Source organism: Equus quagga, chromosome 5 (genome assembly GCF_021613505.1).
Source record: "Equus quagga isolate Etosha38 chromosome 5, UCLA_HA_Equagga_1.0, whole genome shotgun sequence".
NCBI lineage: Eukaryota > Metazoa > Chordata > Mammalia > Perissodactyla > Equidae > Equus > Equus quagga.
This window is the reverse complement of record NC_060271.1, coordinates 18,127,286-18,257,899: the sequence shown is the minus strand read 5'-3', so window position 1 is coordinate 18,257,899 and position 130,614 is coordinate 18,127,286. Positions and strand designations below refer to the sequence as shown.

General features: G+C 45.5%; 3 protein-coding genes and 1 non-coding gene across 7 annotated transcripts in view; 1 reads left to right on the top strand and 3 right to left on the bottom strand.

Moving 5' to 3' along the window:
* Positions 1-38,485: 38,485 nt before the first annotated feature.
* On the bottom strand, positions 38,486-81,168 carry TRIT1 (tRNA isopentenyltransferase 1). Its single transcript, XM_046660764.1, has 11 exons — positions 80,872-81,168; positions 55,267-55,407; positions 51,102-51,200; positions 50,237-50,382; positions 47,866-48,008; positions 45,967-46,078; positions 45,476-45,588; positions 45,147-45,224; positions 42,195-42,319; positions 41,773-41,890; positions 38,486-39,335 (listed from the first exon to the last, which is right to left on the bottom strand). The coding sequence occupies exons 1-11, from the start codon at positions 81,166-81,168 to the stop codon at positions 39,166-39,168; spliced, it is 1,542 nt and encodes a 513-aa protein (XP_046516720.1). The 3' UTR covers positions 38,486-39,165.
* Positions 81,169-86,924: 5,756 nt separating this feature from the next.
* Positions 86,925-87,059, bottom strand: LOC124240528 (small nucleolar RNA SNORA70). The gene has a single exon (XR_006888917.1). It is a non-coding gene; the product is annotated as a small nucleolar RNA SNORA70 (small nucleolar RNA).
* A 3,492-nt stretch (positions 87,060-90,551) lies between these two features.
* MYCL (MYCL proto-oncogene, bHLH transcription factor) lies at positions 90,552-97,106 on the bottom strand. Its single transcript, XM_046662719.1, has 3 exons — positions 96,920-97,106; positions 96,059-96,563; positions 90,552-93,077 (listed from the first exon to the last, which is right to left on the bottom strand). The coding sequence occupies exons 1-3, from the start codon at positions 96,998-97,000 to the stop codon at positions 92,479-92,481; spliced, it is 1,185 nt and encodes a 394-aa protein (XP_046518675.1). The 5' UTR covers positions 97,001-97,106; the 3' UTR covers positions 90,552-92,478.
* Positions 97,107-126,903: 29,797 nt separating this feature from the next.
* The window catches only part of MFSD2A (MFSD2 lysolipid transporter A, lysophospholipid), a 12,425-nt gene continuing 8,714 nt past the window's right edge, over positions 126,904-130,614 (top strand). Inside the window, exons 1-3 of one of the 4 annotated variants that reach the window (XM_046662387.1) lie at positions 126,904-127,142; positions 128,624-128,752; positions 130,200-130,324. In XM_046662387.1, the coding sequence (XP_046518343.1) occupies positions 127,056-127,142; positions 128,624-128,752; positions 130,200-130,324 (341 nt within the window). In that variant the 5' untranslated portion in view covers positions 126,904-127,055. Of the gene's footprint in view, positions 127,149-128,620; positions 128,753-130,199; positions 130,325-130,614 lie in introns of all 4 variants that reach the window. The other 3 variants (XM_046662386.1, XM_046662385.1, XM_046662384.1) reach the window with 3 other exon arrangements.

Genomic DNA, 130,614 nt, shown 5'->3' with positions numbered 1-130,614 from the left:
ATCCCTCCCTCACTCTCCATTCCCCAGAAGGAATTTCTTAATAAAAACCTGATATCTTTTAAACAGTTCAAAATCCTTCCATGGCCTTTGATCGCTTACAGCAGAATTTCCCGAACTGAAGTTTTTGAGGGGCTTCCTATGAAAAGAAGTTTGGTAAACACTGTATGCTACATTCCTCCCCGCTGCCCCCCCGCCCCAGGAGAGTCCTAATGCAATTGGCATTAAGCTCTGGGAAGTCCTGCAGTAAAGAAACCTGCTTAGCTTTAACTCAATGTCTTCCAAATGCATTTGACCATGATTTTGGGGGGGGGAGGGTTTGAAGACCACATCTCGGGGACCAGGATGTGATGGAGTCCCCAGAACTCAGTGGTCTGACATTCATCACCTGGTCTCTGGTGCTGACCCCTCCTCACAGTCTTATCTAGCCACTAACAGTGTACACATTGCTCCAGTCACATGGGACTACCTGTGCTCCCCTCACTTGTTCTGCTGTTGACATTTCTGTTCATCTACAAGTGGATTTCTTTACCAAGAAGGTCAAAATCCCCTTGGCCTGTCTGGTCAAGTATTACCTCTCTTTAAGACGCAGTTGAAGCAACCCCCTGCCCCCATTCCTGAGACCCTCTCCACCCTCACAGGTAGATGGATCTCTCCTTCCCAACTCACTCACATCCTCAAACTGAAGGGCATTTGCTTGCTCACACGTTCACTCCTTCCACTCCCTCTCTCCACTGGGGACTTCTCAAGGCAGAGACTGTCATGCCAATTTACCTTTGGATCCCAGTGTCAGGCTCATGTTTAGGGTTTCAATAAATATTTGCTGAATTTACTAGTCTCTGAGAAAGGAGTAGCTTCTGACCTTCGTGAATCCTTCCATTGAGAAGTGTTCATCATTGCATGGGAGCAAGGAACAGAAGACGAAGCTGTGTTGGAGCGTGGGGGTCCGTGGCCAGCAGACTCACTCTTTGGTTATGTAACTGGGTCTCTTGCACACTGGCCACAAATGCAAATCCACGAATTTTCATTCCTGAAACCACAAGGTTAAATTCACCATCACTAAGACCTACCCCCGTATAGAATATGAAAGAGAAATAGCAATTTAAAAGAGCAGAGACAACAGTTTTCCATAAGAAAGACACTGCAGGAATGGATATCATCCAGTGTTATCACCAACACATTTAACCTTTGCATTTTGCGATCTGAGGACCTGTTTAATCCTATCATAGGATCCTGTCCAGAGCTCCTATGTCATGACCATGTCAGTCCCAGAGGACGCCATGGGGTGGGTACACTATCATGACTCATTAAATGACTGCTGAGGGGCCTCAAGGCTGTCTGCATCAAGGATGCTGGGAAAATCCAGCTCATCCTGTTCCCAAGGTGTGCTTACAAGGCAAGAAGAAACAAATAAACATAACGAGACCATCCTGTCTTTGTGGGGAATCTCCAGCCAATGAGTCAGGTCACCTCCTATTAATGGACTAAATGCCCCATTAAAAGACTGAGATTGTCAGATGAGTGAAGGGAGAAAAAAAAAAGCAAGAACTAATGACAAGCTGTCTATAAGAGGGGCACTGCAAACATAAAAACACAGGTTCAAAGTAAATGGATGAAAAAAGACAAATCATGCAAATGAAGGAGTAAGAAGGCTGGAGTGGCTATATTAATATCAGGTAAACTAGTCTTTAAGATAAAGAATATTAGCAGAGAGAGTGATAAAAGTGTTGTTTCATCAGAACCCATCCTACTGAAACAGGAGGACCTCACGCAGCTCAACATAACAGGTTCAGGCTACACGAAATAGTGATGTATGTCGTTCAAAAGTGCTCACATTTATTTTGGGAGTCAGTGGGAATGGGTATCTTTGAAGGTTTCCACCTGAAATTAAATCCATTTTGTGACCCAAATGAGAGAGACCAATGGATGAACGGACTGGGGATAGAAGTAGGGACGGGGGTGGGGGAAGGGAAGCCTCTCAAAGGGAAGTTTACATACTGCCAAATCTGAATCAAACCAACTTTGGTAAATTCTTTGTGACTGATGCAGAATCCTGGCAACAGTTTGTTTAAACACAGAGCAAGGAGCCGCCTCTCTGACGAGCAGAGAAACAGGCTCTTTCTTTCAGACTTCCTTCCTCCCCTAGAAGGTCAGCATGAGCAGAAGGCACACACAGGTGGACGACCCAAGGCTTCGTGCTCCATGCAGCCCAGATCTCACCCCTTGCCTTATGGGCATCCATGAGGCTCATGACCAGGTCGAGGTCCCTGTACACTGGCTGGTTCTCAGCCAGCTGTGGCTCCACCCTGTACAGCCAGTCGACCAAGGCCTGCAAAGCGTCCATGAACTGGCCTGAAAACAGCAGGGCCTCCTCTGACTTGTGCTGCCTGAGAAAAGCACACAAATCTCACCATTTTTAGTTGTAATGGTTAGAAATACAGTTTAAAATTATCAAGATGACACCAAAAACACAGGCAACAAAAGAAAATATAGATCAGTTGGACTTTAATACCTCATCAAAATTTAAAACTTCTGTGCATCAAAGGATGCTACCAACAGAATAAAAAGGCAACCCATAGAATGGGAGAAAATATTTGCAAATCATATATTTGATAATATCCAGAATGTATGAAGATATCCTACTACTCAACAGCAATAAAACAACCAACCAGTTTAGAAATAGGCAAAGTAGAGCCGGCTCCATGGCTGAATGGTTGAATTCGCACGCTCTGCTTCGGCGGCCCACGGTTTTGCCAGTCGGGATCCTGGGCATGGACATGGCACAGCTCATCAAGCCACGCTGAGGCGGCGTCCCACACAGCACAACCACAAGGACCTACAACTAGAATATACAACTACGTACTTGGGGGCTTTGGGGAGAAGAAGAAGAAGAAAAAGAAAAGAAGATTGGCAACAGATGTTAGCTCAGGTGCCAATCATTAAAAAAAAAAAAGAAATGGGCAAAAGACTGAAATAGATGTTTCTCCAAAGAAGATGTATAGAGGCCAAAAAGCACATGAAAAGATGCTCAACATTACTATCATTATGGAAATGCAAATCAAAACCACAATGAGACACAACTTTACATCCATTAGGATGGCTATTCTCAAAAAACCCAAAAAATAACAATTGTTGGTGAGAATGTGGAGTAATTGGAACCCTTGTGCATTGCCAGTGGGAATGGAAAATGGTGCAGCCTGTGTGGAAAACAGTATGGTGGTTCTTCAAAAAGTTAAACGTAGAATTACCGTATGATCCAGCAGTTCCATTACTGGGTATACATCCAAAGGAATTGAAAGCAGGGATTGAAATAGATATTTGTGCACCACTGTTCATGGCAGCATTATTCATAACAGCCAAAAGGTGGAAACCATCCAAATATCCATCAACAAATGAATGGATAAACAAAATGTGGGATATACGTGCAATGGAAAAAAGGAAGGGAATTCTGACACATGCTACAACATGGATGAACCTTGAAGACGTTATGCTAAGTTAAAGAAGCCAGTCACAAAAGGACAAGTGTTGTATGACTCCAGATACCTGGAGCAGTAAAGTTCAGAGACAGAAAGGAGAATGGTGGCTGCCAGGGGCTGAGGAGAGGGAGGAAGGGGGAGTTGTCTTTTGATGGGTAGAGTTTCAGTTTGGGAAGATGAAAAAGCTCTGGAGATGGATGGTGGAGATGGCTGCACAACAATGTGAAGGTGCTTAATGCCACTGACTGTACACCTAAAAATAGTTAAAAGGGTAATTTTTATATTATATATATTTTACCACAATAAAAAAGAGTGAGCAAGGTTAACGTCTAGACATGATTACTCAAACCACACTCTAGAATGGGATTAAGCAGAGTGCTGGGGACAGCTATAGAGTACCTCTGACATCTTAAAGTCCAATGACTACGCACACGGACACACCCTGCTGACCAGAAGTCTGCACTCGTTACTTCATACACTCTTGCAGGAGAGGGCGGTGGTTGAGGGCAAGATAATCATTAAGGGCAGAGGCTCTAGAGTCGGATAGACAGGAGTTCCCATCAAAGGTCCCCACCAGGCATGTGACACTTAACCTCTCCCAACCTCCGACTTCTTGTGTAAGATGGGGTCATAATTGTATCGCCCTGGAGAGCTGTTCTAATGGCATGGCAGCTGTCCCTCATTCACCTCAGACCCAGGGCCTGGAGTCCCAGGATCCCCAGCTCCACTGCTCACTGGCTGTGGGACTCTCTGAGCCTCACTTCCCCTTCTGGAGAACAGGCAAAAATGACATCTGCCTCCCTTAGTTGCCGGGCAACTTGCTATTAATAATGAAAAACAGCAACAACAACAATAAGAACAATGACACAGCCCCCACTTCTTGAGAACTTCCTCTGTGTTAAGTGCTCTGCGTGGATCCTCACAACAGTCCTACGAGGGAGGCGCTGCCCCCATTTCACAGAGAACTTGGTAATGACTTGGTGGAGATGAGCCTTGCTCAGGAAATGGCAGCTGTATCCTTCCTGTGCGCAGGGCAGCGTGGCCCGTGTGGAGCCAGGGTGTCTGTGGAGTTCACGGCTAAGGTCAGAGCCCTGGCCACAGTCCAGAAACCATGCCCACCCTCTCCCCGAGGCGTGGAAGGTCACCTGACTCTAGGGGGCGGGGTCAAAGCTGCTGGGAAGTTGGAGTGTTGGGCTCTGGCTCCCCTTCTGCTCCTGATCGGCTCTACCACCTGGGTCGGTCACTATCCCTTCCCAGCCTCAGTTTATCCTATTGTAAATTGCGAAATAGGGGTCAGATCCCTTGATCACCAAGATCTCTCACCACAAAGAATGGCTAAGAGGAAATTCCGGGAAAACATGGAGCCAGCGCCTGAATTCCTGGCTTCTCTCTGCCCCCTGGTGGACACCAGCAGCCTAGCACCCAGGGGAAAAGCCTGAATACAGTCACTCCCAGGGACTTGCTCTGTGATCTCTGCCGAGATTTGCATTCCTCTGGGCCCCAATTTTCATCTGTTAAACGTGGATAATAATATTACTCACTTCTTTGGGCTGTTAGTGAGGATGCAAAGAGATAATACATGAGAAGTGCTTGGACAGAGGCAAAAACAGCTCAGCCAGTCAACAGAAGTCGGATCCTACAATTGAGATAGCAAGTCCTGTCATCGGTGAAGAATGTACTGACTGCAGACTTATGACATGTTTGTTATTGGAAACCAAAGTTGTTCACTTAAGCTGTGCATGGATTCACGGTCCCTGTGGTAATTAACCCACCTCTGGATAAATAAACTCACCAGCCTTATACGTTTTATTAAGGTTTTTCAAAACACCAAGTTTAAAATACTTTTCCTACTTTTGTTTGTTCTCTTTCCTTGGTTTCTGACTTTCTCTTTATTGTTTCCTTCCTTTACGTTTTTAGAAGTTTTTTTTTTTTTAAAGATTTTATTTTTTCCTTTTTCTCCCCAAAGCCTCCCAGTGCATAGTTGTATATTCTTCGTTGTGGGTCCTTCTAGTTGTGGCATGTGGGACGCTGCCTCAGCGTGGTTTGATGAGCAGTGCCATGTCTGCGCCTAGGATTTGAACCAACGAAACACTGGGCCGCCTGCAGCAGAGCACGCGAACTTAACCACTCCGCCACGGGGCCAGCCCCAGGAGTTTGTTTTATTGCTCTTTTTCAAATATTTGCCTTGTTTATCTATTTTTAACACTTTATTGAGGTATAATTTACACATCATAAAATTCACCTGTTTTAGTGTACAATTAAATGATTTTTAGTATGGTTACAGAGTTGTGTAATCATCACCACAATATAATTTCAGAATATTTCCATCACTCTCAACAGAAACCCCCAGCCCTAGGCAACCACTATTCTACTTTCTTTCTTTATAGATTTGCCTTTTCTGGACATTTCACCAAAAAAGCATCATATAATATATGGCATTTTGTGTCTGGCTTCTTCCACTTAACATGTTTTTGAGGTTCATCTGTATTGTAGCGTGTAGCAGTACTTCATTCCTTTTGATTGCTGAATAATATTCCCTTATATGGACATACCACCTTTGGTTTATCTATTCACCAGTTGATGGACATTTGTAGCATCTCCATTTGGGGCTATTTTGAACAGATGTTGCTATGAATGTTTGTTTACAAGTGTTTGCATGGATGTATGCTTTTGTTTCTCTTGGGGGCTTATTTTAATACATGTATTGTTGCTTAACAAATGTATTTTAAGATATAAATGTGCCCCTAAGTGCTGCTTTAGCTGTGTCCCACAAACTTTGACATGTAGTATTGTCATTATTATTCAGAGCTTAGTATTTCTCAAATTTCTTTATGATTTCTTTTTCCACCAAAAGTTATTTATCAATATGATAGCTTCCAAACATATAAGCCTATTATAATCTGTAATTTTACTGAATCATGGTAGGGGAACGTAGACTGTTTGGTATTAATTCTTGAGAATTTGTTGAGGTTCCCTTTATGACCTTCAAATGGATGCTCTGTTTTTGTCAATGTCCCATTTGTGTTCCTTGGGAACTGCTTGAACTGAACGGTTTCTCTAAAAGATTCTAACCTAAACACAGGTGAAATCTTGTTCTTCCACACACTCTCCATGCCAGTCCTGCCAAGATCCCACGAAAAGTTTCCACCTGCAAAGAAAGTCATAGGACCGTGGTGTACAGCTCCGCCTTCCTGGCTTCTTGTTCCTATTCTCCTCGTCACCAGTGACCGCCTTCTGTACTTCACGGTACCCCTGATGTCCGTGACAACCCTCTGCATCCGGGATCACTATAGGCCCACAGACTCATGTCTTCTCAGCTTCCGTGCTGGCTCCACCAGTCCAGCTCCTCCTCTTCTTGGGCCTCCTCAAGACTTCCATCCCACTCCAATTCCTCCCTATCCATCAACTCTTTTCTGCCTTCATTTTGCTCCGTAACCAGCTTAAATTTCATGTTCCATCATTTCAGTTACTTCCTTGCAAACATCCTGAACTCCTTTACCTTCCCTTACCCCTCAGCACTTACCTATCAAAACTCCAAACTCTAGATGAACCCAACTATCCATCTCCTTTTTGCCTACACCCAGGCTGGTAAGCATTGTGAAGGACATTAACTACTGGCACATAAGTGACACTGTAAATTCACAGTCGCCAACCTCAGTGCTGTGAACACTTCTACTGTGTTTTCTTGTTTAGATACACTGTTCTCAGACTTCTATCTTCCCTTCTACCCGTCTCAGTCTCAGCAGATGATGTAATGTTCTACTTGACAGAGAAAATAGAAGCTGTCACACAGCTGCCTCGTCCTCCCTTCCTTCCCTCCTTCCAAGGACACTCCTTCTGTGCTCAGAATTCCATCCCTCCTGGCTTCTCAGGAACTTTGTTCTGTTCATGGAGGGAAGTGAGACAGCATGGAGGGAGAAGAAGTAGAAGATAGCTGCAGAGATGTTGGTTTTAAAATGCAAATCTGGGCATGATAATTCCCAACAAGTAACCCTTCAACGTCTTCCCATTGCTCTGAAGATTTTAAAAAAAAGCTCGACATGGTCCTCATTGATATATAGTTAAGAAAAAAAGAGGTGCAAGCAACCTTTACAGGTATTGATATGCCAACTTCACTCATGCTAACAAAAGCACAAATTTAAACTATGCTGAGCAAAAACTTTTCACCTATCAAAAGAGCAAAACATCGAGCCAGCCCTGATGGTCCAGTGGTTAAAGTTCGGTGCCCTCACTGCTTCTGTGGCCCAGGTTCGTTTCCCGGTCACGGAACCACACGACCCATCTGTCAGCTGCCATGCTGTGGCAGCGGCTCACATAGAAGAACTACAAGGACTTACAACTAGGATATACAACTATGCACTGGGGCTTTGGGGAAAAAAACATTAAAAAAGAGCAAGATTGGCAACACATGTTAGCTCAAGGTGAATCTTCCCCTGCAAAAAAAAAAAAAAAAGGAGCAAAAAATCAAAAAGTTTGACAATAGACACTGAAGAGGCTGTGAAGAAACAGGTACTCATATATTCCTGATGGGAGTGAAAAATGATACAATCTCTGTGGAGGAAAATTTGGCAATATCTATCAAAATTTCAAATGCAGGGGCTGGCCCTGTGGCCGAGTGGTTAAGTCTGTGCGCTCTGCTGCAGGCGGCCCAGTGTTTCGTTGGTTCGAATCCTGGGCGCGGACATGGCACTGCTCATCAAACCACGCTGAGGCAGCGTCCCACATGCTACAACTAGAAGGACCCACAACGAAGAATATACAACTATGTACTGGAGGGCTTTGGGGAGAAAAAGGAAAAAATAAAATCTTAAAAAAAAAAATTTCAAATGCATTTACCCTTTGACTCAGCAATCTCTTCTGAGAACTCATTGTGTGGATATATCTCTACACTAAGAAATGATATATGTTCAAGGGAATATTCAAAATATTTGACAAGTGAGAATGATAATTAAAATGTATACGTGTGTGTGTATATATGCATATCAATAATTTTAAAACATTGCCTTTATTCTCTAATTTATCTAAATGGTATCTTAATGACTATTTAACAAGTGATACAAGTTGTAGATGCTAATGTATTCATCAAATTATTCTAATGATTTCCAAATCATATGTTGGTCTTTAGAAATTCTTGGCATATTGTTTGTATAATGGAGTTGTCACTAGCTAAATGATACCCTTGTCTGAGCCATGATTTGACATTAAACACTTCCAATGCCTTTGCCACAAAACCAATCATCATTATGACTTGTACTCTCAATAAATAGAGACTTTTTTCTTAAAAGTAGTAATATTGCTCATGGTGCTGAAACTTTTCTTAGTTTCTGCTGAGCTAGGAACAATTGTATTCAAAATTCTTCTAGCCATTGTAACACTGTGTGCCATTTAAAAAAAATATTTCAGAGCTATGTCTTGGAATATGTAACAAAAGTTTTACTCTTTTTTTGTTGTTGAGGAAGAGTTGCCGTGAGCCAACATCTGTTCTCAATCTTCCTCTTTTTGTATGTGAGCCACCATCACAGCATGGCCACTGACAGATGAGTGGTGTAGGTTTGCACCCAGGAACCAAACCCGGGCTGCTGAAGCAGAGTGTACCAAACTTAACCACTAGCCCAAGGGGGCTGGCCCAGAAAAGTTCTTACAGTTTTATATCAAATAATTAACATTATACAGAAAAATTATAAATACAGTGAATAGAATTAAATATTTCTTTGGAAATTTTACTACTATATTCTCTAGTTTAGTAGATACATGAGATTTTTATATATACAATATCTCTAATATTGATCAAGTCATGAAGATCATTAATTTAAATGTCATATTTAATTAGTTGGCTCAGTTTTATTGTTCTCTTTTCTTTTTCTTTCTTTCCTTTTTTTTTTTTTTTTGATGAGGAAGATTGTCCCTGAGCTAACATCTGTGCCAATCATCCTCTATTTTGTATGTGGGATGCTGCCACAGCATGGCTTGGTAAGCAGTGTGTAGGTTTGCACCCAGGATCCAAACCAGTGAACCCCAAGCCGCTGAAGCAGAAAGTGTGAACTTAACTACCACGGCACTGGGCTAGCCCATTATTGCTCTTTTTTCACCTTCAACCCACAGAACTTTGCAAGCATCATTTGGCCAAGTTTCAGGATTCAATAATGAGTTGGACGAATTTAAAGTTCATTATGTGTTTTACTTTTGTTGTCAAATAATGACATTTTTCATAGAATTTATTAAACAATCCAATAGTTTTCCTTTCAGATTTAATACTGAACTGGTGTTTTGTTTTCTCATCTAGATCTGTCTTTACTCTTCTCCACTCTGCTCTGTGTTCCTGGAAGCCAACCTCGGCAGACTGCAGAAACTGGACTTCCTCACCCTTTGGCTTCTGATGGAGTTTGACCAAGGGAAGGCACTGGCAAAAGACTGGAGGATGGGAGTAGAAAGAGGGCAGGGTATTCATTCCCCCCAGATCACTCCCTGTCTGGCTGTGGCTGCATTCCTCTAGAGCCACAATTTCATCCAGGTGTCATCACTTCTGTAGGATTCTGGTAAACTCTCTTCCTATTGCTCCTTCAGGCTTAGGAGTCATAACAGTTTCCTGCTTTTGCCAGTCCTGAGGATAGTTGCTTCACCATTCCTTGTTGATTTCCCTGACTTTGAATATCAATGACCTTTTTTTGCCAATTTTTGAACTTTATATAAATGGAATCATGCAGTATACATTCTTTTGTGTCTGACTTCTTTCACTCAACAAGTTTTGTGAGATTTACCCATGCTGTTGCATAAAATAGTAGTTTGCTCATTTTCATTGCTGCATACTATTTCAACTATTTATCCATTCTACTGTCAATAGATATTTGACAGTTTATTCCAGGGTGCCTATATATCTATTAGATATATACATAAGAATGAAATTTTGGGGGGCTGGCCCCGTGGCCGAATGGTTAAGTTCGCGCGCTCCGCTGCAGGCGGCCCAGTGTTTCGTTAGTTCGAATCCTGGGCGTGGACATGGCACTGCTCATCAGACCACGCTGAGGCAGCGTCCCACATGCCACAACTAGAAGAACCCACAACGAAGAATACACAACTATGTAGCGGGGGGGCTTTGAGGAGAAAAAGGAAAAAATAAAATCTTTAAAAAAAAAAAAAAAAAGAATGAAATTTTGGGTTACATAATACGCATAATTTCAACTTTAGTAAACATCAAATTCATTTCTAGAGTGGTTGTACCCATTTAGAGTTCCACGAGCAGTGTATAAGTTACCATTGTCTGTGGGATCTGTAGTGATGTCTTTCTTTCTTTCTTTCTTTTTTAAGGAAGACTGGCCCTGAGCTAACATCCATGCCCATCTTCCTCGACTTTATATCTGGGACACCTACAACAGCATGGCTTGCCAAAGGGTGCCATGTCCTCACCGGGGTCTGAACCAGTGAACCCCAGGCCACCAAAGTGGAACATGCCCACTTAACCACTGCACCACCGGGCCAGCCCCTATTTTCATTTTTGATATTCCTTTTTCGGTGCCCTTCCTCTTATTTTCTCCTTGATGAGACTTGACAGGGGTTTGTCACTTTTATTAGCGTTTTTTTTTTTAAAGAACCAGCTTTTGGTTTTTTGATATTTTTTATATTTGCTTTTATTTCATTGTTTTCTGCTCTTTATACTTTCCTTTGTCTTTTGAGGGCTTCATTTGTGACTCTTTTACTACCTTCTTGAGATGGATGCTTAGCTTATTGATTTTCAGCCTTCCTTCTTTTCTAACATGTAGATTTAAATGTATAAATTTCTATAAGCATGTCTTTAGCTGCATCTCCCAAGTAGTGACATTTAGCATTTTTGTTTTCATGCAGGTAAAATATTTTCTAATTTCCATTGTGAGTTTTTTTTTGGACCTGCAGGCTATTTAGAAGCACATTTATTAATATTCAAACATATGGGATTTTAAGTATAATTCTTAGTTAATTTTAGCTTAATTGCCCCATGATCAGAGAACATATTTTGTATTATTTTAATGCTTCAAAATTTATTGAAACTAGCTTTCTGGTCCACATATAGTCCCATTTTGTAAATATTCCATGTGCACGTGAAAAGAAGGTGTACTATGCAGTCACTGGGCGTGATGCTCTTTAAGAGTCAATTAGGTCAAACTTATTAGTTGTGTAGTTCACATCTTCTATATCCTTATATTTTGTCTGCTTTATTCAATCCATCAGTGGTAAGTATGTTAAAATTTCCCACGGCAATTTTAAATTTGTCTATTTCTCATTCGAGTTCTGTCGATTTTTGCTATAAACATTTTGAGGTTATGTGGTCAGAAAATATAAGTTTAGAATTATCTTTCTGGTGAATTGAACTTTTATTATAAATTGTCCCTCTTTACCACTACTAATTTTTTTTTGCCTTGCATTCTTTTTTTTTTTTTTTCAAAAGATCGGCACCTGGGCTAACAACAGTTGCCAATCTTTTTTTTTTTTCTTCTTTTTCCCCCCCAAACCCCCCCTGTACACAGTTGTATATATCTTAGTTGCACGTCCTTCTAGCTGTGGGATGTGGGATGCCGCCTCAACGTGGCCTGACGAGTGGTGCCATGTCCGTGCCCAGGATCCGAACCCTGGGCCACCGCAGCGGAGTGCGTGAACTTAACCACTATACCACTAGGCCAGCCCCCATTTTCTTATTTATTTAATTAATTTATTTATTTTTAATTTTTATTTGAGGAAGACTGGCCCTGAGCTAACATCTGTGCCCATCTTCCTCTATTTTATATGTGGGATGCCTGCCACGGCATGGCTTGGTAGGCAGTGTGTGGGTCCGTGCTGGGGATCCAAACCTGCAAACCCCAAGCCGCTGAAGCGGAGTGCATGACTTTAACCTCTACACCACCAGCGGGACCCTCCATTTTCTTTTTTATAAACCTGTTAGTCTGAAATAATTTCAAACTTGTAAGAAAATTGTGGAAACAGTACCAAGACCACCCATATACCCTTCACCCAGATTACCCATTTGCCTTATTCTCAATCAATCTCTCTCTCTCTCTCTCATATATACACATGGAAGATCAAGGATGTAGAAAGGACTATATATATGTATACATATTTAAGATTTTGTCTTCGGTTTTCAGCTGTTTTACTCTGATGTGTATGATGTACGTTATAAAAGTGTTTGGAGTTTGTTATGGACTGAACTGTGTCCCCCTCCTCATTCGTATGTTGAAGCTCTAACCCCTAAGGTGACTGTATTTGAAGACAGGGCCTTTAAGGAGGTGATTAAGGTTAAATGAGGTCGCAAGGCTGGGGCTCTAGACCAATATGTTTGATGTCCTTGTAAGAAGAGTGAGACACCAGGGATGTACACACACAGAGAAAAGGCCATGTGAGCAAGAAGACAGCTGTCTGCGAGCCAAGGCGAGAGGCCTCAGGAGAAACCAAACCAACCTACACCTTGAACTTGGACTTCCAGTCTCCAGAACTGTGAGAAAATGAATTTCTGTTGGTTTAGCCACTGAGTCTGTGGTGTTTTGTTATGCAAGCTGTAGCAAGCTAATACAGAGTTCATAGGGCTTCGTGAAGGTGGCTTGATGTTTGTGTCTTGATGGTTTTTATCGGTTTTGGAACATTCTTGGCCAGTCTCTCTAAAACATTGCTTCTGTACTGGCCCTGCACTTCCCTCTGGGAATACAAGCACGTGTGGGGTAAATCTCACAGAAGCCATATCTCTGTTGGGAAAGGCAGTCTGCCGTGGGCCCTCAGCATCTCTGCTGCCCTTGTGACTGTGCCAAACTTCAAGGTTTATTGTTCCCTGACACTGAGCAGTTACTGTCACTAGTCATATAGATCAGGGTACTCAGAGGGTGACTGTCGTGTGACTCCCTGAGGGAGGGGGACTGGCTTATTTACTGCTCGCTACAAAAGGTGCTGGACCCTTGGCCCTGAGTTCCTCAGCTATGGTGCAACCCACTGCCTGTGTAGCCTCCAAATAGGCCCACTACATCACCCCAAGGGACTTGGAGGCATATGTTTGTATGTGGGGGAGAGTGGGCCATGGAGTGTCTTTCCTTTAGGGATGGAGGTTGCTTTCCGGATTACCTATCATCTTCTCTAATCATTGACAATTACACTGCCCCTTGGGTCACATTTCCCTTCTTGGGTCCCCAGGTAAAAACAGTAGTCCTACCTGGAATGCATACACTGACTCCCGTTCCACATAGCAGGATGAGTCATGTACTCTGCCATCAGAGACCATGCTCCAGAGACAATGATCAGAAACCTACCCTTTACTTAGCTACCACAGCCAAAGAGAGGCCACAAGTCCCAGATCAACAGGTCAGTCTAAACTCTGTTGCATGATTGTAACGGAAAAGAGTGCGGCTTCATACTGCAGCCTGGATGAACAGAAATGAGAACGCATGGTTATCAACACCTCCTGTTATGTTTGGAATAATACCATAGTTCAAGCACAACAGTCCATCTACACCTAAGAAAGGAAGCTTAAAGGTTGTCTGAAACAATACCTACTAGCCCCCTCTGGGACTTACTCACTTGGCTGGGTCAGGGCTCCTGGGGAGCATGAATGAGGTCACTACTGCAGCTTGGCCTCAACTGCTGGTTGGGATTCTGTTCATAACAGCCATAATCAAGTGATGTACAAGACAAATTGAATGGATGTATTATGCGCCCCAGTCAGTGCATCTAATCTGGGTTTCTGACAGCATGGCATATTCATGTGAAAATCTGAATTCATTTCAAAACGTGTAGGGTAGAGGAGTGGATTTTGGGGGAAAGGCAGATCACCAGGGGCCCTGAGAGCCCCTGTATAGCCTTGCTGAGCTAAACCAAACGACCTGACTCTGAGCAGCCTCTGTAGCTTATCATGAAGGTGACGAGGCAGGCCAAGGAGACCACAGGTGCTCTGTGCACCTGTTCACTCTCCAGAGGACAGGACTGGTTGGCTCCTTGCTACCACAGGTGCCGGGCCCTTGGCTCTGGCTCCCTCAGCTGTAGCTGCGGCTCAACCCGTTACACGCACAGCCTCCATGTCCCTTCCTTGGGACTCGGAGGCAAGGGAGTGGGCACCACTGTGCTCATGCTCCCGCTGTTGGCTGTGCTGTGAGTAATGACCTGTCTTGCTCTGAGCTATCGAGACTTGTCTGCTTTCAGCATCTACGGAGCTGTGGCAGGTTTATTACCTGCCGTCCCGTACGAGGTTGGAGTTCTTCCCTGACGCTCTTTACTCTCTGTTTTGTATTTTCCATCCCTTTGTCTCCCTGCTTCATTCTGGGTATGTTTTCTGACAGATCTTCTGGTTCACTAATTCTCATCCACTGAGTTTTTATTTTTAGTTATTATATCTTTCATCTCTATACTTTCTGTATTCATTTCTCAGTGTTGCAGGAACAGATTACCACAAACTGGATGGTTTAAAATGACAGAAACGTATTTGCTCACCATTCTGGAGGCTGGAAGTTCAAGATCGAGGTGTCAGCAGGGTTGGCTCCTTCTGGAACCTGCGGAGGAGAGTGTGTTCCATGCCTCTCTCCTGGCTTCTGGTTGCTGCCAGCAGTCCTTGGGGTTCCTTAGCTTATAGACGCATCACTCCAGTCTCTGCCTCCATCAACACACGGCATTCTCTCCCTGTGTGTGTTCACGTCATCTTTTTATAAGGACACCAGTCATACTGGATGAGGGGCCCACCCTACTCCAATATGACCTTACACTGATCTATTTCCAAACAAGCTGACATTTTGAGGTACTGGGGGTTAGGACCTCAACTTACCTTTTCAGAGGACACAACTCAAACCATCATACTTTCTTTTGGGTTTTTTTTTTTTTTTTTATAGTTTCCAGTTCTCTGCTGAAATTCAAGCTTGCCATTTATATCTTTGAATGTAGGAAGTGTGTAAAGGTCTGTGTCTTCAACTCCAATATCTGAAGCCTCTGCGGGTCTGTTTTTCTTCTCTATTGATTTTGCTTTCTACTGGTTTTGTTCACATTCACTCTTCCTGTGCTTTGTGTGTGTGTGTGTATGTGTGCATGCATACACACATACACATACTGGGCATTGTATTTGCAGAATTCCTCGTAGAAACAATTTCAGGCCGAGATTAGTGTTGTCTTCCTCCAGAGGGTAAGTTTAGAGAAGACATACTTTTGCGTCTGCCTGGCACCTGGAGGGACTTGCAGTCTGGGATCACCGTAAGACAATTTCAGGGATTGTGATGGTACGGGGCTGAGGCATGTTCTTTGTGAGATCCCATCTACTTCCCATTCATCCTCACATACTCCTAGAGTTTAGCCTTGTAGAGTCCTAACGCAAAGTGAGGGGGTTCACCAAGGGACCCTCGTTGATGCTCCTTGACTCTAAATGCTGTCCCATCTGCCCTGCAAAGTTGTAGAAATACGACTCAGCCTCTCGGGGGAAAACAGCCTCAGACACAAGGCCCATCACCCTGAGCCTCTAGACTCCCAAGAGTCTTGGCTCAGCCAGTAATTCTTCACTAACTTGTTAGCAGCACTGCCTGTATGTTAGTTCTCTATTGCTGAATAACAAATTACTACTATACTTAGCAGCCAAAAATAATAAATATTTACTATATTACACAGTTTCTGAGAGTCAGGGTCCAGAAGTGGCTTGGCTGAGGGGTTCTGGCTCAGGGTTTCTCATGAGGTTGCAGTAAAGCTGTCAACTGGGGCTGTAGTCGTCCGAAAGCTTGACCGGGGCTGGACAACCCACGTCCAAGATGGCGCACTCACACCTGGCAAGATAGCGCTGGTTGCTGACAGGTCTCAGTTTGATCATTTGGTAGACCTCGCCATAGGGATGTTTGAGTGTCCTCATGACACGGGAGTTGGCTTCTCCCAGAGTGAGTAATCCAGGAGAGAGAGCAAGGAGAAAACCACAATCTCTTTAATGATCCCACCACTCACTGTCACTCTGTGTTCTTTCCTTCATGAACAAGTCATGAAGTCCAATCCACACTCAAGGGAGGGGAATTGGGTGCTATCTCTTGAAAAGAGGGGTCTGTCTCAATGAATAAATGGACACATTTTAAACCCATCACAGCTGTTAAGTAGAATGATTTTTAAATAATTTTGTCCAGTTTTTCTAGTTGTTCTCAGGAATAGGATTCATCAGAATTACCCAGTCCATCATAACCTGAAGTACAAGCCTATAAATTTATTTTTTTGTTCCAGAAATACAAATTATTTGTCTTATTTCGTACTGATTCTCACATACAAATAAATATTCTCGGCTCTTCAGATTTTGGCACAGTAATAAAAGATATTCCAGGCTGTGATTGATTATTATTATTTTTTCTTTCTTCTTCCTCTCAGGAAAGGAAGATTCATATTTAATATACTTAAAAGAAATATCCAAAATTTCTTGTCTCTTCATTTTTGTTTGTTTTTAATGTTTTACTCTAAATCTTGAATTTGTAAGTATCAAAGCACTACATTCATCCTATTTAATTAGAATTGAAATAAACCAATAAAAGCTCAGTGAAAACTAAAATATTTATAAGAAGTAGCAACTAGATAATTAGAGGATAATGACAAACTGGTGTTTGCGCCGGCCTGGTGACGAAGCAGTTAAGTTTGCACGTTCTGCTTCAGAGGCCCGGGGTTTGCAGGTTCTGATGCCAGGCGTGGACCTACACACTGCTCATCAAGCCATGCTGTGGTGGTGCCCCACGTACAAAATAGAGGAAGATTGGCACAGATGTCAGCTCAGGGACAATCTTCCTCAAGCAAAAAGAGGAAGATTGGCAATAGGCAGGGCCAATCTTCCTCACCAAAAACAAACAAAAAAGATAAACTGGTGATTCTTCTAAAATACAGAGTGCTCTGTAAAACATGCTCAGTACAGTCATACAGTCACACTGCTCATCTAGCAAAGGCTGAAGTCCCAGCTAGTCCTAATGTTTATAACAGTCCTGTATGGCAGGAAGCCCACTGAACAAGTCCTAACATCCTACAACCATAGTCTGAACTAAAGAGTTTACAAAAGAAATCATATTATTAAGTTTATCAACTGTTACAGTTGTAGTTGTACTATGTACCAAGCACTATGAAAGTATTTCACTATTTTAACAACTGCTTCAGCCATGTCTTTGACGCTCTTGCCTAATCATCAGCCCTGTGTAGGTGAGGTTATTCAGTGAAGTATTGTTTGTGACAGCAAAAGTCTGGAAACAACCCAAGCGTCCATTAATAAGGAAGGAATTGGGGCCGGCCCTGTGGCCGAGTGGTTAAGTTCGTGGGCTCCACTTCGGCGGCCTGGGGTTTCACTGGTTTGGATTCTGGGCATGGACCTAGCACTGCTCATCAGGCCATGCTGAGGCAGTGTCCCACATAGCAGAGCCAGAAGGACCCACAACTAGAAAACATAACTATGTACTGGGGGGGCTTTTGGGAGAAGAAGAAGAAAAAAATATTTGCAACAGATGTTAGCTCAGGTGCCAAACTAAAAAAAATAAATAAGAAAGGAACTGACTAAATAAACTATGGTAAATCCCCCCAGTGGAATACTAGATAGCTGAAAAAAAGAAGCAGAAAGCTTTCTGTGGACTGATTATGCTATAAAATACATTGTTAAGTGAAAAAGGTAAGATGCAGAGCATAGTATGTCCTCCTTTGAGTAAGAAAGGAGTGTGAATGAACGCATATTCACATTTGGTTGCATTTATTCACAGGAAAAGGATACATAAGAAACTAATAAAATGAATTACTTATAAGAGATGGATGAGGTAGATGCAGGAATGCAGACAGACGTAGCAGGGAGACTTCTTAAAATATACCATTCTATATACTGTTCCTTGGATGTTGTGAACATATTACTTAGCCAAAACATTAAACAGAAGAAAAATGTGTTGAAGCGATGAATGCCCCATATACCCTAAGGAACTTATTTTCCCTAATCCGAACCTCAATGTCCTTGAGTGGCCTGAAGGACCACTGAGGGCCTCCCCCTCACTGGCTCCCCTACTTTCTGTACAATCTCTACGACTCTGGCCCACTGCTCCGGCCCCAGCCCTGGCAGAGGGCGGGAGGGGTCTGCCTCATTTCAGGTGCTTCTCTCCTCTTAAATCAGGATCAGGACTGTGTCAGCACTCCAGCCCCAGGGCTGTTCCCTGGGGCCACTGAGCCAGAGGGCCTGTTCTCCATCTGGTCCTGCAGCAGGACAGGGAGTGCAAGATCTCAGGAAGGGGCCAGCCAAGCTCTGTACTCTACCCAGAGGCCACGTCTGCGCTCACTGCTCAGAGTGTGCCCCTCCTGGGTTTGGGGCTGTGGTGGGGCCTCAGAGCTCTCATCACATCCCATGCCCACCCCCCCAAAGGGCCCATGTGACTCTCTACTGCACTGAGGACACAACCCTCCTTCCCAGTTGTAGGCACCTGGCTTCTGTCTAGTGGCTACTGTGGGCCAAGTACCTCAGCATATTACCTCTTTTTATCCCCACAACAGTCCAATTTGGCAGATAAGGAAACTGAGACCTAGAGAGGGTTTGGGGCTGCAGCAGAGGCGGGGAAGGGGGAAGCAAAGATGGCTGAAGTCACTTTTCGGTGAACTCACTGGGAGGCAGGACCACAGGGGCTGAGTGAGGGATGCAGAGAGCTGGGTGTGGTCAGAATACAGGGAGCAGAAAGGTGCAGGGTGACCGAGGCTGCAGAGGTGGGCAGGGTCCCTGAGGGCCAGGCTGAGGGGCTTGGAGAGCTGTCCGAGATGTGGCATTTGAAGATCTGGCCTTATAGCATGAGCACACTAGGTCACTGAGGGGAGGTGTAGGAGGGCGGGAGAGGTGGGGAGGAGGTGGTGAAGCTGTTGGAGGAATCCAAGAAAGATGGTGCGGCTGGGTCTAGAGGGTGGAGGGGGTGCGAGAGAAGCGAGGATCAGCGAGCCCTGGTGACTGATGGGACGAGGAGACGGAGGAGAAGGAGGAGTGATGACATGGTGATTAACATGCATTGGGCACATTGTATATGTACAACTCAATAGCAAGTGTTTCATACTCACCATTATGCTTGATCTTCACAACACCCTGATGATGTTGGTACTATTTTTACCCCCATTTGACAGATAGGGACTGGGGCTCCGAGGGGTGGGATCCTCGGAGGAGATCACATAGCTAGTCCTCAAGTCCCTGGGAGTGACTGTATTCAGGCTTTTCCCCTGGGTGCTAGGCTACTGGTGTCCACCAGGGGGCAGAGAGAAGCCAGGAATTCAGGCGCTGGCTCCATGTTTTCCTGAACTTTCTCTTAGCCATTCTTTGTGGTGAGAGATCTTGGTGATCAAGGGATCTGACCCCTATTTTGCACTTTACAATAGGATAAACTGAGGCTGGGAAGGGATAGTGACCGACCCAGGTGGTAGAGCCGATCAGGAGCAGAAGGGGAGCCAGAGCCCAACACTCCAACTTCCCAGCAGCTTTGACCCCCGCCCTAGAGTCAGGTGCCCCTCCACCCCTGGGGGAGAGGGTGGGCATGGCTTCTGGACTGTGGCCAGGGCTCCAACCCGAGCCGTGAACTCCACAGACACCCTGGCTCCACACGGGCCACGCTGCCCTGCGCACAGGAAGGATACAGCTGCCATTTCCTGAGCAAGGCTCATCTCCACCAAGTCTACCAAGTTCTTTGTGAAATGGGGGGAGCGCCTCCCTCCTAGGACTGTTGTGAGGATCCACGCAGAGCACTTAACACAGAGGTAGTTCTCAAGAAGTGGGGGCTGTGTCATTGTTCTTATTGTTGTTGTTGCTGTTTTTCATTATTAATAGCAAGTTGCCCGGCAACTAAGGGAGGCAGATGTCATTTTTGCCTGTTCTCCAGAAGGGGAAGTGAGGCTCAGAGTCCCACAGCCAGTGAGCAGTGGAGCTGGGGATCCTGGGACTCCAGGCCCTGGTGCCCACACTTGCCTCTGGAGGGCCTCTTCCTTTAGACAATTCTTTTACTCATTCATCTGAGCAAGTATTTGCGCAGGACACACTCTGATCTGGCCCCGTAGTGGACAGAGGGTGCCACGCCCTGGGCCCTGAGGCAAATGACAGGGAGTGGAACCAGCAGATACTGAGGTGGGCCAAGCCCAGAGCCTACGGGCTCCCTGGGTCTGAGCAGTGAGCACAAGGGGCAGAGAGCCAGGCCTGTGGGGGCAGGCTCAGTGCCACCTCTGCCTGACCAGGGCTTGCTTATCTTCCACATAGAATCTCACGTTAGAAGTCAGAGCATCTCCCAGACAGCATTCTGCCGTCTAATAGCCTCAGGGCTACCCACAGGACTGGGAGCTCCCTCAGCCAGGGGCTCCAGGGCCAGAGGGTTCTGCCTGGGAAGAAGGCTCCTGCCAATGGTGTGGGGGGGCTGCTTCTAGGACATCCCTCCTGAGTTCTTGCCCTGCTGTCTAAAGTTGGTTCAGGCCAGTGGAGAGGGGCCACCCCTGGAATGACCTCCTTTGTCCAGCCAGGGGACTATCCAGGTTAGAGGGGCCAGGGTTTGGCATGGGAATCAGGGCTGAAGGTCATGGTTTGGAGATTATCCTAACAGGTGTTGCCCTTGCAAAAGACAGCACACGTTGGGTCTGCACAAGCTCACACAGATGAGAAGCCAGTGGGGCGTAAAGTCCAGTCCCACACTCTGGTCCACTTGGCACCGCTGGGGGCCCTGGAGGAGGGCTGTGTCCACCTGGAGGAAACAGCTTGTTTTTCTGAATCATCATAGGCACTCCATGGGATGGCAGTGGGCCTGATGGCAGCAGTCACTAAAGCACATCGTTAGGGGAAGGCTTGATGCTGGCCTGGGCCTGGGAGTTGGGCCTGGGGCTCCCGGGCCAGTCCCCATTTGAACGAAAGAGTTGCAGTGAGGTGGTCTCCTGTCCAGGTCTATGCCCCTGAGGTCTTGCTCACGAGGAGGGAAGAAAGGAGAAGGAGCTAGTCATAGGCTGGCCACCCCCTCAGGAGGCTGGGCCTCTTCTCAGAGGAGCTTCTGGTGCTTTGCTCAAGATACATCCAACAAGACCCACACCACCACTCCCGGGGGCGCAGAGTCTTCTCCACTTTTTATTCTCCCAGCCCCCTAGTCCAGATTTACGCCCCCCAAATATCTGCTGGTGATGATGGCCAAATTCCTCTGCAGGGTCATTGGTTATTCACCAGAGACACATCTGTCCAGTCTACACCTCTGACAAGCCGTTGCTACGAGACGGACCTCCCGGCTGGGGTGATTCCAAGCCCTAGAACCGTGAAGCCACCTGCCCCGAACACCACGGGGGAGAGCTGCAGTAACAGGAAGTTCCAGCAGCCCAGCAGAGGCCCTAGGTGGAAGTAAGCCTGGAACCCACGCGGCAGGCGGTGTGATGAGGGCCTCCCTTGGGGACGCCCACCCAGGGCAGGGAGGAAGGTGTTCCAGGCTGGGCAGCGAGGCCTCTCTGCAGCCTCCTGAGGCCGTGTAAGGACCCGGCGTGGCCTGGCTCGGAGGTCAGATTCCTCAGCTGAGGAGCTGCAGGCACTAGGAGAGGCAGCCAGTCGTGGCGGGAGGACTCCTTTGTTCCAGGTATTTTCTCAACGGTGGGGCTGGGCTGCCTGCCAGGTGCCAGGGCGCGGCTCTGGCCTCCCGCCGCACAAGCTGCTTTGCCGCCAAGCCCTGTCCCTGGCTCAGCAGCTCCTTGCCGCGCTTCCTCTGCTGGGCCCGGCAAAGTGAGAGGCCCGAGCTGTGGGGCAGACAGAGTGGGCCGGGCACCCAGCCCACCCGGCCTCGTGTCAGCACTAGGGACTCACGCAGGGTTCCTCGTGGTGTTTGGCGTTTAGAACTACATTCTTCCAGGAGAATGGGTTAAAAAATATAAAAATACAAACTTTTGCTCAACAAAATATGATAAAACTGCGAGTTTGGACATAGGTTCTGTCTAGATTTGAATCCCAGCTCTACCACTTACCAGCTGTCTGACTATGGCAAGTTACTTAACCTCTGTGTGCCTAAGTTTCTTCATCTGAAAACTAGGGACGATAGATGTACCTACCTCACAGGAACGTTAGGAGGATTGAACAAGTTATTACACATAAAGCTCTGAGAACAAAGCGTGGGACACTGTACGAGCTGTGGGAGTATCTGCTGCGATCATGATGGTGACATTAATGGGGATAATGTTAGTCAAGACTCTTGGTTGCACAGAATAGAAACCACTCAGGCCAGCTTAAGCAAAAGAGAGGAATTTAATCCAAGTCTTCAGAAGTGTCACATGGAACCCAAGGGTAGGGGGCAACCAGGCCTCAGCAGGAATGAGAACCAGGATTTCAAAAGCCATTGAGCTTTTCAGCAGGAAGCTTCTCTTCCTCTCTGAGCTCACCATTCTCCACTTTCCTGAACACATGGTCGAACATGGCTCTCAGTCCTCAGCTCAGGTGACCAGCAGAAAGGGACTGGCATCTCTGAATCCTAACAGCAAAATCATGGGAGGGAGACCCAGTGTCCCGTTTGGGTCATGAGCCGAGAGCCCAGCAACTACGGCTGAGGAGCCTGCCAGGAATCCCGGCCTGTGGGCAGTCTAGTGCCCAGAGACAACAGCATGGGCTGAGCAGACATGCCCAAGAGCATCTGTCTACTCCAGGGGTGCTCTGGAGGGGGTCAAGAGACTTGTGCACCAGTCCTGGTGTAGCCTCAGGGAACCCCTTACGTCTCTGAACCCTTCTCCTCTTCTGTTCACTCAGCTCTTTCCTTTATCACAGCATTAGATAATATGTACTATAATTATTTCTCTGTCTTCCTCACTAGATTGCGATTTTCATTCATTCTTTGACATAATAAATATCTACCAAGCACCAGCCATGTGTTAGGGATACAGAGATGGTCCAACTCAATGCTTGCTGCCCTCCGGGAGGCTCAGTCTGGCTTTGCATGTAGTCGTGTGAAACAGGTCAGCCTCAATGCCCAGTTCTGCCTAAGTTCAGGGGCTGGGGACTTTCTTTCCCACACCATTGATACTCAGTGTCAAGATCCTACCTTTTGTTTTATGAGGTTTATAAGGTTCCTGAACTGTTACGAAAAGAGGGTATCCACAAGAAATGGCTCAGATGGGGCATGGCGTGGGTGGGCATCTCTGCTGTTGGGTTATTCGAGGGCAACAGCAGGCAGCTGGCAAGAGGACATCCCCAGCAAGTGAAGAGCAGAATAGTGACTGTGGCTCCTCAGCACAGGAGATGGCAGTGGACCCAGGGGGCCAGGGACGGTTACCGATGTTGGCTTGGCTGTCATAACACGAGCTGGCCCTGCCGCTGGGCAGGCTCCTGATGCGGACTCTGCTCCTCTCCACGTCTCTGATTCCATCTCAGACCACTCTGAGCTCCTGCAAGATCAAGTCCTGTCCCTGTTCTCCACCTGAGTGACCCCTAACCAGCCTTCCCATGAGCAGGACAGGCCAGGCACCCTGCTAGGCTCTTTCTAGCCCACTATGAAGGCATAAGCTTTACACCCTGCTTCCTTTAGAAACATTCCTGTGGGTTCTCAGAATCCCTTCTCTCCATAAAGCCCACCACTTGGCTTTCACTATCAAGTCCATGTGGGTGTCCACAATGAAGCCTAGTTTGGAAGTTGAAAAACTAAACACAGGCTTTTTTCCCCCCTTTCTCTTTGCATTTGTACTATAAAAATATTAATTCTTGAAGGCAATGTGAATGACTTGGGGGAGGGTCACATACAAGGAAGTGTGGAAAAGCAAAGCACAAATATTAGTATTTCAAGATGTTTTCCTCCTACACAGATCACCAAATTACTGGGAAGGCAACAAAATAGGTCTCTAGTTTGGGTGTGCAGTGTTCCCAGAGCTCTGGTATGGGGTGAGAGGAGACAGCAGAAAGGCCTGTGCAGAGGAGGTGATATTGAGCTGAGCCTTGAAAGGATGAGTAAGAATTTCCAGGGAAATAAGGGTGTGGGGAGAGCATTCCAGACAGCATCAATGGGACCGAACGAACATCGAATGACGGAAGAAAGGCTAATTGTGTGCCAAGCACTGTTTTAGGAAGTACTTTTAAGATACTAACTTAATCATCACAATAACCTTAGAGAGCCAGATTTTTAAAAAGATGGAACTGAGGCACACAGTGGTTAAGTTATTGGCTCCACAATTCACAGATGGCAAGTGCTAGAGCTGGGATTCAAACTTAAGTTTGGCCCAGAAGCTCTATAGCCCACACTGTTCTGTCTTGAGGAACTGAAAGTAGCTTTGTAATGGGTGGCGGGAAACTTGGCTGAAGGAGTGAGCAGAAAGACCACACACCTTGTACTCCATCAGGAGCTCCGACTTTATCCCGATGGCAAAGGGGAGTCAATAAAAACTTTTAACCAAGAGAGAGGCACACAAGGTGTAATTAGAAGGATAACGGGGGGCTGGCCGGATGGTGTAGTGGTTAAGCTCCTGAAGGGCTGCCCTGTCCCACTGGTCCATCTGAAGATGCAGTGTAGTATATAAGCCAGTTTAACTCAAGGTATACCTGGGGACAACCAAGGTGTTTCTGACAGTGGCAGAAATCACTCCGTGGAGTTTCCCATGGGTCACAGTGAACATTCAAACACTGAACACAAAGTGCATGGGATAAAAGTCATATATCACTTAAACAAAAACAAAGCCTGCTCGGCCTGTAGAACAGGCCGATGAGATCATTGAGTGCCTGTGGCCTAAGAGAGCAGGCAAATCAACTTCTCTAGGGTGGGCAAAGGAAGGGACAGAGGAACCCTGACATGCCCGTCTTACATGCCAGGGCTGACATACAGTGAGAATTCAAAGGATGCTTGGTCCTTGGATAATTGGTACTTTATCTTCTGTTGAATATAAAAAAGCAAACAAAGAGAATGTGGAAAAATATGTGTACCAAAAGAAAAAAAAAAACCACACACCAGATACACGTTTATTATCCAAATAACTGAATTAAGTGTGTAAGTGTGAACCCGGAGTCTACTCAGAAAGGGCTGACACTGTAAACAATATGAAGTTATCTCAGAAAAATGATGGTCTCACCAGTGAATAAAATAAATGCAAGTTAATCACCTTAAGATAACATTGTATGCCCATAAAACGCGAAAAAACAAAAATAGGTGACAAAGCCCTAAGTTGATGAGGCTGTGGGAAATAAGGGCACCACCACAGATGAGAGTATGTGGCCACACAGGACAGGAGCTAATAATGTGCACGCCCTGGCACACGGGTCCTTGGGTTGCACCCGAAAGAAATCCACTTAAGCAAACATGGCGCTTTTAATAAGGAAACAGCGGCGTCCAGGAACGCAAGGCAGCACCTTAGCCCTCGGGAGGCTCAGAAACCAGGAGCCTCTCTCCTGGTCTGGGTTTCCCTCACATATCTGCTTCTTTTCTCCTGCTTTGCAGATCCTCCTGCCACGTACTCATTCATACAACCAATATTTATTTTGTGCATATGCCCAAACATCACAGTTCCGTGTTCCAGTGTACCCAGGAAAGACGGTGTTGCAATTTGAAATTCTTGGGAGCGGTCTGACTGGCCTGGCCTCGGGTCTGCTCTAATCAGCTAGGACCCAGGGGGATGGGGTATTTCTTACCTCTGAGGGGGTTGGAATCTCTGATCTATTTTTCCAGAAAGGAGCCTTCATCTCTCTGTAAATTAGTGAACGTGATTAGATAAGCTGGGGAGGGGATGCCCCAAGGCAGAGAGACAGCCAGCTTTAACCATTAACCCACCCAAAACTTCCGAGCTCCAGCCCCTGCTTCCGGCCAGAACATTACACTTTTTCCTGCTTCCACAGTGCACATCCCATTCTGCCTTACAGCCCATTCTCCACCTAGCAGCCACACTTATCTTTTAACATGCAAATCAGAGTACACTCTTCCCCTGCTAAAAACAAACAGACAGAAAACCAAACAAATAAAACCCTCTTTAACTCCTTCCACTGGCAATTAGAATAAAATTCAAAATCCTCACCGTAGCCTATCGGGCCCTACCTGGTCTAGCCCCTGGTTACTTCTCCAACTTTATCCTTTACAATCTCCCCGACATTCACTCTGCTGGTAGCCACACTGGCCTGGCTAGTCCTCAAATCTGCCAAGCGCATTCCCGCCTCTGTGCAAAGGGCCTTTGCACTTGCTGTTCCCTCTGCCCCATATTTTTGCACAGTGGACTCTACATCATTCAGGACTCAGGTGACGTCACCTCCTCAGAGGGTCTTCCCTGCTGTCCCATCTAAAACAGTAACGCCCAGCTCAAAACACACACAACTCTAGTTACTCTCTGCCTTGTTTTTCCATTTTTCCTTCCTAGGACTTAATACTTGTTAAAGCTCTCTCGTTTACTAGTTTATTTTCTTTCTCTCCATATTAGAGCATAAGCTCCATGTGAGCAGGGACCTAGTCTGTCTCACTCTCCGATATCTTCCCAGCAGAAGCACTGTGCCTGGCACTTAGGCGACACCAAAAAGCACTCTAAGAGAAGCCTGAACGCTTTGGTTTCAATGTAACAGCACGAGGCGGAGCAGCACGGAACTTCAGAGCCTTAGCGCTGGAGCAGGAGCGCCTGGGGCCACCAGCTTCCTCACTTCCTACCTGTGCAAACTTGCACAAGGCGCTGAACTGACCTGTGTTGCAGTCTCCCTGTATGCACAATGGGGAGGATAACAGTACAAATCCCATGGTGTGGTTTGAGGATTAAATGAGGTCACACACGTAAAGGGTTTACAAAGTGCTTGCCACAGAGTAAGCACTCAACGTGTTTTCAGTCATTATTCATTATTAATCACTAGTCCAGTCATTCTTGAATTCTTAAAATTCACCTTTCATTGTTCTTTCCATCCGTATCTCCTCTTTTATCTTATTTTCATGTCTTCATCAGTTTCCTCTGTGTTCTGGGACCATCTGAAATTTGTTTTCTTTACCAAGTCGATCTACTGTGTTCAACTTGGCATTCAGTGCTTCCATGTGGTTTTTAATTTAATAGCCACATTTTTAAGCTCCTCTATATTTCCTTATCTCAGATTATTTCATTTGCAGAATTGCTGATGCTGAATTAATTATGTACCATCTTTTTGAAGGCTACTGAAACATCAATCAGGAATTGACTACATTTCCTTCTCTTCCTTGCAACAGGTATTTTTCTGAGGCAGGCAGCTCCTCTAAATCTTCGGAGAAATGGTAAACCATCCTCTTTGCAACTGCAGAATATTCCTTACTTATCCTGATGGAGGGACCTCTACCCCAAGGGTGACCAACCATCCTGGCTTGCCCGGACTGAGGAGTTTCCCAGGATATGGGACTCAGAGCTAACACCAGGAAGTCCCACACAAAGCAGAGTTGGTCACTCTACCTCCAGCTGCAGACAACGTCAAGGAGGAGCTCTGTCATACTGGCACAGACGTTCCTCCATACCTTTCACAAAAGGAGGAAACCATTTTCTGGTACTTACAACTATTAGCCCCTTCCAAGTAGCACTTAAACACATTCAAGTCTCTCAGAAATAAAGGAAAGCAGCTTCCTTCCACTCCAGGCCTCCCTCTGGCGACCACGCTCTTTCCTTTCATAATTTAAAAAGCTGACCACACGCACTAGGCCACTCTCTTCTCAAACCACTGAGATATGGCTTCCATTTTCTAACCACTGACTGAAACCTCTCTTACCAAGGTTACCACTGACGTGCTCATCACTAAAATCCACTGAAGGCTTCTCATTCCTTGGCGGCCACGGCCTCTACGTGCTTGCCTGCTGATGACGCCCGTCTCAAACCTCTTTCCATACAACCTCCGTGACGGTGATCGCAGCCTCCTGGGTTCTCCCCTCTCCCTCCTCAGTTTCCAATGCAAGTTTCTCTTTCATAATTGTTGACCTTCCTCAAGTTCTGTTCTAGGCCTTTTCTCTTCTCACTACACCTCCTGCTTGAGTGACCTCATCTTCCACAGCTTGAAATATCATCCGTGCTGAGGACTTAGAAATCCCTATCTCCAGCCCAGAATTCTCTCTGGGCTCAACGTGAATATCCAGTTCCTTTCTGTACTTTCCATTAGGGTTCTCCACAGACACTTTAATCTCACCAAGTCCCAAACTAAACTCATCCTCTGCCCTCAGCCCACAATCCTGCTCTTCTTCCAGTGTTCTCCATCTTGGCCAAAGGAACCACCATCAATCAACTGCTCGAGTGAGAAACCTGAGCCTTATTCTTGGCCCCTTCTTTCCCCTCACCACCAGTATTTAACCAAGCATCAAGTCCTGTAAGTCCATCAAGACCTGCTGCACACTTTAACCACGCCCCTGCCTCTAGACTGTCTCCAGCCAATTCAGTCTCCGCATTGCACCAATGAGATCTCTCCAGGAAACACATCCCATGTTGTTTTCTCAGGGTTAATGGTTTACAGGGCTCTCTATGACCTGGTTCCTGCAGACCTCCCCAGCCTTTCTCCTTCCACTCCCCTACCTGGCTCACCCTATTACTCTTCCTGGTGTTTCCTTAGAAGCCAGTTACTCAGAAAGCCTTCCTAGACTCCTCTGAACTGAGTCAGGTACCACCCTGCACGTTCCCCAAATCTCTCTACTACAGCATCTCTATCATAACATAAATATATTCACCTTTCATATGCTTCTCCATTATATATATCTCTATTATCCATTGAAACAGTATGAAAGACGTGAGCTCTTTGAAGACAGGCAGTGTCTTGTTCACTGATATATCTCTAGCACCTAGAATGGTGAACAGTAAGCATTCATTAAATCTGTTAAATAAATTAACAAACAGCTGCTCCTGATTATAAAGCTTGTATCTGTTCATTAGATTAGGCTCCCAAAGTCCTCTACTTGCCTTCATGTTAGTCCAGTCCAAGTTATCATGCACCTGAAGAAAAGGACAACTACTTTGTTGGAGTGCTCATCCCAAAATGCTAGAAGCAGCATGGTACCGTAGAAAGAACACAATTCCTAAGCCAGGAGACCAGAGTTTCAGTTACGGCTCTGCTACGCTTTATGCTACTGTGGTGACCCACTTAACCCCTCTGGGCCTCAATTTCTCCATCTGAGAAATAAAATGGCAATCTAGATCAGTGATTTTCAAGGTGTGCTCCGCAGGGGAGCAGACTGAATCAGAAGGTTCAGAGGCCTCTGTGACCCGCCCAGACCCCAAGCCACTCTGCTTCGATCCATGTTATATATTGGAGTTCAGATGAGGTTTCATTAGAGGAAGAAAACAAAAGGATACACAGCTAAAGTAAGTTTGAAAACAAGTGAACCAGATGATCACTGACTTCTCTGCATCCTTTACATGCTGACATTTAAAACAATTGAAAGCTACAAGTGTCACTATCAAAACGGTAGTTTCTCAAAACCATGTGAAGATTCTGATTGTGAAAGTCTGAAGAGGGTGGGCTGGCACTTCCATGTGCCATCAAGAACCCACTGGTTTGGGGCCGGCCCAGTGACGCAGCGGTTAAGTGCACACATTCTGCTTCGGCGGCCCAGGGTTCAGACCCCAGGTGCGGATGTGCCACTGCTTGGCAAGCCATGCTGTGGTAGGCGTCCCACATATAAAGTAGAGGAAGAGGGGCATGGACGTTAGCTCAGGGCCAGTCTTCCTCAGCAAAAAGAGGAGGATTGGCAGCAGTTAGCTCAGGGTTAATCTTCCTCAAAAAAAAAAAGAACCCACTGGTTTTCATGTAACTCTACCTCATTATGCAGATCTATAAGGACACACAAACATTTCTAGAAAGATCTCTATCCCTCAATCCCCTTGATATTAATAAGGAAGCTCAGGCCAAAGACATAGGCCTAAATGACTTTCAAGTCTTGCTTTCAGGCGGCTCATCACCCCATATCTGGTGGCTCAAAGGCTGATCCCAGCCTCACACCTGAGAATGCACTGTCCTACCGGCTGTGCGTAGATAGGGGCTTCCTTTTGCAGGGGAAGTACTCAGTAGTTAGCATGTGCCACCAAAGGCTGTAGTCAGAGGACCCAGGCTTCTCTCCTGATCTGCCACTTACTGGCCCTGTGGCACTGCTGTGGACACCTATTGTCTCATTTTTAGCATCAATACCATGCCCAGCCTCTTTCTGAAAACTGGTTTTCCCCCAGCCCCCTTCTAGTCTTATGGTTCTATAGGGAGTTGCCATGTTCTTAGGTGACCGGCTCTCCTGATTAATTCAGGGGAAACAACAGAATTCAGCTCTACTTGGAGTCCTTTCTTGGGATTTTATTTATTTATTTTTTTTTGAGGAACATTAGCCCTGAGCTACATCTGCTGCCAATCCTCCTCCTTTTGCTGACGAAGACTGGCCCTGAGCTAACATCCGTGCCCATTTTCCTCGACTTTATATGTGGGAGACCTGCCACAGCATGGCGTGCCAAGTGGCGCTATGTCCGCACCCGAGATCCAAACCAGTGAACCCGGGGCAGCCAAAGTGGAACATGTGAACTCAACCGCTGCGCCACCGGGCCGGCCCCACTTTCTTGGGATTTTTAAACTTGGGGCTCAGGTCCACTTCTTCACAGCGTGGAAAAGCTATAGGATGAGAGGTGTGGAAGCTTCCAATGATCATTTGAAGAAAACTGGTTTGCATGAAGGAAAAAAGTGAAGTCAGTATGCAGAGAAGAGAAAGGAGAGGCAGAGACAGTGCTGGCAGTGCCTGAGTCACTGTGGCAGTTGTTTCTGATGCCCAGCTGCATGACTTGCCCTTCAGGAGGGGCTTGGTTGTTCAACTTGTTCCATGAGCCAGTAAATCTTTCTCTATACCTAAATTAATTCAAATTGGCTCTTAGCCCCTTACAACTAAACTGACACCAACCCTACATTAAGTCACTTAAATAGTATGAGTCTGTTTCCTCATTTGCAGAAACTACTTCAAGATTTTTGGCAAAGACCAACGAGATATGTAACTTTGTTAAAACTGTGCTACGCTACAAATGTGTAATGAATGACTATGATAGATGTCTGATGATGAAGACAATGGCAAGTACAACCCAGGTGGAGTTTAGACTTAGTGTAAGATCACCCCTGCTGCTAGAAAAAGAAGTGTCTTGCTGACTAGAAGGCAGTAACTCCATAGTGGATACCCACTGCTGGTCTGTCCAGTTGCCCTCCCCTCCTGCCAACCCACACACCCTACTTCCGGGAATCACTCCACCTCCACTCAATCCTTTGGTTTCCATGGGAACTGCCCAATTCTTTCAAGACTCCATCCCTAGCCTGGTTGATGGACCTCATGGTAAGCATCAGACCCAAGCTGGGGTAACGAATCCCTTTCCTGGGACTTTTTTATTTGTGGCAAAATACACATAAAATTTACAATCTTAACCATTTTTAAGTGCACAGTTCAGCAGTGTTAAGCATTTCACGTTGTTGTGCAACCAATCTCCAGAACTTTTTCGTCTTGCAAAATTGAAACCCTATACCCATTCAACAAGTCCCCAGTTCCTGGCAACCTCCATTCTACTTTCTGTCCCTATGAATTGGACTATTTTAGATACCGTGTGTAAGTGTAATCACAGTATTTGTTCTTTTTTGACTGGCCTATTTCATTTAGTGTAATATCCTCAAGGTCCATCCATGTTGCAGCATGGGTCAGAACTTCCTTCCTCCTTAAGGCTAGAATAATATTCCACTGTATGTATATACCACATTCTGTGTATCCATTCATCTATCGATGGACACTTAGGGGTTATTTCTACCTTTTGGCTACTGTGAATAATGCTGCTATGAAAGTGGACATACAAAAATCTCTTCGAGACCCTGCTTTCAGTTCTTTTGGACGTAAACCTGGAAGTGTAATTATTGGATCATATGGCAATTCTGTTTTTAATTTTTTGAGGAACCACCTCAAAAAAAAAAAAAAGCCTGGGGCTTTGCTGCTTTTCTGTCCTTGAATTTGATGAGAGACCTCAGTAACCCTATCATACACTCATCTTTCTGCTTAAGTTAGTGTTTGGCTTGTTTCATTTGTAACAGCCAGTCTTAACATAAACAACTTAGTGGAAGAGTTAGTTCTTCCGGAATCTTTTTTGCTTTTTCTTGTGCTGATTCCTTCTTATAAGTAGATGGGATATAAATGATCTGTAGATTTAAAAAGCCCTAAAGGAATGCCCTTGGGGAAATGCAGCCTAATGGTTACGGCATGGGTTTGGAATAAGCCCAATCTGGCTTCAAATTCTCAACAAATGTTTACTGAGTGCCTTTCGAGCACAGGCACCCGTAGGTGCCAGGGATAAAGCAGTTACAACGGACAAAAACCCCTGCCCTCACAGAGCCTTCTTTCTAGTATTCAGCAAATATTTGCAGGTGTACTCTCTGCCAGCCACAATTAAGAAGCTTTCTGAATATGCATGCCTGTTTATAAAATGCAGATAACAAAACGCCTTGCCCATTTGTTTGAAGGAATCATTACAAGGTAACCATGTGCCTGACACACAGCACGCACTCAGTAAAGATGAGCGACGGTTCCAGAGATGTGCCTGGCAGGATCAGCCTCAGGACCTATTGGGTGTCCATTGTGTGTCCCACATTGTCTTAAAAATACAACTCACATATTGGCAGAATTTACTCTCCAACGGGAGCAAGAGACAGCTACAGGTGAAGTGTTCTGTAGAAGAGTAATAAGGAGGTAGAAGAATACGGTGAAGAAGAACACAGATTTTGGAGCCACCTACCTAGTTTCAGATCCCAGTTTGCCCTCAGGAAAATCACTTAACTCTTCTACTCGGTTTCCTCAATCGAAAAACAGAGCTAATAACAACACTGACGACACTACCTCATAGGGCTGTTGTGAGGACGAAATGAGTCATTACATGTGAAGTACTTAGAACGTGCCTGGCAGTCATACTATAAAATATAAAAGTACGCGCTAATACTATTATAAACTGCTGAGAGAACACACAGGAAGGAGACACTAAGCCTCCCTAAAGGAGGCAAGGAAGCTTTATCTAAGGAGAGGACAGCAGACCGGACCTTAAAGGACATGTAGGAGCTCACCAGGTGAAGAGTAGGGGAAAGGGCATTTCAGGTGAAGAAAACAGTTCAAGCAAATGAGCTAACCCATGAAGAAATCATATGCATTAAAAAAATAACAATAATAACAACTAACAGCTGAAGCCTGGCTGGGTGGCAGATAAAGCTTGAGGCACCGTTTCTGGCCATCAGCACCCAACTGGTCAGCACCCAACTGGTGGACCACCCAACTAGTCAGTTTTAGCCCAAAGTTCGCCCTGATAACTTTTGGGAACTGACACTATACCATAAACCAACACTTTAGTAGCATTAACAATTTTTACCCAATGAAGCAAATAAATCCAATTTATACCTACCATTTACTGGGCACTACCGTGCGAAACACTATGCTGTTTCAAAAGGACCTTGTTGACTCCTTATGATGTCCCCTGGCATGGAGGTAACAAGCCCATTTCATATATGAGGAAGTTCAGGCTGCCTGAGTAATTTTCCCAGCGTCACACAGATAGTCATTAGATAGGCAGGTGTTCCACTGCAAGTACAAATAGCAGTTTCCTTTTTTTTTTTTTCCACAGAAAGTCCGGAAGCAGGTAGTTACAGCCCTTAGTCCGGCTATTTCACAATGCCACCACAATACCTTCTATCCTTCCTCCCCACCATCTTTGGAGTGTTAGCCATTGGCCTTAAGCCTCATTCAGTCTCACATTCCCTATAATGTTTTTTTATTCTAGTCTTAAATCCCACCAGCCAAGATTTTGTCAAGCTTTACTTTTTGAAATTTTTCATAGGTCAACTCATACAACTCACTGATTTCACAGATGGGGAAACAGAAAGATTCGCCCCTAGCAAGCTACCAGGGCTAATTAGTTAAACCAGCCTGGAACTCGGTGCTCTTTCCATCATGCTAATTTAGTGGAAACTGCAAACTGCCCACCAAAATCTGTTCTCCTATTCTTTCTTGGCACATGGCTTGACTCTATTTCTCAGTCTCCTCTGCAGGTAGGTGTGGCCATATGACTAAGTTCTTGCCAATGAAAGTGAGCAGCAGTATGCGTGCCCCTACAGGGTCTAGGCCTTAAGGCATCAGATGTGCCTCCTCCCTGCTCTTTTTTTCCTTCTGACTTGCTGGAACCATTGATGACCCAGCTTCAACCATGCAGGTGATGACCCCCAGAGGATGGAGAAGCCACACGATATAAGGAAGCTGTGTCCCTGAATGACCGCTCAGAGCAGAGCTGCCCCACTGACCTGGACCGCTCACTTCAGAAATGTTAACTCCCCTTGGAGCTGCTACATGAGAAAGAAACTTCTTTGTTCTTTAAGCCAGTGTATTGCTGAGTCTCTTTGTTACAGCAGCTTAGCCCTTTACCCTAACTAATACAACCAGGCAGCTTCCTTTGTACATATTCAGAACAGCTTTACAAATGACCAGTGAGCCATCTTTTTAGAAAATAGCCCTAACCGCCCAAGTAGGTGATAATCAAACACCGAAATTCCTTCCTGTGGCTACTATCCCAAGATTTCTTCATCCTGGTTAAAGGCTATTTAACAATTGAAACAGAGCATTTATGTAGAGACCCACTTAACTTTTATGCTCTCCTGCAATTAATTCAACATATATTTGACTTTCTAGTTGCTGGGGATATACAGACAGTCTACTGCATTCATTAAAGCTTGCCTTCTAGTGGTTTTTTCCTTTTCTTTTTTTAATGTTGTGCTGTATGTTTTGTTTTAAGCAGAAAAATCCTCTTTGCAGAATGTGGAACCGAGGCTAAGAATGCGAATAATTACTGAGAGTTACAAAGGATCACACCATGCACCTAGACTATAAATGAAGTGCTCTCTTGCTTAGCCCTAAAAATCAAGCAAAATATTTTAAAGACTAAAGCTCCAGCTCTCTTTTCAGAGTCAACGTATTTCCCAAACAACGCTGTCTGAACTGCAAGAAGTGTCTAAAGCCTAGTCAAGATTTTTACTTTATATGTGAATTCTCTCTAAGTCTGAGGAAAAAACGTTTTTACTGACAGAGGTGGATGGACCTGACTGCTTTCTGAGTGTTGGAATTCCTTACCAAAGCCATTGAGATGACACTGCTATCAACTGCAGACTCGGCACCTGGACTGAAGGGCTCCGCTTGTCTGGGGAGGAGCTGAGGCCAGATGGGACAAAATGGCATTCCTCATCCTGACTCCAGGCTGAACAAATAGTCCAAAGCTGGTCGCTACGCTCCCTTCCCTGCTCTCAAATGAGATTTGGTATGAGATCTAGTAGTTGAGTGAGAGAGGGAACCTGTCACAATTTGCTGTGACTGTGGACCATGCATGTTTTGAGCCCCAGTTTTCCCATCTGTATAAGAAGGTGCTAAGAACCCTCTCATCTCCACATTTATGACAATCGCTAGGAAGAACTCCTTTCCTTCCCTATGCTCAACAGCAAAGTCATCCAATGGGAGCAGGCAGAGAAGGGGAAATCTGCTCAGGGCAGTGCCTCCGACCAGGCACCAAGCAGAAGCCTAGTGAGTGTTCTGCCTTCCCCAATCTCTGCTGCTGGCACAGGAATTCCACCTTGCTGAATTTACAGTTTCTAAGAATAGGGGCAAGGGACACAATGACAGCACCTCACACTTGCTAGGTGCTTCATAAATTTTAGGCACTTTGGTTTTTTCTTTCAAGAAATTCCTGATTTCTAACTGTCATAGAGAGAGAGCGATGAGCTCAACAAGAAGTTGCTGCTCTAGGTACTTCAGTTGCAAGGATTAAAGGCTTTCTGAGGTAGGATTGTTAAAACAAGTTTCTTTCTGCTTGCACACTGAAACTTTTTTAAGCTAAAACATATTTAGCAACTCGAGTGAAGAGCCCTTCAGAGAGACCAAGATTCCTCCATGGAAACAGTCAGCTTAGCACGGGACTCAACAGCTTGAGCTCTGAACTCTGCGGGGTTCACCTCAATTCCAGCTCTGCTGGTTACTAGCTGGACTCCTCTGCTGAGCCTGTTTCCCCAGTGGTTAACAGGAAAAGAAACAGACCTCCCTTCCAGGGCTAGGGGAGAAGATAACGTATATAAAAGGCTTGGTCCTGCTTGACTCATGGTAAGTATTCATCCCCACTTCCAGTGAGAACATGTGGCTTCCTTACCCCTTAGCTCCTGAAGTAGTTAATAAAACTGATGGGGTGAATTCTACTATGTTAAATGTAAACAACAATATGGGGTGGACATAATAATAATTTCTTCTCTGACCAGAGAAAAATTTATTCTTGATTCAAATCAGTGAAAGGTTCAATAAAGCTCAAAGGGCCCAGGACATCCTACAGCCTGGAGGAGGAGGGGGAAGAGAAGCCACTGAAGGCTTGTTGAAAATCCCCGCTTTCCAGGTCATGTGGTGCCACATATGCAGTCCCGGCCCCAGACATAGCATCGTGCCATGCCATGCCACGTGCCTCAGCACATGCCTCCCCTCAGCACACGCACACACTCCCACACACCAAGGTAGGGCAGCTCCTCAGATTACTTGCCCTTACAGCATGTCCTTTCTTTGCAGCCCTTATCACAGCTGTAATTCTCTAATTATTTGATCAATGGGGACTTTTTTGATCTCTACTGTACCACTGGAGTCTGGCACAGGCCCTGGCACACCGTAAAGTCTAAAATATCTGCTGGCTGAATGAATGGGCTGGCTACAGCTTGAGAATTCCTCAGAGGCTGGTTTTGGCCTAAAGTCTGGCATCTGAATGAAGGTCAGTACACAAAGGTGAGTGAACTCTGCTTATGGCCTGGGGTCAACTGGGGGACCCCAGGGTGGGTGGTTAAAGCCAAAAATATAACAGAGATGGCAGGAGAAATCCATGCATACCCAGGTATTGACAACTTGTGCTATATGCTATCTTTTGAGAAAGGAGAAAAATAAGGATATATATTTGTATTCGTTCATTTTTGCTTTAAAAAACTCTTGAGGGGGCCAGCCCCATGGCATAGTGGTTAAGTTTGGTGCACTCCACTTCAGCGGCCCAGGTTCATGGGCTCAGATTCTGGGAGTGGACCTACACCACTCGTCAGCCATGCTGTGGCAGTGACCCATATATAAAGTGGAGGAAGATTGGTACAGATGTTAGCTCAGGGCTAATCTTCCTCAGCCAAAAATAAAAAATAAAAATAAATAAATAAAAAACTCTTGAGAGATACGTAAGAAATCAAATAAGTGATTATCTATGGGGGAGGGTAAAGGGGACAGAGGTGGGAGCAGGATTTCTCAATAAATGTCTTTTTATGTCATTTTGATTTTTGAACTAAATTGGGAAATCTAGTGAAAAAATAAAACTTTCAAAAATTGTTGGAAGGAAAAAAAGGTAGGTGAGCTATGGAATTCAGCACTGTTTAAAAAGGTTAATCAAGTTCGGTAGTTCTTTTACCTGACCCTCTCCTTGTATGCACAGCTAACAATACATTTGCCAAGAATTGCTTTTTAAGGTCCAGCAGAAAGGCTCCTTCTTCCATGATCCCTTCCCTTCTGCTCTAAACTGAAGTCCTACACAGCTCTGTTGGCCTTACCTCTTACCTAGATCGGCTGTTTGTGTATATACACACAATATTTACCATTTCCTGAAAGCAAAAACCCCATCTCATTCGATCTCTGTACTCCCTCTAGCCTAGCCCAGGGCCTCTCATACAGTAGATTCTGAACAAACAAAATATTACTTGAGTGGGGAGTTAACGCTTAATGGTTACAGAGTTTCTGTTTGGGGTAATGAAAAAGTTTTGGAAACAGCAGTGATGGTTGCACAACATGGTAAATGTAATGCATGCTGCTGAACTGTAAACTTAAAAAAGCTTAATTTTATGTGAAATACATACATACATCTACTTAACACTGCTGGCAGCTCAGGTCACTTCAGAAAGAGAGCTGCAACTAGAAATAACAAATCTCCAGTAAAAGGCCCTCTCCAGATGTCTTCCAGGAGTATAGTAAGTGCTCAATAAACATCCGCTAATTAAAGGAATGGACAGCATGATCCTATGAAGAATGTCAAATCTGAGAAAAAGCTATCATGTTGATGACAGAGTATATTGTGTATAAAACAGACGTGGACATATCTATCTATTTAAGGACTAAAGAGGCTCTTGCAAACTTTTTCTTTATTTAACTTTCAGTAAAAATATAGACTCCTAACTCAATAGAAAGACAGCAGTGACAGTAATCATCACATAGGAGGAGCTCAACAAATTCCAAAGTCTTTAGTTTCAAGTTCCATGTCACAACCACCTTGGTCTGATTCTGTCCTTCCCTACAGAATTCCAAGAGCTGGTGTGGTTCACTTAATCATCTCATTGGGGCCAGTCCTTTCCTGACTTTCACTCAAATCCAGAACTTCTGATTTGTGGCTCACAATACTTCAGTCATCTATAAAACTGTCTGGAAATTAGATATTTTTAGCCCGAGTCAGGGACATAAAACCTCTTTTTTAAGGGATATAGTGAATCCTGGTATTCATCACCAAAAAGATCCTCAAGTGTAAAAAGTACAATCTGTGCCTCTTTCAAAATAGAACGTTTAAGCTTAAAAAAGTTAAAAAAAAATCTCTTCCCAAACTCATTACCAGACACACCAGCCACACCAGGAGCTGACAAGACCTGCTGCTTCCATCACAGAGAACATGAGACTCTAACACCACACCACGAAATGGAAGAAAATGGTGGGAGCTTTCTGCGTGGTGCTCCTCAGTCCAGACTGGGACACAGACGACCCTCCCTCCTGAACTGGATTCCCACCACCTTTGCAAAGGCCACTGGACATGTCTCTTAAACACTGAATTTCAGCTCTTCATCATTCTGCCCTGGGGATCCCTTCTCCTTAAGCTCTTTGTCACGGTCTGGGGAAATACTCTGACTTTCTATGGTGGCGACAGCATCTGAGTCCAATTTTCTTCTTTTCTTCAGTTGGTGCAAGTGGGATTTGGATTTTCTATGTGCTAAGACAAAACCAAAACAAAACAAAACTCGTTAGGATTTTCTAGAATTAATCCTAGAAGCATCAAAAATTACCTATACAATCCTCTTTAACAATAACAGGATCAATACATGTGCCGTTATAGCTGCTTAGCATTTTTAAGGGAAGATAAGTTATATGGCCAGCTAGCTAGCAAACTGGCACGAGCTACCATGTATCGAGTGTACCCTGCTAGGTTCTTTACATCACTAATCCTCACAACAATCTTGCAGGACACTATTATTCAGCTCATTTTACACAGGAGGAAACTGAAGTTCACAGAGAGTTTACGTTTTGTTCAAGATCACCCAGCAGGTAAGCTCTTCCTCTGGTTTACTTGTAGTTCAAAAAGAGACTCGATTTTCCAGTATGGAGCGTCCTGATACAGATAACATTTCAACTCAAATGGCCAAAAAGTTATAAGTCCAAATCCTTGTCTGTATCACAGGACAGATGCCCTGTCCTGCCTCAGGCCTATAGCATCCAGAGCTGTCCTTCCCACTTCTTCCCTGCTTGCACAGGCTGCCCCTCCTGGTCTAACATCTTTATGCCTGGGTCAGAAAAGCCATGTGAACGACCAACCCACAAGGCTCACATTCTCCAGGCACACCATGCATGAGAGACAACAAGAAGCATTTTTCGGGGACGACCCCTTTTTAGAGTCCACAGAAACAGTAAAGATGAAAAGCTACTGTTCCTGATATCAACTTCTGATCTCTCACCTCAAACATAGTTCCCACTCTCTGATTAACTCACATAAGCTCTTTTTTACTATCCTATTCTTTTTCAAGGAAATCTTATTTGGGACCACATAAAGGGATAGATAACTAGATTGGATTCTCTTGTATACATATTAAAAACACCATTTTTAAGAGTTTAGAAGCAAAAATAAGTAAGGAACAGGTTAGAGGTCAAAGAAAAGTTTATTTGGAGGGAAAAAGTCAGCTTTGTTCTCCAACATGAGCCTAAGGCAAAAATGGGCTTCTGGATTGGCTCTCCACGGCAGCAGGAGACGGGAGCAAGGACTTGACAGATGGCACCATAGAAGGGCTTACACAAGCTAAGCTCACAAAGGCTCACAAATGTTGCTTCTCTGAGGCTATCCCTGAAGGACATTCGACAAATCGAACCACTAAGTTTCCTTTAGAAAAGACAATCAGACACTCTTTCTCTTTCCCTTTCATCATTATAAATCAACGACAATCGAGGCTTCTTCTGCTGCTTGGGCAATCACAGCCATCCCCAGTCTCTGACAATGGAGTTCATTTTGCCAGAGTTACCAGTTAATAGAACTAATCATTCTATTGGTTGGTATGGGGGGAAAAATCTACTTCTATGAGAATTCTCTGTAAAGCAGTACTCTGAGCAGAAGGATTCCAGCCGCTGTGTAAACTACAAGCCCTACTGTGCCTGAAAGGAGTGGGCCTTAAACAAGTTTCTAAATACAGGGAAATTCAAGGCTTGGAGGCTAACGGCCTTTGAGCATTGACTGTATCTCTAGAGAAATCCGACAGGGGAGCGCAGCGTGACTCTGTGGCAGAGGCCGTTCCAGGCTCTGAAGCAGGGAGACAGACTGGCCACTTAGGGCAGGGTGACTCTGGGTTGGCTGGGTAGCACCTCGTAAGCAAGATATCACCCACCTTCTTGATACATGGCGCACAGTCTTGCTTTCACAGTCTTCCTTAACACTTCTTTCTCATCACAGTTTTAGCAATTACCACCATTTCAATGTACTACCTTAAAAATTATTGAAGAGATACCACTTTTTTTTCTTTTTTTGAGGAAGACTAGCCCTGAGCTAACATCCGTGCCTATCTTCTTCTACTTTATATTCGGGATGCCTACCACAGCATGGTGTGCCAAGCGGTGCCATGTCCACACCCAAGACGCGAACTGGTGAACCCGGGGCCGCTGAAATGGAACGTGCGCACTTAACAGCTGCACCACCGGGCTGGTCCGAGATACCACTTTTGAATAATGTACTCAGGACGAGTAACTGCACTTCCTGCTCCGTGTCGGCTGTTTCTGCTTCTTTGGTCTCTTGCGTGAGTTGCCTGGCTTCCCTTAAAATCCTACCTCAACCCCATTGAGATCTAAACCTGAAAGGCCAAGAAACTCTCATTAGGTAGGATCATGAAAGTCACAGGAGCTCTGGAAAGTTAACTGCAGACCTCTCAGTACAAAATATCTGCTCTAGCCAATGCTAGAGGGCATATGATCTTCCTTTGAAATTCAGAATACAGCGATAACTCTCCAATTTGGGAAGGCCTCCATGAAATCTGACCAGTCTCTTAGAGGAATCTGGCCATCCCTTTACAAAGAAGCAGACTCTGGCACTGAACCTACCAAAGACCTTAAATTTCATGAAGTCAATGTGACCCACCCTTACAGATTATTCCATGCTTTTCCCCAGACTCTACCTGCCCATTCGCGGTCCCCAATGATGATTCGATCACAGAGGTCACACATGTGATAACTTCTCTTGTTCTCAGTTTCATTACATGGCATCTTTACTGGAGCAGCTGCAGGCTGGTGGCCCTAAAAGAACAAGGAGGGGATGGGGGAGAAGCATTTGATTCTAAGAGATTTGAATATCATTCTCTGATATTAAAGGGAGTGGGATTTTCCCAAGATTTCTTTTTCTCATCCCAGAGAGCAGGTGGGCTGTGAACAGATTTTACCGACAACCTTTCTGAATGAGAAAGTAGAAACGCAGCCTCCAGGGATCTAAAAGTAGCCAACCCTTCTGCTTTATTCCATGGAAAAGAGGGCTTGGTTCCCTGGGTAGTAACAAAGGTGTCAGCTAAGGAAAGCTCTCTGAAAACCAGACAATAGACAGTACCATGATTAACATCACCTGGATGAAACTTCGCACGATTTCAAGAGCAGGTTCAAGAACAGACTCCTCCCACTTTGAGACATCAGATACTTCTAAGCCATATACTGGGGGAACACTGGGACCGGGTCCTAATAAAGACAAAGAAAAGTTGTGAGAGGTCAGCCCCCAAGACCTAATCTACCGTGCTCCCAGGACTCCAAAATTCTCATGGGAAACATATGGGACCAAACAAATAAACATTCTGACCACGCCGTTCATTTCAACCAGAAACATGAACCAAACCACTAGATACAATCCAAGAAAGACCTAGAAGGTTGACTGGTCTGCGCGAATAAGTCTAGCTATATAATCCGGAGCCTCAGGTGTAGGATCTTCCAGATCAGTCAGGAAAACAATACAGAGTAATAGTTCTAGCGACCACTGTGTGGGTTACAATATCAAGACAGCACATCATAGGAGGAAATAAACTGACAGCATGAAGTAAGTAAGTGCCTGTTCTAAGTTCCATATCATCTTACAGTGATGTCACTGTGGCAAGAGAGTTCACAGCTCTCTTTAGGAGCAGATAGTAGTCTCAGGATTGTATAGATTCCTTCAGCAGTTTGACATTCATGAAACTCAGTGATACCATATCGATAATCATGGGCTGCTAACAGCATAGTATTAGCCAATGAGTCGCTGAATCTGAGAATTAGAAAGAAGCCTTGGAATTGAACTAGTTGAGGCCCTTCTTTTAGGAAAGAGATCTAGAGGAGCATTCAAGAAATACCTTCTGGCAAACACTTCTGAATGGAGATGAGACTGGGGGTATCCAAGAGTACGGCTACAGGCATTTCTTCCATCTGAGCCAAGCATGTTTAGTCTCTGCTGGTAGCTTCCCTAGCTTGCAGATTAAACTGCCTTCCACAGCTAAGTCAAGTCAGTTGCCTGAAGGCAAAGAGCATCACCCCATGGACAAAACAGCAAAGTCCTTGGGATGCCAACGGCCGGCAGGTGCTGGCCTTTTGATTGTGCCAACCACAAATAAGATTCTTCATAAACTGGACTGAGCTGCACCTGCCACCACACAGAAAGGTGAGACTAGGAGGGTGCAGGCAGCATCCACAGCACACCTGGCCTTGGCTAAGCTCTGCACCTGTTTCCAGGCCACTCTATATTTTCCTTTCCCCTCTAAGTCCTTTGTTGGGCTTCTGTGCCCTGTCTAAGCACCTTTCAACAAGTTCTCGGCTCCCAGCTGCTATTTCTGGCTTAGGTCCAAGGCCAAGCTGGGGTGGGGAAGTCTCTCTGGCTTCTTGCCAGAACCAGATCCCAGCAGACCAGCCCTAGCCAATCACACATGGCTCCTGATTTACAGGGCAGCTGCGCCTTTCACTCTAGCACCAGGACTGTGCTGGCATACACATGAATAAGGAACAGACATATGATGCACTGTGCCATCAACCCCTCCTGACTGAGACGGGGTAGTTACTGTGGCTTTACCACCAGAGGAAGTTCCAAATCATTACAAAAAATGTCTTTTGTTACAGACTAATTGTTAGCCCTGGGGAAAAAAGAAGCTGCATTAGAAATCTGTAGTAGTAAACTTCCATTTCAGCTAATGCAAAGACTTCTTCTATCTAACAGGACAGGCAGAGAAAGCAGGATAAGGAGAAGAAAACGTAAAGAGCCTTTTGGTGCCAGAACTACAGTGAAGCACTCTGGCAGAGCGAGAACTAGGAGAGAGAACTCCAGCATCCAGTGGTCAACAACAGCCATCAAGGTGTTTTGTTTAGAGACACTGAGGAGCGGGGTGGAGGCCCCAGCTGTCCTTAACTGTAACTGAAAGCGGACATCTAACGGCGAAAGGAAAAGGGGATATTCAGAAGCATATTTAAAAAGTGCCCACAAGACAAAATCGCGTTTCACTTATGCTTAATCCCTTTAAATTAATCTCCTTTTAGCTCATAATCACACAAGTCTTACCAAAGGCCCAATACTTATGCTGTCTAGTTAAACTTACAGCTAAAGGAAACGAGAAGATAGATAAAGGTATAAGCAAAGCATGGACTTTGGAGCCAGGTTTGCACTCAATACTCTACTGCTTATTAGCTAGGGGATTCTGCCAAGTTATTTAACTTCCTGAAGCCTCCATTTCCTTATCTGCAAAAGAACAAAAAAATTAAAAAAAAATAACATCTACCTCAAAGGCTCGATAATATACATACAGCACGAAATTTAGTGCCAAGGACGCAGTACAGGGTCAAATGAATGAGAATTTCCTTCCTTTTTCCTTAAAAGTATTGTTCAATTAAGGTTAAAACTGAAGCAGTCTGGGGCCAGCCCAGTGGCATAGTGGTTAAGTTCGAGTGTTCTACTTCAGCCACCAGGGGTTCACAGGTTTGGATCCCAGGCATGGACCTAGCACTGCTCGTCAAGCCACACTGTGGCAGCATCCCACGTGAAACAGAGGAAGATTGACACAGATGTTAGCTCAGGGCCAATCTTCCCAAAAAAAAAGCAGTCTGAAGCACCACGTATCTGAACATGAAAGTATACTGGGAGAAGTGGTGAAGGTTTGATCTTTTCATACTTTTCATCTGGCCCAAGAACCATTTTAATTAGGAAAGCATGCCTACAGAAATCTGATTTTTCTTCAGGTAAAGATTTGAAGCTAAAATCAACCCTGAGCATCAACTTTACCAAGATGATGTTGCTATTTTGCTCTTACCTGTTTGCAACCAGTACTCATGTGTTCAAGGCATAGGGCAGACTCCTTACTAGAAAGATTTAATTTGTTTTCTGAGACATCAGAAGAAAATATCCCAGGACAATCATTTATGCAATAGACCTCCCTCCAGGTCAGGTCCCAAATCTCAGAACAAGCCCAGAAACTAAAGTTCATTTTCTGGGTGAGCTGAGGACTTGTATCTTCTATTGAAAAAAGACCCGGGGGAAAAGGAAAAACATGAGACTTACTGCTCAAAAAACGGTTTTTAACCCATCGGTTTTGCTTCCGGGCATATCTCTTAGTCACTTGTTTCAGAGCCTCAATACCTGAAAGATAAGGTAGATACAAGAACCTCTAATGAAATAGTTCTCACCCTGCCAAAAGGCAGACCCACCCAGCCCAGTGGAAGAGAAAAGTTGCCACAGCAGCACACTGGTGGACACTTCGTAGACAAAAATCTCAATTCTGAGCTGAAGGCCATTTGGGATTCTTCTAACATCATCTCTTTCTCAGACCATACCAGGATACTCTGTCACCCCAGGATGTCCAAGGCTAGGTTAAATGGAGGAATTCACACCTTTCTTTAGGAGCTGGTTACTAGTCTCTGGTGTGCATTTTCCCTCAGTGATCAGGTACTCGTGAAATTCCTTGAAGCCAATTGACTGGAAGATACCATGTTGATAGTCCTGGCTGGGAACAGGAGAGCATCAGCAGATGAGCCATTGCATCTGAGAGCTAGAAGGGGCCTTGCAGATGATCTAGCCAAGCCATTTCATCTCACAGATGAGGAAATTGAGATCCTGAACAGTTACTGCCCCTCTGAAATCCTTCCTCCACCACCCCTCACCAGCTCCCAGCTTACTTCTCTTGAAAATTAACTCCCGGGAATGTCTAACAATTAGAAAATTGCAACTGTAACAAGTACACCAAATCTCCTTCCAAGAAGCTTTGTGAATGCCAAGGACAAAGGCTAATGAACAAGTAGATCCAAAGCCAGTATTATGTTTATGGTCTTTTGACCATAAGCAAGGTATAGAGAGTAGGTCAAAGTAACAGGCAAATCCTCACCTATTTTCTGCAATTTTCTTCTGATTATAGCGTCTGTGAAAATCTCTTAGTTCATCCAAAAGCCCAGCGGCAAGCATGTCATCCACCCTCTTATCCAAGCGCTCATCTAGAACTTGAATCAAATTAGCCCATCAACCAGCAAGCCTGCCATAGGTGTATACTACACATTTACAGAATGAACGGACAGGCTGCCACAAAGAAGAATTTGTTCAAATGGAAGAAAGGGTTGAGAGTCCAAGATATGTACATAACAATTCATGTTATATTTAGTCATACTTAAGACTCTGCAACTCCAATAAAAACAGTCAGAATGAAACATATGTCTTATTATTATATAAAGAGGAAGCATACAATTACAGCTATTAGGAAGAACAAATACTTTATTCTTGTATGGAACGGATAGCCAGTGTTTATTTTAGAGGCAGCTGAGAACCCCCTGTTTTATCCATCTTACTATTTCCATTAGATTTGTTACTCTAACTTTGTGTTATTTCACATTTAAGGACTCTCAGATGACACCTTGGATAGGAACGAGGAATTTCAATCCAAAGTCATCCAAGGTATATCGTGAACTACTGAACCAGACAAATGAGCAAAGAGTAAGAGGTCATAATCATTCGATGCAGTAGTCAAACACAACTTTATTATGAATCAGAGACCATTATTTTATGATGAACTGTACTACATGTTTTTATTTACAGAAATTTCATTAAAAGATTACCTTCTTCTAGAAAGTTCTAACTGAGCTTAATTGAACAAGTTTTCAACATCTCAATCATGTTCTTCTACATCTCTGCCATCACTGTTTCTCGGCCTGCAATAGTAACCTTTTTTTCTATCTTCCTAAAAAGATTCCATTTATTATTATTATTATTATATAATTATTAGTATTATTCCATCCACCATGTGTCAGGCACATTCTGAACACTTTGTATGTATTATGAATTCACCTAATCCTCAATGAAGCTATGAGATATGTACTATTATTATTATTCTCTCCATTTTACAGAAGAGAAAATTAGGGCAGAGAAAGGTAAATTAACTTGCCTTAAAACTCACATAGCTGGAAGATGGTGGAGAGGAATTTGAATCCAGACAGTGTGGTTCAGAGACCATGCTCTTAATCACTACACCCTAGTGCCTGGTCTCATAATCATCTCCTTACCTTTCCAGACCTGGCTAATAGGTTACCTTTACAAATTGGTCCGACTCCCCCCAGAGAATGTTCATCATCCCTTCTCTGGGGCCCCACAGCACTTTCTAGCCCGATATTTATCACAACACAGTATCCATCTCATTACTTGTTGACTCACTAGACTGGGAGCTCCTTAAGAGCAGGCACCGCCTCTTAGACGTCTCTGAAATCCAAGTACTATGCAGAATACTTGACACTTCAATGAATGCTTACTGACTGTCTGTTAGATAAAGGAGTTACTACACTCACAGGGCATTATTATACTTTAGCAAAAGAAAGCACCATCAAGCTAGCTAGCTAACCAACATACCCACTTCTCAGGCCTACTGCTTCTAGAATAATCAGTGATCCAGCTACCAGCCAACCCAGAGAGTCAGACTTCCTTCCAGAGGGGCCTTCCTTCTCTTTCTCCTTTGGATCTTCCCTGGATGTCAGGCTCTTTCCCATGCCATCCACCCCATCTTATCCCACCCTTGGTATCTTATCCTAGTGCCAAGGCTACACTTCCTCCATCTCCAGACAGATACCTAGGGGAAAGGCACCATGCCTAAGTCAACAAAGAATGGCAATGATAATAAAATTAATAGCTCACATTTGTTTAGTGCTCGCTCTGAGCCATTCATGGCTCTAAGCATTTTATATATAGTAATGTATTACTCTAAGCTCTATCTCAGATGGAGTCTAGGACATCAAAGGGCTTTTACCTGTCTGGTCAGTATGAAGCCAGAGGATGCAAGGGTTAGGGAACTTCAGAGGCCCTCCAAGGGGACCACCACCTTCTTCTGCTTGTTGACGATGAAGAAATTCACTATGAGAGATTCCTGTTTCTTCAAATACTTGCAAGCTCCTAAGTCATTTGAAATGGGAGGGTGGGCACTCATAAAAACCATTAGGAAATATTAATTCTCAAGTGAAACAAGGAAAAAGCCTATCTATTATACAACATCTCGTTCTCATTTTCACTGCATAAGCCCCTGAAGATATGAAGATCAAGGGTTACTACAATCCTATAGCTACTCAGAAAAGAGTCTTAAAGAAACTTTGGGTAAAGTAGGAAATAATACCATTCTTTTAAACATATATAAATTTTTCTGAAATCAGTCAAATAGGTTCAGAAACAACAGGTTTCTTCTACACAAACAGAATGGGACTCGCTCACATTTAGGTAAGCAGTAAAAGAGCTTGTTTGGGACACTGCTACAAGCCAACAAGTCGAGTCTCGCTGCAATGCCTTTCCCACAGTACAAAAGTATGTTGTATATCCAGCTCGTCAACTTTCTTTTTAAATATGTCTAAAATTAATGAAGAATGCTTCTGACTAATTCGGTACTCTACTAGCACAAAGATCACTGAAGAAAGAACTCCCGTCCTTATTCTTGAGCCACCATCCACTCTGTCCATATCTACTATGGTATGCAGCACTAGGTAATTTAACTCTCAAATCTATACTCCACTACTCTGTGTGATTGCAACTTATCAGCTTGAAAATGATCTTTCCCTTCCTGACCCAATTTACTTCCTGAAACCTTAACACAAGAGTAGAAACCCCTTGTCTTCCTGTATCACTGGTCACTCAAAGAGGACCTACGAGGTAAAAATGTAGTAACCAATCTCTCATTCATCTGGAAGTTAGTTAGCATACAGCGTCAAACTGAAAGAACGATGAAAAAAGTTCTCCTGTCGTCTCTAAAAGAGACTCTAGAGCTCTTGCTTAGAACCTACTGACTCTTACTAAGATACAACTCTCAATTCATTACTAGCTTAGAAGGCAAAATGAGGAGAGGTGATAAGGACGAATTGATTGAGGCCAGCCCCATGGTCGAGTAGTTAAAGTTCTGCGCACTCTGCTTCAGCAGCCTGGGTTCACAGGTTTGGATCCTGGGCATGGACCTACACCACTCATCAAGCCATGCTGTGGCAGCATACCACATACAAAGTGGAAGAAGACTGGCATAGATGTTAGCTCAGGGCAAATCTTCCTCAGAAAAAAATAAAAGAAGGAAAGAACTGATTAATAACAGGAGAGGACAATAAAGACCAAGCTCCAGAACCATATCATAAAACAATATAAAAATGAATGTTCATCATAACGTTCTTGAATTTTCCAAAACTTTTTTGAAAGAGTTCCATTAAAATAAAATGTTTGAATACTTCAAAGTATAAACTTCATTTATCTATAATATACATTATCATCAGGGTAATACTGCCTTCAAGGGGGCAAAAAAATTTAGATATTACAATGATGTGTGGCCATCCAAAGGGCAACCATACTCCCAAAAATCTTTCATGGAGGGTGAGGAGAGAGGGAGGCACAATTAGGGAAAAAAATTCTAAAAAGGCTCAGGGGGAACAATAATTAAAAAAAGGATTAAGAAACACTGATATAGAACATTCATTTGAGTAGAATACTTCACAACCCCTATCAATACCAACTGTTACTATAAGACTTCATCTGTGTAACCATCCCTATGTTAGGTCCTTCATTAGATCCTCTACTCTGCTAGATATGGTCTCACTCCCAAGACTTGCAGAAAAATAAACCTAACACATGAGGCTGCAATTTCAAAACAACCTAAGAAAACATGACCCTATGAGTTCATTCATCACCTCTCTCCTCCCTTAAAGCAGGTCTCCCTGTGCAAAGGTGAGCTGATCTATGAGACAGTTTATAAAATCTACCTCCCAGTGGGAAAGTTGCTGGGGCAGAACTTGGCATTGCACAATCAATTATGAAACCCAAATCACAGTGTAAACTGCCTGCATGTCAGAAAAAATGTATATGAAAACTGTTATACAAGCAAAGATCAAATAGAAAATGAAGAAAGATTACACAGGCCCTAGGGAAAGAGTATATTGTATTATGCATTTGTAAATGTAACAACAAAGCAGGGTGCAACTATTTATTGAGGGAGTTGGACTGAGGCAATAACTCAGGGCCTCCCAACCTGCTGAGCTAGAACACATCAATCGCCACTAACTACTATTACCAAACTTCTCAGCACCCAGGCACACTGAAGAACCGACTGCCCCCTTAGTCTAAAGGAACTTGGGCTCAGCGAGCCCAGGCTTTCTTACCTGGCCACTTTGCGCTTGTCATGTGGGTGTAGCTTGGCAGCCCTTTCCGGGTCCACCTGGCTTAGGCGTTTGTGGAGTACATGGCCATCCTCCTTTTCAAGCTCTACTTTCCGGTCAATCACCTTCTCAGTGTCCATCTCCTGGGGCTATTAAATGAAGGTTTACAAGTAAATTTAACAATTCAACAAACATTGAGACATTGTATGTGCCAGGCATTTTGCTAAGTGTTAGGAATAAAGAGTAGAAATGAATCAGAAGGTCTTGCCATAGAGTAAAAGACAGACCATAAAAAAAATTCCAATACACCATGGTACTGCTCTAAGGCCAAAGCAAACACAGAGGAAGGAATACTGCTCAGTGAAGTACTCAGGTACCCTGCCTCCTTGTCAGTAGCACAAATAGGTACCAAGGCTAACACATCTGTATTAACATGTCCAAGAGTCTAGTCTTCTCAGCAAGAGAGACTGAGAGTGGACCAGAAGTGCCAGCACATTACAGTTTGCAAAGGCCCACCCTATGCAATAGCACCTCTGTAAGAAAAGTCACAGTTGGACTTCTCCCTGACATATAGATCGTTATAGCCAGGAAATGTTGAATCAGACTAATGTACAGTTAACTTACATGGAGATGCTAATTAACCCACAGAGAAGCATTTTTCCCACACACAGCCCCTGCCCTGAGGCCAGCCTGGAGGAGCACACTTCACATACGGAGGCGGCATTTCCTTCAGATTATTAAGTAGGAAAATTACAGTTGCTGAGTATAAGAAATAGGCAAGAGTCAACCTTCCTCCCACTAAAATTAGCTGGCAAGAAAGAGGAACCCATTTCCTCAGTTCAGTGAGTTACAAGTGAACTAAACATACCTTAGCATTGACAAGAACTTTCCAGAGCAGAGCTTCAATGTAGTAATTGGTTCCTCCCACGACAATAGGAATTTTGTCTCGGGCAAATATATCTTCAATGTGAATATTAAGAAAGACATCACAATATTTAATATCAGAAGAGAATCCTGATTCACTTGGGAAGGAGGGTATTGGCAAGAAACCACATTCATTTGGTTGCTAGAGAGCAGAGGAGAAAGGGTAGAAACCAAGATGTTTCCTTTGAGTCTTCAGAATCATTTCCTATCAGTTCTGAAGACACTTGCATAAACCATAGAGACAAATGCATGATAGTAACTCCTTCCAGTTCTGGAACTTTCTAGGCCTTGCTGCTAAAATTCAAAGCTTGCCTGGTATTCCAAGTCAGTTTAATGAGCATAAGCCCAAGGACTCACAACCAAATGTCAGCTGCTCAGGAAGCCACCACCAAGGTGATGTCCGTTGTGGAACTTTGCCTTCTAAGTCCAATTACAAGCTGGCTTCTTAAAGCCATGGTTCTTAGACTCAGTCAGCCTTCACTATTACGTAGTAGTAGTGTACATTTCAGCCACTTGAGACTCCACCAGATAAACTGAGAAGCATGGGTTCTGAAGACAAACAGATTTCAACTACCAGCTCCAACTCTTGGGCAAGTTATTCAGCCTGCCTGAGCTTCAGTTTTCTCACCTGTAAAAGCCTCATGAGTTCTTATGAGCATGAAACGTGACAATGCAAGTAAATCCCCTACCACAATGCCTGAAATATTTTTTTCACTTGAGTAAGCACTCAATTTACTTTAGCCCTTATTGTTTTTATACCCCTGCTACTTTAAATTCTTCTCTTCAGAATCTCTGTTGAACAGATAATTATCTACTTTAAGAAGGGCTTTGCTTCTGAGAATAACCGATAAAAAGAGACTTTCAACCCAGATAAAAAGACTCATTTACACACTTCTTCTTCCCCTTGCCAGCCAGTCTGTGGGCACAGGGATAGACGACCTCTTTCCTCTCAGAAGCCCACTAACCCTTAAGAGGCTGGAGTAGGGTGGAGAGAAAGATGTTACCAATCAAGGATCATAGAGAAGAAACACTGCTTGTCTATTTCTTTTTTAAAAAGGAAACAAATTCTATACTCCCCCAACTACAGGGAGTGTACAACTACACAGTAATTCCAATAAAACTTTAAATATATAATATGATTAACAAAGGGAAAGGGAGCAAGGGAAAAAAAGGTGAAGAGAAAAATGGTGCAATAGCAGAAGAGGAGAGAGTAGACAAGAGGGAGGGAGACGGGATAGGAGACGTTTGGTGGGAAAAGGTCTAACTTGTTTGCCCAACCATGAAACAACTGTGATCCTGGCCAAAACCCTCCTCCCCTTTGGGCCTCAGTATCTAGTACCTTCGCCTGTCAAATCAAGAGGGTCGACTGGATCCTTAAGGTACTTTCAACTCTGACATTCTGATTTTAGGTTCTCAGCTAAAGTCCCAAATCTGCAACTCTCTACAGGACCTGATTAAGTCATGCCCTGCCGTTGCTGCCCTGTGAGAAGTTTAATTAGCCCTCCATTTTCTGTCAGCTCTTTCTGAACAGCCCAACTGTCTTAGAGCAACAACGTACATTTGGTGATATGTTTTAATTCACAGAGGGTTTTCATACACATTATCTCATCACATACAACTGCCTTGTAAGGCAGGTAGGGCAAGAATTATCTGCATTTTAATCTCTGACCATTTGATAGTCAAAAAAAAAATCTCATTATTTTGATTTGCATGGCCCTGATTACTAGCAAGGGTAAAGCTTTTTCCACGTTTATCACCATTACATTTCTTCCTCTCTGAATTACTATTCGTGCCCTTTAAGCATTTTTCATATTGATTCATAAGAGTTCTTCATATACTAGGTATATTAACCATGTGCCTTTCCTCTGTTCCAAATATTATCTCCCTGGTTTGTAGTCTGTGTTTTAATTTTGTTTATAGTAGGCTGTTTTCCTTATTGTTTTTAATTATAAAACATTCAATACATAGAAAAGAACATATGTAATTTCTATAAATTATGAAGCCTAACAATAAAACTAACACTCATGAACCCAATGCAAAAAAGGGACTATTAACAATTCATTTGAAGCTTTTTGTGTATTCATTTCCACTCCAATTCCCTACTTCCCCTCTCTGAGGGAACCACTATCCTGAATTGTTTTGAGGTTTTTTTGTTTGTTTTTCATCATTCTCTTCCTATTCTTTACGTTATTACTGATATGTATGTACTCCTAAACAACATATTGGTTAGTTCTACTTGCTTTTCAATCTTTATAATAAATGGTACGAACATGTATGTAATCCTTCTATATCTCCCACATTTTACAGTGTTTCTAGATTACTCCACATTGATGCACGTAGCTACAATTTATTCAGTTTCGCTGCTGAAAAAGTACTTAATTTACACAAACAAAACAAATTTTATACATTCTTCTGTAAGTAGGAATTCAGGTGTTTAATGCGTTTTTGCTGTTAAGAGCAATGCTATCATGAATGAGATCCACCACGTATAGCTCCTGGTACACTTGTGGTGAGGTTTCTCTAGGTTAGAAACCTAGAAGGTCTGGTTGATACACATTGTCGCTAGTATAAATTCTTAATTCTTACCTATTCAAATCTAGCTATTTTCCTTAAAAAAAAATTGTTATGGAGATGGATGGTGGCGATGGCTGTACAACAATGTGAATGGATTTAATACCACTGAATTATACATTTAAAAATGTTAAGATGGTAAATTTTATATTATGTGTATTTTAACACGAAAAAAAGAAAAAAACTGAAAAATAATTTAAAAATTTTTTAAAAGACTGTATCTACAAAGCCCTTCCCTAAAGGGCTACTCTAAAATCACATAACTACTCAATTACATATTATTCCATTTGCTTTAAAGTTTCATTAAAAATACATCTATTTAGAGCCAACCTTGATGGCCCAGTGGTTAAAGCTCAGCGCTGCTCACCACTTCGGCGACCCCGGGTTCACTTCCCAGTCGAGGAGCCACAGCACTCGTCTGTCAGTTGCCATGCTGTGGTGGCAGCTCACATAGAAGAACTAGAACGACCTACAACTAGAATATACAACTATGCACTAGGGCTTTGGGGAGGTAAAAAAAAAAAAAAAAGAGCAAGAATGGCAACAGACGTTAGCTTAGGATGACTCTTTCCCTGCAAAAAAACAACAAAAAAGGAAGACTAAAAGTACATATATTTAACTGTGAAATCCACCTGGAATTCATGTCATACATAATGAAGACATGATTTTATTTTTTCCCAAAACAATCACTATCCCAGGAATAATTATTAACCGCTGCATTATTTCTCCATTAACACCTTGATCATAAGCTAAATATATACTCATTTGAATTTGTATCTGAGTTTTCCATTCTGTCCCACAAATTTGTCTAGTATTATATAAGTTCCATGCTATTATAATTATTATGAATTTTCAATATGTTTTAACATCTGACAATCCAGATATTTAGGGCAATCTGATTAAAATACAAGGGCAGTCCCCCCTATACTGTTCTTTTTTCAAAACGTTGTTGGTGTTACCCAGAACTAATTTTTTCCAGTCCTCCACCCAACAATCCCTTTGAAATTCTAACTGTAACTCCATTACATTTAAAATTAATTTTTTGTCCCCATTTAAAGAGTGCAAAAATGAAGTGCGAGCGTGGGGGGGGGGGGGGGGGGGCAGCGTTAAAAGCTTTACCTAATAAAATTCACATGGTCAAAACAGGCAGTTCTAGGCCTAGAACATAGATTTTCTGGTTCCTAAATCAGTGTTCTCTCCATTAAAACAGCGCTTTTCAAATTTCAATGTGCACACGAATCACCTGGGACTCTTGCTTAAAAGCAGATTCTGATTCAGTAGGTCTGGAGTGAGGCCCAAATTCACGAAGTCTAAGAAGCCCCCAAGAGACGCTGATGGTGCAGTCTGAGGACAAGACTCTGAGCAGCAAGGACACTGTTATCTTCCAAACCATGTAGTTCTGATGGGGATGCTACTTATTGGTAGTTAGGTCTTGGGGGCCCCTGCTTAGAAGAAACGGTCACTAGAAAGAAAACGTCTTTCTTGGCTTGGGCTGCCTTGCACCCACCAAGCCTAGCTGCTGTCTTTTCTAAGGATATCAGAGCAGTTGCCTTGTTCCTGAAGTCCACCACTGTGTAATTTGTCACAAGAGGATCCACAAAGCTGATCATGTGGTGCTGGCACATTCTCTGCTCCCGGGCAGAAACTTTGTTGGTGATAATGTCTAGGCCTTCATAAACCTAGGGGAAAGAAAATTATCATGAGAAAGTCATCTGCCTCCATAAAATGCAACACTTGGAAGGTGGAAATGGTGGTCTGTCCCTCACTCCTGCCAAACACTTGACTGACCCAAAGTACCGGGGTAGATGTGCTCTAACCAGAGCACAGCCAGAGCCACAAAACTCAAGACCAAGGAAGCAGAAGAAAACAGAGCACTGGCTTTCTTATCAAATAGTGCCTATCAGCTGAGACTTAAAGATCAAAAGTGCACATAAACCAGTGCCCAAGTGAGAACTAATTCTACAAGATTAACTGGTAGTTCTTTAGGCCTGAACCTGAAGCATTTAAAAATGGGCAGGTTGCTTTATTTATTCTACTTATCACAAGTCTCCAGAAAGGTAACGTTTTGCATTGCTCACAGTTCTACTTCATTTTTTATTTATTTATTTTTTTGAGGAAGATTAGCCCTGAGCTAACATCTGCTACCAATCCTCCTCTTTTTGCTGAGGAAGACTGGCCATGAACTAACATCTGTGCCCACCTTCCTCTACTTTCTATGCGGGACACCCGCCACAGCATGGCTTGAGGAGCGGTGCGTAGGTCTGCGCCTCGGATCTGAACCAGCAAATCCCTGGCCGCTGAAGTGGAGCACTCGAACTTAACCGCTGCACCACTGGGCCAGCCCCTCATAGTTCTACTTCAAATGATTAGATACTTCTTGGATTTAAATGGCTCTGAAAGGTTTTTAGAATTTGTATAGGATTGGCTCCATTTGTGGAGAAGTGTCCTATCTACAAAGACATATATATAAAACATACACACAAACACTTTGAAGTCAGAACCCCTAATACTGCTGTACTCTAGTGGAAACATTGTGATCTATTCAAATTACTGCTTCAGGGGGTCAGCACGTACAGTCTAAATACTCAAAGGCAATATCCTGTCTGTAAGCTCGTGACATGCCAAATTCAACTAAAAAGTTCAAGTGTACTTTTTCTAAATGCAAGGTCTCAGATAAAGAACAGATCTGAAAATACTAGTTTGAAAATAGGGATGAATGCTTTGAGATTAAATGTTCCCTCTGTAATCACTGATTCTACAGGGAGCACTGAATGAACAAATAATAAGTTCCATAGAGCCCACAAAGATGTTAAAAGCATTTTTTATCTCACATTTCCCTTTACTTACATGGGTGTCAAATAAGTACAGTACAGCATAATGGTTAGGAGGAAGGACCCTGGCGCCAGGCTGCCTCAGATCAATTCCTAGCTCTGCCACTTACTAGTTATTCGTACTTGGAGTCGTCAGTTACTAACTTCTCTGTGCCTCAATCTCTCATCAGCAAAACGAGGATAATACTATCATCTATCTCATAGGGTTGCTTTCCGGATTAAATGAGTTAACACATGTACAGCACTTCACTTTTGCCTGGCACACTGTAAACGCTATATAAGAGTCATTATATTACTACCCATATTATGACCACTGCCACTACTACTATCACAACAACACGAGGAGAATGGGAAATAATTTTAGTGTCACTATTCATCACTCTGAACCCTCTGTTAGCTGCTGAGGTTATTTACCAAACAAGGATATAAGCTATCTTCAAGCAAAAGAAAACTGTTAATTAGTAAAATAATGCACAGAAAAAAATATCAACAAAGCTATAGCGAAAGACCTAACTCAGGCTTTAACTCATTGAATCTGCGCTTGACAACAGAATTATATTCTCACACCTGAATATTGACAGAATCTTAAACCACAGGGTGTCCCTTTCTCGGTATCTTGAACAAGACTTCCTTCTGATGTTATCAAGTGCCACAGGGTATACTGTATACGGGAGTCTTCTGTGCACATAAAGACAACTAAAGGGGGAAAAGGAGTTAATAATTGTGTGTTCCTCTCCCTCCTTTCCCACAGCCTTTCGCTGGCTCTGTTGTAACTGAGAATTCCAGATGACCCAATGTGAAAGAACTTACAAAGTAACAACTTGATTTTGCCAGTAGAGGATTTCTGTACTCCGTAAGTGGATTCTCATCTTAACACTGAGGTCAGTATTAAGGAAATTCATAGTTGCAAATCTATTACTCCACACCTCAAAAAAAGTCAAAATGTTAACATCTCTACCAGCACATTCTATCAGATACGTAGACAAATTGTAGATAAATTTTCATCCTGTGTCCTCCTTTAGGTATATCTTCAAGAGTCCCTTAAAATGGCAAGTTTAAACAAACAAATAAATCAAACAGAAGGTAACCCCAGAACTACGCTCACCTTATTTACTAAAGGAAGTGGCCTATTGTACTGTTTATGGTACATAAAAATGTCAACAAATATCAGAAAGAAAAAATATTAATGGTTTAAAGAAAGCAGAGTTCGGGGCCAGCCCAGTGGCACAGCGGTTAAGTTTGCACATTCCGCTTCTCGGTGGCCTGGGGTTCGCCGGTTCAGACCCCAGGAGTGGACATGGCACCGCTTGTCAAAAGCCATGCTGTGGTAGGCGTCCCACATATAAAGTAGAGGAAAATAGGCACGGATGTTAGCTCAGGGCCAGTCTTCCTTAGCAAAAAGAGGAGGATTGGCAGTAGTTAGCTCAGGGCTAATCTTCCTCAAAAAAAAAAAAAAAAAAGCAGAGTTCTTGCTCAAACAGTCAACAAACTAAAAACTGTAACTCATATAAAAGTACTACATCTTGGGGCCGGCCCAGTAACATAGCAGTTAAGTTTGTGCATTCCAGTTCAGTAGCCCAGGGTTCGCCAGTTCGGATTCCAGGCACAGGCCTACACACCACTCCTCAAGGCCTGCTGTGACAGCATCCCACATATAAAGCAGAGGAAGATGGGCACAGATGTTAGCTCAGGGCCAATCTTCCTCAGCAAAAAGAGGAGGATTGGCAGTGGATATTAGCTCAGGGCTAATCTTCCAAAAATAAAAAGAGAATTACTATATGAGCCAACAATTCCAATTCTGGTTATATACCCAAAAGAACTGAAAGCAGGGAGTTCAACAGATATTTATACACCCATGTTTATAGCAGCATTATTCACAACGGCCAAAAGGTGGAAGAAGCCCAAGTGTCCATCATGGATGAATGGATAAACAAAATGTGGTATGTACATACAATATTATTATTCAGCCTTTAAAAGGAGGCAAATTCTGACACATGCTATAACACACATGAACCTTGAAGACATGTTAAGTGAAATAAGTCAGTCTCAAAAGGACAAATACTATATAATTCCACTTATATGACATATCTAGAGTAGTCTAACTCAGGGAGAAAAGTAGAATGGTAGTTGCCAGGGGTTGGGGCAGAGAGGAATGGGGAGTCAGTATATAACGGGTACAGAATCTCAGTTTGGGGGCCGGCCCCGTGGCCGAGTGTTCGCACGCTCCACTGTGGCGACCCAGGATTTTGCTGGTTCGGGTCCTAGGCGCAGACATGGCACGGCTCATCAGGCCACGTTGAGTCAGCATCCCACATGCCACAACTAGAAGGACGTGCAACTAAGATATACAACTATGTACCAGGAGGGATTTGGGAAGATAAAGCATAAAAAGAAAAAAAAAAGACTGGCCACAGTTGTAGCTTAGGTGCCAATCTTTAAAGAAAAAAAAAAAGAATTTCAGTTTGAGAAGATGAAAAAAGTTCTGGAGATGGAGGGTGATGATGGTTGTAGAACAATGTGAATGTGCTTAATGCCACTGAAATGGTAAAACAGTAAATTTTACGATATGTATATCTTATCAAAATAATTTTTTAAAAAAAGACTTGAATGATAGATTTTAGGTACAATGAGAAACTAGTGAATACTAGCAATGACATAAAATTTTCAAAAACCTGTTGAATTTTTCACTTCTTTAGAATATATACTCAGAAGTAGAATTGCTAGATCCATATGGTAACTTTCAAAATTATTGAGAGGGTTGGTAATGTTCTATTTCTTGAACTGAGTTGTGGTTACACAGGTATTTTCACTTTCTGATAATTTACTGAACTGCACAGTTACAAATTATGATTTTATGGTATACATTATTTATCAATTAAAATCATACTACATGACCAAAAAGCAAAAACACAGAGACATTTTACATATCAGCAGTAAAAATATCTAAACAAACTAAAAACCAATCAATTTTACAAATGTCACATTTGGTCCATAAAGATATTCATATTGTTAAGTGCCACAATTGGGCTTATAATTTTATTACCTGCCTAGAAAACATGGTTCTACCAGAATAGGTTAGGTTTGTAGCTGATTGCCTTACATTTCACCTATTTTCCAGCTTCAATTATAGTTTCAGTGTGACTCTATCTATAGAACAGTCAGCCCTGGGTGCTACAAAGAGCTAAAAGGATCTGTGTTATCTTTTAAAGGCAGCTTGTGACTCTGTTCCATTTCCCATTCTCCCAGAGGACACCTGTGATCTGTGTACATAGAAATGACTGGATAAGATGCTTCTCTCTGCACAAATCAGATTCTGGCAATACTAAGGAAACTCTGGCCTCTCTGTGAGGCCTGATAACTGAAAACTTTGAAAAATGGCAGGTTTAACCTACTTAGCCAATTATCAACATAAGTGACTTATCTCAGCAAACATTTATTGACAGTCTACTATGTGCCAGGTACTCTCCAAGATGTGAGGCATGCAAAGAAGATTAAGAAAGGGTCCCTGTCCTCAAGGAGTTCAGGGTAGCAAGAGACAGAGATACAAATAACTGTACCATAAGGAAGTAAGTGATATTAAAAGTTTGTGAGAAAGATATTAAAGTTTGACTTTACAATCTTTTTTTCTTTAAAGATTGGCACCTGAGCTAACACCTGTTGCCAATTTTTTTTGTTTTTTTCCTCTTCTTCTTCTTCTCCCCAAAGCCCTCCAGTACATAGTTGTATATTCCAGTTGTAGGTCCTTCTAGTTGTGCTATGTGGGACACCGCCTCAGCATGGCTTGATGAGTGGTACTCCGCGCCCAGGATCTGAACCAGCAAAACCCTGGGCCGCCGAAGAAGAGCATGTGAACTTAACCACTTGGCCATGGGGCTGGCCCCAACAATCTTCTTTAAATATCATAACCACCAAACATTTAATGTTCTATGTATTTAACTGAGAACTATAGGGAAAAATGCCTCCTTGTCTTATTGCCTCCTTGTCTCTATTGAGGGTTTATTTCCAGACTGAAAAATTTTGGGGAAAAGGCCACAAGGCTAAAATAACCTGAACTCTCCAAACCAGCAGAGCTGAAGTGCCCAGAGGGGCCAAGGAAGGTGAGGGAAATCAACAACAGAGGCCCAGAGGAAAACTAGCAGAACCTCGAGCTATGGCTGTCAACCTGAAGTGAATGTGTCTACCAGGGGACATTTGGCAATGTTGGGAAACATTTTTGGCTGTCACAACTGCGGGGGTGGGGGTGCTACTGGCATCTAGTGCGCAGAGGCCAGGGATGCTGCTAATCATCCTATGATGCAGGACAACTCCGCACCCACAACAAAGAATTACCTGCTCCAAAAATGTCGACAGTCCCAAAGTTGAGAAACCCTGATACAAAGAAATTTCACCTCGGAGAAATTCCCCAAAATCTTTAAGTGTACAGCCAAAGATCCCACTCAACTAAGGCTCCAACCCTTTGAGGTTGTCATGCTATAGGGTGGTCCTAATGTGTGTGCTAATCAGCAGTATCCTGGACACTGGGCAGATCAGGGAGCTCTGTCTGAGTGCTGGCTGGATGCCCCAGCACAGCTGTCTACAAGCAAGGGGGAAAGCTGCCCCCCTAATTTGATTCCTCCCCGCATTTGACTTCATTTTCTTCTCAATTCAAATTAGATCTGAAGCCCTTCAATCACTTTCTTACCTCTGTGGATTACGGCTGCCTTGAAAATCACAATCTTGGATTATGGATCAATACAACTATCTACCTTCTCTGCTGGCTGCCCCCTACTGCCCCAGGAATATCTTACTCTGAGCCACACTAATGAATCCTGACTGCGAAATACAACTTTTCTACTAAGGTCTCAAAACATGCAACGGAAAAATCAACAATCTGATACTACTGAGCTCTCTCTCCTTCATAAATCATTCTCTTTTGGGGCTTCAATGGCACCAATCTCTCCAGCTTTTCTTCCTATCGCATTGGCCCTTCCTCAGTTTCCTTTACTGAGGCCAGCCACTGATCTATTAGCAATGTTCACTGGTTTGGATCCTGGGCGTGGGCATGGCACTGCTTGTCACATCATGCTGAGGTAGCATCCCACATGCCACAACCAGAAGGACCCACAGGTAAAATATACAACTATGTACTGGGGGGATATGGGGAGAAAAAGCAGGAAAAAAAAAAAAAAGAAGATTGGCAACAGTTGTTAGCTCCAGTGCCAATCTTTAAAAAATAAAATAAATAAATAAATACCTAGTGTACATTTCCATCATCAATGAGAGGCGTATAATATAGTAAAGTGATTAACAGTGAGGACCCTGGAGCCAGATTGCCTGAACTTAAGTCCTGGCTCCACCACTTAATAGCTAGGTAACTTAGGGCAAGTTATTCAACTTCTCTGTGCCTCAGATTTCTTATTTATAAGGTGAGGATAATCTTAAATCTACCTTCAAAGGGTTATTGTGAGAATTAAATAACTAATAGATGCAAAGCATAGGGAATAGGGCCTGCCCTATAGGAAGCAGTCAATAAATCTTAGCTAGCTATCATCATCACCCCCCAAACAGGCACCTGTAACCTGAGTATGTCCAAAACTGAACTCCTTATCTTCCCAGCCATATTTGAGTGAACCACTTAAGAGAACCAAACCAAAAATCTTGAAATAATCCCAGTATCTCTGTCTGTCTCTCTCTCCCCACATTTCCAATCTGTGTCAACTTCTATCCATGCTAGTTACTAAAATTCTCTCAAAGTTCACCACCAGCACATTTCCCTCTGCCATTACATCAACTGAAGGCTTCATGATTTCTTAACTATTCTATCAGCTTCCTCACTGATCTTCCTAAGTTCCTTGTTGATCTTCCTAACTTTAGGGTATAACCCTCCAATTTATGTCCACACTGAATCAGTGATCTTTCTAAAATGAAAATCTGACCTCATCTAGCCCCAAACTCTTTAGCATCACCTCCTAATGAAAGCCTGCCTTGAGATCACTCTCCAATCCTCCCCACTCTCTTGTCCTCTGTGCTCCCACAGTACTCTGCATTTACCTCTATCATAGAACTTAGTGTACATGACTTTAAAATATTTCTATTTTCCTCCCTAGTCTACAGGTTCTGCAGAAGAAGTTGTGTATTGCATCTCTAGCTCCAGTACCTAGCACAGTGCCTAATACATGGAATATACTCAATGAATACTCTGTTCCTGAGGTGCAGAGTGCTAGATCCTACGCTAAGAAAATGTTGTCCTAGGGCCGGCACAGTGGTTAAGTTCACACGTTCTGCTTCAGCCGCCCAGGGTTCGCTGGTTCAGATCCCGGGTACAGACCTACGCACTGTTTGTCAAGCCAGGCTGCGGCAGGCATCCCACATATAAAGGAGAGGAAGATGGGCACGGATGTTAGCTTAGGGCCAGTCTTCCTCAGGAAAAAAAGAAGAGGACTGGCAGCAGATGGTAGCTCAGGGCTAATCCCCCCCCCCCGAAAAAAAAGAATATGTTGTCCTCATTTCACCAATGAGGAAACAGAAACTTAGACACTAGTCACACAGCTAGTTAGTGGCAGAGGGCAAACTTTGAATCCATGTCTTCTGACTTCACAGAGTTCTTTTCCTACTCTGTTGCTAATCTCTGTTCAGTACAAATCAGCTTTGTGACTTTGAGAAGTCAGCTTTCTCTCCTGGAACCTCAAGTTCCTCACATCTAACATCCCATCTAATCCTAATAGTCCAAGCTTCAGAAAAAGAGTTTTGGCATAGGAAGGTGAAAGGAAAAATTACTTTTTTAAAGGATGTTGGCACTCACCAGAAAGTTGATTTTCCTTTTTGATTAAAGGAATTAGAATTTGAATTTGATTATTCAACTGAAGAGATGTCAAAGAGTAGGGAAGAGGTCAGTCTCCTGCCTAACTTTTCTTTCTTAATAAAAGGTGATTTTTTTTTTTTTATAAATTGACACTTTACTAGGTTAGAAAGAATGAATTAGCTGCAGGAACATCATGGCAGGCAACTACTCCTTTTAGCTTTGTTGGCAGAAAGTCAACAGCAGACATGCTGAATAAATCAGACAGATTAAGATGCTCAGAAAGCAGGAGAACCTGCACCTGACCTGTTCAGTCAGTCTGGTGAGGGGTGGTTTGGAATTTAAAGTGCAGATCATGGCTTTTACTCTTCCTATGGCTATCTCTCTTTAAAGGAAAAGGGACTAGAATCATAATATAAGGCCATGCTTCTCAAACTGAGAAGTGCATATGTAACATGTATATGATGCATTCTCCTGGAGCATCAATCTTACCTACTGGTAAAAAGAATCTGAAACATTTTTACATCTAAATAAATACAGAGGGCCACCTCTGGTTGCCTAGTTGTTAGATTCGGCAACTTTGGTAGCCTGGGTTCAGTAGTTCCCAGGCACAGACCTACACCACTTGTCTGTCAGTGGCCATGCTGTGGTGGCAGCTCACATACAAAAAGAGGAAGATTGGCAGTGGATGTTAGCTCAGGGCAAATCTTCCTCAGCAAAAAAATAAACACAGACAGACAGACTAGGGCAGAGAATGCAAAACTGGTGAATACTTCTAAGTTAAAACATGAGAAACTTTGCAATGCAGAGCCTTTGCAGTGGCTGCTGAGAAGTCCACCTGCAAATCCTAACGAAGTATGGATATAAGGAAATTCAGAGATCACCCATCCAGTTCAATCACCTGAAATGTCATACTTGAGAATACTGAGGCTCAGAGAGCCTCATATAATTGGCTAGTAGTAGAGACAGAACTAAAGCCTAGATGCTCTGCTTATAAACCAAGCTATTTCTGCTGCCTCTTACCAGTAGAATTTTTATGCCCATTTGACTCTGGTCTGTTTGCTTGCTTGAAGTAATAAATTTCTATTAAGGTGAAATTAAATTCCCGAAGCTGAGAAGACAGCTACCATACACTGAACCCCTTCAAAGTTCTCAAGAGGAAATGTGATAGAAAGCTAGAAATAGACACACAGACAATGTCATGTGGCTGTAATGCCGAGACAGAAACAAAAGAGCTCATTTGAGAAAACAAAATTAATTTAAAAAGCTCCATTCTGTGGCCATCTTTACAGCCTCAAGATCGGCTCCCTTTTGATGGTTTCAGTGAGACATTTCTTAGGATACCTATGACAGAATACAGTAGCTGAGGCACTCCATCATTTGGAGGTGTATGTTTCAGCTGGGGAGAGGCAAGAGAGCATAATGAAGGCAGAATGCCTGGGTTCAAATTCTGGCCTACTGTCCAGCTGTAGCTTTCATTTGGCAGGTTAAGCATCTAATTTTTCTTTGCCTCAAGTTTCCTTATCTGTAAAATGGGAATAATAATAGCACCTACACTCCTCACTGGGTTATTCTGAAGATTAGAGTTAATATATGTAAAATGTTTAGAGTAGTGCCACGCAGATGGCAAGCACTCTTATAAGTGCTTGATATTATCTATATTTAATTGGTGGTGGTTAAACAAGATTTTCCTTGGCTCTTCAAGGTGAGCTTCCTGGCTAGGGTTTGAAGGAAGAGAACCACAAAATACCAGAGCTGAAAGGAGCTTTAGAACTGTGACAGACAGACACTATGGTCCAGAAAGCCTAAAATATTTACTATCTGGACCTTAACAGAGAAAGTCTGCCACTCCCTGATCTAATCCCAACAGTTTCCCCCCCAGTACAGTATCCAAAGAGGAAACTAAAGCCCAGAAAGGGGCACTAACTTGTCCAAGGTTATACGTACAGTGAGTTATTGGCAAAGCTGGTTCTCAAACCCAGTTTACCAGTAAATAAAACTGCCTAACAGGCTGAACAGGCTAAATGAAGACCTTACAGTAAAGATGGGCTATAAATTAGGAAAGAATACTGGCATCTGAAGAAATTAGGCAAAGTGTCCTATTCTAACCAACAGATATTTGCTGAATACTATAAGCCTAAGGATTAGTATTTCTTAATGTTCTCCAGGTGATTCCAATGTACAGCTGGGGTGAGAACCACTGTCATTAGTATTGTGCTAGGCAGCAAGATGTAAACCAAAAAAAAACAAGAGCAAGGAAAGTGACTGAATAGCTAACCAAACGTATCCAGACTTAAGAAAGCCTGGACAAGGCAAGATCCCATATTTCATCTGCAATTACCTACACATATGTGTAGAGGACTCCAAGAGAAGAGCTACAGGTACAGCGAAGGCAAGGAGGCCCTGGGTATATCTTTATCTATGTTAGAGAATAAAAGACTTTTTTTTTAAAGATTGGCACCTGAGCTAACATCTGTTGCCAATCTTTTTTTTTCTTCTTCTTCTCCCCAAGACACCCCAGTACATAGTTGTATATTCCAGTTGTAGGTCCTTCTGGTTGTGCTATGTGGAGTGCTGTCTCAGCATGGCCTGACGAGCAGTGCCATGTCTGTGCCCAGGATCCAAACCGGTGAAACCTTGGGCCACCGAAGTGGAGCGCGTGAGCTTAACCACTCGGCCACGGGGCCGCCCCCTAAGATATTTTTTATTCACATCTGTAAATTCCAACATTTTAATGGATTATAAACTTCAGACAAGAATTCTTTTTAAAAGAATGTTAAAAGTAACTTTATGTTAAAAGTAATTGTACTCCTTAAAAGTGTACAATATACAAATTTAAAACCTTAATATGGCAAAAAAACACACAAAAAACCGTCAAAGTCAAAAGACAAACGACTAACTGAAAAAATATTTCCAGGGGCCAATCCCGTGGCCGAGTGGTTGAGTTCACATGCTCTCCTTCGGTAAGCCCAGGGTTTTGCTGGTTCTGATCCTGGGCACAGACATGGCACTGCTCATCAGGCCAGGTGCCAATCTTTAGGGAACAAAAAAAAAAATTCCAACACATGAGACTGTACAGGGAGTTAAAACTCGCAACACACAAAGAGCTCCTACAAATCAATAAACACAAAAATCAAAACCATTATAGAGAAGTGGGCGTAACAGGTACGAACAGGAAATTCAAGAAAGAAAAACACAGGGGCTGGCCCCGTGGCCGAGTGGTTAAGTTCGCAAGCTCCGCTGCAGGCGGCCCAGTGTTTTGTTGGTTCGAATCCTGGGCGTGGACATGGCACTGCTCATCAAATCATGCTGAGGCAGCGTCCCACATGCCACAACTAGAAGGACCCACAACAAAGAATATATAACTATGCACCGGGGGGCTTTGGGGAGAAAAATGAAAAAAATAAAATCTTTAAAAAAAAAAAAAGAAAAGAAAAACACAAATGGCCAATGCGTCCTTGAAAAGACAATTAACCTAAGAAATGAAATTAAAATGAAATCTATTTCTTGCTTATCAGATTGACAACAAGAAAAACATAACTAATACACAGAACTGCAAGGGTGAGGGAAACAGACATACCACTGGTACAAACTTTCTTGAAAGCAGTCTGGCAATATGTACCAAAATGTAATGTGTGCAACTCAACAACGAAAACACAACCAACCCAACTTAAAAATGAGCAAAGGACCTGAATAGACATGTCTCCAAAGAAGATATACAAATGGCCAACAAACACATGAAAAGCTGCCAAACAACATCAGTCATTAGGGAATGGAAATCAAAACCACAATGATATACCACTTTCACACTCACTAAGATGGCTACAATAAAAAGCGGAAAATAACAAGTGTTGGAGAAGATGTGGAGAAATTGGTACCCACAGACATTGCTGGTGGGAATGTAAAATGGTACAGCCGCTGTGTAAAACAGATTGGTAATTCCATAAAAGTTAAACATAGAATTACCATACGACCCAGAATTCCACTCCAAGGTATATACTCAAAATAATTGAAAACAGGTACTCGAACAAATATATGTACACACATGCTCACAGCACTATTCACAACAGCCTAAAGGTACTAATGTTCATCAGTAAATGGACACTTAGTGATCCATAATACAATGGAATATTGAAACATAAAAACACATGCTACAACTAATCTAAGTGAAAGAAGCCAGACATAAAGGTCACATATCGTATGATCCCATTTATATGAAATATCCAGAATAAGTAAAATCTACAGAGAGAGAAGGCAGACTGGTGCTTGCCAGGGGCTAGGAGGAAGGGGAAAGGGAAAATAACTGGGTGTGTGTATTGTTTTGTTTTTGGTGAGGAAGATTGGCCCTGAGCTAACATCCGTTGCCAATCTTCCTCTTTTTGCTTAAGGAAGATCATTACTAAGCTAACTTCTGTGCCAATCTTCCTCTATTTTCTATGTGGGATGCTGCCACAGCAAGGCTTGATGATCTGTGCTAGGTCTGTGCCTGGGATCTGAACCTGTGAACCGTGGGCTGCCAAAGCAGAGCATGTGAACTTAACCACTAGGCAACCGGGCCAGCCCTGAGAATAACTGATTAAAGAAACAAAGAGTAACTGGGTACAGGGTTTTCTCTGGGGGTGATGGAAATGTTTTGGAACTAGATGGAGGTAGTGGTGATACAACACTGTGAGTGTACTAAATGCCCCTGAACTGTTCACTCTAAAATGGTTAATGTTATATGAATTTCACCTCAATAAGAAAAATAATAAGCACATCCTCTAATAAAGCTCTTAGAAAATTGGAAGAAAAAGAAAAAAGTAATACGTGCATCCTCTTATCCAGTAATCCCATTGTAGGGATTTACCCTGAAGAGAGAGCCACACAAGTACAACGAGATGTATGTGCAAAGATCTTCATCTCAACATCATTTATTATAGCCAAAAACTTAACCCTCTAAATGTCCTTCAGTAGAACCCTGGGTAACTAAATTATGATACACCTATAAAATGGAATACTACACAGAGATTAAAAACAATAATGTACAAAGTTGGAGAGTTTACACTATACAATTTCAAGCCTTATTATAAAGCTACAGTAATCAAGACGATGTGATATTGGCAAAAGAACAGACACAAGAATCAATGGAACAGAATGGAGACCCGAGAAACAGACCCACACACATCGAGTCAACTGGTTTTTGACAAAGGTGCAAAGGCAATTAAATGGAGAAAGGAGAGCCTTTCAAAAACAGTGCCAGGGGGATGGCCCTGTGGCCGAGTGGTTAAGTTTGCACGCTCCGCTGCAGGTGGCCCAGTGTTTCGCTGGTTCGACTCTTGGGCGCGGACATGGCACTGTTCATCAAACCACGCTGAGGCAGCGTCCCACATGCCACAACTAGAAGGACCCACAACGAAGAATATACAACTATGTACCGGGGGGCTTTGGGGAGAAAAAGGATAAAATAAAATCTTTTAAAAAAAAAATTTAATAAATAAAAATTTAAAAAAAAACCAAAAACCAGTGCCGGTGCACCTGGACATCCAAATATATCTCACATCTTATACAAAAATTCACTCAAAACAGATCACAGACCTAAATGCAAAATGCAAAAGCTATAAAACTTTTTAAAAAACAGGAGAAAATCTGCATGACTTTGGGTTTGGCAAGAGATAAATTGGATTTTACGAAAATTTAAAACTTTTGTTCTCTAAACGACACTGTAAAGAGAATGGAAAAATAAGCCACAGAGTAGGAGAAAATATTTGTGAATAATATATCTGATAGAGGATTTATACCCAGAATATATAAAGAACTCTTAAAATTCAACAATAAGACAAACATCTCCCCTCAAAAGATCTGATAGGCATTTCACCAAAGATACACAGATGGCAAATAAGCATATGAAAAGGTGCTCAATATCATTGGTCTTTAGGGAAATGTAAATTAACCACCATGAGATACCAGTACACCCCTATTAGAATTGCTAAAAAATTTTTCAAAAAGAGAATATAGGGGCTGGCCTGTGGCTAAGTAGTTGAGTTCGCGTGCTCTGCTTCAGTGGCCCAGGGTTTTGCCAGTTCGGATCCTAGAAATGGACATGGCACCGCTTGTCAGGCCATGCTGAGGTGGCATTCCACATGGCACAACCAGAGGCACTCACAACTAGAATATACAACTATGTACTGGGGGGCTTTGGGGAGAAGAATTAAGAAAAAAAGGGGCCAGCCCAGTGGCACAGCTTAAGTGCACAGCTTAAGTGACGCAGTTAAGTACACAGGTTCTGCTTCTCGGTGGCCCGGGGTTTGCTGGTTTGGATCCCGGGTGCAGACATGGCACCGCTTGGCACGCCATGCTGTGATAGGCGTCCCACATATAAAGTGAAGGAAGATGGGCACGGATGTTAGCTCAGGGCCAGGCTTCCTCAGCAAAAAAGAGGAGGACTGGCAGTAGTTAGCTCAGGGCTAATCCTCCTCAAAAAAAAAAAAAAAAAAAAGATTGGCAACAGTTGTTAGCTCAGGTGCCAATCTTAAAAAAAAAAAAAAAAAAAGACAATATACACCAAATGCTGGAGAGAATACAGAGGAACAGAAATTTTCATTCACAGCTAGTAGGATTGCAAAAATGGTACAGCCATTCTGGAAAACAGTTTTGTAGTTTCCTACAAAGTTAAATCAATCCTATAAAGTTAAACCACACTGTACATGAATGTTTGTAATAGCTTTCTTTATAATTGCTAAAAACTGGAAACCCAGATGTCCTTTCACAGGTGAATGGATATACTATGGTACATCCACATGATGGAATAGAGTTATGGACTCATGCCACAACATGGAAGAATTTTAAATATATTTTGCTAAGTGAAAAAAGTCAAAGACCAAAGGCTGCCTGTTGTTCGGCTCCATGTATATCACATTATGGAAAAGGCACAGCTATAGGGATGGAAAATAGATTAGTGGTTGCCAAAAGTTGGGGCAGGTAGAGGAGTTGACTACAAAGAGGTGACACAAGGCTATTTTTAGAGTGATGGAACTGTTCAGTACAGTACTGTGATGGTAGATTTCTGACTCTGCATTTGTCAAAACCCAAAGAACTATACACAACAAAGAATGCACTTCACTGTACCCAAATTTTAAAAAGAAATGTCTGGGGCCGTCCTGTGGCCGAGTGGTTAAGTTCGCACACTCTGCTTTGGCAGTCCAGGGTTTCACCAGTTCTGATCCTGGGCACGGACCTAACACTGCTCATCAGGCCATGCTGAGGCAGCGTCCCACATAGCAGAGCCAGAAGGACCTACAACTAGAATATACAACGATGTACTGGGGGGTTTAGGGGAGAAGATAAAAAAATAAAAGAAAGAATGAATTTAAAAAATGATGTCTGGGGAACCCAGGATAGAATGCAGACTGCAACAAATGAATGTAACTGTATTACAAATGTATGACATAACCTCACTGAAGGGGGGAGGGGGAAAAAAGGAGCTGACCTAAGTAACTTTGTAAAACAATGTTTTAACTGGATACTACAGGCTAAAATGAACAACAAGAACTGTATACAAACATTATACTCTAGCTAGTAAATTGGTTTCTCACAGAAGTAACTACTGAAACTACTTTACACTTTACACAAATAATTATCTACACTGTAGACAACAAGAGCCAGATTTCTTACTCAGAGAAAGAAATCACAAACAAGCAAGGGGGAAGGACTAGAATGAACCCTGTGGTACCAGAGTAGAGCCAGAGTTAGCAGTATAAACTCATGTTTATTTTAAAATATCTAGGCAGATACAGAAGTAAATCTAGACATTTGTGTATACATGGATTAGTATAGATACATGTTTCCCGGCTCTTTCCACTGAAGGGACTAGAAGCAATGACATCCCAGAAGCAACAAACACCCCTAAGCACCCAGATCTGATGGTTTCTAAATACCATTCACCAATAAAAAGAACAAGCGCTCCTTGGAAAATTGGCTGTCTCCAGGGCTGAGGGAAGACATTGTAAGCTGGGAGCATCTTCTAGTACCAGAAAGGAAGCAAATGCTAAACAAACAAACAAACAAACATGGAGGCATGCCATAGGACACAAAGAACATGAAAGAGCACCCAATAACCAAAGTTGGAATAATTTGAGCAACAAAATAAATAACTTAGTACTGGATTATAACCCAAGGAATGAAATAAATATCCAAACTGATGTAAGTAAATGATGTAAATAAATAGGGGAGAAAGGATAAATCTTCTTGGCAAAAGAATTTCAATTAATAAGCGCAGAAGGAATGAAGGAAATTATGACAGTAATTGCAGCAGGAAAGATCTACTGATAAACACTAGAATTAGTGGGTGAAACTTTAAGGAGAAACAGGATATCTGCATTACCTCAAAGTATCTCCCCTAAAGTATTTATTAATTACTGTGGTGCTTTTAACATATGCCCACAAATTCTTTGCTATTCCTCCCTCCAGGAGATGGAGCTTAAATCCCCTTCCCTTCAAAGTGGGCTACGCTTAGCAACTCTTTTCTAACAAAGAGTACAGAAAGGAAAAAATTTTGACTTTACAGTAGAGGAATCTGGCAGACACAACCTAAACCAAATGATCAAGGTTAACATCACCGAAATAACTCATGTTGATATTATGATATCACGCTGATATACTCTGACATGATGCAATGAGAAGGGTACTTCACCTCTGTGGTATGCTTTCCCAAAATCCCTAACGCCAGTCTAATCCTGAGAAACCATCAGACAAACCCAAATTAAGAGACATTCTACAAAATAGCTGACCAGTACCCTTCAAAAGTATCAAAGTCATGAAAGACGAAGACAGACTGAGAAACTGTCACAGATTGGAGGAGACTAAGGAGACATGATGACTAAATGCAATATAGTCTCCTAGATTGGATCCTGAAACCGAAGGGAGACAAAACTAGAAAAACTGGTGAAATTCAAATAAAGTCTACAGTTCAGTTAACATATTACACCTATGTCAATTTATTAGTGCTGATAAATGTACCATGATGATGTAAGATGTTAATTTTAGGAGAAGCTGGGTGAAAGGAACTCTCTGTATGCAGTATCTTTGAAACTCTTGGGTAAATCTACAATTACTTCAAAATTCAAGACAACAACAATAACGTAGAACAGTTTCTCAACCTCAGTACAACATATTGATTATTTTGAACCAGATAATTCTTTGTTGTGAGGGGCTGTTTTATGCATAGTAGGATGATCAGCAGCATTCCTGGTCTCTACCCACTAGATGCCAGGAACCCACTTCCCCAGTTGTTACAATCAAAAATGTCTCCAGAGATTGCCAAATGTCCCCTGGGGGTAAAAATTACCCCAGATTGAGACCACTGATGTAGAGTTATATCCAGTACCACATAAAGATATCCATAACACATTGTTAAGAGGAAAAAAAGGAGGATACAGAATAGCATGAAATGTATGAGTCAATTTATGTAAAAATATATACAGTCATGCTTCGCTTAACGACGGGGACACGTTCTGAGAAATACATCGTTAGGCAATTCTGTCATTGTGCAGACATCATGGAGTGTACTCACACAAACCTAGATTTTTTAGCCTACTACACAGTTAGGCTATATGGTACTAATCTTATGGGACCACCATCCTATATGCAGTCCATCCTTGACCAAAATGTCGTGATGTGGTGCATGATTGTAAACATGGATGAACCTTGAGGACATTATGCTAAGTGAAGTAAGCGAGTCACAAACAACAAATACTGTACGATTCCACTTATAGGAGGTACTTAAGAGTGGTCAAAATCATAGGTATAGAAAGTAGAATGGTGGTTGCCAAGGGCTGGGAGGACCGAGAAATGAGGAGTTACTGTTTAACGAGTACAGCTTCAGTTTTACGAGATGAAAAGAGTTACAAGATGAAAAAATGGTGAAGGTGGTTACACAACATTACGAACATATTTAACACCACTGAACTATACATTTCTGAACTATACACTTAAAAATGCTTAGGATGGTAAATTTTATGTTATGTGTATTTTTACAATTTAAAAAAATTGGGAAAAAACACATACACACATGTGCATAAATACACAGACAAATATCTGGAAGCATGTGTACCAAAATGTTAAAATGTCATCTCTGGTTGCTAAGTCTATGGTGATATTTCCTTTGTACTTTTCTATGTTATCTGCACTTTTTTCAAAAAGCATGTCTCCCTTTGTCAAAACACAAAAGGCTTTGTTCTCCATCATTTTTTCTCACAATGCTTCCAATTCAATAACCAAAATCCTATTCTGTCTCCAAAATGTCAAAGTGGTTACCTCTTTTCCCCTGCCAGAGGCCAACTCAGAACCCTCTCACCGAGGCTAATGTAACAGAATCCTAGGCTGTTTACCCCTCTCTCACTCACTCTCCACCAGCCATCAGAGTTACCTCATGAAACAGATTTACTGCCACGTCCCTGGTTAAAACCCAAACCCTCATGGCATGCACTTCCAGGGCCTCCACCGTTTGGTCCCAGGGTCTGTATTTTCAGTATCACCTCCTACTACCGTCCCTCAGGCATCCTCTATGCCAGATAGTTGCTAGTCCTTCCTGGAAAACATGCATGCACTTTTACTATTCCTTTACTTTGCTCATGCTCTTCTTTCGTCAGGAATACTCTTCTTCCTTCTCTGCCTGATAAAATGTATACAATGGTACAGAGGAAAAGAATGGGATGGAGACGAAGGGATAAACAAATAGGTAGAGAAAAAAACATCAAATAAAATGGAGATAAGGGTTCAAGAAAGTAATTTTTGGTAGGGGTGAAATAACAATAGTGCCTACCTCATAAGGTTGTGGTGAGGATATTAAATGAGATAATATATGTCAAACTTTTAGAACAGTGCCTGGCACATATATTATTGTTATTGTTATTATTTTCAGTATTACTATTTATTATTATTATTCATGGTACAATGGTAAGAGCATGAACTCTGGCTGCCACAAACAATGAAGCAGGAGCAATGATGAGGCTCCAGCTCAGAAGAAAGGCCCCAAAAGAGCAAAGAGGCAAACAGGATCCTGGTCTCATTCAAATTTATCTAAAGAATTCAACAAACTACACAAGAAACCAAAATCAATTTGGTTAAGCCATCCTCGAGTACATAGAGAGCACACAGGTGAATTCTTATACATCCCAAAAATCTTTTATCCCTCAAATATACACTCCTTTTTGAAGTGGAGCTGTTTCAATATCCTGCTCCAGGCACAAAGCATCAGGGCAGCACCTCGTCCTCACAAATCTGAATCTGCAAATCACACCTGTGCTCTCCTATGGCTTCCCATTTGGTCAGCAGTCACTTCTCTTTCCTTCTGTAACACAGGAGGTGACTCCAAAGTTCTTCCCATAGCTACAAAAAAGGTGAATGTGTGTGTATAACCCACCCAAGCTTAATACTGTAGTCAAAGGGAAACTAAATTCACTCACAATGGAGGTGACCCAAGGGACCCAGAAATTCATATATATATTTCTTAGATGACTCCAAAATTTGGAGATTTCCTTCTTAGCCTCCTGTCAGGCTCAATCCTTTTAAAAGATTGCCACTGCCAGTTGTGGCAAATAGCCTCTGCATAGCCCCCATCTGCCCTGGTTAACAGTTTTTGTGACTTTTATTTCATGTCCTAGTAAGCCACTGTGATCCACGAGCCCATCTCTTCCTTCATACCCCTCCCCTGCGCATCCCACATCTCCTCTGGGCACTATCAGACAGACAGTCCTTTGGTTAAAAAAAAAAAAAGGCTCCTAAATTATGTCCCAAAGCAGACAAAAAGAATGCAGAATTCCACATCTATTAAATGACACATAGGCTGCTTACTAGTCAGACTGCCAAAAATCATTTGCTTCTCCTCTTGTAGGTTTAGACAAACACAAAGGGAACTGTGCTCCTATGTATGACTACTGCTTCTCCACAGGCCTTGAAGACTAAGGCATCAGAGATACTTCCTCTCTATAAACCCAAATAGAACACTTTGTTTATTTTCTCTTGGCATATAGTTGGTAGTCTGTATTTCCAAGCAGTCATTGTACATCTTTTGGCAAGTGCCTTCAAGTTTCTCAGTACAATGTTTCATCCAGGCACTGAAGGCGATGCATTGTACCTTGAATACACATGCCAAGAAGACTCGGACTGAAAAGATGACCTTCAGTATCATCTTCCTGTGATATATCAGACACCACACGTGGGTTAGAAGGCCCAGATCCAGTTCCCAGGTGTGCAAGTGTCTTGCAGCATGATCTCTAGTCTGCTCTTTAATCTTTCTGTACCTCAGTTTTTCCATCCTGGAAAACAGGGATTGTATTACCTGTCCCTCCTTGAATTCAGACTCGTACTGGCTGACTGAGAATATTTATGTCTCTAAAATTTGTGCAACTGGGGTTTGGGAAACTCAGAAAATTAAGTTCAAACGTTGTTTCTCACTTTTGGCAGAGCTGCCATGCAGAAATACACGGCAGCGCCCAGGAGGAGTCCCTCTGCAAGCAGTCCCTCAGAGGGGAGTTCTGACTTCCCACCAACAAGCCGCAGAAGAATGCGGAGCAAGACACCAGGCAAGACCTTCAGAAGCTACATGGCTACAGAAGCAAGTCATTATCTATCAGGCTCCATGACAATATTATCATTCCGGACATACTGCCCTTAACACTCTGTTGTGGTTTTACCTCAAAGAAGCTACCTCAATACTTATAGCACTTACCTATTCAATGTTTACAAAAACAAGCACTTTCCCTTGATGTGAACTGCCCAGGTAGGGGTTGCCTTGGGATGATCCTGCAGTTAAGGTAGGACAAGGGATGACAAAAGAAGTATGAGGTACAAGACAATTTAAGATTTAAGGCAGTTTTACAATTTTTTTTTCTTTAGGAAGATTAGCCCTGAGCTAACTGCTGCCAATCCTCCTCTTTTTCCTGAGGAAGACTGGCACTGAGCTAACATCCGTGCCCATCTTCCTCTACTTTGTATGTGGGACGCCTACCACAACATGGCGTACCAAGCAGTGCCATGTCCGCACCCGGGATCCGAACTGGCGAACCCCGGGCCGCCGAGAAGCCCAACGTGCACATTTAACTGCTTCACCACGAGGCTGGCCCCTTACAATCCTTTTTTAGTAGTACACTTCTGAAATACAAAATTCTGGAAAGCATTCCAAAAGGGATCACTAAAATGCAAATATTGGTCTTTAAAAAGATCAACCCCAAAACCTGAAAAAACATTCTAATTATCACACTTTCCATTTGGTCACCCTTTGGTCCGTGGCTGTTACAACAGGGAAGTTTACTGCTCTGTCTAGGCTCTCCACAAGGCCAAGCTTCCCCTTTGTTCCAATACACATTCTCTGCCTTTGGGATCATTAAATTATTGACATTAAATTATATCTCTCAGCAGCAGCAAGATGTATCCCCCTAAGCAGTGCATCATGTGGCCACCACTCAGCTCAACACTCCACTAGACAGACATCACCATGAATTCACACTAAGATTCACAACATGAATCCTAAAATACACTTCATGTTCTGAACATAGCATAGCACACTCCTGTGAAGGATGAGTGGCATACAAGTCAAGAAACACTCTCAAATGACTGAATCCCACAGCTCCTGCCTCGTCTGAAAGGGATGATGGCTTTGTGTAGTGGATAAGGCACCGGGCATGGAAAGTAGAGACCTATGGCCAACTCCAGCTCTGCTACTTACTCTAAGACTTTGAGCCTATTTCCTTAACTGTGAAATGATAACACCCTCCTTACAAGGCTGTTGTGAGAATAAAAAAGCATATGTATGCATTTTATAAATACTGCTATACACATTTAAGTTATTATTATTCTGCCTGTGGATTTATTCGAGATTGCAAATGTTCTTTCAACGAGCTGGTGATCCCAACATTAAGAACGTCATTTTTTTCACACGCTTACCAAAAAAAATTTTTTTCTTCTTCTCCCCACAGCCCCCCAGTACATAGTTGTATATTCTAGTTGTAGGTCCTTCTAGTTCTTCTATGTGGGACACCGCCTCAGCATGGCCTGATGAGCGGTGCTAGGTCGGCGCCCAGGATCCGAACCAGCAAAACCCTGGGGCGCTGAAGTGGAGCGCATGAACTCAACTACTCAACCATGGGGCCAGCCCGCCCCAAAATTTTCTGAGTCAACCTCAAGTCACTGAAAAGCATCAGCTCCTTCCACTGGCTAAAAAACAAGCAGAGTAGCACTATCCTAACAGCAGCATGGTGAGCAAAGGTTAGAAAGGAAGAATTGTGCATACCCACAGTGAATGGGGCAGAGACACTTTATTTCAGTATTTAGACTTAAAAGTAAAACCAAAGGTCAAAGTTTTCGAATGGGGACCAAGAGGAAATGTTACAAATACTCCAAGTATAATCAAAATTAAATACAACTTATAGCCAGTTCAGAAAGCTCAATAATCTTGAAACTGTTTTTCATATGTTAATTAATCCTCACAGCATCCCAGGGATGAAAGAAATTTAATTCTTTGTATTCTAGTTACTTATAACCACAGAAAGAATCTAAATGGATCAAGAGGTGCCATTTTAATAAGGCAGGTCAACAAATATTCCATCAAATATTAGGGCTCTACCATATCATCAGTACTATATAAGGCGCAAAGTGTCCTATCGGCATGGCCTATCTTACAGTCAGCAAGACCGCTAGCAACCGCAACCTTATGGTACAGAGCTATGAGCAAAGAAACATTTCTGAGAAATGGATAATGGCAATTACAGAGCTACACCCAATCCTCACTGCCAGAACCCACTAACTTATTTTAAAAAGATGTAGGGGCCAGCCCCGTGGCACAGCAGTTAAGTTTGCACGTTCTGCTTCGGCGGTCTGGGGTTCACCGGTTCAGATCCTGGGTGCAGACATGGCACCGCTTGGAAAGCCATGCCGTGGCAGGCATCCCACATATAAAGTAGAGGAAGATGGGCACAGATGTTAGCTCAGGGCCAGTCTTCCTCAGCAAAAAAGGAGGATTGGCAGCAGATGTTGGCTCAGGGCTAATCTTCCTCAAAAAAAAAAAAAAAGATGTAAAATTAAGATGATTTACTGAGAACACTTTCCTGACAAGGACTATGTTGGTATGTGGTTGGTATGTGGGGAAGAGGGGGCATCAGGGAGCAATGGTGTGTTATTCTAAATAGGATGGTCAGAGAAGGCCTCAAAAAGGTGACATCTGAGCCAAGACCTAAAGAAGAGGGGAAGTGAGCCACACGGTAATGTAGGGGAAGAGGCTCCACCAGGCAGAGGGAACAAGTACAAAAGCCCTACAGTGGGATCATACCTGCTGCATTCTCCACACATCCACTAGGCTTTCCCTTGGCGTGTCCTGTTACCCCTCCCACTGTGCCCTGCTAGGTCTTCCTGACTCCCAGGCTCACCATACTCTCGCAGGCACACAAACCCGAATCCTGAATCACACTGCGTACATTATTCTCGTCTTTCTCCAATCAGTGACCAACTCATACTGTAACAAGACGCTACCTTCAAAATGCTACATGGTTCTCTTCCCCTCCATTCCTAATAACACATCAGCCCAGAATTACAGAAATTATAAAACATTAAGACTGGAATGGACCGTAGATATCATCAGTGTAATTCCATCTTACTAAGGCCAAATTACTCAAGTCTCTGAAGTGCCAGGCCAAAGAGCAATCATTATATCATACTTGGCTGTTTTTCTGTATGTCCCTCCCACCCCCAAATCCAATTCATCATGCCTACTGCTCACAAATGCTTCTTACACACTGCCTTCGCCATGTTACTCACCCCCCATTCCACAATACCTACGACATCTACTGAACAGTCTCCTTTCACAGTCCTACATGCACACTATGCCCATTCACCTTCTAAAGCTTCATCCATGTTCCTTCCTTTGATATAATACCTTTTCTTCTTTCTTCTCTATCCAAACTCACCTATCTTTCAAGTCCCTTTTCACAGAATTTTCCAGGACTATACCAGCCTTCACTGATTTCTCCCTTCTCACAAATCCTATGGTTTATCATAAAATCTAACACCCGTAGTCTCTCTCCTCTCCACTTCGTCCACCTTGCAAAGCATCATTAATATCTCAGTCCCAACACTTACTAACTCTGCCTTGTTTCCTCTTTAGCAGGACTAAAACTCCTTGAGGACAGGGATTATGGTTTTGTCCCTTCAAAAGGGCCTTCCAGAAATAGCACCTACCATATTTTTAGCACTTACCATGTGCCATATGTTGTATTAAGTGCTTTACATACTTTATCTCATTCAATCATCACAATAATGTCGCGTTATTGACATTATTCTTCCTATTTTACAGAAGAAAAAACAATGGCACAAAGAGGTTAGGCTGAAGTCACATATCAGAAAAGACAGGGCCGGGATGTGAGCTAAAGGATCTCTCTCGAAGCTGGCACAAAGTAGACTGCAAACAAATATTTGTTGAATTAGCCTAAACATTTCACGTGTGTTGACAATCCTATCACCCCAACTGAACTAAGGGTAGAAACCATGCCTGGAGGCTTATGGGGGTGCAGTGGGGACAAGGACTGCCCCCTCTTGCTGAGTACCCATCAGGTACCAGGTTCAGCACAAGGCACTTCACGTCAAGCATCTCACCCACTCTGTGAAAACTCGTAACTGTAAATACTCGTCAACAAATAGCGCCTCTAATTCCTCCATCAGAGATTGACCCCAAATGTCACCCACTCTCAATCCAAGCACAAATGCTTCCAGGTGCGACATGTACTACACTCTTCCGGGCCTCCCTCTGGCTCAAAGAAGAGGACAAAGACTCCTCGACTCCCATCAGCCAGTAGGTTAAAAATCTCAGCTTCAACAAGCATTTACCAAGTGCCTTCTTCAGGACAGGTCACCCTGCTCTTCACTCTTAACACTCATGATCTCAATCATTAAGCACCACAGCCCTGTGAGGTAGGTGGCATTTTCTCCACTTTACAGATATTTAAAACGACATCCAAAAAACGACATTGTTAAGGTCACGTGGCCGATGGCAGATTCGGAACCAGAATCTAGGTCTCCTGACTATCCACCCTGTTCCATTCCCTCAGCAGACACTGATAGCTGGTAACTGATTTATCCTGGTGTCGCGGGGTCACTCTAAATAGTAAAAGCTCTAGAATAATTTTCACTTAAAAGGTATTTATTGGACGCCTATATGTCAACCTTGCAGATTCAAATACCATCTCTTCCACTTGTGCGCTATGTGACACGGAGAAAGTCATTTCACCTCCCCAGGCGAATTCCCTCATCCGTAAATGGAGATAATAACAGTACCTAACAAACAGTAATGTGCTGAGAAGTAAATGAGATGATAAAGTGAAACACCTGGCACTATGTCTGGCATTTGGTGGGCGCCTAGTAATTATAGACTCCTTTCACCACCACCCCCCCCTCCGCCCCACAAGCCTCGGGGTTCACCCACTACCACCCTGCGACAGAGTATCCGCTCGGCCAGCCGCCCGCACGCGGTCTGGGGCTTCACAGGCCGGGGACGAGCTGCACTGCCATACCTGCATGGAGTCGGCGCTGACGATCTCGCCACCGAGGCGCTGGCCTAGCTGCAACGCCAGGGTAGATTTGCCAGTGCCTGTGGCCCCGAGAATCACTACAAGAGGCAGTGTCCCTTGCAGGCCTCGGAGCCCAGGGCCCACAGACACTGCTCGTGCAGCCGCCGCCGCCGCCGCCATGTTGGAAGCATCTGCGCTTGCGCAGGAGCAGCTGTCTCCATAGCAACCGTCAGTGCGCCTGCGCGGATCTCGGACTCGGTAGGAAGAGGCGAGGAGGAGGCGGTGGGAGTAAGTCCCCATGCTTGAAAGCCTCCCAATATGACTGCAGTGAACTTGCTGGTGTCAGAACCTCAACCACCCCCTCTCTTAAGTGGGAGATGGCAGTCCTACCTAAAATAGATCTGTTCCTATTATTCTTCCTTTCACGGCACCCAGTTCTTTTTCTTCATAGCACTAATTACAGTATAAAATTATATATTGCCGTCTTGTCTATTGTCTGACTTTCATTCCCGGCTGTTAGTTCCATAAAGACAAGGGACAAATTCTGCCTAGGTCATTGCTGTATCTCTAGTGCCTGGCACAGTACCTGGTACCGAACAGACACTCAAACGTTGTTAAATGAAGAGGAGAATGTCTTGCCTGTCGTCCTCGAGCCAGAGAGCTCAGAGGTGTGGCGTTCTCCTGGATCAGATTTGCACAGTTCTCAGGCAGGGGTGGCTGCTCTAATGTTTTCATTCCACAATTCAAACTCAGACACATTGAGGAGGCAGGACGAATTTCCCATCTCTATGGCCAAAGGTTGCAAGGGATGGGATGAGAACAGACAAAAACAAGCAAGTAAACACCCCACAAAATACAAAGAGGAAAAACGAGGAAGGCGGAGAGGATAAAATAGTAGCAACCCTCAGAGCAAAGTAGAGGTGGGGAAAATTAGGACAAGAGAGAATCAAAATTCAGGAGACTTACAACCATTAAGGACAAGCTCTGAGGACCAGCATGGTGGCCCAGTGGTTAAGTTCCACCCACACGCTTTGGCTGCCTAGGTTCAGTTCCCAGGGCACAGACCTACACCACTCACCTGTCAGTGACCATGCTGTGGTGGTAGTCACATACAAAAAGAGGAAGATTGGCAGCAGGTGTTATCTCAAGGCAAATCTTCCTCAGCAAAAAAAAAAGAATAGGCTTTGGAATCAGATGGACCTGGATCCAAATCCCAGCCTGGCCACTTATCAGCTGCATGACCTTACACAAATAGCCTCAGTTTTCTTTTTCTTTTTTGAGGAAGATTAGCCCTGAGCTAACGTCTGCTGCCAATCCTCCTCTTTTCGCTGAGGAAGACTGAGCCTGAGCCCACATCCGTGCCCATCTTCCTCTACTTTATATGTGGGACGCCTACCACAGCATGGCTTGCCAAGCGGCACCATGTCCGCACACAGGATCCGAACCGGCAAACCCGGGTCCGCCAAAGCGCAACATGCGCATTTACCCGCTGCACCACCAGGCCGGCCCCTAGCCTCAGTTTTCTTATCATTAACTACCTCTCAGGATTGCCATAAGGAGAAAATGAAGTAATGTCTGAAACGTGCCTGCTACAATGCCCTGGCACATAACAACCACCATTTGTGGAACACTTTGTATTATTATAACAGTAACACCCCATCTGCCTCTCTAAAGAGGTAAGCGCAGCAGCCTAAGGGCAGAGAAATTTTCAGCAATGTGTAAACGTGCCCAATACCTATTCTACTAACCCTTTGTTAGCCGATTTAAGAGTTCTAGTTGCTTTCTCCCTGACATTGCTTGGCTCTGCCTAGCTCTCAGGTCCTATCACTAGGATCCCTTGGGCCAGAGGAATCACCCCTGGAAGTTTAGAGCATATGATAGGCCTGCCTGGAATAACTGCCAATACATTTCTCAGTCACTTAGATCGTTGTTGGCATAATGGCCACTCTTGCAGACCCAGCTTAAACCTTGTAGCCATATGTATTGTTTGGAGAACACCACATCCCAGGGTCCCCTGTACCTCCTTTTCTCAATCCAGCCTGCTTTGATCAAAAGCCTTGTTCTCTCCATTTGTGATACCCGCCTGGGGCTGGTTTTAAAATCAAGATGTGTGGCCACATATTGGCAGACACTCTCACATGATGGTTGTTAACTGTAGAGCCTTTGCCTGGAGACTTTCAGAGGGTACGGTTTCCATGACAACCACCAGAAAGATGGCAGGCCAGAGAAGTGATGCAAATAAAGCAAAAGGAAGGCCAATTTCATGATGACAATCTGACCATGACAGAGTGTGCTCACTCACAGATGGGAAAGCACTGTCCAAGTCATGACCAGGTGACTGTTACTTGAGAGAGAAAAAAAGAGGGGGGTGGAATTTACCACTGAGAGACCAGAAGAGGGAGAGGCTGGTTACCAAGGCAACTGGGGAGAAAGGAATGAAAAAATAGGACTTCACCACAGCAGCAGAAAATTGCTTCTAGCCAAGCAACACAGGACTGTTGCTATAGAAACAAAGAGAACAGGGATCCTGTAGACCATAGGGAGAATTATCACTGAAATGCTGAGCAGGAAAGACTCCTAAATCAGAATGGAGCCCATGGTCCAAAGCAAATAAGGAGAAGGGAGAAAAACATGGTACCATTACCATTCATTGTCATTCTACCAGTCCCTCCAAAAAAGAATGGGGACATTTTTTTTAAATATCTCCAGGCTATTGTATTTGTACCTCTGTTTGTCTCCTTAAGGATCTTCTGAACTCTAAATCATACTAACAATAGTTCCTAAAGGATGATCTGTAACTTGAAATCCTAATTGGAGAGATTAAGTTCAAGGGAAAATGGGGAAATTGAAGTCTATGATCAAGAGTTAATAAGCATTTCTAAAAAACAACATAAAACCCTCTAATAGGAAGCTTTGCAGGGTAATAAGGAGACAAGGTGCAAAAGGGAGTCAGGAAGTCTATTTGTAGTCATGCCCAGGTATTAGCCCTGACGCCCACTCCACCTTCTGCAAGGCCAGATAGGAAGTAGCTCAATGCCTTCTGAAAAACAGCTCAGGAGGAGAGGGAGTGTCTTACTTAAAGTGTATGTGTATGTCTAGAGATGCAGGATACAGAAGCCCATCTCCAACATACTTCACTGCTTACGGATTATTTTGGGTAAAGAAAATTCTAGTTCAAAAGGCAAAGATGCCAGAATAGGTTCAGTCTGGAAGAGCATATTTAAAACGCAAGAATGAGGTACTAGGGATACTCAAATAACTTGGAGGGTAATAACTCTTGCCTGCCCTTCTGAAAGTCCACAGTCAGCCACCTAATTGTTACCCCCAGTGTATGTGTGCTGTACTTTAGGGGCAGATGTAGAGTCAGGCTGGCCAACCTCGGCACCTACATCACCTTCTCAAGGAAATTGAAAGCAGTACATGGGGTAGGTTGGGCATGGGAACATGGCAGAAAAGGAGAAAGGAAGAAGTGCAGAAAGGTAGAGGGGAAATCTGGGTGATGACCCATTAGTGTTTATCATAGTATTTCCTGTCCTCTGCATACTTTAAATAATTTATTAAAAAAATTTATAGAAAAAGAAACATAGGAAGAAGGCTAAAGGTGAGGCCATTAGTGTGGAGGGGTCATTCAAAGTGGAGCATCCAGGAAGTCTGAATATTCAAGATGGAATTCTAGAGGATGCTGTGACATTCAGGACAGAAGGAGGAACATGCCTGGGAGAGCTGAGGCACGTTTCCCAGGTAAGAGAAGAAAGTTGGATGAAGATAAACACTACCTTTTTGGTACAACCCAAGGCACCTTTGCAACCTGACCCCCATACTAATTAGGTACCCAAATAAAAAATATTTCCTGCGTGAGTATTTCATGGTGAACCCAGTGCCTGTATTAGCTTTCTAGGGCTGCCGTAACAAATTACTACAAACTAGGTGGCTTTAAATAACAGAAATTTATTCTCTCACAATTCTGGAGGCCAGAAACCCCAAATCAAGGTGTCAGCAAGGCCATGCTCCCTTCTGGAGAAGCATTCTCCCTTGCCTCTTCTAGCTTCTGGTTATTGCTGGCAATCCCTGACATTCCTTGGTTTGCGGCAGCATAACTCCAATCCTGCCTCTGTCTTCACATGTCCATCTTCTGTCTCTGTCCTTAGGACACTAGTCATTGGATTAGGGCCCACCTCAATCCAGTGTAACCTCATCTTGATTTGATTACATCTGCAAAGACTCTATTTCCAAATAATGTCACACTCACAGGTTCTGGACGGACATGAATTTGGTGGGGGACAATATACAACTCAGTACAGTGCCGATGAGTAATTACAACACCTTCCATTGATTTGATGAACTGCTGTTTCCATTGGTAATTGGCCAATTCAAATCTGGGAACATCAGAATTGCTCAAAACAAATGAGGGGAAGAAGAAAGTAGAACTCACCATGTTATAGGCTTTACGTTACACTTAGAGTTGAGTTGTAGGGTTTGCTCCAGAGCACACTAGAATGTTCTCGAAGGGAGCTCACTTTCATCCTTCTCAGCTCTCTAAGAGAACCTGCACACCTACATGGGACCCTTGAAGGCTGCAAAATCAAAGTGGGGGAGATGCAAAAGGGGAAAAGATGCAGAGCCATCAGGGGTCCTTTCCAGTTCTAAACTCATGGCTCTTTCAAGCCCTCTCCTCTACTGCTCTGGCCCCCTCTCTTTCTCATGGCTTGGCACTTGGGGCCTTCATCATCATGAGTCTCAAACCTGTATCTTCATTTCAAAGCCCTTTCTAAAGCTTCAGTGTCACGTTTCCAACTTCCTGTTGGGTGCTCTATTTTGGACGACCCCATCACCTCGGTTTCATTGTGTCCCAAACCACAATCAGTTTCTAGCCCTGACTTCCCTATTTCAAAGAATCACAGAGGATGTTTGCTGTTGAAAGGATACCCTTAGAGATCTTGTGTAACTCCTCTTGTTTTGTAAAAATGAGGCCGCCCAGCCAGCAAATCAGACCAGATTCCTCTCTTTTCCCCAGATTCCACACAACCTTCCCAATCCCTCTTCCCCAAAGCTATTCCCTTAGCCTGGAACACCTACTTCTTCTTCACTTAGCCAAAGCACTGGTACTCCAGTTCCACTTCAAGTCACAATATCTCCAGCAAGAACTTTCTTGATGACTCCAAAGAAAGGGTTCTCTTCCCCTTCTGAGGCTTGTAGTCTTTGTCGGAGACACATATTGCCTTATTTTGTGATCCTGTATGCACGCTAGGGAACCATAGCGTCATATATCATTGTTCTCACTATGTGGCAGGCACTTCCTTTCATTACTATCTAAGCAGTTTACACATAATAACTTGTTTAATCTTCACAACAGTCCTATGAGGTAGGTATTAATATTATATCCATTTTCTTTTCTTTTTTTTTTTTTAAAGATTTTATTTTTTCCTTTTTCTCCCCAAAGCCCCCCAGTACATAGTTGTATATTCTTGGTTGTGGGTCCTTCTAGTTGTGGCATGTGGGACGCTGCCTCAGCGTGGTTTGATGAGCAGTGCCATGTGCGCACCCAGGATTCGAACCAACGAAACACTGGGCCGCTTGCAGCGGAGCGCGCGAACTTAACCACTCGGCCACGGGGCCAGCCCCCTTTTTTTTTTTTTTTTTGACAGTAAGTAGGATTTATTGATGGGCATGAGTAAGAAGAGGGCAGTGCTGAGGCTCTCATGAGTGCAGGGCTCGCCATTTGTCCAGGGGGCCATGATTAGGGATGTATTTAACTCCACAGCCATCTGGGATGAGCTGCTTTTCAGCCACCCTGTCTTCAAATTCATCTGCATTAAACTTAGTAAAGGCCCACTTCTTCAAGATGTGGATCTTGTGGTGGCCAGGGAACTTGAACTTGGCCCTGCATAGGGCTTCAATCACATGCTCCTTGTTCTGCAGCTTGGTGCGGATGGACATGATGACTTGGCCAACGTGGACCCTAGCCACTGTGCCTTGAGGCTTTCCAAAGGCACCCCGCGAACTGGTTTGGAGCCTAGGTTGGGGATAGCATCCGACATGAAATGTCCACTGGAAAGGGCTGTCTCCAAGGTCCCTTAGGGAAACCCATACAAGCAACAGGCTGCATACACTGCCAGGGAGGCTGCTGTTTGCAGCCACTGCATACCAGACCCCCATGGGGAAAAGGACATGGTCAGCTTAATTGGCTGCAGATATATCTATTTTCAAGAAGGAAACTTCTAGACTCAGGGAGGTTGAGTGATTTGCCCAACATCACACAGAGAATAACCTCAAGTTCCTCTTCTTAACCACTATACTATGCCATCTACCACCTTCTGAGAATATTTTTGTATCTCTGCAGGACCTGGCTCCAACCCTTTATTCTAATGTTTTTCTAAGTGTCACCTCAGGATTCACCTTCCTCCTTGCTTGTCAGCAATGTAGTTTCCTAGCCCTGGACTACTGCGTCAGGGTCTTGGGGGTGGTAGATTTGAAGACACATTCAGGTTTGAGAATCACTGCCTGAACAAAATAGTCATTCAAGTGTTTAATGACTGAATGGGGTCACTTGACTCCAGCTGTTTGAAGGCACCACAGCGCCCAGTAAGGACAAATGGAGGGCCCATAGGTGCAAAGCAACACAGACTCAGAGCTCCTGCCTGCCATGGGTCATGGGATGCTGTGGACCAGTTGGAGGCTCAGGTCTTTGCTCTCCTTTCCTCCTCTGCCTATCTCAGTCTCCCAAAACCCTGGCTACTCCTCGCCTGATGATTGACTGCCTCGTGAGGCATCAATTTGTGCACTCCAGATTACTTTAAGCACTCCTTCTGGGAAGATTTCTTATTTTACCAATCCCTTCTACCACCTTTTGAATAAGACTAACCTGTATTCTAGGTGTGGCTTGTTAAATGGTTTAAATAATCATTTACTGAGCACTTACATGCTGCTCACAATAACCCAGTGAAGCAGGTGCTATTATTTATACCTGTTTTGCAGATGAGGAAACTGGGGCTGGGAGGTTAATAATTTGCCCAAAGTTATACAGCTGGAAAAGGCAGAGCCAGATTTGAAGCTGAGATCTACTTGGTGTGGGAGACCACTTAGCCACACTGCTCCTCTCAAGTTTACAGGTGATCCAGCACTTCGTGGGCTCCTACTGGACCCCTGGCACTGAGTCTAATTGTTTAACAACTCACCTGATTAGAGACTTTAAGAACATATTTACATTTCCTTGCCAGAGGAATAGTAGCATTAATACAGTCGATCCCTTTGGCAGCAGTTCTAAATAAAGACATTAACAAGAGCTGCCCACTGGGCTTAAAGTAGAAACGCCCACACCCCCCACACCCCAACGGAACTTGAGCTGACACATTTTGACACCTCCCCTTTACTCCTCCCCAGGCACCCAGTCATCAATCATCTCCCAACTAGTTATCTTATCCTTAGAAAGGAACCTCTCTCTCTCTCTCCTATCACCTTCCAGATCAGCAAAGGCATCCCCATGCCCCCCTTCTCCTTCTAAAGTAAGTATTCTGGAATCTCCTGACCCCAGGGGCACTTTAGACAAATTCAGCACATCTAAAATAGTTCAACCTGTCTCAGTCCCCCAAAATAGGTGCCCATAGGGGCAGGAGTTAGGTACATGCTTTAGCCTTTTCTTGTCTAACAGAGAAGATGACCTTTCTTTTCTACACCAAATGTGGCTTCTCAGCTGCCCCTTATTGTCTATGCCCCCATCCCCAAGTTGGGCACATAGTCCCTTAGGTGTACCATTCAGAAGCAAGCCTAATTTCTCCAAAATCCAGGAATAAACTCTTGGCTATTTTCAGACAAAGATAGAGGTAGGAGTCAGTAGAAATAAGCTAGGAAGGAGCTTAAAATGCTTCACATTCCACAAACACCCTCTCTTCCCCCCCAGGAGATGGCTTTATTCCCACTCCTTTCTCAGAGCAGTGTCGGACTCAAAGGAGCTGAAGCTTGGAGCCAGGCAGCTGGTACTAGCCGTGTGGGTTTAGACAAGTGACTTAAATGTCTCTGAGCTTCAGTTTGCTCATCTGTGGAACGGGGCTGACACTACCCTGTTCTCCAGGTTATTGTGAGAATGAAGATATGTAACACAACTAGCATTCGTGCCTGCACCTAGGGGTCCATACTATTTTATCGAGGGCCTGTGAATTCTTTCAAGGAGAGAAGTCCTACAAATTAGTCTCTTGACAAGTGGCTTCAAAAAAGAAGGAAGAATACTGTATACTGGGGACAGAATGACTGGAACTAAAAGACGGAAATGGAGTTTTAAGAAAAGAATCTCAGTAATCCAAGTCTGTTTTTATCAGCTACTTATGAACTGGGCTTGGTGAGATAGGAGCAGTGGGGGCCGAGTGGAAAGTTTACCTGACAGGAGACTGGGTTTGGAATTCTGATTTTATTATGCAACCTTGAGCAAGAAACTTCTCTGGGCTCCAGTACCATATGGTAGATTTTGCTTACTTACCAGGTTGTGATGAGGGTCACTTTATAAATATGAGGAATTTATAGTCGCTTTTGGACTCATCTCAAGCTCCATAGCAGTGCAGGCAGGCAACACTGACCCAGGTCTCAGCTCTAAGGCAGGATTAGCTGAGGCCAAGTGGCCTTCTCCCACCACGATGCTCCTGGCCTTTCTGAACAGCAACCATTTTCCTTTCACAGTCCCAGAAAGGGCCTCTTTGGGGCAAGACTAACCCACCCAGCCCACAAATGCAGGAGAGTAGCTGGTCATGGAACATTCGCTCCTCTTCCTCCCAGTAAGTGGTAGGGGCAGTGGCTCCAAGGAGAGATGGTTCCAGCAAGCAGTTAGGTGATGGAGTTCCATGTTGTCCTCCTCCACATACCCCATGCTAACAAAACCAGCTGATCATTACTATAAAGTGGATAAGACCTCTGGCAAAGCTGGTTTCAAATCCCAACTTATTTACTTACTAGCCATGTGACTTCGGGCAGTTTTGTTTCCCTCTTAGAACCTCAGTTTCCTCTTCTGCAGCCCCAGCCCATGTTTGGTGTGGCGTTATATGCAGCAGTGAGCAAAGTACTTAGACATAGGCAGTGCTCCATCAGGAACAGCTATCATTAAATTCTCCCCTTTTGCATCTACGGCAAGTTTATGAGAACTATGGGAGAGAAAAGGAAACTTGATTTTCTCCGCTTAATTGAGGAAGAAAAAAATCACATTACATCACAAATTCTCTGAGGATTTTTAAAAAGACATCCTGCAAAGAGTCATCATACCTCTACAGTAAGCACAGTATCACCCTGGAGAATATAAGGCTTTATGGTTTAGAAAGCAGTTTAAAGTCTATTACTTCATTTAATACCTGCCAAACCCCTGTGAAGTAGCATTTATCCCCATTTTACAGATAAGGACACCAGGGCTCAGAAAGGTAAAGCGAAAAGGCACAGAATAAGTAAGTGGTGGAACCGGGATTTCCAGCTTCTAAAGTACAAATTCAGCACTCTTTGCAATTCACAAGAGAATTTTGTGTTCACCAAGTACTGAGCCTACATTGTTCAGACATGTCTGAAATGGCATTCCAGGAACCCAAAGTGGAATGACCAGGTTAGCAACATGGTTAGAGAAATGCAACCCTCTGGATCACTTGTGGCCACTCCGAAATAGTTTTCCTTGGTTCAAGGGGGTTCGGTTGGCATAAGCTGCCCCCACTCTGACATATTTGAGAAATCTTTTATTAGAAGATGTCCCAGAAGGCAACATTTTAAAATCAGGCAATCGATAATCACAATGAAATACAAAATTTCAGGTAAACTTGCCTTTCAAAATAAATCAGACTCTTGCAACAGGAGACTTGCCCAAGAGTTTTTTTTCTCGTACAAAAACAACACCACTTTGCAAAAGGCATACAAAAATACAGTATTAAAAAGAAAAAAGACTGCTCCCAGCATAATACCCAACAGCAGCTTATAAAACACAAGCTATTCAGGTGAGACATCAGTAACCGTCATCCACCTTATTTTCTAAAGACAGTTCCAGAAGTCATTTGGCTCCTGAAAACCATGCTGCAGAAGGTAGAACAACTTTTCCCAAACTTCACTGGAGTTCTCTGAGGCCAGGAAGCAACCTCAGAAACAGACTATCGTGCATAATAGGTTTGGAAGTAGCAGCTGGCTTTCCAGAGCCACGAATACTGCTCAACCATCCTCCCCTCCCCGCCTTTCAAACCCACAGCCAGCAGGCACCTGCTGCCCTGGACAGAGTTCTGAAGGGGCCAGTTCTTCTTCCAGGCCAGGCTTAGGTTGCCCTGAGGTTGCTCACATGACACCTGTTGGGTTGGGTGCCTTTCCAAGACTGGAGGCTGCACCTGGAATCCACTTGGAGGTGCTGAGTCCAGCTGGGGCAAAATCCAACATGGTCTGCTGAGCAGAGCTACCGAAAGCTTGTCTAAAACCCACCAGAAAGCTAGTCCACCTTCCGGAGCACTAGGTGAGTCCCAGCAGCTCTCTCAGTAAGAACTTCAGTAAGGTCCAGATTCTGGAAAGGGATCTGACTCATGTCAGGCTGGCAGGGGGCCCAAAGGTGGCTGCAGAGCCAGCAAGCTCCTTGGAGTTGCATGAGGACAGGTTTGCACGGTTCTGGTAGAACTTCAACCTTATCAGTCAGGGACTGAGATGAGGTGGGAAAGAGGAAGTGGTACAGGTCTCCCTCCCCAGGTGCCTGACATCAGCCTTGAGAAAAGATTCCGGGATGGAAAACACCTGGGCAGGGGACAAGTTCACAGCCAGGACTCCGAGGCTTCCTCAGGCTGCAGGCTAGGACCCATTTCCATGTGTTTTGGGGAAATATTTCTGACCTGTGGGAAAGAGGTGCTGTAGGGCCCATTGTATAACAAAGGCAGAAGGGAACAAAAAAGCCCCTTGTGAGGACAGAATGGTCTCTCCTTTAGAGGAAAGGGCCCAGAGGGCTTTGAGACAAAATCGAGAGGCCAAGCTCTTTAAATGTTCACAAGGTCGCAGCATTGTGAGTGGGAGGAGGGGTGTCATCTAACATCGTAAGATATATATTAAAGGTTTCCAACTCAGCTACTGTAAAGTGTCTGACAGTGAGGTAATGGTCCATGTTGATCGAGTCTGTGAGCTTGTCTTCACCCGAGACAGCTCATGTGTCTCCTGGAAAAAGGAGCCTCAGGGAGAGCGTCCAGGCCCAGATGTCCTAGCATCACCCCAGAGACACCAGCGGGAGCATCCTTTCCCAGCCTAGAGCTCATCCAGAGTGTGAGATTTCATGCAGGCTGGAGCCCCCCGACAACGTTCACCACCTGTTGCATAGCATCTGTCAGGCTTTTCTTCGGAGCTAGTGAGCTAGGCAGACCCCAAGGCTCCTCAGTCAGCTGACTGCCTGAGAAGCAAAGGCGCCAGAGAAGACACAGTGCTCCCATGAGCCAGGGAAGAGGGAGAGCCGGGTTTCAAGGTTTCCAAGAATGCAAGCCTTTATTGTGTGTGCACCGGCTGCAATGCATTCTGGGATCTACTGTCCAGACTGTCCCACCGTAACCAAAATGTGCAAATTACTAAAGGGGAGAGGAAAGGTTAAAAAATAAACTCGAGTCTTTATAAGACAGAGCAGTCAGGCTTTTTGGTCAGTTAGTAGCCACTGAGGTATGCAATTCTTTTCTGCAGTTGCTGCTGACGGCACCGGAGCTGCCTTTTCTCTGTAGCCATCCTCTTCTCCGCTCCCACCAGGGCTTGCAAGTATTCCAAGGCCTTACTCAAGATCACTACTTTGGGGGCCTTGGAGCAGCTGGCTAGGGTGGGTACCTGGTCCCTCAGGGCCAAGAACCTCGAACGGAGGTCATTCCGCCTTTTGCGCTCCAGGAAGTTGTGGTTCTTCCTCTTGGTCACATCCTCGGTGTCAGAACTGACAGGTTTGGGGTGGAAGGACTGGGGAGCCTCGCTTTCTACAGGTGGGGGGCTCACAATCTCTTCATCTGCCTCATCTTCCTTTTCCTCTGGAGCATCTCTCTCCAGAGCCTCTTCTTGGGGACCGCTCTCTGAAGCCCCTCCTTGGGAGCAGCTTTCTGGAGGAAAACGGGCAGCATAGTTGTGCTGTTGCTGATGGATGGAGATGTGGAAGTGTTTCATGCAGGGGTCCAAAGGGTCTGCTCGTACCGTGATAGTGACTGGCTTCCGTACGCCCAGGGACTGTCTCTTGTCCACTGTTACAACGTCTATTTCTTCACCCTCTGTCCAAGAGAGATCAAGAGAAGAAACATACTCCATGAGAAACACACAGACCATATGCTGGGTCTTGGGAAAGGAGGTGACATCTTCCCAATTCAGATATAAACAAACTGAAGGGAGGAGAAAGACAGCTGATTCATTTGTAATGGGGTAAGGGCAGTGTGAAGGAAAGGAAGGGAAATAAGCAAGAAGGACAATATTCTCCAATTTCCTTTTGCACAGCAAGGCTTAGATAAGAACAAAAGGCAGACCCAAGCCAACAGCCCCCAGTCTGCACACTCTCCCCTCCCCCACGGAGAGGATGGAGAGAAAGAGCTATCGGCCTGGGACAAAGTTTAGCTATAAAGATCTTCCCCAGTCGGGCTCTTTCATGCCCAATCAGAATTGTAAATGAGGGGTCTGTGGGCAGAGCTGCCCTTTGTTCGTGCCCAGCACAGCCTGCACTTGGGGAATTGTTACTTTTCACAAGTTATAAATCCTATTATTCCCTCACCTCTCTATTCTGCCATCCCTTTCAGCAGAAGATTCAGGGAAGGGAGGGCTACAACCCATCCCTCCTCACCCACAGAGGAAGACGGAATGGGTTTCCCTTAGGAGCATTTTGCTCCTGGGTTCAATGGGTTTCTAAAGTCATCCATCATTTATAGTTCACCTGCCCCACCCCCTTCCCCAGACCAGAAGAGGGTTGGATTTGTAAATTGCAGGTTGGCAAAAGCTGCAGGAACTTCACAAAGGTACAAGCAATCCTTTCCAAGCTACCTGTGCAGAGGCAGGAACTGAGCAGCAGGAAAATGTCCCGAGACGAGGGCCGAAACACCAGGGACCTGGAGACACCTGGACATGCCCCCATCATTACCTGACTCAAAGGTCTCTTAGGTTGCCCCAACCAGGAGAGGAGCAATCAGGGGAAAACCTTCCTGCTCCACATGTTTTGCAGAGCCCACACAGAAGGCCACCTTAATGCATTTCAGCGTGACAACAGAAGAGCTCAGTTCTCAGCCTCCTTTGCATATCAGGATGCTTGAGCCCCTTTGTCAAGAAGGCTTCCATTGTGTGGACAATCGCATTATTTCTCCATTAATAAAACCTGACCATTCAGCCCTCCTGGCCCCAAGGCCTGTGATTGGCTGGCTAAGCTTTGTTTGGAATGCTGTTTTACCCAGCCCCTAGCCCCTATTGGCTGAGCTTTGCCATCAGTCACTCTCCCCACCCCTCCTCATTGTTTGCAATCTGTTGCATTTTGTTCTGGGCCATGTGGCCTGTGAGTGAACCAGGAGCTTGCTAACAGGTTCAGGTTAAAGGGCAGGTCAGAAAATGATTTAGGAGGCTTCCCCACATCCCAAAGCTTTAATATTTCAGTGTTAAACCTCATGACTGGGGAAGGGTTTGCTTAAGGAAGAAATAATGTAAGGCACCATTCTCCTTTTAAGAGAGTTGTGTCTAACTCTACCCAGACAAGAAAATGTCCTCAGCTGGACAACCAAGTCCAACCCCCTCATGTGCAAAGTGAGAAACTGAGACCCAGATCAGCCAAGTCCACAATCACCTTTGTAACATTCTGGATCTTAAACTAAGATCTCCAGACTTTCAAAACAATGCTCTTTCCACTCTACCATTCCAACGGCCTTTGTAGAGATACCTCTTTTTGGTTTCTTGAGCTCAAAAATTCCCATTCTAGCCATTAAGCAAACACAAGCTCTTGGTGGGGAAAGCAAGCAGGTTAAAAATGACTTTAACACAGTGGACCAAAAATAGTGACTTTTAATTTTTTCTTGTTATCCTTATTTTTCCCCTCAAGTGTATGATAACTTCCATACCCCATTCCCCAGTTCCCTTGAAATGGTCATGTAAAAGTTATTCCTGAAAGCTACAGTGAGTTTCCTCTGTCCTGATCAACCTGATGCTAGCTTCAATCTGCATCCCACAAAAGCACCCTCTCCAGTATTTCTCAGGGGTACGTACGGAGGTCTAAGAAGAGGTTAGGCTAAGAACAACACAGTCTGGTGGCACAGGATGTTGAAGTCTGCCCTCAGTGAGGTTTATACTTGCATTCAAGGATCTTGGAGGGGAGCCTGGAGTTCCATATTTATGACTCCAGAACCTAGTCCAGAGCTTGGCACAAAGAAGGCACTAGTGAACATTTGTTGAATACAAGGAAGCAGCTGAAGCCCTCAGATGAAGTGGCAGGGAGCTAGAGGGACACCTTTCCACCTCAGGCCAAAGGTAAGCTACCTTGAAGACCCTCTCAACATCAGTGAAGAAGTGCCTGGGTGGGATGGAGGATTGGGCAAAAGAGGCTGGCTAGATGACAGGAAGCTGGAGTTCATTTCTAGTGATTTCCCATTTCTAAGCCTCAGTTTTTCCATCTGTTACTGGGGAGTTTTTCCATCGGTTAATGGAGAGCATTCATTTCTCCACTACGTGTCTCATGGGTGATGGTGTGGCTCCAGACCTAAAGGGGTGGGAGGTGCAAGGGGAGAGCATTATTGGCATTTTAAAATAAAGCAGTCAGGAGACTAGGTTTTTAAAAGGATGAAGGCTTTGGTGCTGCACAAAAGGCCGCTTGGCTTCTTCTCTCCCTGGGGAAGTGTGGGTTTCCCAGGGAAGGAGGGAGCAACAAAAAACTTCAAGCCTGGAGTGACCCTTCAGGGACCTCTTCCAGCCTCCGGAGGACAGAAATCCCCTCCAGTCCAATCCCAGTATTGTCCTCCCTAAGCGCCGGGCCTCACCCTGTCTCCCTTCTCCCCTGGGGCTCCAATCATCATCAAAGGGACGCTGGCTCCCACGCCACTTCTTCAAACTGTTTACTAACACACCCACGTGCCAGACAGACACCGCTGGGGGCTACACCGGCAGCTTCAGCTGGAGAAAGGGGGAGGTGGCCAAAGGGCTTGCGAAGACCCATTGCCTGACCTCAGACAGCGGCAGAGCTTTGGCCACCCATGGTGTGCCCCCTTCTTGGATGGCCCGGAGCGGTCCTTACCCGAGTCACTTGGGCTCTCGGACCCCGAACAGGCCTGGGTCTTGGGCTCGCCCAGCACACAGGGGGCAGCGGGCGCCGGGTTGCCGGCTTCGAGGCTGGGAGCGCAGTCCGGGGCGGCGGACGTCTTGGGCGGGTTCCCCCGGGGCGCGCCAGCGGCGAGCCGGTCGCTCACCGCTCTCTCCAGCCGTTCCCGGGCGGAGAAGCCGCTCCACATGCAGTCACGGCGGATGATGGAGGCGTAATTCCTGCCCCAAGCTTTCGAGTGACCCCGGGATTCTACCTCGTCCCCAGCGCACCCTCCGGGCCACGGCTCCGGGGAACCAATTCCAGGGACCAGGTCCCCGGCGCCGGGAACCAAGCCCCAGGGCGGCGACGTGGGGGGCGACGGCACCAGCTCGAATTTCTTCCAGATGTCCTCGCTGGGCGCCGTGGAGCGGTAGAAATCCTCCCCGCAGTCATAGTCGTAGAAATAGTGCTGGTACGAGTCGAAGTCCATGTCTGCTCCCTGCGGGAGCGAAGGGGGACATGCTGACTGGGGTGCAGGCCCAGGGAGGGGGGCGCCCCCGGGTCCCCCAGCACAGCCGGCTGCCAGGCTCTCGTCCCTCCCCAACCTCTCGGCTTGGAGCCCGCGCCCTGCCCTCGCGTCCCGAGAAGCCAGATCCTGGGTCAGCGTGCCCAGGGAAGCGGCTCACAGCGCGCAACTGGGCTGCGGGGAGCGAGTTCAAAGCAAACTTTGCCAGCGCCGCCTGGAGCGCTGCTCCCAGGGCCTGGCCGGCCGAGCGGGGGCGCGCTGTGCCCAGAAGGCAGCCTGCAGCCCGCCCCCCGGACCCGCACCCGGCCCCTGGCCGCCCACAGCCTCACCTCGCTCCGGCCGCCCGCCACCTGGAGCGGACCGGCTCCCGGCCGGCTCGGGGCAGCCCCGTAGCCCGCACACACGCACATGCGCGCCACCGAGCGCGCGGCCCGCACCCAAGAGCGCGCCCTCCCTCACGCGCGCTCCCTCCCTTGCTCGCGCACGGCGACCCGGACGCTCCCGGGATCGGCGCGGGAGCGCGAGATGCAGGCGCATTGTTTCCCGACTGCCTTATATCTCATCGCGCGCCCAGGGCTCCGGGATCGGGGGCGGGCCCTATGGGACAAGCCCCACCCCCGCCCCGCCCCCTCCCTGCCGCCGACAGGTGGGGGTGGTGGAGTCTCTGCCCCTCGCCTCCTGGCTGCTCTCTCCGGCTCTATTTTATTCCCTGTGCCCCCCAAAACGAATTGCACCCCGGGGAGCGCAGGGCAGGCGGCAAGCTGATGCAGCCTGGCAGTCGCCTGGTAGGGGCGTGACTCTAGCGAGTTCCGGGCCATCCCCAACAGGCCGAACTGACTCCACGCTCTTTGCCCACTCTGAGCTGGGAAATAGGGCTACTCCCCGCCTCGTCCCGCGAGCCTACTTCCCCGGGCTCGCCCGGCTCAGTTCAGGTGCGTCGGGCCCGCGGGGCATCCGCACCTCCACCGCGCCACCTGGTGGCTCTCAGCCCTGAACTGGGGCCGGTCCCCGCCGTGCGCTTCCTCACCCGTTGACCTGTTTCTTGAGCTCGGCGTTCCAAACCTGGACCGCAGCGAAGCGAGGTGGTGAAGATTCCAGACTTTGGAGCCTGAAACTTAACCTTTCTGAGCCTCCGTTTCATCTACAAAACTAAGGGATGGTAATATCTCGCAGGATTATTGTGAGGATTTAAGAAGATAGTGTGCCAGGACGAGAGGCAAGAAGAACAGACTTAGCCCCTGGTGTGGATCATAAGGAGGAGAATTTTTCCCCAGGTCCAGGACAGGGCTGGCCTCCCTCATACCACACACAAAACATTGTACTAGGAGAGGAAAGAGAATGAGGATTTGGAGTCTGGAAACTTTCTCTGCTCTGCCAGCTGTGCTCTGCTACTTGCTAGCTGTGGGGCCAGGTCATCTGAAGCCTCTGTTTGCTTATCTGTAAAATGGGAACATTGCTTGCAGCTGCAACTCTGGCCAAGAGGATGAACATAGAAGCCCTTTGTGTCATATTCTATGCAGATTACCTTTGGTGGAAGAGGAAAAGGTACACTAGACGGTCATTCCATTTAGACCAGGGACAGTAACTTGGATAGCAGCCAATACATCTAGAATGCTCTACTTGGCATTCAAGGTCTGGTCCCTGTCTGCAATCAGCAGCCTGACTGCCTGCTGTCTGTCTCTTTCTCTCGCACCCTGTGGTCTAAGAACACCAAAATACTCACTGTTGGCATCCCAAGGAGTGGGCAGAGACAAGTGCAAGCAGTTCAGTGTGCTTGGAGCGTGGGATGGAAGGTGTGAGTTGATATAGGGGTTTAGAGGGGAAGATAACATCCTCAGTTTTGGATCTATTGGGTCTAAGGTGCATGCGGGACATCTCTGTAAAGCAGCAACTAGCTCTTGCTAGCTTTGTAAGCTCAGTACCTAGAACAGCTTCTGGCAGATATTTGTGAACTTAATGAGTGACTCAGCCAACCAGACTTCATTGAGGAAGTCTGTGTGCCCTGCTCTGTGCTGAATGGAAGGCACAGATCAGGAAGGTTTCAGGTTTGCTCGCAGCCCAGAAGAGGGATTGGAACTGCCTTTTGGTGACTTGTTCTCTGGTGCACAGATGTCTGAGATAGTTGCTGTACCAGTCAGTGTTCTAGGTTACAAATGAAAGAAACTAACACTAGATAAATTCAAGCAGAAAATCACTTTATTGGAAGGATTTGGGGTATACAATCCATGGGAGGCTGGGAATCTATGCTTGGAAAGTGGGTCTTCCTTCTCTGTATAGATGAGAGCCCTTACTCAGCAGCCCCTCCCATTGTTTACTGTAGTAGGTGATATCTGGGGCCAACCAGGAGGTGACCCCACCTGAAGGACTAGGATAGAGTAAATGAAGTTGTCTTCTGAGAGGCTGTTCCTTCACTTTTCACACTTTGTTTAATGTCTATCTTCCTCACCAGACTGTAAGCCTAATGAGGCTACAAATGTTAATCTTGTCGACCACTGTAACCTCAGAGCTTAGAACAGAGCCTGAGGTGACACATCATGGGTGCTTCATACATGTGTTGCTTGACACAAGCCTCTAATGCTTTAAAGTAGAGATAGGCCAATCAACCTAGTGGAGACAGAATAACTGGCAGGCCCAGTCTAGACGATAATCTGAATAAAGTATTAATGCAGGAGAGTTGTTGATACAATCACCAGAGTGTCCATCCTAGTACTGTCTGGGGACAAAGATGCTGGTCCAGGAACAAGGGAGATGGAAGCGTCATTTTTTGAAACCACCCAATTTACCACGCCCCCCCCCCCCCACCCCCCACTTGTGCTCTGGATCACCAAGCAACCCACTGAAACCACTCTGTTCCCTGTGTAGATCCGCCCACAGGGAGAGAATGCACGTATCAGCCAACAAGAAGATTCAGTCTGCTCTGAAGCGCTGCTTCCCCTTATAAATTAATGAATTGCATCTGATTTGAAACATCAGTCTCATGAGCCTGGTTAACGTGTGTCTGTTCCATAGAGATGCTGCCGCTTTTAGGACTAACAGCTCTGGTTTCTGAGGTGATGTCTGGACCCAGGATGGTGATGAATTTACCAAGGTAACAAATGCTACCCTAGGGACATTCAATTTTTCTGCAATGTTTTATTTCCTTTGTTTCTTTTAAAACATTTCTAATCAAAATAATACAGGTACATAGTTTTTAAAAATCAATTCAGTGTATGATAAGGTTAAAAAAAAAGGCAGTCTTCTGCCCTGCCCTCCCCACCCCCCGTTTCCCACTCCCCAAAGGCAACGAGTCTTTCAGCTGTCTTTTGTCTCTAATATTTACTTCCGTATTTTGACCCATATAATCTATTTTTTCCTGATTTTTAAATTATGACATTCTACAATAAAAGAAGAAGACGTAGCTCTTATATTTCCCTTCCCACCCCCACATGCTTGGTCTTCCCTATTCTCCCAATAGAATTAAAGTTCAGTTTTTAAATAAATATTCAATATTTACAATATTTTGACTATCTAACTATGGAGTAATCTGACTACCTTTCCTTTCTTATACAATTTTTTCAGAGTTAAATTATTTCATTTTTTTTTCTTTGGCTTACATTTCTACGTACGTATTATGACTTTAACCCTATACATTCCCACCAGAGCTACAAAGATCATTTTGTATGGACAAACACATCAGGTAATCAATCCATCCGTTCCATTTTTTCTTGGAAACATCCCTTCTTGGAGCCCTTTGTCTTTCTGTTCCGATTTGAACATATTGATCTCTGGCCCACTTCACAGTGGTCAGTCTGCGCCTTTCCTTCACCATCATCCTGGAATTTCCCTTTAGTTCTGTTGACTCCCCTGTTTTATGGATCTCATCGCTGCTGCTTTCTTGATTTACTCCCTCACCCTCACGTTGGTGGAGCACATTCTCCAGCAGCTGCCTGAGAAAGGGCGCTTGGGGAGTAAAATTTTTGAGACCTTGCATTTCTGAAATTGTCTTGATTATACCCTCACTATTGGTTGATTGTTCAGCTGGGTATAGAATACTGAATGAGAAATAAATCTCCCTCAGAAATTTAAAGGTATTGCTCTCCTCTTTCTTAGTAACCGGGTTGCTTTGGAGAAGATTGATATCGTTTGATCTACAAACCTTTTTACGTGACCTGTTTCTCTCTCTGGAAGCTTTTAGGATGTGCTCTTCGTCTCTGGCATTCTGAATTTTTGCAGTGCTGTGTCTTGGTGTGGGTCTGTAGTTTAATCAAGAATTTGAGTGGCCCTTGTCTCTGGTCCCTGGGAGGTAGCCTATAATCCTTGGAATTTCCCAGTGATAGGACTCTCTTTGCTATTCATGGCGGTGCCTGATAGTTTATGCTAATGAGGTTAGTCATCGTGGGCCCCTAGATAGTTTAGGATGACTCAGGAAAGGGGTCGGCCAAGCAAAAAAGGACTGACTTTGTGACTGGAGGGTTGGGGCTTTGTACAATGTGGTATCAGCCTGACCTGTGGGAAGGCAGAGGGGGCTGGAGATTGAGTTCAGTCACGTGGACAATGATTCACTGAGTTGTGCCTATGTAATGAAATCCCAATAAAAACTGGATCCTGCAGTTCAAGTGCATTTTCCTGGTTCACAATACTCTATGTGGGTTATACATCCTTGTGCTGGGAGGGTGATGCGATCTGACTCCACGGGAAGGGGACACTGGAAGCTTCACATTTAGGACCCTCCAAGGCCTTGCTTTGTGTGCCTCTTCTTTTCACTGGTCCTGATTTGTTTCCTTTTTGCTATAATAAATCTGTAACTGTAAGTATAGCGTTTTCCTGAGGTCTATGAGTTGTTGTAGTGAATTATCAAACCTGAAGGGGTAGTGGGCACTCCCTGAATTTGTAGACAATTGGTCAGAAGCGTGGGTGACCTGGGAACCCCTGAGCTTGCAGCCGCTGAAGTGAGGACAGTCTCGTACTGTGCCCTTAGCCTGCAAGCTTGCCCGACTCTGGACAGCTAGTGTCAGAACTGCATTGCAGGATCTTCTTGCATTCTTTGCCCTAAGCCTTTTAATCTGGGAACCTATTCACTCTGTAATTATATTTTTGAAAAAGTTCTCACCTCCATTTTTTTCTTCTCTCTTTCTGAAACTCCTGCTGGCCTTTTCTTACCTTTTCTTTCATTTCTGCCTCTGCGTGTTTTGTTTGACTTTCTGAGAGAGCCCCTCAATTTCCACTCCTTTTATTGATTTAAATGTTTATTTCTTTTTGTTCTGCTTTTTCTCCCCAAATCCCCCCAGTACATAGTTGTATATTTTTTCAGTTGTGGGTCCTTCTAGTTGTGGCATGTGGGATGCCGCCTCAGCATGGCCTTGTGAGCGGTGCCATGTCCATGCCCAGGATCCGAACCGGAGAAACCCTGGACCACTGAAGAGGAGTGAGCAAACTTAACCACTTGGCCACGGGGCTGGCCCCTAAATGTCTTTTTTTTTACTATCATATTTTTAATTTTTTTTTTTTTCTGGGAGAGACTCACCCTAAGCTAACATCTATTGCCAATCTTCCTCTCTCTTTTTTTTCCCTCCCTAAAACCCCAGTACATAGTGGTACATTCTAGTTGTAGGTCCTTCTAGTTCTTCTGTGTGAGCCACTGCCACAGCATGGCTACTGACAGATGAGTGGTGTGGTTCTGCCTGGGAACCAAACCCAGGCCACTGAAGCAGAGCATGCTGAACTCTAACCACTAGGCCATCAGGGCTGGCTCCATATTTTTTAGTTTTTAAGAGCTCTTTTTTGGTTGTTCCTTAAATGTTCCCTTTTTGTAGCTTCCTATTCTTTTCCCATGAACACAATTTTTTCCCTCCGAGGCTGTTAATAATAGTTTTTATTTGAACTATAAGGTTTCTTCTCCTTGTTTTTGCTATTTCCTCTCTTGTTTGCTTTGTTTTTTTTTTTTTTTTTCTGGTAGAGGTTTTCATCAAATGTCTGGTGATCCTTACTGTCAGTTTTTACTGATATTAAAGAGTGAGGCGGGGCCGGCCTGATGGTGCAGCAGTTAAATTTACATGTTCTGCTTCTTGGCAGCCCAAGGTTTGCCAGTTTGGATCCCCAGTGCGGACATGGCACCACTTGGCATGCCATGCTGTGGCAGGTGTCCCACATATAAAGTAGAGGAAGATGGGCACGGATGTTAGCTCAGGGCCAGTCTTCCTCAGCAAAAAGAGGAGGATTGGCAGCAGATGTTAGCTGAGGGCTAATCTTCCTCACAAAAAAAAAAAGTGAGGTATTAAAAGCTGATTGAAAGCTCTATGTGTGTGGGGTGGGGAGGGATCTGAGCTTCACTAAGAGTTATTAGGCAGGTACCCAGCAGCTTTACCTGGGGCTCCTCAACTGTCAGCTCCTGTGGGTCTTTTAATTTTCACATAGAGAAGTCCCCTAATCTTCTTCCAGGGGCAAGCTTATAAGCCTGCTTGCCAGTGTTATGAGAACCAAGAGGGGACAGCGGGTAAGAGGGTCTTACGGTTCAGCAAATCCCCCCTGATTACAGTAGAGTCTGTCACTCCTCTTCTCAGCTGTGCCTGGTGTTCCCAAATCCAGAGCCTCTTCATTCGACCTCCTGCCAAACCAAAGAGGGTGGCCACCTGGCTGCAGAGGTTGGGGGAGGAGATTTAGGAGGCCAACTGCTTATGCTTTCTTCATCCAAGCCTCCTCTTTTCAGCCCCATCCTACACCCTGCCTTCAGAGGTATCCAATGCCTCCAATTCCTGAGCTGTTCTTGGGTTCTGATGCACTAACAGACATTATTGACTTTTTTTTTTTTTTGAGGAAGATTAGCCCTGAGCTAACTACTGCCAATCCTCCTCTTTTTGCTGAGGAAGACTGGCCCTGAGCTAACATCCGTGCCCATCTTCCTCTACTTTATATGTGGACGCCTACCACAGCATGGTGTGCGAAGCGATGCCATGTCCGCACCCGGGATCTGAACCAGCGAACCTCCAAGCGGAACATGCACACTTAACCACTGCGCCACCGGGCCAGCCCCCGACATTATTGACTCTTAATGACACTTCTCTCTCCTTCTCCCCGCTCCCAGCACAGGTAGTTTCATTTCAGGTTTCTCTGGCCTTCGGTTAAGTCAGCTAGCCCTTATCCATCTGCTTTCCAGCTTCATAAGGTTTTTGACATCTCTCAATTGCTGTTGTCTTCCCTCCTCTTTCTTTCTTTAAATAGAGGTAAAATTCCTATAACATAAAATTCATCATTTTAACCATTTAAACTGTGCAATTGAGTGGTTTCTGATCTATTTACAAGGTTGTGAAACCATCGCCACTAATTCCAGAACATTTTCATCACCCCCAAAAGAGACCCCATATCCAGTAAGCAGTCATTCCTTCCCTCCTACACCCTGGCGACTAATAATCTGTTTTCTGTCTCTATGGATTTCCTTATTCTGGACATTTCATATAAATGGGATTATACCATATGTGGCTTTTTGCATCTGGCTTCTTTCGCTTAGTGTTTTCAAGGTTCAGCCCTGTTGCAGCACATATCAGTACTTCATTCCTTTTTATGGCTGAATAATATTTCGTTGTACTGCAGATATACCACATTTCAAAAAGCATTTTATTGCAGTCATAATGGCTTATAACATTGTGTAAATTTCAGTTGTACATTATTGGTTGATTCTTTTTTTTTTTTTTTTTTTTTGAGGGAGATTAGCCCTGAGCTAACTGCTGCCAACCCTCCTCTTTTTGCTGAGGAAGACTGGCCCTGAGCTAACATCCGTGCCCATCTTCCTCTGCTTTCTACGTGGGACGCCTACCACAGGATGGCTTTTGCCAAGCAGTGCCATGTCCACCCCCAGGATCCGAACTGGCAAACCCTGGGCCACCAAGAAGCAGAACGTGCAAACTTAACAGCTGCGCCACTGGGCCGGCCCCTCAGTTGTACATCATTATATACCAGTTTCTATATAGACTGTACCCTGTTCACTACCACATTTTGTTCTTTCACCAGTTGATGGATATTTGGGTTGTTTCCACTTTTTGGCTATTACGAATAATGTTACTATTTATATTCATGTACAAGTTTTTGTTTGAATATGTGTCTTCAATTTTCTTGGGTATATACCTAATAGTGGAATTGCCATGTCAAATGGCAACTCTATGTTTAACTTTTTGAGGAACTACCAAGCTGTTTTCCACAGTGGCTGCACCATTTTACATTCCCACCAGTAATGTATAAGCTTTCTGATTTTTTCACACCTTTCCCAATACTTGTTTTTTTCAGTTTTTAATAATAATAATAATTATTATTATCAATAATATAATTATATAATAACATAATATATTATATTATTTATTATAATATATAATAATATAATTATATTATTATTATTATTGCAATCTTAGTGGTTGTTAAATGATGTTTCCTTGTGGTTTTGATTTGCATTTCTCCAACTAATAGTATTGAGCATCTTTTCATGTGTTTATTGGTCATTAGTATATCTTCTTTGGAGAATGTCTATTCAAATCCTTTGCCCATTATTTATTTATTTATTTATTTATTTATTTTCAGTGAGGAAGATTGGCCCAGAGCTAACATTTGTAGCCAATCTTCCTCTTTTTGCTTGAGGAAGAGTGGCCCTGAGCTAACATCTGTGCCAGTATTCCTCTATTTTTGTATGTGGGACACCACCACAGTATGGCTTGATGAGTGGTGTGTAGGTCCATACATGGGATCCAAACCTGGGAACCCCAGGCCGCCAAAGCAGAGTGCGTCAACTTAACCACTACACCATTGGGCCAGCCCGGTCCCATTTTTTAATTGGGTTGTTTGTCTTCTTGTTGTTGAGTTGTAAGAAGTCTTTATATAGTCTGGATACTAGACCTTTATCAGACATGTGATTTGAAAACATCTTCTCCCATTCTATGGATTGTCTTTTCACTTTCTTTGTAGTGTCTTTTAATAAACAAAAGTTTTTAATTTTGATGAAATCCAATTAATCTGTTTTCTCTTTTGTTCCTTGTGCTTTTTGGCATCATATCTTAGAATCCATTGCCAAATCCAAGTTCATGTAGATTTACCCCTATGTTTTCTTCCAAGAGTTTTATAGTTTTAGTTCTTACATTTAGGTCTTTAATCCATTTGAGTTCATTTTTGTATACGGTGTGAGGTAGTGGCCCAGCTGCTTCCATTTCTTTCTTGTGTGTGTGTGTGCGTGTGCGCGTAACCATCACCCCTAATCCCAGAACATTTCCATGACCCCCCAAAGGAACCCCATATCCATTAAAGTCATTCCTTTCCCTTGTGAGCTTTTACTTTTTTCCTAATCCATTTATTATCATTTTAATGAAATTTCAGGAGTGAGCTGAGATAAACACATGTGATCAATCCTCATATTTGGCCAAAAATCTGCTCTTCCTCTCAAACTACAACAAACCTCACTTTCGTTAGGCAGATTCCTGAGCCAGGTGGTCTGAGAGGGCTTTCTGGAAGAAGGAAATTTGATCTGAGCCTTAAAGATGTCTGGGATTCCAGGGAGGTTAAGGAGATGGAGGTAGGAGAGGATGAGAAGGGAGACTTCGGGAGAAGGAAGGGGGAAAGAAGAGAGAGGAAGGACTCTGGTGCCAGCACCAGAAGAATTTAATCAGATTAAAATCTCATTTCTTATCTCACGTGTGTGGCTCTGTTACCTCTGCTTGAGTTTCACTGAAAAACAGTCCTTTCCTTAGCACCCTAAGGTATGTGGCCTTACCTTGAGTGCAGTGAGGAAGGGATTCTGGAGACTTTGCACCTCAATCTGCAGCCAACCTGGGGAAGGGGCCAGGCCTAGAGAGACAGGGGCAGCTTTCAAGAACGAAGAGAAGTAGGCTGAACAAAAACTTCCCTGTTTGCAAGCAGCGTCGCAGTGAGCCAGCTTGTCCTGATTGTCAGTTTTCTCATCTGTAAAGTGGTTATCCCTCTCTAGCAGCATTAGTGGAGAATTAAACAAGATACTGTTTGCAAAGCATTTAGCACAGTACCTGGCCCGGAGGAGAATTTCAAAAATGTCAGTTTTCTTCTCTTTCTTTCTTTGGAGACTCAGGGTAAACAGTATGGAGTGGGGGCCTCCATCAAGGCCGTGAATGCCTTGACCAAGGAACTTGGACTGAAGCTGAAAGCAGTGGAGAATTATAGGAGGTTTGTGAGGAGAGGAAAGACGCAGATATATCTTACTTGGCAAAGATAACTTCTAGAAGAAGAGAGTCCAAGCCTAATGCAGGAAGGGGAGTCCCAGGCCCCAGCTCTGCATCTAATTGACTCATTTTCTCATATGTGTCCAACACATATGAATGGTCCTCATCAGTGTTTCCCCAGTGGGCTGTGAGTTATGTGAAAACTTAATCCCTAACACGAACAAGGTTTCTTGGTTTGCCTTCCTAGAGATGGAGCTGATGGGGGGGGGGGGGCATTCCCCCATATTTGAAGGGCTGATGTAGCCAGCCCAAGCTGCCACATGAAGGGTGAGGTGGGAATTTTGAGCCGCTCTGGAGATTGTGATAATGGCTGAAGCCCAGGGGGCCCTCCAGGCACTACCCCTCAGAGAAGCAGAACACCAAGTGCAATTGTGAAACCAGATGGACCTTCCTTAAGAAACTTTTCCCACGAGGGATGACAAACTTCATCCACAGCCTGCTCTGGATGCTGAGCTCTGGGCACAGGTGGAACAAGAGAAGCACCTGGAGTGACTCTTCTGTCCACTAGAGGGAAACCCAGGCTAGAGAGATGGTGAATCCTGTGCATAGGAGCCCTGAGGCCGGAGGAAGCAGAAGTAGCCGCCAGCCCCGGGACCTGAGTTCCCCAGGCTCAGTGCTGTGCTGGGGTTGCTTGTACTAACTCAGTGAGAGCCGGTTGTTGCATTTTCAGGAATCATGGGAGCTGGTTGTTAAACAGTCATTAAAAATTAAGTTATATACATTTACGTTTAAATATTAAAAACAAAGATAGTAAAGACTCCAAACCTATCACTCCCTACTTATTTTTACTATAGTTGACTCTTATCTATTGTATCTGTTATGGTGGAAATACCATATGATGTGCTACCGTCCAACTCCAACTTTGGAAGCTTGATGTTGGCCATAGTGGAATATTAACTCCGTGGAAACCTGCAAATACGACAAATCAGGGTTTCCCCTATCCCATGCCAGTTGTTAAATATTTACCAGGACACCACTGCCTATGCCTTTCCCACATCAGGTCTTGTAGGGAGGAGATGAGCTTTTCCAGAGGTCTTGCCAACACAGACGTACTCAAAGATGTCCCCATGGATGGAGCCCCCAATTTCAGCAGGCAGAGGCTGTTGGGGGACACAGTGGGGGGAGCACTGTTGTGTTGTCGCAGGAGCTTGGCCCAGAGGTCCTCCCTCAGTCTCAGGCTTTGCTCAAGCTACTCCTTCCACCTGAAATCTTTGTGCTTCAGTGCTCAGGCATGCCTTTCCGTCTGCCTAGCAATGAAGTGAATTCTTAGTTCATCCAGCTCTAGAAAGTTTTCCCCCATCAAAAGTGGTGCTTCCCTGAGGGCTCGGGAAGCGCCCATCTGGGTGTGTCCCCAGGTCTGGCTCAAGTCCCTAGGCTGAAATATTGGAGCAGCTACACCCAAGCCGGGGGCAGGAACAAGTGCTGGAGTCAGCCAGATCTGGGGTCTGCCACCCCCTAGCTGCATGACCTCAGAAAGGCACTTAATCAACCTGATTTTCGGTCTCCTAACCTGCCAAATAGGGATAAGAATAGTCGTCATGCATGGCTGTTGTGAAGATTAAATGAGGTTATCCAGCAAAGCTCTCAGCGCGGCGTGCCCATCACCCAGGTGTTCCAGTTGTAGAAGCTACTATTGTTATGGTATTCGTGGAGGGGTGGGGTGGGTGCTGAATTTAAATTGGCTCTGAGTGCCTGACCACCCTGACGCTGTGTGTCAAGGTGGTGGGGAGAGGGGGACGGGCAGGGGAAGAACCAGGAGGCAACAAATCTTTGGTGGCACCGCAGGCAGGCGTGCCCCAAGCACACAGCCGGGAAGTGGACTCAGGACTGGAAACCAGCCCTCTGGCCAGGACTCAGCCAAACTCTGGGTCCTGGGCAAGGGGCGCCTCCGCGGTACCCCTCCCTCCCCAACTCCAGGGCTGGGGCTTCGGGGCCAGAGGGTGGGCAGCCGGACGTGGCAGGCCCGGGGCTGTGCGCAGGAAGCGGCGGCCGGGCTGTCCCGGAGCCTCAAAGCTGCGGAAGGGAGGGAGCGGCCGGCACCTGCATTGTGCGAGCCCGCGCCCCGCTGAGTCGCCCCGACTTCTGGCGCGCGTTTTTGGCCTCCGCTGCTGGGGCGGGGCCGGTGGCTTTCAGGCAGGTAGTAACTGGGCAGAGAAGACTAGATCTGCGCTTTGATTCACTTATTCATGCATTCACTCCTTCATCGGTTATTGAGCTGTGGCTGGAGCTGGTGAGCAGAAACAATCCCTGATCCCAAGGACCTTCACAGTTCGTGGTTCCGTGGTCGGATGGCTGTGTTGGAATCCTGGCTCTTCCACTCACTAGCTGTGTAATTTGGGCAAATTACTTAAACTCTCTGGGCCTCAGCAGGCGAAGTGTTGGATTACGTGAATGGAAATCTCTCCACTGCTTCGTGGAGTACTGGATTAAGTGAATTCCGTGTGAAGCACTTAGAACCATGTCTGCAGCCCGTGAGCATTCATTAAATGAAGGATTAAAAAAAAATAATTTTTATGCTTGCAAAAGACCACTTCAAGAGTGGTGTGGAGGATGCACTAGCTGGGCCCAAAATTGCATACTGGAGGCCTGAACAATGGTTTTAAAGATTTTTTAAACTGATTGCCAACATTTTAAAATTGTGAAATTTCATCTAAAACTCGGATTTTGGCTTCTTTTAAAAAGATCAAAGGTCTGGAAACCTTGTGTTTCATATAAGCTGCTGCTGGGTATTATGCTAGAGGCAATTTTTTTTATGGCGTATTTTTGTATGCTTTTTACAAAGGGGTGTTAATTATTGTACCAGAAAAAGACTCTTGGGCAATTCCTCTGTTGCAAGGGTCTGCAAGGCGAGTTTATTTTGAAAGGCAGATATTGTTTTTAACTTGTGATTATTGGTTGCCTAATTTAAAAATGTTGCCTTCTAGGATATCTTCTTCTAATAAAAGATTTCTCAAGCATGTCAGAATGGAAGAATTCATACCATTCAAGTCCCCTGAACCAAAGAAAAGATCTGTAGGACTTTGAATTTTCACAGCTGGGTTAGAGGCCAGAAGTTAGTGATTGGGTGGAAGATGTGCAGACCTTACCAGGAAGTGGAGTGGCGACAGAGAGAGCAGACTGGTGACAGGTATTTAGAAAGGAGAATTGACAGGGCGTGGGGTATGGGGAGAGAGAGGAGACAAGGTGGATTCTCAGGTTTCTGACCCGGGAGAATGGGTGGAAGGTAGACCCATTCACTGATGCGAGGTTCAGAGGAGGAGAATGAGTTTGCTTTTGGCCGTATGGAGTCTGAGAGTCTGGGGCAATGGTGAGGAGAGCAGTGGGATATCAAGGATCGGGTGCTTGGGAGAGAGAGCTGGGCTTAAGATGCCCCATTGTTGAATACTACTCAGCCATAAAAAAAAGACAAAATCGTGCCATTTGCAACAACATGGATGGACCTTGAGGGTATTACGTTAAGCGAAATAAGCTGGACAGAGAAAGACAAACACCGTATGATTTCACTCATATGTGGAAGATAAACAAACACATGGATAAAGAACAGATTAGTGGTTACCAGAGGAGAAGGGGGGAGGGGGAGGGTAAAAGGGGTAAAGGGGCGCATATATATGGTGACGGACAAAAACTAGACTATTGGTGGTGAGCACGATGCAGTCTACACAGAAACTGATATATAAAAATATACACCTGTAATTAAACAATGTTATAAACCAATATGATCTCACTAAAATAATTTTTTATTGAGTTAGTGATAAGTTATAATCTTGTGAAATTTCAGTTGTACATTAATGTTTGTCAGTCGTGTTGTAGGTGCACCACTCTACCCTTTGTGCCCACCCCCCACCCCACCTTTCCCCTGGTAACCACTAAACTGTTCTCTTAGTCCACATTTTTAAATTCCTCATATGAGTGGAGTCATACAGAGATTATCCTTCTCTAGCTGGCTTATTTCACTTAACATAATTCCCTCAAGGTCCATCCATATTATTGCAAATGGAATGATTTTGTTCTGTTTTGCAGCTGAGTAGTATTCCATTGTATATATGTACCACATCTTCTTTATCCATTCATCTGTTGATGGGCACTTAGGTTGCTTCCATGTCTTGGCTACTAAAATAATTTTTAGCAAAAGATGCACCATTGGTGAGACAGGAGGCCTGGAGAGTGGGTAAAATCACTCCAGGGTGTGTGGGAAGAGCAGGAGGCCCAGGATGGACCCTGAGGACCCATTCACATAAGGGATTAAGGAAGTCTAAGGGCCTGGAAGGATATTGAAGGAGGAGGAGAGGAGCCTGCAAGACTCTGGGGGGGTCCAGCTGCCTCCCCAGGTGGCCTGAGCCTCCATCTGCAGGACTGGACCCCTCCCCAAAACCTCATTGCAGAGGTGGACTGAGGAATACGGGGGAAGGAGGGATTCTGACCGGAGCCTGCTGTAGCCTGATGAAGGGTGAGGTGGGGCAAGACCCCAGTCAAGTTCAGGACACCTTCGTGCCCTTCAGAAGCTCCTTCCTGCCCCCCAGGTTCATTTAGTGAGACTCTGGGACATTATCGGGAAGGGGAGCTCAGAGGATGGGCCCAGCTGGGCCCCACTGGCTGGAGAATGGGCAAACAGGGCACCCAGGATGTTCTTCTCAGCTGTGGGGAAGTTGGGAGGTCAAAGGTACTTGGAGCTGTCACATGGTAGGATACCTGCAGGTCAGGCTAGAAAGCCCCACCCCTTGTGACAAGAAGGTATTACAATTGTCACCAATAGAGGCCAGCAATCTTGCTTGGGAGCCAGAGATCCAGGCTGGGGCAGGGCTAAGCTTCGAAACATGCTTCAACTCTTACCACGTGCCAGACACCATCATACATGTTTTGTCTGATCTTCATGAAAACTCTGTGGAGGAAGTAAAATTTCCCCCATTTTACAGAAGAGGAAACTGAGACTCAGAGAGCTTAGATAACATGCCAAGACATGCAGCTTGTGAGAGAGAGGCAGAGTTTGGAGGACAAGGCTGGAACTCAGGCTCTGTCCCTGTGGTTTCTCCTGAGGTGGCCCCACTTCTGCAGTGGCCTCGCGGCCTCCCTGACACATGGGCTCTATCCTGGATGTCCTCTTAGCCTTCATCCTCTCCCTCATACTCAACCAAAAAATGATCACCAAATTCCTACGCCCTCTCCAGATCACGCCTCTGCCCCCTCCCCCAGTCCTGGAGTCACTGCCCCAGTTTGGGCCTCATGGTCTCCTGCCCTGGCCATTGCATCCGCCTCCTTCTGGGCTTCCTTGCCTTCCCGTTCTCCCACCCCGACCTCTAGTCTCTCCTCCACATCAGAGGCCAGAGGGCTTTTCTAAAACAGAAGTCTTACCACATCATTATCCTTCTTAACACCTGCCAACGATGTCTGTGCCATTACTCTCTGGATAAAGTCCAACTCCTGAGCATTCCACCAGGTCCTATGGGCTCTGGTCCCCAGCCTCAGCAGCTTCGTGTTCGCTGCTCCCCTGGCCTGCTCCCGCCAAATAAGGTGCTAGCTCACCCTCCTCTGAATAGACCCCGGGCTGGGCTTTCTCACCTCTGGGCCCTTGCCCCCACTGCCAACTCAGCCTACCATAATCTCCCTCATCCTTCTCTGCCAACTGATGTTCTGGCCACCCTTGAAAGCCCAGCTTCATCAAGGGCCCTTTTGCCAGAGCCGAGTGTGCCTTGGATTAAAGTCCCTTGTGTTCCTGTCTCTCTCCCCTACTGAGCTGCGTGGGCTCCTGTGTGGCCATCCCTCTGTGCCCAGCATAGTACCTGACATACTGGGGGTGGGGAGTTCTGTAAGTGTAGGGTGGGAGGACCTTGGTCTCTATCTCCCATCCCTTCCATCCTGGCTCTGGCTCCAGGTTCAGCCCCTTGCCCTTGCCTGGATTCCCTCCAGCGCCAGCAGCAGCTCTAGTCCAGCCTCTGGCCTAGCACCAGCTTTGGCTCAATATCCAGAACTAATATGGGCTTCATCTATGGCTTTGGGTCCAAACTCACAACCCATCCAACTGTTTCCCATCCTCCCAATCCCCAGCTCCACTTTCCTGGGCTGAAGTTTCCTGGCTCAGTACTCCCCACTTAGAAGGAGGGAGAGAGAATGGGAGAAGACTAAACAGAGTCCCCTGCAGCCTGTCCACTTCTGGGATTACCCGTGCTCTGGAGCCACCTTGCTGCAGGCTCCTAGCCCAATGTCAGGGCCCTGGCCAGTGCTATGGGGATAAGTAGTCCCAGGTTCAAAGCAAGACCCTGCCGTTAACTGGCTGCGAGGTTTTGAGCAGCTCCATGGACCCCAATTCTCTTGTCTATAAAATGAGATAACAGTCGATGTGAGAATGACAGGAGACAATGCTCTGGAGGTCTGGGCATGGTGCCTGGCACAGAGTAGATGTCAATAGCTCTGAGGGTCTTTCCTCTTCACCCTTTCCCCAGGTCCAGTGGGTCAGCTCCTGTAGGTGCCCTGCACATTCCACACTGCCCACTGCTTGAGGACTCTCCTGCTGCTATGACAATAGTGGATCTAGCACAGTCTTGCTTCCAGGCTTCTGGCTGGGACTGTTGTCCCTAGGGCATTTTGGGAAGTGGAGACAGAGCCAAGATCATACTGGATCCTTTGCCCAGAACTTCATGTTCCTGACATCAGGGGCAAACATGGGTCCATAGGTTACTGGGGGAAAGGCCTTCTCCCCTCTGACTGCCTTTCTGAGTCTCTGTCCCATTGAAGCTCAGAAGGCAGTGGTTCCTATGGCTAAGGGAACTTGGGGACCCTGTCCCCCAAACACAGGAAGCAACATCAATGGGGATCTGGGTGTGATGTGCGTGTGTAGGTATGGATGTGTGTGTGGCATGGTGTGCGGTAAGTAGAGAGACATGTCAGAATATAATGTGTAGCGTGTATATGTCTGTATGCAATATGTGTGTGTCTATAAATGATGTGGGTAGCTGGAGGGCTGTGCCTGTATGTAGCACATGTGTGGTGTGTGTATGTGACTTTTGTGTGTGAGTAACTGTGTATGTGGAGATAGACATGGACCAGGGTATGCGGTCTAAGCCATGTGTGTTGGTGTGTCTGCATGTGATGTGTGTGTCTTGTATGAGGTAGAACGGGGAGGAGTGTGAGCTGGAGAACTCCGTTAGGCAGTGGAGAGGTGTCAGTGTATTTGAGATTCCCTGTTGAACTCTCTGAGGTGACCTGGGCCAAGGTCATTGACCACTTACCGCAAGAAGAGCAATAGGGTCAGAATCAAGGGGGTTGGGTCTATTCTCCAGAGAGCCAGCCGCTCTGGGCCCAGCTGACTGCCCTGTGCTGATGTCTGCAAACACCCTGGGGAAATAAACACAACCTTTGGAAGTCCTGATGATGTGTCTAGAGACAATGCAAGAGCTAATAGTTCATGTGGGCACTGCCCTGCCTTGGAGGATCAGCCGAGGCTGGTGAGGCCAATGGCCTTGCTGCCACTGACTGGTCCTAGATGATTACCTCAGGCCTGCAGCCCTGCTCCAGAGCTTCCACAGCCTCTCTCCTGAGGGGACTTAGCCCAATTGCAAACTGGCGTCTCTTAGAACTCCAGGCCCGAGACAGAAAGTTGAGGGACTTCTAAGGCCAGCCTACACGCAGGCTGCTGCTCTCTGCGGGAGTGTGATTTTAACCCAGGCTCCTGCTCCAACCCTAGGTGTGCTTCTTCCCTAGGAATGGACCACAACTGCCCCCTCAGAATGACTCCTTTGATACTGTGATCCTGTCTGTGTCTTCCGTCACTCCCCGATATGCGCTCCATGCTGGAGACACCCCAAACCACTCGCATTCCCATGAACACACTCTGCAGCCCGCTGCCTAAAACCCTCTACTCTGCCTGGCTAACTCTGACTCATCCCTCAGAGTCCAGGCTAATCATCAGCTCATCAGAATGCTTCCTGAGGCTGAAACTACTAGTTTTCCTCTCATATCCATCATCTGGCTTGTCCTTTGACATTGAACTCTGATTTTTAGCTGGACAAATGGTTGGCCAGGAGTAAAAACCGTATTTCCCGGAATTCCTGGCAGCTGGATGTGGCTCCGTGACTAAGTGCTGGTAAATGGCCTGTGGGCAGAAGTGCTTTGTGCAATTTTCAGGAACTGTGTTTAAAGAGAGAGTGTGCTCTTTGTCACACCTCCCTCCTTTAGACTGACTGGAATGCAGATGTGACAACTAGAGCTTCAGCAGCCATACTGGACAATGAGACAGAAGCATCATGTTAAGGATGGCAGAAGGTGGCAGAACGATAAAACAGAAAGCACCAGGGCTCTGATGATCATGGATCCACCATACCAGCTCTGGACTAGTTGTTTCCAGACTTCTAACTGGTCGTAATGACTGGGATATGGGGTTTTCTGTCACCCACAGTCACATCCAAGTCTAATTGACACATTTTCCTTGGATCAGCTGTCTCTTGTGCTCTCAGCTCTCTCTGCCAACACACTCCATTCTAATTGCCTCTCCTATCTGCTCACCAGACTGTGAGCTCACGAGGGCAGAGTCCACGTCATCTACCAAGCCCAGTGTCTAACTAATCAAAAAGTGCTAGTTGTATTAAAAATCCTGTGAAATACAGATTCAGGCATCCAGATTTGGGTGAAGCTGTAGATTGGGGAGTGATTAGTACAAATATGGTCACTAAAGGGGTGGGAGAGGATGCAGTAAAGAGAAAAGAGGCTTAAAGGAAGAAGTCCGTAGAGCTCTAACATTTAAGGTCGTGTTGAGGAGGAAAGGCCCTAGAACAAGGCTGGCAAAAGCCACTGAGCTGGCCAGGACCAGGCAGAGGGCTGCGGAACAGGCGAACTCAGAGACCGCGTGTGATCACATGGTTTCCCCAGCAGCTTGCAATAGCCTGGGGTAGTAGCAGAGAAAGAAATCGGTCAGATCTGACCCAGAATGAGGGCAAAGGAAGGTGTTGGCAAGAGAAATGCCAGCCCTGTGGGGTGAAAGACGAAGTAAAAGTAGGCAGGGCTGCTAGGTTGGGGGAGGATTGGGGAGGGAGGATGGGGGGGAGGATGGGAGGTCCTGATGGGGTTGAAAAACAGGTAACATGGACGGGCCGACATGAGAGAGCTGAAGAGAATGTGACATTTTTTTCAAGGTTTAACCAGACCACTCTATGCCTAGGATAAAAACAAAGTCACCAAATAGTGTTTTTCTGGTTCTGCAGGACCCCAGCCTCCTTCAAAGTCCTCCTAGAGAGCTCCGGGAATCCCAGGGGCTTCCCACATATGCCCAGAGAATTTGCTCATGAGGCTCCTTCCCCATTTTGCCCTTCTCCGGCTCGAGAGAAGCCAACTCTTGTGAATGCCATTGCCCAGTGAAGGCACTGCAGCTGGTGAAGCTCAAAGCGGAGGCTGACATGACTGCTGGTGCCCACTTGGGTCTGCCCTGAGGCCACCCCTGCCAAAGTTAAGGGCACTAGTGTTGAGGGAAGCAGTGGTCAAGGGCTCGGGGTTCCAGAGTCCAGGACATCTAGGTTTCCATCCTGGCTGTGGCAGTCACCAGCTCTGTGACCTTGAGCTAATAAAGAATCTACCTCATGGAGTTGTTGTGAAGTTAAGAAGAATATTCACGTAAACCACTTGCAAAGTGCCTGGCACAGGGGGAGTGGCTAACAAATGCTGGCGACTATGATTTTTGTTATTACGATCCTTCTTGCATTCATTAACTCGTTTAACAAACAAGCTCTAGGCATTTCTCCACATGTGCCCAACGCTTCAGCCAAAATGTTTTTCCTGATATTTCCCAACGCTTGGCATGTTCCCTCATCCCGCTGTGGCTTCGCCCATGCTGTTTGCTCTGCTTGCATTGCCCTTCACTCCTCATCTGCCTGGCAAACTTGCCCTTCAACCCTCAGCTAATACCTGGTATTCTTAAGGGACTTGCCTAGACTTCCCAGCCTGGCTCAGATGCCTCCTCTGGGCTTGCACATGACCTGGGTGGTCTCGTTGCATGACGCTGTAGGGGACCTGTCATATAGAACCCCCAGGGTTGTGCAATATGGCAACTTTGCCCATATATCTCCTTTGCTTCCTTCTACCATCATTTTTATCAGACTCTTATGGTAATGATTTATTCACCTGTTGGTCTCTCCCTCTAGACTCTGAACTCCTCAAGGACTCTGCCTGACACAGAGTCAGGGGTCAGTGAGTGCTCACCTGAATGAAGGGATCCTGGCTTGGTCCCTGCATCTTGGGGCTCTCAGTCTGGCTAGGCAGACAGAGTGAACGAACATGCAACATCGAGAACTGAGCAGGACCAGGAGGTTCACAGCCCTGTGTGTTTCAGACTGAGGCTTTTCCAGGACAAAAAGAGCTGTAAGGGAGGATGCACTGGTCAAAGTAGGGGGTGCAGCTGGATGAAAGGAATGAGTATGTACTTGGGAAACCCAGTGGCCCATGCTGCTGCTGCTGCTTCTTTTTTTTTTTTTTTTTAAGATTTTTTATTGTTTTTATTTTTTCCTTCTTCTTCCCAAAGCCCCCCAGTACATAGCTGTATATTTTAGTTGTGGGTCTTTCTAGTTGTGGCATGTGGGATGCCACCTCAGCATGGCCTGACAGGAGGTGCCATGTCTGTGCCCAGGATCCCAACCGACGAAACCCTGGGTTCCAGAAGCAGAGTGTGTAAACTTAACCACTCGGCCACGCTGGCCCCTGCCCATGCTTCTTGATTGCTCTGCTCAGGGATCGGAATAAATTCCAGCCCTTCACATCCCATGATTTTCATCTTGTCTGAAGTGAAGGAAATAATTGTTTCAAAGCTCTCACAAGGATTTTATGTATCCAAGAGGGACCATCATGACTTGATGCTCTTTGCCAGGCCCATTTTTCACGCATGGTAGGCTGGGCACAGCCTGAAGCAAGAGGATATATCCAGAGCAACTGACATTGCTCTAAAAAATAATTTATGTTATCCCCACTATGGGCAGGGACCAGATTAGGGGCTCTTAGGAAAATTTCTCTTCCTCAATGTGGATTTAGACTATACAGATTTCCCTTGCTATTTGAAAGTTCGCTTTATGCTACTCTGCTTTTACGAAAGATCTATGTTAGCATCTGTTCTCGCTAACTGAAAGAAATCCGAAGAAGATTTTTGCTTTTGCAAAAACAATGTTCAGCGTTTCCTTTTATAGCGAGCCCTGAGAGAGGCAGCGCACTCTGAGCAGAGAGCGGCGCCGCCAAGCCCCTTCCCCGGGAACTACACTCAGCATCTCAGCATCAAGCCCCATGGCTTCGAACTGTATCTCTGAGCATCTGTGCTTTATCTCGATTTATTTTGGCAGATTATTTTTTGGGTCTGGGAACGCTCGGAAGTTTTTCCTGTATAAATTAATGGCAATTGCTTCTTCGCTTTACACCATTTCGGCTCACGAAAGGTTTCATAAGAACGCTGTCCTTTCGGATAGCGGGGGAAACCTGTATTGTTGCTGAGAATAAACACTTGTTTTTTGTAGGTGTGTGTGCGTGTGTGTATTTGATCTGCATTTAACCACCCCTGTGTCATCCCCACTCGCCCCAAAAGGCCAAGTCTGAACAGTGAGGAAGCATAGCTTCTCCCTTCTCATTGGTGGGAAAACTTTAAAGGGATAGGACATTGAGAGTCAAAATTGCTAAGCCCACCCTGGGCTGTTTGGCTGAAGGCCATTAGCTGCACCCCTCCATCCTCCTGCTGAGATCCTTCCAGAATGAATAATTCAGCCTTTGGGAAGTGTTCTGCTAAGTGTTTCTTATCCTGTTGATCCTGTCCCATGTGGCTTAGGGGGTGAGGTTTCCTGCACAGAGCGTGATGGAGATTTTGCCTGGGGATCCGAACTGGTCTCCTTCTGTGGGTGTGAGGGAAAGAAGATCTGAGACAGGAGAATAAAGTTAGGAACTGAGTGTACTCATGAGGGGACATCCTGTTAACAGGTTTTAGTTGTTTTTCCCTTGGGCGGTCACGTGACATGAACAATTTAAAATGATTTTTTCTAGTTGTATTTCCCTACAGGAATTCCTGCCCTTTCAGTGAAGTCTGTGTGTGCATAAGGGCCAAGTGTTCCTGGTGTCGGAGGGGGCGAGGCAGGAGGTGGAGCAAATAAAGGAAGTATAGCCGCCCCCGGGGAGAATCTTCTGTGAAGGTCCATGTCAAGGGAGCAGCAGCGTGGAGTGAGCATGTCCAGCAGTGGGGCTGGGGAGGAATCCTGCTGGGTAGAAGGCTCCAGAGCAGATGCAGGAGGAAGGAGACTTTCCTTGAAGGGGAATAAAATGTGGGGCAGTCCGTTGTAAGGGAGAAGGCAGGCAAGGTAAAGATCAGGGGTTGAGCAAAGGCATAGGTGAACCCTGGCTGGGAATTACCTCTTCTGGGGACCGAGAGCTTCAAGCCCAACTCTCAGCTGTAACAGAAGGTGGGGTAAAGTCTCGGGGAATGAGCAGGGGGTTGGGAGGGAGCCCCTCTGTCTCAGTCCCAGGCCCCGGTTACTGCCTGCCTCCCGTGCCTTCCCACAGGGAACCAGGCTGTGGGCTGTGCCTGTACTCCCTCACTGCTCTCTGCTCTGTGGGAGGCCCTTGATAACAAGCAGGATGGAACCTGGCCACCTGAGGACACCTCCACATGCCGCCTACCCTACCCTTCACCTCTCGTTTCTTGCTGGTGGTCAGGGAAGTCCCCGGGCTGCTCAAGGAAGTTTCCTACCACCCTCGCTTTGGCCCTCTCTACTAGGAGGAGGGAGCAAAGGTGAAAGTCTCCAGGAAGAGGAGTCGGGTGGAGGGGAGAAGCTCAAGAATTTACCCGTATCCCTTCTGTGGTTCCTCCCACTCGACATACGCCCAGAGTTTAGAGGACAGAGACCACAGCTTACTGCCTAAGGTCTAGAACTCAGCCCAGAGCCTAGAACCCAGAACCCAAAGAAGCCCAGCCCTGGTCCAAAGTCCAGCTTGGAATCCAGAACCCAGGCCACAGGGTGCAGAGAACAGCTCAGTCCAGGCCCAAAGTCCAGTCAGGGCCAAACATCAGAGCTCAGAACTTAGAGTTGAGCCCCGGGCCTAGAGCCCAGCTCACAGCCCAGAACCCGGAATTCATACCAAAGCTAAGTGCAAAATCCAGAGCCCAGAGTCCATCTCAGAAACTGCCCCAAAGCCTATAAGCCAGCACAGATCCATCTTAGCTCCAGAACTTAGAGTCCAGCCTAATAGGGTGGCCTAGAACCCCACACCCAGCTCAGAGCCTAGCAGTTCCTTGATGCTCCTCCTAGAGGCAGCCCCAAGGCGGGGAGGTCAAGGCTACAAGCTGAGGAGGAGGAGAAATTCCAGATCTCAACCCTACTCCTGGCCAGAGGCGACAAGGAGCTGATGTTTTTGGGGGGGGGGGGGAATGTTCTGTGGTCCTCCTAGCCCTCATCTGGACGGTCCATCTTTGGGACTCAGATACTGGGCAAAACATGGCCTGATGCTTTCTCTGCAAGGGCTGTCCCTCAGAATCCCAATGGGGTGGGAAGCAGAGTCCCACTGCTTCTTTGACTTGCTATGTGACCTTGAGCAAGTCCCTTCCTTTCTCTGGTCTCACTTCTCCCAGAAAGGAAATCAGGAAGTGCTTGATTTAGACCCCCAGACCCAGAAACATAGAGGAAGAGGCTATTACAGATAGCCCCTTTGTTCATCCAGTCTCTCACTCATCAAACATTTATTGAACACATATAATAGGGAGATTTTAAACAGGGGGGCGAAATGGTCAAATTTTTTTTTTTTTTTAATTTGTCTGTTGTTGGAGATTGGAGCAGAGGGGCGAGTTAGGGCATTGCTGCCACAGTTCAGGAACGATGAGATGAGGGTCTGAGGGTGGCAAATGGCAGTGTCATCTTTATACAGTACAGATGTGGTCATTTTACTCGTCTGCTCAGACTCCGTTTAACGGCTCCGGCTCCCCACTGTCTTCAGGATGAGGAGGAAGCAAGGCCTCCTTCCATCTCAGCCTCAGGGCTTACCAATTTCCCAACCAGCAAATGTCGAAATCAGCCCAAGCTGCTCATTGTTTCTGCACCTGCCATCCTCCCTCACACTTCCATATCTGTCGTGTTCCCTTTGTCTGGCATGCCTTTCCCTGTCTCAGGAACTCTCCAGGGTTCAGGGCTATCATCACCTCCTCTGTGAAGCCCTCCCACACTTCCACCCTTCAAACATAAGCAGGTGTTCTCAAATCCGTGCACTCAGACAGATCACCATTAGGCCTTTGCCACATCATTTTATAACTTAATCTGCTTATCTTTGTCTCCATGGTTAGATGAGACCTCCTCAAAGGACGAGATCATCCATGCCTGATTCATCTGTGTTGCTGGGGGGGCCAAGGATAGGTTCAACGAATGCACTGACAAGGCCCCTTTTATACCTCCTCCAAATATCCTTTTTTTTTTAAGGCCCTCGTGTTTTAAGTTTTTATTCCCAGAATAGAAATTTGTTTTTCTATTGTCTAGTAATCAAAGACATCCTGCCAATCAGAGGGACAAAGGAAAGAAATTAACATTTGTTGCGAGCCAACTACAAGGTTTGTTTGTACACATGCATTCTCTCACCCGATCCTCAGGATAACACCACGAGGTATTATTGCAGAGCAGATGAACGAGGCTGAGCGGAACCTGCCCACGTTACAGAGCTAGCTGAAGACAGAACTAGATTCAAACTCTTGAAGGGCTATGCCAGTACTCTCTTGCCTCTAATCAGCATGAAATCACAGGGTTACCACGAGTCTGAAGGCAGCCACCAAAAGCCGGAGGTCTCAGGTTCACCATAGTGGAAGCAGCAGCAGCCATTACGTGGTGCTGGATTGTCCAACATGCTTTTTGTGCTCATGGATAAAAGGAGGCCCAGAAGAGGAGGGGACTTCAGGGAGTCCCAAGGCAGGTTCCACTTCTGCCACGCTGGAAAAGGGCAGAATTAAACACACATTGTCTATCATATCAGTAGAAAGAGTGGACGTAGGAAGTAGAATCTGAGAGAGGTGAGGAAGGTGACCCGTGGAGCGGAGGACCTATGGTGAGTTAGAGCTTAAGCAGAGAGAAGAGAACGTAAGCACCTTTGGAGGGGTAGAAAGACAGACTTTATTAATTATATCAAGGCAAAACCTCAGTTATTGCTGGGCTCAGAGGGATTAAACAGAGAGGTAAAGAAAACCAATTTCAAATAAATAAGAAAATAACTAAAGAATAAATAACCGAGAGAGAGTAAGCAAGTTGCTTACTCTAAAAGATTCTTCAGCTCTGAGAGGGTCAAGGCCAGCAGAACAAGCGAAGGCCTCCATTCAGGAACTTGGTGTGAGTGTGAGGAGAGCCAGGGCAGAGTCCTGGACGGCCACGAAGGCAGAGGTATTGCTCAGGCATTAGTCCCCTCCCCTTCCTGTGAGGCCAGGCTCTTGCTCTTGTCCAGAGAGTACTTCACCTGATTTGTGGACCCTGAGGCTACATGGTAGGTTAGTCCAACAACTGGGGCTCCCTCAGAGCTGCACTGTGGCCTCAGATGGCATGACGCTCTGAGCCAAGCTGACCTACCCAGCTTCTTCCGCTCTGTCACCCTTACGTCTCCTCAGCAGTCAGAGTCTTCCTGGGGAGTAGGTCTATCTCTCTCTTCTGGGGAGGACCTTGAACTTGGGGAAGTCCAAGATGAGAAGATGCAAGGATATTGGTGGGAGGGGAGGGACCAGGTGTCCCAAGGAATCTCTGGGCACTCTCCATGCTCCTCAGCCCCCTGACGACTGAAGCTTAGAAGCCAGACCCCTCACCAGCCCAGTCCTGAAGCCCAGGATAGGGGGCTTCCTATGGAGTGGTCCACAGCCTCATGGGATCAGACGGATCAGCCTTCAGGCCTGCCCCCAAATTGCCCAACCAACATCCAAGTGGGCACTGGCAGCCTCAGGTGACTTCAATGGCCCTCAGCTACTTCCTCCCCAAAGAGCCTCTCTTGGGACCCTCAGGAGTCCTTCCGTCCTACTTTCTGCTCTGCCTCCTCCCCAAAGGCAAACAAAGAGACTCTATGGGGCCAGGCTGAGGCATCTTCATCACAGCAGCTGTTCCGGGAAGCCCTTGCTCCAGGGCCTACCCAGCCCTTACCTCTTCAACCCAGCCACACCCTGGCCTCAGGCCTTAGAGCACCACCACCCCAATACCAATAGCTGTGGAGCTAAGCATGTTTTAAGGCGTGGCTGTGCTCCTTTTCTCCAGAAGTCAAGGTGGGGGGGGGGGGGTCTGCCAGTTAGAGACTAAAGAGATCTTGCCATTGGTTGACAGACTGCAAGCTATCCCACTTGGCAACACTGGCACCTGACAACACCTTCACTTAGCAACAATCTCCTAGCACCAACACCCCAACAGCTCCACCTGGTTATCCTGCCCTGACAGCATCCCACTGTGCTGGAAATACCACCTTGAGTTACCAGACATAAATCTAGCCTTTAGCCATTTACATCCAATTTTCTCCCCTCTGACTTAAGTGGCCTTACTTGGTGCGGTTTTGCCCAGGGTACTAATAGTGATAATCTTGATAATAATAGTAATGAACCTTTTTTAAGTGCTTACTATGTGCCAATCACTATTCTAAGCACCCCCACTTAATCCTCATACCAACCCTATGAGATAGGTACAATTACTATCCCCATTTGACAGGTGGGGAAACTGAGGATCAAAGAGATTCAGTAATACCCAAGGGTAAACTGTAATGGTACAGATGGGCTATGAAGCCAGGTAATCTGTCTCTGGGATCTTTGCACTTAACTCCACTGCTCTGCCTCCTAAGAAGCTGAGGGTACCCAGTGGCCTCCCCCAAAGGCCCTCAAGGCAGTATGCTACAGCGCACAAAGAAGCCCACCGGGTTGGGCATGGTGACTTGTGAGGGCACAGACAGGTGGAGAGCAACAAGGGGAGGTCTTAATTTCATTGTCCTAGGCTGTGAGCCTGGGCTAGACCTAGAAAGGGTCAAGGATGGCCGGGAGGTTGGTCCCACCACGGAGTAGGGTGAGCTGTCCATCTGCTCCTCAAGGAGAAGCCCTTGTCCTCACTGCTGTCCTAGATGCAAAGAATGTTGCTATGAAGGTTGGGCCCAGGTCTCTGCTCCAGGCTCCTGAGGCGAATAGATCTGGTGAGGTTGCCCTCTGCCCACAGTGGACTGGAGCCTCAGCAAAGCCCCTTGGGTCTCAGGCCTGGTGGTGGGGGTGGTGAGCAGGTAGGAAGGGCCAAGAGAGCCAATGGAGACATACGGTCAGGACTGTACGCACCTCGAGGACAACATCTCTAAGTGACAAATCTACAACCAAACTCATCATCAGAAAAAGGGGCTTGACTCTGCCTTTATAAAACTAGTCCCTGCTTTCCCTTTCTGAGCCCCCGGTCCATCATCTATAAAACCGGGGTGATAAAAACTACCCTCCCCATAGTGTTGTGAGGAGTAAGTGAGATGGCGTATATAAAGCCCTTACAGTGCTTCCCTGGCATACAGTGGGTGCCCTGATTCGGTTAATAGTGAATAAGGGTCTCTAGCGGTGTGTTATGGGGCTCTGTCCTGACCAACAGTCTGGATGGTGGAGCTGAAGTGGCAAGGAGCAGCCTGAATCTAAACTTAGAGAGGGAGAGAAAACAGTGGGCAATATTGTTTGGAACCAGCCTTCAGAACAATTTCGACAGGCTGGACTAAGCAAGATGACATTGTCCTTCTGTGAGGTTCAAGACATTTCACACAGCAGAGGATGAGGGAGAGACCTGACTCGACCCCAGCTCCGGTGAAAAGGATCTGAATGATTTAGTTGACCACAACCTGATGGGAACTAATCATGGGAGAGAAAGGCTCTGAAGCCCAGCAGTCTTAGGCTGCATTAACAATGTGTCGTGTCCAGACTGGGGGAAATAATGGGCCTATTGTGCTGGCTTGGTCAGGCCATATCTGGAATCTTGCTACACTGACAGACTGGAATCCGGCCAGGAGAGGGACAAGGCCAGCTTCAGCTCCCAGGCCCTTGTGCTAAGCACTTCCTGTGCATTTTCTTGTTTCATATCCAAAAAACACTATCAGGTAGTCACTATTAATATCCCCACTTTACACACAACGAGGTTAACTGAGTTGCCCACGGTTAACCACACAGCTAGGAAGTGGAGGAGCCTGGAGCTTTTCTGAATGGGCTGCTCTTATGCTTGTACCTGAGAAAGACTGAGCATGCATCATCGGACACATATTTACGAAGTTCCTACTGAGTCAGGCCTCAAGCTAGTCAGTGGGGATGTGGCAGTGACAAAGATATGGTTCCTACTTCCCGGAGCTCCTGTTCTGGTGGGGATCTATATCACTTGGGATACAGTGTGATGCTATAGGAGCAAAGATTTTAGGGCTGGAAGGCATTGTAGTGTCTACCTCAGTTGACTCAAGCCCAGAGAGGGAAGGAGACAGAGCAATGTCACACAGCTCATGACGGAGCCATGGGGCCCATGCCCTTTTCACAGTATTCAACTGTCTCACTTTGGCTTTCTTCTGCTCAGCAGTAGCCAAGAGCTGGGTGCCAAGATGGGATCTGCTAAGGCATATGAGGAAGCTTGGTGTGGCCATCTTGGGGCAGCCACGTCTCATCTCTCCTCCTGGCAATCAGAGACTTTTTTTTTTTTAAAGGAACCTGACGCTGAGCAACCACAGGAACAGGGGTGAGTGGCCTTCGAGAATCCCAGCAGCCCTTCACTGAGCAGAGTGAACTGGTCCCCATCAGCCTCTTGGATGTCTGGGAAGCCTGGGGTGGCATTGGCATAAGGGACCCAGAGTTGGTCGAAATGACTGTTTTCTGGCATTGTGTCTAGCCTCTGTTCTAGACTAATGTCCTCCCATCTTTTTTTTTTTTCCTTTTTCTCCCCAAAGCCCCCCGGTACATAGTTGTATATTCTTCGTTGTGGGTCCTTCTAGTTGTGGCATGTGGGACGCTGCCTCAGCGTGGTTTGATGAGCAGTGCCATGTCCGCGCCCAGGATTTGAACCAACGAAACACTGGGTCACCTGCAGCGGAGCGCATGCACTTAACCACTCGGCCACGGGGCCAGCCCCTCCTCCCATCTTCTTTTAAGTACAGATTACTCAGTACTCTTTTTCAAACCTTTCCTTGATTGCTTCAACGCAGAGAGCCCCTGCAGCTTTGTATCTCCCCGGACTCTTTGTTGGGGAGACACATGTACCCCATTCAGCCTTCCAGAAATTTTTGCTGAGAGGGACAGAGCAGGGATGTTAAGAGGAAAGGCTTTGGAAAGGGACAAAACCTTCCAGGCCTGGCGCTGCCACGTAACAGCTGTGTCACTTCTGTGAGTCTCCCTTCCCTCAGCTGTAAAATGGGGATGATAAAAGTACCACCCTCATCCGGCGGTTGTGAAGGCTGAGTAAGATTATGTTAAGTGTGGAGGAAGCTCTCCATAAAACGCTGCTGCTACTATCATAGTGAACTAGTGGCTGTGGTCCCCTCTCGTCTCCACAACTTCCTTCCTGCCCATACGGGCAGCGACTGGGTGGCCTCATCTTTATCCCCTATGGCTGAGGGCCCCAAAGATGCAGGAAGAGGTAATGGTCCTCTTGGGGGATGAGAAAGGGGCAGTGACAGGAAGAGGGCATGGTTGGCCCTTGGGGGACGAGAGAGGGGCATCGGTACGCAAAGGACGGGCGCTGCATCCTCCAGGGTTGGAGGACAGAGAAACTCGACCTGACTCCAGATTTTAAAGAGGACGGTGGGCTTCGGGGTCCCCACCTTTCCTAGGCCTGGAGGTCGGAAATCGTGGGGTGTAGGCTTGACTCAGGGAGAACTCAGTCTGGGGGACCTCGGGCAGGTCACTTTCAGCCTTGGGCCTCAGTTTCCTCGTGCGTGTCAGGTGGCTCTCGCGGCTTTCTCCCCGGGTTGCGAGGAGCACGGGCAGGCGGATGCCGGTTCCGCGAAACTGGTGAACGTGGCTCAGTGGCACTGAGCGGACAGGCGTGTTGGGCAGGAGGGAGGGCCAGCGGGCGAGGGGATTGGCTGGAGGCGGGGGCAGCCGGGCTCGGGATTGGCCGGATCGGAGAGGGCAGGGCGAACCTTTAAGAGGCGCGAGGGGGCGTGCAGGAGTGTGTTCCTCTCTGGCCTGCCTGCCGGGTTTATTAGTACGCGGCGACCGTGGCGGCGGCGGCGGCCGCAGCTACTGCTACGACGGGATCCCGGACGGAGCGGCGGCCCGCGGAGCAGAGTTGTATTCCGGGGTCCCGATCGCAGGCGGCGTGGCCCACGGGTCATGGCCAAAGGAGAGGGCGCCGAGAGCGGCTCCGCGGCGGGGCTGCTGCCCGCGGGCATTATACAAGCGGGTGAACGTCCGGCCCAGGTGAAGGTGAGGGCCTGGCACCCCGAGTGGAGGGCAAGGGGTAGGGGGCAGGCTGAGATGGGGGCGTCGAGGGATAAGCCTGGTTCTGGGACGGCTTGGACTACCCGGGGACAGGCGGCTCCAGGGAGCGGAGAGGGTCCAGGGGTTCCCTTGGGGGCAGGGGGTGATGGAGAAGGGTTGGAGGCGCCGGCCGCCCCCTTTTGTCCATCCCCACTCGGCACCTCTGCGGCCCCGCCGGCAGCTCCACGTGGTGCCGGGCTCTGCCTAGCCGGGTTCCGTTCTTGTGTGTCGAGCGGCTTAGGTTTGCCGCCCTAGACTAAGCCAGAGAGACGCCAGAAATCTGGGAAAACCCCCTTGGTTCCCCAACTCTCACCTTCTCCCCACCCCCACATGCCTACGCTTGAGCCTCAATTCTACAGTGCGGGCCGCTCAAGTTCATTCATAAGAACAAGGGCTCTGCTCTTAAAGGAGCCGCGTTCCCGAGGCGTTCGTGTGAGTGTGGGTGTCGGCGCTCCAGCGCGCGGTGCTTTGCGCGTCTTGCGGTGCTTCGCGCCTTTTGACCTTTGGCCCTATCCCCAGCTCTCTGGACGTAATGAAGGACCGAATGAAATCAGGCGACCCAAGGGAGAGATCTCAGGCAATAGATATCTGCCAGGGAAGTGACTGCCTTTTCCTTTTAATTTCATTAACTGACCCTTGGAAGGAGCTGGGGTGAGCAATTACGCTGCTACCATGCATGAGTAATCTCTACTCTCCCTGGGCAACCTCAACCTCCCTAATGCCCCACCCAGAGAGAGCCCAGCCCTGCACTTAGAGGACTTTCCTCCCCACTCTAAGGTCCCCTAGGAGCTGAGGGAGGGAGGGCAGGGAGAAGGAGGGTAGGACAGCTCCTGGGTTTGCCTGAAGCTCTGGCCGCCTGCAGAGGCCGGGGACGCCCTGGGACAGATGGAGGGAACAGCTGTCCCTGCAGCCAGCTGGGCTTGGCCCCTACAGCTCTCGAGAGCCCTCAGGTTCAGAGGCAGGTGGGTCCTGGCCTCTGAACCTGAACCAGGGTGGGACTGGAGCTGGGCTTAGGCAGCTCTTGGGAGCAAGAGGATTTTCATGTTGTGGCAGCTGGTGCCAGGGCGGGACAGGTCCCGCAGCTGGAGCATGCTCTCCCTCCAACTTGGAAAGAAGTATGGCTTGAGGCCTTGGGGGGAGTTTTTAGGGATAGCAAGCTGACATTTCCTCAGAATCAGGGTGGAGGGGCAGCCTTCTAGGGGCAACTTCCTCAGTATGTAGTCCCCTTTTCCAGATTCCTAAGAACACAGAATGCCTTTCCTTTCTTGTGGGAGATGGGATCTCCCTGGGTAGGAACAGGGCAAGGCAGATTTGTTCCTCCTGGCAGAGTTGGCTGGAGGGATGATCCTGCCTGTGGAACCACCTACGATGGAGGCTAGGCTCTTAGGCCTCTTTTCATCCTTTCCTCTTCTTCCCAGAAGGAACCGAAGAAGAAACAACAGTTGTCCGTTTGCAGCAAGCTTTGCTATGCAGTTGGAGGGGCCCCCTACCAGGTGACAGGCTGTGCCCTGGGGTTCTTCCTGCAGATCTACCTGTTGGATGTGGCTCAGGTGAGTAGGCTGAGCCTGCCAGGGCTCTTCTAGCATCCTGAGGTGGGAAAGACTGGAGATTCCCTGGTGGGTTCATTCAGTTCTCTCCGTCTGTGAAAAGGCGCTGGGAATCTCTACTTTTCTGCTTCTCAGAGTCACAGTTTGAAAAGTATCCAGAAGGAGAGTCTATCTGCCCCAGGAATCTTAGCTGGCAAGGTCAGGCAACTCCTGCTTGCCTGGCAAGAGCAACAGAGCCTGGAGGGTAGGCGGTAGTGTGAGGGAGAATGGAGCCCGCTGGTGACGCACTATTCTTGGAAGAAAGTGGCACACCATGTTCCCGGCTGGACAGTAGTCAGCTGGCTTGCCTCAGAGCTTGGTGGATGTTGGCAGGCTTGTGGATGAGGTGCATCCGAACTTCACCTGAGGAGCAGAGGCATGTCAGTGGGCACAGGGGCCCTCAAGTGCTGGCCTAAGTTAGAGTGCCCCAATACACAGGGTCTTTGACTGGGAGGGTTACTTGGGGTGCCTCAGGGTGTCTCGCTGCTTTGAGAGATCTTGGCCAGCAGCCTGGCATCCTGAGAATTCACCTTGTCTGGGTGGGAGAGTGCGAGGCTGAACAGCTCTGGCTCTCAGGGGTCATGCACTGGCCACTTTTCTATGTAGCATCTGATTTTGCAAGCAAGGCCTCTTAGTTGTATCCATTTATAGGTGGAGAACAGAGACCCAGAAAGGATAAATGACTTCATTCAGCTAGTTTTTGAGCAACTCCCATGGGCTGGGCCCTGAACATGGTGCAAATATGAGGAACCTGCAGTCAGTGTAAAACTGTGCTGTCATGGGTGTTTGGGTTGGGCAAGTCAGATAGAGGAGACTGCAGTGAGAGAGACGCTGCTAGCTTCCCAGCTTCCTGCAGCAATAACAATAGTAAGATGGATAGGAAGAGTCCAGAGAAGCTGCCTATTTAGGCCTAGAAGATTTGGGGGGAGAGGGATAGCTTGAGCAGGTAGTGACAGGCCACTTTTTAAAAGTATCTATAGGTTCCTTTTTCCACATCAGAGATAAAGCTTGACCCTGTAAGATGGGGATCATAACTTCCATTATACAGATGGGGAAAATGAGGCCCCCTGTGGTCACCCAGCAAATGCTAAGTCTGATACCAGGTGGTTGGGGGCTCAGGGCTGTGAGAGGGAGGCAAGGAAATGGTTCTGGATTCATTCTAATTGATGGAATGGAGGGGAGGATATAAGGGGACAGAGCTGGGAAAGTTTCTAAGGAGGCACACAGTGCTACTGCTGTCACAGAACTGTTATTGTCGTTATTAACATGACAAGTGAAGTTGCTTAAGGCCTGGGTGGGAGCAGCCCAGGGCCTGGCTGAGGCGGGGAGGGAACCCCTGCTTTTGCCTACCTTTGAAGGTCGAGGTGGGTGGAAGGATGAAGGCTTGTCTTTTGGCTCTTCCCCATTCCAGGTGGACCCTTTCTCTGCCTCCATCATCCTATTTGTGGGCCGGGCTTGGGATGCCATCACAGATCCCCTGGTGGGTTTCTTCATTAGCAAGTCTTCGTGGACCCGCCTGGGCCGCCTCATGCCCTGGTGAGTAGAGGAGGCTCCATCGAAGTGGCAGAAGGCAGGGCTTCCAAAACGTCTACCCTTAAGGGTCCCTCATCTGCTTGTCACAGGCTGGGGGATGAGGAGAAGGAATGATGCTAAAACCTGGATGTCAAAACCCCAGCTGAGGCCTCAGCTGCCCCAAGCGTGGGCACTGGGACACCCTGCCAGTTCATTCCCAGACTGCGCATATTTCTAGATGGGGCAGCTTTCCCTAGCCCAGGCCCTTTTGCTCCCTAAGGTCCATTCCCTTCAGTGAAGCTGGAATTCTAGCT

Bases quoted from the DNA above. Each gene is read 5' to 3' on its own strand.
- TRIT1 (XM_046660764.1), bottom strand. From the start codon at position 81,168: ATGGGGACTTACTCCCACCGCCTCCTCCTCGCCTCTTCCTACCGAGTC. The intron at 51,201-55,266 runs ATATCCTTAGAA...CTTAATATTCAC, and splicing joins GGAACAAGGCAACTGCTCTG to ATTGAAGATATATTTGCCCG. The intron at 41,891-42,194 runs GTACTGTCTATT...TTGTTCTTTTAG, and splicing joins TCCAGGTGATGTTAATCATG to GGCCACCAGCCTGCAGCTGC.
- MYCL (XM_046662719.1), bottom strand. From the start codon at position 97,000: ATGTGCGTGTGTGCGGGCTACGGGGCTGCCCCGAGCCGGCCGGGAGCC. The intron at 96,564-96,919 runs GTGAGGCTGTGG...TCGCTCCCGCAG, and splicing joins TGGCGGGCGGCCGGAGCGAG to GGAGCAGACATGGACTTCGA. The intron at 93,078-96,058 runs GTAAGGACCGCT...TCTCTTGGACAG, and splicing joins CGAGAGCCCAAGTGACTCGG to AGGGTGAAGAAATAGACGTT.